The sequence below is a fragment of the Phoenix dactylifera genome, chromosome 17 (assembly GCF_051530095.1).
Source record: "Phoenix dactylifera cultivar Ajwa chromosome 17, Ajwa_hap1_PhDact_Kaust_v1.1, whole genome shotgun sequence".
Lineage (NCBI taxonomy): Eukaryota > Viridiplantae > Streptophyta > Magnoliopsida > Arecales > Arecaceae > Phoenix > Phoenix dactylifera.
The window spans coordinates 17,728,220-17,859,122 of NC_143206.1; the positions used below are offsets into that span (position 1 = coordinate 17,728,220).

Below are 130,903 nucleotides of genomic sequence, written 5' to 3' on the forward strand. Positions count from 1 at the left end.
AACCCACCACCTAGAATACACTGTACCGCTGAATTAAGCAAGCTCCGGTTCACTTGTGGTTGGCAAGGTCAATTTCTATGAGCACCATATTCATGGGACCCACTGATATGTGTTTGTGAGGAAAAATATTTCATAAATGGTATGCCTTCATACGAGTTGACAAGTCCCCACCACCTAGCCACTTGAGCAACTAATGCATGCTTTTTTTTCCCCACTAAATAGGTTAAGGTGCACATAGTTTTGATAAACTCCAAATTCTTGTTCGGTGCATCATTTACCCCCAAGTTCAATGGATCAGTTCTCAGATTAGAAACGTAAGAAATCGAGTTGGTTGTGCGCTCAAAAAATTTTTTTTTAGTCTAGTAAGTAGATATCAGATGGGCGAGTGTAGCATCGAGATTTACATTAATATTTACTTCTAGCCAATGCAAATCACATGCTAGTAGGCGTACATCTCAAAGCAAGATAAGCATAATTTGCAACCAACATAGGCACACCTCATTTATCCTATTTAAGGTTGGCTTTATTAAGTTCGCGTAAGTTCCATTCTAAGCTAGAATCAAAATTTTTAGCTTTTTTTTTATAGGTATGCAAATCTACCACTTGCATCCAAATGTAAGCCATATAAACTGGGCAGATCGAGCATAAGTTTGCTTAATTGGAGATCAAAACAAGGATTGATGCCACTCATCATTGAACCACCGACACTTCTCAAAGGACGAGAAAATATCAACCTAGTAAGTTTCTGGTGGGAAACTTAAGCTATAATAGTAATTGCAATGCTCTGCATTGTCAGAGTATTATTACAATTGGGTCAAGTCAAACAAGGATATGTTTAACAGCAACCTGATTCGATTTCATGTTTAGATTTTAATTTTAGACCTTAATCCAATCTGGCCTAGTCGGGTTGTGCTGAAATCAAGTATAACTCAAATCCAACCCAAATAGATATTAAAGCAGATCCAATTTTTGACCCTAATGTATGATTTGGTGGGCCACTCGGGTTGCCACCAATGTAATTACTCATGCCAATTCCCATATATTTCTGCTTTCTAAGTTTCTTTTCTTTACATTAACAATAGAATTCCAACACAAACCCACAAACTTCTCTAACCCAGAGACTTTAGCTAATGTACTTATATTCCTCTAATGCTATAATTACTTACCCCACCAAAATTATTTAGGTAAAATATATTTGTGTATGTCTCACATTACAGGACAAGTAGGTCAATTTAGCTTAATATGTTTTGCACCTTTGAATGAAAAAATCAATGCTGTGTATACTGGATAGCTTGACATCAGATTTAATGTTAGATCCTACTGTGCTACCAGAATCATATCATCTTTACCTAAATGTTAGCTAACGAGACAACTCCTTAATGGTTTGTGAAAATTGTAATTATGGGCACCTTGTCCTTGAGTCAGAGCATATTTAGAGCAGGGACCTTCGTGGGACATTGCGAATCAAAGAAAGGAAAGATATTTGAAATTAGACTATGAAATCACAATAAGGTGCTGATCAATGTCTGCATTGAAAGTTGAAATTATCACGAGCCGCTACATGTACAACTTCGCAATAAGCTTGTGGGAAAACTTGCTCTCTGATGAAGAACAACTCTTTCACTCCTTTCTTGTACACAAGTACAACTTCGCCATAACCTCCCCTCACCAAAATTTCCAAGAGATACATAGGTCTATTGATTGATAATCTTGAAATTGAACGAATTATTCGTAGAGGTTGCTCCCAAGGATAAGATTGAGCTAAGGTCTAAGATCAAAAATACGGCACATAAGAGATATCATGGTTGAGAGGGAACATAGATGGCGTAGGGTCGACTAAATGTTCGAAGGATTAAATAGTAGAGAATTTATTGACAAAACACCATACAAGTATACAACCAAATCCTGCCTTCCGGGCATCCAAATTTTAATATGATAGCAAGCAACTATTCCATGTAGGCCTATATGGCCAGACCTTGCTATCGGCATTGAGTAAGCGGATATTTTGGATTTTTAAGGATCCAACAGTAGTGTCCTGCCGAAGGCTCCAATGAATGGGACCATGCTGCCACCTGAAAGATTGAGGCTCAAGAATGCAAAGAAGATGGGGACATGCATGATTTCCAGTGGATGTTTATATACCATGATGTAGCTTTAGATTTTGAGGTATCACATAGATATACACCTCATTTAGCGTGCGTAGGATGCTATCGGATTGGGTCATATTAACTCAGGACTAGGTTAAGCTATGGTTTACCGGCCTATTTGCATTTCTAATTCTGAAAGTAATTTATTAGGATAATTTTGCAACTGCAATTTTAGATATCACAATCAATACTGTAGAGCTGTTCGATTGATATTTTATGATTTACATGTATAAAACAAAGTTCGCATCCGTCCAAACTTGCCCTGGCTAGAGAATTCGATTTGGACTTCCTCTAGTTAAAAATTATTTATTTAGTTTCTAAAGAAGAAAATGAAATTCGGAATAGATTATTTTATGTTGTAGTATAAGGGAGCATCCAGATCAGGCCGGCCCTCAGCTCGTCAACTGTTACCATGATCGCCAATTTCCGCTTCCAGAGGCGATAAAAAGGGTCAAAAGCCACGATAACGGTTACTTTTTCTCAATCCAGTCTCCAGAGTCCAAAATTTGCACCTGCTCGTCCAGGTAGCTCCAAGCAACTGCCTCTCTGCGTACATTTCTTCCGTGCGAGCCAGCTAATGCTAGCCAAAAAAACACATGGCTTTTGTAAGTTGACATATTTAGCACATATTCAAATGTTCAAGCACGCTGCGGCATGTACCTTTTTAGAAAAGAAGGAAATATGGATAAGCTGGCAAATGGCAAAGAGTCCCGGAAAAAAACAAAAATTGATTAGTACTAATCTTGGGGCCCTTGAATGGCTTTTTTTTTTTTTTTTAATTGGAATCATTAAGCTAATCTAGAATGAATACAACTATAGGAATTAAAAAATAAAATATTAAAAAATTTGGTAAAAACATCCGATAAAATAATTCATAGAGTAAATTCAGTGTGATTAGCTATGTAAGTCGCTGTCCAATCTAAAACGTTATTTGCCTCTCTATAAACGTTACCTTCATTTTCTAACAATCTATGTTGAAGTGGATGAGAACCAATATTAGAAGAGGCTGACCTAGATAACCATCTAATAGTCGTCAAAGAATTTCCTTCAAGGATAATGTGAGTTACATTTACAATTCTTATAGCATATGACATGCCTTCTCATGTGGCACTAAGTTTTATTGTAGAGACTGTAGTATCAATCAATTAACTCCACTAGCCGCAACTAAAGCTCCACTTATCCTTTTTATAACAGAGCCAGCTCTACCCCAATTATTTCTATTCAGAACACTAACATCAAAATTACTCTTGAGGAAATTCTTAGGATGTTCAAGTAACAAGTGCACAAACAGATTTATCTTGAAGATTGGCCCATGCAGAATTGGGAGGTGGGCTTGACTTGGATGATCCAGATATAATTCCATGGACACTGGATTCGGCTTGGATGTCCATTGAATGTTATTTTAGAGCTATTACTCTCGGATCGTTGTAATAAATTTGGGTTAGGCCAAGCAACTGTAAGTCACTCTAGATGACCATGCATGGACATACTTAAACTTCAAAACATGGTTTTTTCAATTTTTAATAAAATTATTTTTAGAAAATTCTAGAGTTGAGATTGTTCTAGGTGTTTCATTATGAGGCAGAACATGAACTTAGTTATTTAGTAGGGCTGCTTTGCGACGAACATAATAAGTTTTTTTTTTTTTTTTTTGTGTGTACCGGCATCTCACTATATCAGCCGTGAGTATGTCCAGAATAATTACAAAACAAAACATGCTCTACTGCCACCGGCACTCACTCCAAACTCTTCCAGTCCGCCGTACTGGTCGCCTCCTGAAAGACATACGTAGCTCGAAAGGAGTCCGGCTCTCCTACAAGATAGCAGATATTATAGACAAGAGGATGCAAATCTAGTCGGATATGTCCGCTTCGAATTCAGCGAACTACTGTAGTCGGGTCCCCCTCACATAGTCCGATTTTACAAATCAGTTCATATCCGAGCGTCAATAGTGAATCGCCAGGCGTCTTCTGGAGTTTTCGCTCCAGAAAGCGAGGTGCAAAAGTTTTAGCACCGCAGCCACCGTCCATCTAATAAATCGCATCAAGGCACCCAGGGACTAATCCATTTATGTTAGCTTCTATAACGTTCCATAAGCTAAACAGGAGATCGCGGGATCCTACCGTCTTCTCCCTTTTTTTTTCTTTTTTTTTCCCTCAATAAATAAGATAAATTAAATCAAACAAGTATAAGTATATTATCAAAAACAGCAAATAAAATATCTAATAATAGAACACAAAGAATCCCATCTTCTCTCTATTCAGTCCCCATCGAAATCTTCGCATCATACATCCAAATTCTTTTCTCTACCATCTCTCTAGTTTCATGCACCACACCTATCAAATCCAACGATTAGAAAAATACCACCACCACCAAATTTGATTTCGAGAATTGGTGTGCGCGTCGCATCCGTGTCTCACCCTATTGCGCTCCTGGTCCAACCATGCCAACCTTACTCGAATTCGGATTGTATCTTTTGCGCAAAAAAAAAAAAAAAAAAAATCTTTTCTCGCAATGGGAATCATTAGATAGCCCTTTTCACAAATACCAAAGTATTTTAAATTATTTTATTTATTTATCTGTGCAGCTCTTAGCGCAGGTGTCGAGCGATCCAATGGAACGTTTGATTCGTGCGAAAAAATGTGAATCTTTATTTCAACCCCAACGATAGAACCCCAGCCCCTTACCCCACGTTCCCCAGGCGCCTGTCACAGCGGGTGCGGCCGTGGGTTCCCTCTGCCATGCTATTTAGTTTTACGCTTTTTATATTACTATTTTTGAGTGTGTGGGCCCCGGCCTACTCGACGCTCGCGTCAGCTAAATCTCTGCGTTATCCAACTATTTCTTTGTCTTTCTTTTCTTTTTTCTTCTTTTTTTTTGGTCTCAGAAAGGAAAGCGGAATAAAACCCACCGCCCAAAAGCCCGCCTCCATTCACTTGCCACCTCTCTTTTTGCCTTTCGGAGGTGCGCGAGAGCCGCGTGAAGTGTAAACCTCCGGCCACGGCTGCCGGCTCTCTGTTTTCTTCCTATCGGGCCGGTAAAACGCTGGGCGCCTTCTAAGTGATGGTCTACGACCCCCGCCCTTTCCTTAATTCCGTGAGGGATGCTCTCGGCTCGTTGGAATCCGGCCTCCGGCGTGCCTCCAAGGATCTCGAGTTCGATTCCGGAGACAAGAAACGGACCCCGGAGGCCGATGAAACGAGGAGACCGTGGTCCTTATCAGTCACGAATCCGATAAAATCCTTTCCTGGAGACTTCGATCTCGAGCCATCGGATAAGAAGAAGGCGATGGATGGGCAATGCGAAAATTACTTGCAACTCGGGGCTGCCTGGTCCTTGTTGGTCCATGGCTTCGTCCAGGCCATTCCGGCCCCCTTCAAGTCTTCCAACAAGCGTTCCGAGAAGCACCACGGTCAGGAGGTAGCAGGCATGCCCCCCGAATCCCCCTCTCTAGTTCTTGAATTGAAAGGATCGCAGCAAAAGGGAGATAAGTGTCCGATTGTTGTGGCTTCCAAGAAAGAAGATTTCTTGTCGATGGAACTGCTTTGCGGCTATGTGGTTGATAATCTCGCACGAAACCTTCCGATGTTCGATCAAATGTGCAAGAAAATCAATACAAACTGCTGTCATGAATCGCTGGTTTCCAGTCGTAGTGATCCTTCTAGATTTGATCATCTGGAGTTCCTTAGGTGTTTTAAAGGGAAGAAAGCAGATGTGGATCTTTTCCTTGCAAATATAGGGATTGCCAGGGTAGGAGGAGGTGCTTTGGTGGGTGTAGCTTCTGCAAAGGACGAGTGCGAGTTCCAAGCCTCCAATGGCAGTAGGAAAGGGCCAGGTAGTATTTCACCACAGAAGCTCGCAAGTGGGTTCTTAAACATACCGTTGTCAAATGTCGAGCAGTTGCGATCCACACTTTCAGCTGTTTCCTTTACAGAGCTGGTTGAGTTAATCCCACAGTTGAGACGGTCCTCGAAAGAGCATCCTGATAAGAAGAAACTATTCTCTGTTCAGGATTTCTTCCGTTATACAGAAGCAGAAGGTATTAGTTATCTTTCATACCATTTTGACCAACTTGTGATTAACCATAGTAATTGTTAAACAATAACTTTAGTCAAAGGAAGACAGATATCTTTGCATCGACATATATTGTTTTCTTGCTTAAGCCAAAGGAATAATAATTTGAGGAAAATGTAATTGTTTTTGGTACCATTTCTCGAAGAAAGAATTTGATAGAGCATTTGGGAATTTATATAACTGAGATTAAGGAATTTATACAACTGACATTAAGGAAGGCGGATTTTATGAAGCTGCTAATGAGATATAAATGAGCGAACGATAAAAAGGTATGAGAAAAAATTGTGGTGCTTGCCTTTGCAATCAAATTGGCCGACCTAAGGCCATCTTCCTTAAAGTGGTTTTTGATATTCAGGACCTAGACTATTTCATAAGGTCATCTATGCCAACTGCATTCTTGTGAAAATACATTATGAAGGAAATCTTAGAAGGATAAAAATTCCAAAATATTGATCAAACTGAAACAGAGTAATGGATAACCCATCTTCTGAAGTCAGCTAATGTAATGAAGTTATCCAGAAGAAAACCTAGGTTTCTCATGCCAGCTGAGGATAAAAGTGCAAAAAATTGATCAAATTATAACAGAGTATTGGACAACGCATCTTTCGAAGTCATCTAATGCAATGAAGTTATCCAGAAGAAAAGTTGGTTTCTCATGTCAACTGGTATTATTAATAACATAGAATGCAACTTTTTGTTTACTTGATGCTCTGTAACTTCATCAATCCATGATGTCTCCATGTTACCCAGATTTTGGAAATTTCTTGGATATTGTTGACATAAACGATTTACAGATTTTGATTCACAAACAGTCAGCATACTCAATTGCCTCATATTCAGTTTTGCTTGTTACCTCATTCAGGTGGTTTTGAAATAGCATGCCTTCTAAATTTTGTGACAGTTGCATGATTGCATATGATTAATTTCTTAAAAATTGCTACAGGAAGGCGATTTTTTGAGGAGCTGGATAGTGATGGAGATGGCCAGGTAACACTTGAAGACCTTGAAATTGCTATGAAGAAGAGAAGACTACCAAGGAAGTATGCTCGAGAATTTTTGTGCCGCGCTAGAAAACATTTATTTTCAAAATCAATTGGGTGGAAACAATTTTTATCCTTGATGGAGCAGAAGGAGCCAACTATGCTTCGAGCTTATACAACTCTGTGTTTGAGCAAGTCTGGAACACTTCAAAGACATCAGATCTTGGCATCACTGAAAAATGCTGGCCTTCCTGCAAATGAAGATAATGCTATTGCTATGATGCGTTATCTGAATGCAGATGCTAGAGGATCTATTTCTTATAGCCATTTTCGGAATTTCATGCTGCTTCTTCCTTCTGAGCGCCTTGAAGATGATCCTCGGTATGTCAATATAAGTTCCCATATATAATATCTCCCTTTGCATGTTTTCCCATTTCTGATCGGCCCAATTTTCAGGAAAACTTTTGACTCAAATCTTTTGTGTTCAATATAAATTTTTTATCTGAATGATAGACCACAATACACGTAATCTGTAACTTCTCCAGATTTGACATGTGCCTTCCTTCCTTTCTTTCTTTGGCCCTCCTTGTTAGTGTCAAAAGGTAGGACCTACCAATTTCTAGATTCCTTTGCTAAAGACATTCATTTACATCAATTTTTACAATCAGAATACTCTCACACACACAGAGAGACATGCTGATGCACACAGATGCATGCACGGCTACAAAGATGCAAATTGGTTGAACTGTCCCAAACCAACCATGTGGGCTGCATTCATGATATCTGAATGTATCCATTTTTGAATATTTATGGTTCACCTTTTCTTTGGGGCGAAACTTTTGTCGATATGTAAAGACACTGAATCAACATGTACAGGAACATATCATATATTACACGGACTAGATGACAATTTTTTGCTGATTTGGCAAGGGTTCAGGGTCTAGGAAAAATGTTAGTCTGAGAGAAAAGAAACATTGAAAAAGATGTCTTGCAGACAAAAGATAGATTCTGGTAATTGGACTTTAAATTTTGTTGTGCATGAGTAAGTTTTCAAGAAAGATTACGAATGACATAGTCTCCACCACCATCCTATGGGTCATACTAATTTACTCACCAGCTTTAGCCAGGTCTTCACACTACTAGGGAAGGAGAAATCTAAACTTTTATGTTTTCTGTAAAGAAATGAGTAGAAAATATTTTGTGAGTGAAGAATAACTCTAGCTAATTTGAATTTTGAACCGAGGTTTTGAGGATAATTTGTCTAAGTTATCTACAAAAGTGAGAAATGGCTGTCCCAATTTCTATTGTACAGGTAATGATGTAAATTGCTGAAGCAGATCTCATAATTAAGCATGGCCTCACACACTAAAGGTTGTAATCTCACCTTTTCCATATATTAGATATATACTTTTCCATAATGTAACAAGTAGCTTGAGCAGATGGACTTGTGAAAAATAACAAAATTCTGCTAAATTGAAGTAAATTTTATCACAAGAAATAAATGGCCGAGACTTTACCGCCATCCCATGAGTTGTCACCTTTGAGGAGTTTCTTCATGTTGACTGGGTTAATCTTTTTTATACTGCTTATAATCACCTTGGCACGGTAAATGTTCATATATAATAAATATGTGAAATCCCCAACTTCCACACTCCAGGTGTGATCTAACAAGCCTCGGCAGGATTCTAACTATTCTTTCTCCTGCAAGGCCACGTTCTCGCAACTTCAACAGTCAATAATTTAGCTGCAAATCTTTTCTCTCCCCACTTGATACTGAATCGAAAATAATGATGCATTGCTGACGTAAATTATGTAGGAGATTGGTTGTTCACTACCCTTCTTTGTGGTACAGAAAATATTTTCCTTCAGTTCATAATTGCTTCTATTTAACCATTGAATCTTGTTAATTCTGATGCATGCAGGATAAATCAGACTAACAAATTTGTTGTTGAGTAATTCTGTAAAGATCTAGATTGCATTCTAATTAATAAGATTATGCTTATTGGAAGCTAAAATTTCTACCACGAGAGTTGTCTTATCTTTATAAGGATCATTAGTTTATTACTAGAAATGTAGTATGGTAGCCATCAAGAAATGCAAGTCAAGACTTTAATCTTTTTTGCACACATTATCTGCTGGAAATTGTCTTTTAAATGCCAGATTTTATAATTGGTTTGCCCTTTGAGTATGGTGTTCTGCATCAAATTACATACAGGAATATCTGGTTTGAAGCAGCCACAGTTGTTTCTGTTTCTCCACCTGTGGAAATAGCTGCAGGAGGTGTTCTCAAATCTGCATTGGCGGGAGGCCTTGCATGTGCACTTTCTACTTCTGTGATGCATCCTCTTGATACAATGAAGGCAACTCTCTCTCTCTCCCTCCCTCCCTCCCACCCTTTTTCCCTTTTGCTTCCTTGCTTTGTGCATGTGAATTAGCTCATGGCCTTACATATACTTCTTGTTCAACTCTGTGAATGTTAGCCACCTCTTAAAATGGAAAAATGAGTGAAAAAGAAGTTACAGAATGGACTGATTGACCAAGTCAATTATCATGCAGTTTTAAACATGGACTTTAATCTGAGTTGCATCCAGCATAGTCATTCAACCCATGGTATGATATTTTACTGGGCTAGTGTAATGTTTGAAAATAACAGGATGGTATCATCTCTTCGGTTAAAGTTTGTCTTGTTTTCTTTTTAATTTGGGATAATCCGAAGGAAGGTTGAGTGTATGTTTGTCTTTGTTTTATCCATTTCATTACCATAACCTTGTAGATACGGATTTTTAACTTTTGAAGCATACACATTTGTTGTTGGATCAGTAGGTACTATTTGTACATGGGAGGAGTAATGTTAGGTTGAAAGGCCTGTTGGAAAAATTCTACACAATTTTTTTAAACCCTGCTTAGAATTATACATTTATATATTTTTATGTTTTCATGTTTCAGATATGGCATGTATCAGCCAACACCAATTTCAGTTCTCCACGTACACGGTCAATGCTTTTCATCAAAATTATCTCTTCAAACAATGCACCTAATCTTTGGTTTCAGGCATGATATGCAGTAGCGTGATCCTCCAATATATGTTACTGTAGTAAAATCTTTTTGAATTTATCCAATAATTGTTGAGATACTTTATCTCATAACAGTTGTAATTTATTTCCGTATTTATTTATTTCTTTTCTTGTTTAACAGTGTGATGCTAGAACAAATGATTGACACATTTGATAGGCATTTCCACCACAAGGTTGTGATAATAATTGCTCCATTTTGCTCGTCATACTAGTTTCATTCTGAATATCTATGGTCTTATGACCGTTCTCCAGACCCATTTCATATATTTTTTTGGTATATATGATCACATGCTCTAACTGGGTCCACTTTAATGGTTGTTGCTCGGTTAGACACGTGTGCAAGCATCGACATTGTCATTCCCAGAAGTAGTGTCAAAACTTCCACAAATTGGGCTTCAGGGTTTGTACAGGGGTTCCATCCCAGCAATTCTGGGACAATTTTCAAGGTTTTTTTCTCTCTTAACTCTCATATGTTGGAGGCTGCCAGCACTCTGTGTAACTTTTGGCAGTAGTCTATGTAACTTTTTTCTTTATTAACAGCCATGGATTGCGGACTGGTATATTTGAAGCAAGCAAGCTTGTATTGACAAATATTTCCCCTACACTTCCAGAGATTCAGGTAAAAGATTGTGTTTCTATGTTCCTAACTCATTACCCTAATAATTATGTTGGATTATACCCCACAATCTTCAACTTTCAACTGTCCTCTATTAAATCATCTACATTAGTTTTTGCTTTGGAAATTTTTATCAAAATATAATGAGTTTGTTGCTTCTTTACTGTAAACCTTGAATTTTTTGGACTGCGTTGCATCAACATCCGCTACTGGTTCTGTCCTTGCATCTAGGGACATATACCCAGATCATGAATCTGTATCCAAGATTCACATTATTATCTTTTTGTTGAATGTTCTACAGTTGCTATTTAACTTATACTAGGGCATATAGGGGTTTGTTGTAAGATGTGTTGGTAAAATGAAAGTAGTTGCCTCAAAAAAAATTATTATGTGGATAAATGAGAGAATGGATCAACGTAACATTGTCGTGCATGAGAAACTGCTGTGGCAACCTGTATGTGAAATACTGAAAATAAGCAGCAAGCATATCATGAAGCTAGAAACAGTGATGAAAAAGAAAAAGTGGGATGGGGAAGTTTGTCAGTGACTTCTGCACTATTCCCTCATATGCTACCATTCTTTAGATATTGGCAGGCCTGTCTGTGCTTTTCTGAGGCATTTTCCATGTGTTCTTATGTACGGTGATTTATTTGTTTTGGTTTAGAAAATGAATTTTCAAAGTGCTATGTTATGGGAAACACATCCTAAAATCTTTGTAAAAGAATCGACTGATGCAGATGCAATATACTGAGATCCTATATGTTTTTAGGTTCAATCTTTGGCATCCTTCTGCAGTACAGTCCTGGGAACAGCGGTACGGATTCCATGCGAGGTACTAAAGCAGCGACTACAAGCAGGCATCTTTGACAGCATGGGAGAGGCAATTGTGGGTACTATGCACCGAGATGGTATCCAAGGTTTCTTTCGTGGCACTGGTGCCACACTTTGTCGAGAAGTTCCCTTCTATGTTGCTGGCATGAGTCTCTATGCAGAAGGGAAAAAGGTAGCTTCATGTCTGGATAATGGTAGGATGCAATCCCTTGATATACTAGAAGGGTATGCAAGTACTTGTTTTGTAACTGCATTTTGGTTCAAGACAGTTGCCTTTTAATCATGTCTCACATACCTTGTTTTTGTATTGATGATCAGATTAGTGGTGATCCGGTTCTCATTAGACTTCCTGGACCCTAATGGAAAAGATAGAAGATTGCAGAGAACTGGAGCTTAATGGAAAAGATAGATTATACCAAACAACCAGAAAGTCTTTCACCTGTATATGTCAATTTTAAGTTGCCTATATGCTTTTGACTTTATAATAATTCCTCATCCATTCCTATTAAGAACCACATTACCTCCATCTGCTGATTTTTCTTATGTCTCTCATTTGTTCGCCCTTGGACAAAATCTTAGTTGCTCTTCCTGCCCAATACCTCTGGATATCTATTTCAAATGTCCATGCTAACTCATGTGATTCTCAACTATAATATCTTCAACAGCGAATTTTTTGTGCTCCTCTAGATGAATTCATTTCTGATGCTATTGTTCTCTCTTTTACCAACTCTACCGCTCAGGGGTATCGACCCCTTTTTCTGCTCAATAGATTGATCTATACAACACTTGACACTTATTGCGACTTTAGAAAGTTCATCAGTCAAGTATCTAAGGTATGCAGCGATCACCCACCCCAAAAGCACCTCTCTCATGCACCTATCTAATGTATGCAGTAATCTATGACAAGAGAGGTTTTAACGTAAGGGTAATTCCTGGTTTCTTCTTTGCCTTAGACACACACCTTGCATAAAATTCTACAGTCATGCAGCAAGATTGTTAGTTCCATCGTAACATGTTATTACAACCTTCAACATTATAGTAAGAAGTGATGCTGAAAGTTATATTTATAGTGAATGCTTTGGAAGTTAGTAAACTGCATGATACAGCTTCATATAGGACCCATTGTGTAAATACATTTTCATTTCTTTCTTTCTTTCTTTTGACTTGAAGAAAATATCTGTATGAATAGTTATCTGATTTTTACTTGAAGGCTGTCCGGAACTTTCTTAGGAGGGATCTGGAGCCTTGGGAGACCATCACGGTGGGAGCATTATCTGGTGGGATTGCTGCGGTTGTCACCACCCCTTTTGATGTTATGAAGACAAGAACGATGACTGCTCCTCAGGGCTTGCCGGTTTCGATGCAGATGGTGGCCTTCACCATTCTCCATGAAGAAGGACTCCTTGGTCTTTTCAAGGGAGCTGTTCCCAGGTTCTTCTGGATCGCACCACTTGGGGCAATGAATTTTGCTGGTTACGAACTAGCAAAGAAGGCAATGGACAGGACTGAGCATGCGGTCAGTGAACAGTTGTGTGAGAAGCGGTAGGCCAATTCTGGCTAACCCTCTCACTGTATTTATGACAAAATGGAGAGGTTGCATCCATGGTAGCTTCCCTTTGAGTACGTTATTGTGTAGCACCAAACAAGAGGCCAAATATATATTTGAGGGAGCTAGAATCAGTTAGAATATGTACACATCACTGTATTTATAGATGATGCACCTATTCATCTATGTACATAATATGTACCCATTTTGCAAGTTAGAACTGAGAGAAGGGCCTTTTTGTGTGCAGGATTTTGTTTTGAATGGACAGAATATAATGTACAGGATTTCTGTGTATGTTTTTTGTGTACATGGTTACCGTTGCAAATCATACTGCTCTTTTTGAAAGATTTTAAAAGCACAATTCTCTTTCGGCCAAGCTTAATAAACAAAATGAGACATACATGGTTTCTTCTACAACAGTAAATAGATTCTAACTTCTTGTCATAAAAATGCTCTTAATGACGCAAAGTGATAGAACATTTTTATATGGCTTAGGATTTACACGATGTCAAGTTTGAGAACATGTTGTGCATGAAATTATTATAGAAAATAGAAACATTAAACCATTGTAACAAATCAAATTGCTTTCATGAGATGGAGGACTCATGCTTCTTTTTTTTTTTTCTTTTCTTTTTGATACATCAGCTTCTCATACTGATCTCGCATGAGCATAGCTAGCTACATCACTAGCAAGAAGGCTACGCAATGAAAGAGAAACAGAGGTTTGTTGGGTCTAAAGAAATTCTTCAGAATGATGGGCAGCAAATTAGACGACCCAATCAGCAGTTTTGTTTATCTTTCGAAAGACATGCTTGTTTTGGAAAGCACGACACCCATACTCTTTTTATCCTCATGCTGCCAAGGCCACTGGATTGATAAGGAGGACATCCGACATGGCCATCGTCAAAGCTCCCAAAGGAATCTAAATAACCATCTCAACTAGAACGAGAAAGAAGAGCGAGTGGCAACGTTATCTATTTGCCGAAGAGAGAGGGTTTGAGGGGGGGTGAAGTCAGCAAGCGTAATCCGAGAAATCCTCTCTCCATGCGCCTGCAGTTTATAGATACACCCGTTTTTGAAAAAATGCACCCATTTTGTTTCAGTTCTTGCTGTCTCCAAAAGACTCATCCTAGAAATTCTGGTTGAATGTGGTCATGTAAGACGGTCACCATGCATGCATGGTGTTTACGAGATATTCCGAAGATGTGGATTGAGCTGGTTGACGAAAAAAGAAAAGTAAGAACGGCTTTGGGCTTTAGCCATACTAGGCTTTGGCTTGCAGTCCAATGTACGTTTATGTTGGCCCAATACAAAGAAATGATGGTTGTCCGTCTTATTTTTTCTTTAAAAAAATATTTTTTCTCTTTTTTTTTTCCTTTCATTTTCTTTCTTTTTCCTCCCTCATATTAAAGCACATTCAGGGTCTAATTGGATTATTCTATAAGATTGGGCTCAAAATCCTATAAAATTTGTAGGTTTGGCCAGTACAATTAGTGAGATCACAGGTTACGGGCCGGGTTAGGAAAAGTATCCAGGAATAGCTTTGAAGTGGGTTAGGAAGAAAAAAAAGTCCTCAACAGATTTTTTTTTTTTTTTTCTCCTCATGGGATTCGGGTAGGCCCACTCTAAAATTATTTCTGAATATTTTATAAAAAAAAACCTAGCTCGGCCTTGCAGTTTATGATCTTGCTAGTTGTACTGGCCCAATCTACGAATCCTACAAGATTCTCAGCTCAATCATGTAAGAAAATTCAAACATGTCCTCAGTTGGATACTTATCTCTCGAGATGTTGACCTTGTTTGTCCTCGTTGAGCACAAGGATTGGATTCCCTACAGCCATATTTGAACTTATATTGGTGAAACAAACCACAATTTATTTCAAACTCAGAATTCTTCTATTTATTAGAGGAATTCATCCATCAAAAGGCTGAAAGCACAAGGTTAGAGAACAATATCAAAAGAAAATTATCACAATCTAGGAAAAGGAATTGCAGTCTAATGTAGTAATGTAGAATATCTTGTATGCCCGAATGGCCAATTAAAGTTGCTAGAGAACTTGTTCGTTTGCATAAAATGGACCTTTTTTTCCCCTCTGGTTGAATCCTTATAGTGGCTTTTGCTGTTCTTACTACATTCTACATGAAGTTCTTCTCCTGTGATACATCATCATACAAATACCCCTTAAATATTCTTCTTGCTGGTAAAACAGAGTCCTTGGACAACCTAATCTTTGTAGGAATAGACTTGAAGAAAGTCCAATTATCTAATACATTGGCTCTAAAGAGAGAGCAGTTGGTGTGGGTGGACGATTTAGACTATGACAACTAGCCCATGGACGATTCCTTTGGAAATAATGCTACAATTTGACCAAGCATCATGCCGTGGTTGACTTACTAGGTCTTTGTTTAATTCAATCGGAAGGATTCAATTCAAATATTTCAAAAAAAAGTTGAGAAAAAAGTGAAAAAATTTTGAAAGTAGGATTTATACTCCTTTTCTTTGATTCATCCTCATACATCATAAATTGAGGTACATTACCCCAATTCGAATAAGATTTCTCTCATTATTCGAATAGGACTAGGTTTTCAAAAATAAATATAACTACTAGAAATAATCACGAAAAAAATCCTATAAGAGATAGATTTCGATTTCCATGTTAACTTTGCCTCCTGTCACAACACCTAATTCTTCATAGATTGGAAAATATACTCGGTCAAAATCTTTTTCCAAAAGAAAACTTTTAGTTTGACGAGCTTGTTTTAAGGTCCAAATGATGAAATTTTGATCGATTTCAACATGTTAGGAGGTTAGAGCTGAGTTGTAGATCTCAAAAAGATACATGATTAGAAAAAAAAATCATCGATCTCAATCGGACATTGTATAATCAAGATATAGCCTTCGAAAATTTGGTACATGATCAGATTCTGATGTGACAGATCTCACTCTTGGATTCTGTTCGACCCTATCCGTTTTGGCCAAAGCAATCAATATTGGATCTAATGATCCTCTTGGAATATTGTTTTTTAAGAAACACACTAATATGGGTCGAGGACTTTGGTTTAAAGCATCTTAGGGGACAAAAAAACATGAATACAACTCACATAAGAATATGACAAGTTGACTTCAGATTTTCTTCAGAAAGAAGTCTACATGTTTGAGTCAGTATTTTAAACCCGACCGGCATAAGAAACTTTGCCGTGACGCTATTTAATTCATGGCGTATAATCCCTGGAGTTTTTCTGCCATGGATTCTCTCTACGTTGATTTGTTCCCACAGATTAATATTAGCACACGTCGACCAGCGACCAAATGAGGCCGAAATGAACGACACATTATGTGGATCACATCCATCTTGGGATTCAACTCTACATGCGAGTCAAGAGCAGATGCAATGCATGCAAGCTGTTGAATGTGCGTACGTAGCAAGTATTTCTAGATTCATAGAAACCTACAAGCTAAACCACATCCCACGGACATAAAGTCTGAATCTCCAATTTTTACATTTGAATGCAAACTTACAATCGCTGTCGCCATTAATCCATAGCTTGTCATCAACTAACTTGTTATAGACAAAAACCATGCATCCCGGGTGGCATCTCTTAATCCACTTATTAGTACGTAGATCTTCTGGAATAAAGCCATTTGAAGGACTTAGATAAATTGGACTCCAGAATGAAGGTTGCGCATAGGGGTGTCTGGGTAAAATGGGATATGAAAATTAGTTCACAGGGATAATAACTAGCCAAGTTGAGCTTTGGTGGAGACGTGCCACCCTGAGAATGTTTGGAAAACCACGCCACAATTGCTGTGGCGTTTGTATTCATTTATAGAATAACATTTACAATCTGTTGTAATAGTACATGTATAAAATAAAATACAATCGTATCATGCAACGAACTATTATCTAATAACAGCTCTTGCACGCGGAGCTTGGAGCGAAAGAAAGAGAATAAAGGACGCAAAAGATTCTTTGTGGAAACGTCGGCAACCTGCAAATTTGAGGGAACATGCTGAACCTTAATGGCACTAGAGGAAACAAGTTCTCGCATGAAATGGTAGTCCAAGTTGATATGTTTAGACCTTTTATGTGACACTGGATTAAGACTCAAAAATATAGCACTCTTGTTGTCACAAAGTAATAGTGTAGGCTGTTTAGGTGAGATTGGGAGATCACGTAGGAGATGAGAGAGCCATTTAACGTCAAGAGACTGTCGGTTGTTTCTTTGCACTCCATGAAATAAAGTTATCACCAAAATAAATTGCATAGCCCAAGATAGACCGTCTGATGTCGGGGCAACCTGCCCAATTCGCATCAGAGTATGCTGTTAGATTGTTGGATAAGGATGGAGAGAAGAATAGACCGAACTATAGTGTGCCTTTGATATACCAAAATATGCGTTTGACAACCTGAAAGTGAAGATCTGAAGGAGACTGCATATACTGACTGATAGACATAGGCAAGATCAGGTTTGATGATTGTCAAATATTGCAAGGCCCCGACCATGGATCGATAGAAGGTAGGATTAGCATAGGGATCATCTTCATTGGAGAGCCGTTGTGAGACTACCATTGGAGTGTGCACCGGTTTGCTATCAAGTAACTGACACGTGACAAGATCTCACATGCATACTTTGTTTGGCTAAGAAATAATCCACCAGTAGTACGGTAGACTTCCAAGCCAAGAAAGTAATTTAGAGATCCCAGATCCATAGTAACAAATTCTTTGTGTAACTTGGCGATGAAGTCATCAAGCAAGGTGATGTTGTTACCGGTAACAACAATGTCATCGACATAAAGAAATAAGTAAATAATATCACTGGATCGAGAAAAAATAAAAAGTGAAGTATCAGCACGGCTGCAAAGAAATCCAACCTTCAAGAGAAATGAGCTGAAGCGATGAAACCAAGCACGAGGGACTTGTTTCGAGCCATAAATAGGCTTTTTTAGCCGGCAGACATGATCAGGCAGTTGAGGGTTAGTGAACCCAGGAGGTTGCTCCATATATATAGACCTCTTCTTGTAGAATTCCACTTAAGAAAGCATTCTTGACGTCTAACTGACAAAGAGGCCAATTCTTTGAAACAACCAGAGATAGAACGACATGAACAGTAGATGCCTTGACAATAGAATTGAAAGTATCAGTGAAATCCAGACCGAGAACCTGTGTATAGCCTTTGGCAACAAGGCGGGCTTTAAGGCGATCCACCGAGCTATCAGATAAATATTTCACTCGAAAAACCCACTTCGAGCCCACAATGTTTTTACTAGATGGTCGTGGCACCAAGTCCCATGTATGGTTCAAAGTAAGAACCCGTATTTCCTCATCCATGGCTGCAATCCAGCCTGGGTGTTTTGTGGCAGATTTAAAGTCATTGGGCTCCTTGACAGTCGACAAGGAGTGAAGTAGTGGTGAATCCAGAACAGCACATAAATAACTCTTAGGTTTGAAAATACCAGCCTTCTCATGAGTTACCATCGGGTGGTTATTCAAATTGTTGAGCCCGAAGCAACAGAGCCCAATGGTGTGGAGCCCGAAGAATGAGCGGAAGACAGGATGACATCTGAAGAACCGAGAGACATGGACTGAGGTTTCATAATGCCAACTGGAGCCTGTGTCTCCAATGGAGCAAATTGAGCCTCTAGATGTAAGCATGGTGCATCCTGCAAAGCAGGCAAAACCTGCAATCTCACATTAACAGGGTTAGTAGCACAAGTAACATATGGTCCTGGTTTGGACTTTGCTATTATAGGTAAGGAAGCCTGTGGATTATCAGCCGGATCGGATGGAGTTGTGAGTTGAAAGGGGGACACATCGGGCTTAAGAAATGATGAGAAATCTAGAGAGTTCTCGATCGATGTGGGTTGATTGCCAACAAAGAGAAAATTTAACTCATCAAATTTGGCATACCTAGTTATGTATACATGATGCGTTCTAAGGTCAAGGCAACGAAAGCTTTTATGTGACATGCTGTAGCCAAGAAAAATGCAAGATGTACTACTGGTGCAAATTTATTTGGGGCATAATCTCGTAAACATGGACAAACAAGACAGCCAAAAGGATAAAAATTGGCATAATTAGGCATCTTACCATACAAAACCGCAAAGGGTGAGAGACCGTCAAGGACTGGAGTTAGTAGCCTATAGATGGTGAAGACTGTCGTGCTGAAGACTTCAACCCAAAGCTTAGGAGATGCATGAGAGTGAAATAGCATGGCAAGACCAGTTTCTATAATATGTCTATATTTTCTTTCCGCCCGACCATTTTGCGAGGATGTATGTGGACATGACATTTGGTGGTATATACCCGTTGCAAATGAGACTTAAACCATAGACTAGTGAATTCAGACCCCCCATCACTTTGAAATATTTTTATTTTGGTAGAAAATTGACTCTCCACAAAGGATTGGAATTGAAGAAAAATTGTGAAGAAATCAGATTTCAATTTCAATGGATATAGCCATGTAAAACATGAGTGATCATCAATGAAAATCCCATAGTACTTATAACCAATATTAGAGGTGACTGGGGAAGGACCCGATAAATCACAATGAACTAATCCTAAAATATGGTCTGAGCGTTGCTCATTTGTATTGAAAGGGAGCCAATGGCTTTTGGCAATTTGACAACTAGAACAAATGGTAGGATTTGGGAGCAAAGATGTACCAAATAATTGGCCTTTTTTATTTAATAAAGAAATAACAGAATGAGCTACATGACCCAATCGAGCATGCCAAATATCATAGGATGCTCGCAAGGAATTATTATGAATGACAGGAAAGAAAGGCCTTGTCCCATGCTCTTGCACATATAAGCCATCTTCACATCGACCGGTTGCTGCCACCTTTCCTGTGTTGCGATTCTGTGTAGTGAAATGGGTATCAGTAAAGGTGATAGAAAAAAGAAAGTCAAATGTCAAATTACTGATATACAACAAGTTTTTAGTGAGATGGGGAACAAATAAGACGTCCAAAAGTTTAAGATTAGGAGTCGGAGAAAGGTTACCCATGTGAGTGATGGAAAGTGTGGCTCCATTACCTACAGTAACACAATCCTTACCATTGTATGTGCAAGCTTTGTCCAACTGTGCCACATCAGGTGTCATGTGGGCCGATTAGGGGTGGCAAAATATGACCCGACCCGCCAACCAACTCGTATTTGACTCGCCATAAACTTGTTTGGATTTGGCCTAAACAGGTTCGGGTCGTAAACAGGTCGACCCGTTTAACCTGTTTATTAATTAGATCGGATACGGATTTTAGATGTCTGACCCGTTTAAACCGTTTAACCCGTTTAACTGTTGGACAGGTTAAACATGTCCAAACAGGTTAAACGAGTCTAAACAGGTCAGGTTGGGCAGGTTAAACAGGTTAGGTTGGGCAGGTTAAACAGATCTAAACAGGTTAAACGGATCGGATTGGATAAACAGATTAAACAGGTCGGGTCGGGTTGGGCAAACAGGTTAAACATGTTGGGTCGGGTTACCTGTTTATTAAACATGACAGGTTTAGATTGTAATTTCTGACCTGTTTAATAAACAGGTCGGGTTCAGGTTCATGGTTTTCTGACCCGACCTGCATGTGACCCGACCCGATTGCCACCCCTAGGACCGATGCCCCTGTGTCCGTGTACCAAACTACCAATCAAAATCTGGGCCATCTACGAGAGAGCAATTTGAGAAGGCCTCAGCTAAAAGGGCAGGATTATCGCTACGAGTATATCGCGCACAATACACCGTAGCAGAATATCCCTCTGCTTGCAAATTTGGCGAATGTTGTTGCTGGAACGACCATTGCCTTTGCCCGTGAGAATGTTTGGAAAACCACACCACTGTTGCTGTAGTGTTTGTATTCATTTATAAAATAGCATTTACATTATATTGTAATAGTGCATGCATAAAATAAGATATAATCGTATCATGCAATAAACTATTATCTAATAACAGCTACTATAATTATGAAAGATTTCTCAGGATCTGATTTACCATTGAAGAAGTCCTGTGTATTCTTGACACACCAGACCCCTCTTCTGTATAACCAGTCACTCTCTTCAGAAATGGATGCAAAAGCTCTGTGAGAGATAGGAGAAAAGGAAGTGGGGTTGGAAAAAAGGGGTTTCTCAGTATGATCATACCATCTTGTCTGAATGAAGGAATAAAGGAGAGTGATACTTGTTAGGATTGAAATTGCGTGTGTGTACGAGTGAGAGAGAGAGAAGAGTGCATGCATGAGACTTTCCTTGCAGCATTCAGTGGTGGCAACATCAATGTCCGGCCTTATCTGGAAGTGCTTTGCCAAGTTGGAAACTGCGGTGAGATCCAGGCGGAAAGGGAAATCCCGCGTGGGCCTGAGGGCACGTAGCACGGTGATGGATTGGATATGCCTGGTGTGAACCATCTGTTCCCCCACCTCTGGGTTGCACCTTTTCTCGACTCCAATGGCAGTGCTTATACGAGATCATTGTGAGCAGCCGATGCACAAAAAAAAAAAAAAAAATTCATGATGGATTTGGCCCCTGAAGCTGCGCCTTGATTAAGCATGCCAACCACCAAATTTTCTCTATGATGATCATATTCTGACCAAAGAACGAATAAAGGGTTCTATCATCAAATGTTTTCCAACATTAATTAATCGAGCAGATACTAATAAATTACTTGTGATGCATGCAAGGAGCAAGATAAGTGCATGTCGGGTGCTGGTTACTGCCTCACAAATATCAGAATTCGTGACGTGGAATGATTCTAAGTTGAAGGGTGATGCTATAACTCTCCAATTATAGTGATGATATGACTTTCCAGTCATAGATTTGAGCGACTAGCATATGTAGTTGGATTAATGCTTGGAATTAATAATGTTTAAGTTTAATTTGATCATGTTAGCTTCATTGTAAAGTTTTCTGTTCCTTTCATTTTATTAAAGAAAGGATTCTAGAATCATTTTTGGTGGAAGATATTTGTGCTTGAGAACGATCTTTATAAAGTTACTATACCAAGTAAATGGACGGCTTTAAGTTAGAGTTGATAATAAAATTCAAAGAACGCAAGAGCATTAAGCTTGAAAAGACTATATTAATTAACAAAACTACAGTAACAAGGCTAATTTTGAGTTCATCGTCTATAGCAAATATGAGGTTTGATACCATGATAACTGACCGAAAGCTTAATTTTGAGCCCTGAAAGCTGAAGTTGATAAGGAAAATATCAACATTGCATATTAGACTTAATAAGCGGGATTAGCAATTGTTGACCAAACTCGAGGCGCCTCCTGTATTCGCCGACTCGCCCCGACCAAGCTCCCTTGGGGCGCCTCCTGCATTCGCCAACTCCTCCCCTTCCCGACCAAGCTCGGAGCGCATTCCTTATTCGCCGACGTGCCCCGACCGAGCTCGGGGCACCCTCTCCAATAATACGCTCCGACCCTTGAGCTCGGGGCGCTCTGCCGAGCACACCTCGGAATCCGGAATGCTAAGTTAGCCTTAGTACCCGTCAAGCCGATCTCGCCAAATGCATGATGTGATCTCTCGACGAGCTCGGTTTTGCCAACGGTTGCATCCATGTGCGTGCCCACGCCCTTCTATGTGGCCGTACACTACGGCACTACTATGCCATGCTTCACTTGCTGGCCCACAATAGTCAAGGATAGCGCCACGCTACCCTGGCCATACCTTGCTACGACTATCAACGCCTTATCGTCGTCAAGAATGGACTGCACTGTGCACCACAAGCAAGCTCTGGCTGTGCGCCATCTCCACTCATGATGAAAACGGGCTATACCTCCGCCACCTGGGCGCCCTTACTAGGACTATAAATGGCCCCATCAGGCAATACTTAGGGGACTTTTGGTTGGACCAACTGAGATTCACTTTAACTTGAGCGTCGGAGGGTCCTCACCAGAACCACCGGTGAGGCTTTGTGCAAGTACACCGCCGATCGTGGGAGGTGGCTCTCATCCCTTTCCTCCATGCTCCGGCAGCTCCCTCGACTCTTCTGACGTGGTCACCCTCGGGCCAAATTTGAACCACAACAACAATATAGGTCATCTTTGCATCTTGCGCATAGCAAGTGTCCCCCATGCAAGTTTGAGTCAGGTTTAAATCCATATCCAAACCCAAAATTCGTATTTAGATCTAAATCCAAATGCAGACACAACTAAGATTTTATGCCCATACCCAATATTAGATCTAAAGATGACCGGCTACTGGGTTGAGCTCTGAATATAAATCACATATTTAACAAATTATTTTGTTACACTTATGATTTTTTTTAATTTCTTAGTGAACCCAAAATATTATTTTATGAATCAAGAAACACAAAAGAAATATATGATATAAAAATGTAAAATATTATATCTGAAAGGACATCTATGATCAGTTATTATCTTTGTTATCTTACCATCCATGCAATTAAAATAACATCAAGAAGAAAAAATAGTTTACATAGTCGCCTTTGGTGCAGTTCTTAAAACATAACAATTTCACTCACATCCAAATTGATGGAACAAGATGAAGTACAATTAATTTCAGTACTATTTATTTCATTTTTTATAATTAAAAAAATGATATTATATACATTACAGATAACTCTCGGCTAGCCATTTAATTGGGCGAGAACTGAATTATAGTCTATGTAGATTCAGAAACATTGTAGCACAAATTCGAGCTTGCCATGAGCTGATCAAGGTTTTTGTGACCAGATTCATGATCTTCGAATGTTTATAGGTCTGATAGTTTGGCTTCAAGTTGGTAGAATTTTTATGTTTATCAATGTGCCCATTGTAGGAGCTTGTGAGCTCTTAGGATTGGAGATTGTCAAACAATGAACGGAAAACTCTACTAGTATATTACTTTGAGCGAGGACTTGAGTTAGAGTGCAATCTAGAAGATCAATTATACAACTATACAAAATCTAATGGACCTTCCGGTTGGACCCACATTTGGCATTAAGCAAACCGCGCCGGAGATAGAAGGCCACGTGTTCGGGACTAGATTTCTTATGGATAGCAGATAAGATTTATCCAAGCATTTGCAAGATAACATGCTCAATTAATGTGTCACACGAGGAGGTGTTATAAAACAAGCAAGAGAATTAAATAATAGATATACGATGACCGATGATGTCTCTTTTCTTGGCATCCATGCTTAAGATTGACTGAAAGTAAAAACTTGCAGTGAATGGTCTCCCACTCACGCTTGATAACTCCTTCCATGGCGGATGGATGGGTCCACACGGCATCGAAACAAGAAATTAAAAAAAAAAAAAAAAAGCACGGCAGACTTGGGATTGGAACGGAATTCCAACACCTAACTCACCTTCCACCCATACACTACGGGAGAGGACTACGTGACTCCCTTTTCCAACCGGAGGAAAACGGGCCACCCTGTGGAAAGAAATAAAAAAAAAAAAAACCCATATAAGAGAAGAAATTACATCCAATCATAGTTTTTTGTTTCTATAAGTTACAGAAAAGAGCGGATAATAATTTGTATGTACAGCTGCATGATGCATGCGGTGTAGAATATAATTTCTACTACAAGAGACTTAAAGATGATAAATTTAAAAGTAAGAAAAAAAATGAAAGAAAGAGGTGTTAGAGAAATGATGCAGGTCCCTTTCTCGTGCCCAACGAGCTGAAGCTTCTTCAGCTACATTTTGACTCTAACCTCATATTGTGCTGGCCAGGCCAGTTGTTAGAGAGTGATAGAATTTACTGACTTTGGATTTGTGTCCATCTCATAGCAATTAGGTGGGTAGTTTCGGAAAAGAGTGAAGATTCTTCTTGCTTTGGCCAATGACACAGCGAAAGAATGAATTTCGACATAGTAAAATGACATCTAAAAGGGACTTCATATCGAAATATGATATAGAGGAACTTGGTTGGGTATCATCATCAACTCCTTTCAGTAATTCACTGGGTAGATTACATGCTTTATGGGGCCTATAGTTGAGAATTTTAAAGCACATGCTCACGATTAAGAATGTGCTGCCGTTGAACACCATGGCTTACTGCAAATTTTCAAAAGGAAATGACAAATTAAGAGTAGGTAAGAGTTAGCGTTTGATCTAACATAATAAGATAATGTATTAAAAAAATATAGCACAATAAAATAATTCTTGACCTGCTCCTCAAAAAGAACTTCTTTCCTTTCCTCATCCATTATAATATTGTAAGTTTTTTAATGCATGACATCACCGTATCACAATTGAAGGGAGAAAAAGAGAGAAGTTTCTCTTTGAAGTCGCAAAGGTGTGACATGTTAGTTTAAAAAAAAAAAAATTTCACATCATCGATTTAGTTCATAAGGCAAGAGTAGGTTATGCTTGATTCGGGCAATATTTTTTTGGTTCCAAAGAAGGTATAGATCATATTTTAATATCGTTTATATAGTTGTCCATGCGATATGAAATTTTTGGGGATTTCCCAGCATCTTCTATTGAAAAAAAAGTACCATATTACATCACTAATGTCAAAATCTAACATTATTAGTGTCACAATTTCAAAATTATAGGAGCAAGGTCAAACATATGGTTGAAATTCAATTTATTTGAAACGTGGTAGAGCCAGTTTATTTTACGCCAGTTGTGTAATGGAAAACTAAAATCATTTCACTAAAACAAACTACAATGCAAGGTGGGGTTCAAATATAGTTTTTCCGTGTCTCTCTCTGATCTCTCTCTTTTGCTCCTCCATGCATCTTGTAAGCTAAAATAACAATAATAGTGATAATAATTAAATAAATTTATCTTTCTTCCTCTCCATCCATCCTTCTATCTCTAGAAGAACTCTACTCACCAATTAAGGGGAAGGATAAAATTCAAGAGATGTGACATCGACAACGGCCATGTTTACAGTAGCCTCTAGCCTCTATGAGTGTGTCAGTGGTTGCTAGAAGCAGCACCGATGCGTAATTGGGTGGCCATCATAGAATTTTGACATGAAACATGGCGATGTCTCAATTTTGGCTGTCCTTCCACATTTTTTCTGTCCATAAGCATTGGATTAGTCTAAAAGTGTTGGAGACTTTTTTATCATGTTTATCTGGGCACATGCATGCCACATTCTCAAATACTTGGAATTTTTCTCTCTACCCTCTCCTCGCCTCGCTTCTAACGCCCGTTACCACCTCAATTTCGTTTTCTTTCCATGTATGCAAGACAGGTGTGCAGCCTCTCTGAGAGACGGAGCTCAGGCTACCAAATTTTGATGTCTGTAACTAAATATCCCATCCATCCCTTTCCACCGCGGTCTAACGAGAAGCAAATTTATCCGGCGAATCGAAGCTAAAGTAGTAGCTGGTAATCACTAATCAGCCAGTAATTATGAAAACGTACCATACGGCCCAAAAATCCCCTCGGTAGTCGGGTGCGACCGGAACCGCGCCGCTTGGAATAGAAAGTTCCAGCCGGCTGAGGTCAGGGCTCGTCAATCCTTACCTCATCATCGCTGCCTCCAAAGTCTTTCTCCATTTCTCTAGCTCCCTCCCACTTCCTCTCTATTTATCTCGTCTCCTGGCCTCAAGGAACTACTCAACAGCGTTCCGAAAGAGAGTCCACCAGTCATTCTTCGGCCTTCTCCCGTTGTGCTTTCCATGGAGCCAAGTGACACCACCACCACCTTCCTCCACCACCACTTCTCTTCCTCTCCTTCATCTTCTCCAACCTCCTCTCCTCCCTCCTTCCCTCCAACTTCTCCTCCTGTGGTGCTCAGCCCCTGCGCCGCCTGCAAGATCCTCCGCCGGAGGTGCGTCGACAAATGCGTGCTCGCCCCCTATTTCCCTCCGACCGAGCCGCTCAAGTTCACCACGGCGCATCGCGTGTTCGGCGCTAGCAACATCATCAAGTTCTTGCAGGTAACTAAGTACTGATCGATCGATCGCCACCCTTCCCATTTCAGCTGCTCTCTCCTCCTCAGCTTTTGATTCATCATCAAACTGCCAGCTATACTCGAGAAAATTATATATTTAATGTTGACTTTTAGAGTCAAGAATATTGCAACCTAATCCATTGTTGCGGCATTTTTATATGTAGCATTGGATGATTAAACTTAATTAATTTGTTTAATTACATGCAGAATGTTACTTTGTTTAGTCATCGCTTTCAATAATAGACAAGTAAGCTCGCATTAACCATTATTCGATCTATTCCAATGCTTAACAGGAGCTGCCGGAGAGCCAGAGGGCCGACGCAGTGAGCAGCATGGTGTACGAGGCCAACGCGAGGATCCGAGACCCGGTGTATGGTTGTGCGGGGGCCATCTGCCAGCTCCAGAAGCAAGTGAGCGAGCTCCAGGCTCAGCTGGCCCGAGCGCAAGCCGACCTCGTCACCATGCAAGCCCAGCACGCACACCTGATCGCCCTTGTCTGCATGGAGATGGCTCAATCCCAGCAGCAATGCATCCCTTCGCAGCCCGTCGACGGCCTCGCCGCCGGCCCTGTCGTCGATGCGTTCTACCTCGACGCAGACAGCAGCCACGGCTCGATATGGGAGGAACCCCTCTGGACATGAGTTGAGCAGATGGATCCAAGATCTCGAGTGCTGATTAGATCAGTGGGAGAGAAGGGATTTGAGAGAAAAAATGAACCGTGACGAGGAGATAGCACTGATTGGTTATTGTATGGTCAAAGTAGAACAAGAATAACTAACAGTCTCTTAATATAATTAACACTGTCGGCAATTAGATCGGCTTCTACCTTTACCAGTCCTCCCAAATCGAAGGAGGGTAAGGGGTTGAGACTTGTTGGTGAGCATGATGTTGCGGTTGTAGTCCAAGTTCATGAGTTCCTTGTCAAACATACTATTGACTTCCTAATTGTAAACTTGTCCTCTAAGAAACTAGCTGGTGACTCAATCAGGATGCTTCTTTTGCGAGCAAGCAAGCTACAATCTTAGCCATGGATTAATCTCGTGTCCTTTACGAGGAAATTCAGCACAAAAAACCTGGAATCCAAGCAGTGAAAGCTTGAAGCCTTCCACGTTCGCCTGCTTCCATAATCTCAAGGCCGATGCAGACAGTCCATAAGTCGATCCAGCGGCACGTTCGCTTACGTTTCCTTGACGGAACCTTGGGAGTTTAGAAACACATTTGGAAAGGGGTCCTTTTCCTATAGCTTTAGGAAGTATAGCCAGCTTCTGGTCCAAATTACTGATCATGATTGGACTGATGAATTAGGTGCAAGCCAATTCGCTCTCGTATCGAGCACCTGTTTGGTAGAGAGATCGGGACCCACAAACCAAATTTCGTCCTTCCTTTAATAATTATGTTATGTCAGTGCTCAGAGTACGGTTTCTCTCTCAAACCTACATCTGGTTCCTCACTAGACTGGTTAAAAAATTGCCCACTCTGCAGATGCAAAACGTCTGTCGACCTCGAGTGGCAAGGTCTTAATCTAGCTAGCCACCAGCTTTTCCTGTTGTTATGCGGAAAAAGCTATAATAATGATGGTTTCGTTCCAGATTTCAGCAAAGATGCAGTAACTACGACATACTGTTCATACACATCTGACACCATGGCTGCCTGATGGATTTTACTGTTTTGCAACATGAATAGGCTTTTCCATGTCTTCTACTTGGCTTCCTCTTCTTAGTAGGCCGTTACAATACGCATTTATTCTAAGCAAGAAAAAGTATTAAGCATTTCTGAATAGACCTGATTACAATTGCGTGAAGACCAGGCAAGCTACTAGAAGTACAAACATGTCTGTAAACGCTGGCACCAAGACCTTTGGGTTTAATGCCTCGTTCTTAAATATTTCAACGTGACAAGTTCAGAAAAAAAGACAATAACGCATTACTTCTTGGACGCGTGGTTAACTTCCATGCAATTTCCAACGTCATTTTAGTTGTGTGTCTGAACGCAACGCTGGCGGCTAAAGTTCGGCAGCTAGAACACGCTGATGCTAGGCCAGCTTATAAGTTAAGCTGAACCACCTCCACCAAACCTAACAGGATCTAGTGAAGCTTCTAAGTCAATGAAAGAGGCCTTCTCGATCTATAGTTAGAACGGGCATAACAAAAGTCGTCCCTGGATATATATAACAGTATATAATCGAGGCAAAGTGGGCAAGGTTTCAGTATTCCAAGCATAACAAATGTTGCAGATTTGACCCTAACGTGGTCCCCAAGGGCCAAGCATTTCAAATGTATGCAAACCAATCTAAAAAGAAGAATAGGTTCGTACCAAAAGACAAGTCCACCAACTTTCTCTATTTTCCTTGGTGGACGTTGGACTTGGGGTTTGATCTGGGTCAGAGAGAACAAATTAACTCCTGTAGCCTAGTGGGGAAGGTGGGCAGAGAAAACTCATACACCTCAGCCTAGTTAGTAGAAAGTCGGTATGAAACAAACACAGGATTCCAAAGAACTTCTTTTAGGAGGCTGACCCTGTAGGTTGAGATCATAGAATTTTTTAAACTAGACTTGGTCTAAATTTAACAGCCCCAAAGTCTCTAATTAGTCTCGAAATAGATGGTTTCTTTTGCTAGGCCGTATGCCAATGGCACGTTATGATGAGCTGCTTTTCAAATTGGCCAAGAGAAGGGCTCTATGGGACATGAATACTTATAAAATGAGCCATGTGATTTGAAAAGTTGGATACTTCTAGAGAGCACTAGTGCTTCAGCCAGAGACCTTCAAATTTCTAATAGCCAAGACTATAGCCTTAATGGAGGGTGCCAACTAGTGTAGTTGGTAAGGTCATTGAGGGTTGATATCAATGACCAGCTGAATTTGAGTATTCTTTCACCCAATTTTAACCTGGGTTCCTTCCATCCCATCTCTTAAAAAAAGAAGCAGCAGCTGTAACCGAAGTATATATTCATGCCACTTTTTATTTAGAGGAAGATGTGAAGGCAGTATGCAAGCATTTATATAACATGAGTAATTATTCATAATTTCTATGAAATCATTGGTGGCCTTCCACTTATTAATTTCCATTGTTTTGAAAGAAGAAAAAGACCACCAACTTATATAAGTCTTTTATTTAACAAAATTGTCCTTTGCTTGGCATAAATAAACAGAAAACCAGCAAACTCTATCTTCATATATACGTTTTTGGGTGCTTTCTAGGTACTTTTTCGTAGCTTCAAGTTTACGGCCCCCTCAGGGTGCACTGTTCAGGAATATCAGAGTCATTGTATCTTGTGAGAGAACTTGCCAACATCCTGCACACCAATTTTAAGGCAGATTCTTCCTCAAGTCAATGTCACTGCAACATTCTAATCAATAGTCTTAGTCCCTTTTCAGTTCTACACTGCTAGCTTCGTGCTAAACAACTACTCCAACCTCTAGAAACCAAGGATTTTTTTGGACTATGGCTCAGACTTCTTTTAACTGCAATCCATTTAATTCGAAAGGGAATTTGCCTCATTGTTTCCATCATCCTTGTAAAAATAGTCCCCAAGAATCTCTTAGGAAAGCATGTCAGTGCTCCAGCCTTTTGATTGAGAGAATGTATGCCACGAGCATGTAAATGGACAACCAATCAATGCATCTCTAATGATGGAGCAACCACCCGATTTTTGCATTAGATTATGTCTGCTTGCAGGAAACCGTTTGACCAGTTTCATTTGCAAATTAATCTTATAGAAGGATCGCCAAAGTCCTGCCCCAGTTAGAGAAGAAAAGATTGAAGGGAGATGTCAGCATAAGGTAATGAGAAAAGTTTAGCAGCGTATGCCACTAATTAAAAGGAAGATCTACCTAATAGCATGCACCAAATGTGAACTAGATTCGCTTTGTTTGAAAAGTTGCCGTCACATTTAGCCAATATGGGACCCTTCAGACTAGTTGATATCTCTCCTTCTGCTAGTGTATCAAGCTTTCAGGAACATGGCAGGTCCTCTTCCGCCCTTTCTAAAGAGCTTGCAGCCAAATAAGATGGGTCCAGGTGATAATTAAGTACCCCACCTTGTTCTTGCTTTCTCTCTTGGAACATGAAGAGCGGCCGATCATTTAGGGAGTTTTCAGACTTAGTGCTGATTAAGGAAGTTTTAAATGTCATAAAAGAGATTTCAAATTAAGAAAGGAGATAAAAATAGCACACTCATCTAAGTTTAGTTGGATATTGTTGTCAAAATGAGGTTTGACACTAAAAATATAAACAAGTCAGAGAGTGAACTAAAGTGTATTAGATTTCAATGCTGGATTCTAGAGATTTTAGTTCCAACTTAAACCATGCAACATGTAGTAAATGTGATGATCCGTGTGGGCGTGTGTTTAGTCCTGCATTGGTTATTAGTCAAAGAGATCTTGGGTACTTATACAGGACCACAGAATTCCAAAAAAAAAAAAAAGTCTTCCAGATAGCCATTTTGGGTGAGATCCTATATTGTTATAAATAATATCAGAGCGAACTTAACCCATAGCCATGTGGACTAAGGGATACTGTAGCATTAGCCCATTGGGGCTGACCACGGGCCAATTGTGGGGCTGACGAAGACGTCAGAACTTGAACATAAGAGTATGTGAGGATCCATGAGAGCGTGTGTTTAGTCTTGCATCGGTTATTTACCGAGGAGAACTTGGATATTTATAAAAGACTAAAGAATCCCCCCCCTCCCAAAAAAAAAAAAAAAAAAATCTTCTAGCTAGTCTTTTTGGGTGAGGCTCTGGGTTGTTGTACTTATCAGAGAGCTGCGACTTGCAAATACTGTGGCAAGAATCATGATGGACCTTGCCTTAAGAAGCTGGGAGAATGCTTTTCATGCAACAAGGTGAGACATATGGCAGAAGATTGCCCTATCGAGAAAAAAGATAATTCAAAACCTACCAAACTAGCCAACCATAAACAAAAAGGGAATGCATGGGTGTTCGCTTTGATCCGGCAGGATGCCAATGCAAGTGATCAATTAGTGACAGGGATCATTCTAAACAACTCCATAAATGTTCTTGCACTATTTGATTATGATTCTTCTATTCTTTTGCATCTTCCAAAGTTTCTATTTATTTGAAATACATATCAGAAGAATTGAATTAGTCATTATATGTTGCTATATCTCTTAAGAAAGTTATTCTTATAGATATTTTGTTTAAGAATTCTGTTTCTTAGATAAGAAAGTTAAAAGAGTCCGTTTAGATCTGAGTTGCACAGCAAAAGTATAGTGAAATAGTATAAGAAGGTTCATCATACTTAAAGAATGAAAGTCCATCAAGTTTCAAAGGCAAAACTCTTAGCTGGCTTTCATTCAAAATTCAAAAAAAAAAAAAATCAAAATAAGGGATCGCGATTTCTTGCCCGAGCAGCTCAAATAGCTGTCGTTAAGGCGCGATCGGAGGAGGCGCAGCTAGTGCGAAACCCTTGGAGCCGGTGCTAACAGCCGTGTTATGTTCCAAATTTGGTGCGTAACGGTAAACAACAGAAGTGGGCTACGAGCTTTTTGGCGCTGGTGGGTGAAGATGTCCTGCCCATCTTAGCAGGGGTCCAAAAGAAGAGGTTGAGAGGGATACATCTGCACCCACTACATGCAGCAGCTAAGATGTGACTGTTTTTTATTATTATTATTTTTCATAGGTTTATGGGCATAACCCTCTTGCCATAAGTTCGTAAGTCGAAGCATCCAGAGAACAACCTTAAAAACTTCTAAAAGCTTTCACGTTTTTTTGTTCACTCCAGTAAAGATTTATCTCTGGTTTAAAATCATGTTGACCTGTAAGTTTACTGCGCTTTTTGAATGGTTTAAACACTTAGATTATTTATTAGAAAAATGAATGGTAGTATTTTTATTGAAAAATTAGTGGACCCGCATGAAATGGTCCACATGCTATTCTTCATAATTGTAAATTTTGAGTTTGAATTTTGTGGAGAAGTTAGATTGCCTTTTTTTTTTTTACTTGCCTTGCTCTAGTTTTAAATCGTTGGTAAAAAAAAATAAACCTACCATTGTTTTGCTTGTTCGATTTTTAATTTCTTCTTTGATAAAGAATTTCTCTTTTCTTTAATCACATAGCAGGGAGACTGCCTTCTTTTCTTGCATGGTTCCACTATGTTAGGAATAGTGACTCAGTAAGGGCCACCACAATTTGGTAATCACAAGGCAAGTAGATTTGAATTCTCTTTGGTGCAGATACCAAGAGACTTCATGGGCAAGCTAATTAGCGGATCTTGGTACACAAAATAATGAGTTGGCCAGACTATTGTACTTGTATTGAAATCATGGCGTATGTTAGTATAACAATTCTGGACCTCACCCAAAAAAGCTAGGCAAAAGGTATTATTTGAATTCTTTGATCCTATATAAATATCCAAAATCTATCCAGCAAATAACCGATGCGGAACTAAACACATGCCCACATGAATCCTCATATACTCTCCTCGTTTAAATTCTTACATCCTCGTCAAGCTAAGAGTTTAAATCCATTCAGATTTAATCACAAATACCACGATTGACTCGTAGTAAATCCATGCTGCAGTGTTCCCTAGTCCACATATATTATGGGTGAGCTCCGCTTTAATTCCATTTATAACAATCTAGAACCTCACCTAAAAAGACTAACCGGAATGTATTTTTTCTTGTTTCTTAGTCTTATATAAGTATTCAAGATCTTCTTGGTGAATAATCGATGTGGGACTAAATATACTCCCGTCCGGATCCTCACAGTTAGTCATACCATAGAAGATGAAGATGTTCATCTGTCGTACCATCGACGATGATCGTATGAATTTTTCCAGTGTCTCTGTAAGGATTATTGCATCACCAGTGTATCTAATGATAATATCCTTAAAACATTGCATGCTGTCGATGCCAAGTACGGAGATGAAAGACCATTGATGGATCCACATGGAGGCCATATTGACAAAAATTGATCCAATTGAGAGGCCAAGCCCGGCCCTTTCATTTGTCTTACTTAACCGTGAAGCTTTGGTCCAAGATGTCAAAGTTCGGCCTACTTGAGCTCGCCCAGGGAGTCAGTACTAGATAATTGGTGAATGCATGACACTCTTGCCAAAGTGTGGCAAAGCGATACCACAAGGTGTCAATTAGCCCTTGTTCAGAAAAATTAGGTACCAATTAGCCCTGGTAGCAAGAGGACTTGTTACTGAATTATGTTTCTATAGGGGGTTTATATAATGAGTCAAATCTCAAGTTTGAACTAGTCTCGGCAGATTTGACATTAGATTCAATCTATAACATGTAACTCATATAGAAACTTAATATTGATACAAAATTGCGGACACAAAAATATATAGTTGTGTCATATAATAGCATAAAGAGCTTATTAACATTAAAGCATAATTCTTTTTTTTTTTTTTGGGTTTTGTTGTTGGGGTGGGGGGGCACTTGAACTGACATTCTAATAATTACCTTTTGTGAATGCTCTTGGCTGTTCCAAAGTACTCCAACTCTAGCCTATTAATTTATTTTGCAAATTTTAAGATGCTGAGCCAGTAGTTGCATGTGAATATGCATAAATGAAAGTAAAATGAAATAATCACCAACTATAGTAGTTGGATTTGCAAGTGCTCGGGACCAATGGAAAATGCATGGAAGGAGGCTCAAGACAACTAAAAAACTACATGAAAAGTTTCATTTGTAAAAACCGAGCCAACTTCAATGTTCAACATTTCAGTTTAGCACTGGCAATCAGTACAGTTGGTTGTTGAGATTGAAACAGTTAGAGGGAAATATATGTTTACATCCAATATGGAGGACCATGCTTTAAAATATTATCATTTTCACAGAGAAGCTGCTTCCCTGGCAGGTAGGGAGACCAGATGGATAAGTTTTCCCTTTCCACTGGCATCAGGGTTCTCCAGAAAGTATCTACAGAAAATTCTTCTTTCAGTTTATAAATCTTTTTCATTCAATACAATTCAAGTAATGCGAATCTTAAACTTCAGCTACTTCAGAAAAAAAATAAAGCATGCAATTAACGTATGATTATTCAACACAAGCACAGCCACTCGAAGAGGCTAAAACAGAACTTCTAGAAGACTAGGATGAAATAATTCAGCTGTTTCTCAGTAGACAGCTTGTACTGTACTCAAACAGAATGGACCCAAACAAAACTAGAAGGATACAACAAGCACCAAGCGCATAGAATTTTGATTCACCAAGAAGCAATTGCTGGTGAAATAAGGACACCTTAAGTAAGAGATCATACACCAAACCTTCTAAGTATCCAATTTCTTTTCTGTACGCAAAACTGATATCCGACAGCCTGATTAAAACTGCATCCTGCTAGGCCGTGCTTTAGTCATCATGTTCACTCCGAATGGCTCATCGTTGTCTATCCTCTTGCTGTTCCTGAATGCGGCACACCCGATGATGTATACGATCACAAGAATAATCAGCACCACAATGTTGATCACGGAGACCTTCCTCCAGCTATGCCTGATGCTTGCAAGAACCCCAGCCTTGCAAGAGTTGCACTGGTAGCACAGCTGCCGCTGGTCGTTGCTCCACCTGTTGCAGTCAAGATCAGGCACCGCCATCGCTCCTCCAGAAGTCCACACAGTCTCATTCACATAAGTGAAGCCGCATGATGTGGGCGGCTTGCAACACCCAGACTGCATCATCAAGCATCAGAAACCACCAAGTTAATAGGTCTGGCGATAACATCACTCTTAAGCCTTATCCCATGCAAACTTCTGAAAAATCCATTGCTGTTTGTTTAATTGAAGGACTGATTTTTCAATTATGCCACCATCTTGGTTTCTTTTTTTCATATAATGAAGCTCAACTCATATTAGAAAAGTGAAGATCATTGAAGTGGCATCATATATTGCAAAGTTTATCTTTTCCATGGCGAAAGTTGTGATGGATCATAATTTTCTATCTACCATATGCACTACTTCATTTAGGCTGAGAGCCCATCATATGACATTTTCAAGCTATGAACAATAATATATTGATCCAAACGTACCAATCCTGTATCAATGGCATATGATATCTCCTGGCTAAGAGTAATGTTAAGAACTATTACCTTCCTAGAGTTTGGTCTGTGTGTTCTTTAAAGCCAACAAAAGCTCCTTCCAAACTTAAACTAGACTCAGATCATTTTCAAGTTAGTTCCGTGGCACCGAAGAACCTAAAAGAATCCTTAACAGTTATGGTGTGAGGGCAGGAGAAGCAGGGAGGATTAAATGACAGGGATGCTCCCCACTACAAAAGAACATATGTTGCTGGCCTTATCTAATTAGCCATCAAGACAGACGGCAGGAGTTGAAAGCCACTCCAGCCTCCCCCCCTGGGTCTTTCTTCTATTGGTTGGAAGCTTCCCTCTCAATGTTTAATGGTGGTGGATCCCACCGTTGGCAAGACATTAACAACCTCATTCCTCAATCATGCAGCAATGGTGGTCCTCCTTCCTGTTTGTTGCAAAAGTGGAGAAAGGAACCTCCATAGTCACTCTGTCATATGATGCAGCTCTTGTGTTCTTTGAGTACCCTTTTTCTCAACACAGAGAGCTAACATCATCATAAAGTAGAAAAGAGCTGGACTTTCTTTTCTTGTTTCATTTTCTTTCCCTCTATTACCATGTTCCAGATTTCAATTAATAGTCAAGTAGATGGGATGGAGAGTTTGTTGTTGATGCCCATAACTGTTGAATGCATCCTCCTAACTTTATTTAGGGAGCATTTTTCTAATGTCTAGTATGGAAAAAAGGATTTCTGAATCCATAGCAGAATGAGGGGAATAGAGGTGACAATTTACTCCGTACCATCGAGTATCCAACCCAACAAAACCCAACCCTAATGGGGCAGGTTTTACTCGACCTGAACAAGGTGAGTTTTACCCAACCCATTTATTGACGGCAGGGCAGGTTTTCATTTTAAAACTCGTAATGGATTCGAGGCAGGTGCGGATAACGACAATATCTACCCCGAACCCAATCCGATTACATACAAGCCTTGATGATTATGGTGATTAGGAAGATAATAGGGAGAAAAGTATCATGATCAATCATGAAAAAGATTAACCCATATGTAAGGCTACAAGATACATTCTTAGTTGTTCCTTTTTTTTTTAGTTAATTGTTTTTCTTAGTTTAAGAGATATTCGACTTTCAAAAGAACAATATTTCCGTATTGTTTCTATTATTATTGAAAATTTCGTTTCATACATTCCATATCTTTGACTCTTATTTTATTTAATATTATATGCAGTACTGAGATTTACTTTTATATTTTTTTTATTTGGTTGATTTATATGGAAAAAAATAATTTTTGCAGCTTTATATGTCTCAACCCATCCCAATCCATACTGTCTAACTCTACTAGCCCCGTCCTGCCCCGAGGTGGGTCTCGGATAGATATAGGTCGGCGGTTCCCTATTGCAGGATGGGTATGGGTAACGACCTGCCCAACCTATATTCACCCAATTGCCATCCCTAGAGGAAACAACATAGTTATACTGAGTTATTGACCTTCTAATTTTAAAAGCCTTGTTTAGCAACTAGAAGACTTACATGCTAAGCTATCCATTTCTTACACTTATACCTATAAAGAAATCTTTAGAGGGAAGGCAATAAGCAAAAATATTTAGCAAGTCAGAAGAAAGTCAGTAAGTGCTCTGTGATTACTCAAAGAAAAAAAAAAATTAAAACAGTAGATACTAGCAGAGTACAATTAAAAAATAACTCAAAGAACAGAAGGAGAGAGGAAGATAGAACATAGAAAAATAAAACGAAAAAAAAACAATCATGTCTGCCATGCAGAGTATATGGATCCATATAGATTCCAGTTGTTATTCAAATCATTATAATGATAGGAGAAAGAGATAACCATGATCCAATGCTACACCAAATGAATCAAAAGGGGAATCACCCCCAAATCATGAATTAAAGAACACCCACGCCCAAAAATCCCACCTTTGCGATCCCCTGCTCCTCAAAATCCAAACTGTTTTTTTGCTCAAAACGAATAAATGTCCAATCTTTCTTGCTCAAAAGAAATAAAAACCCAATCTTTCCCCTAAATAATCAACAAACAGAGCAAAAGAACGCACCTCGATAGGGGAGAGATGGCGCTGGTAGAACATGTCGGCGGACTCCAGCACCAGCATCCCCGTGGTCGGATCATGGACATAGTGGGCCATCCCCTTGCAGGCGCCGGCGTCGCGGAGGCAAGCCCTGATATTCGCCCAGTAGCCGGGGTCGGAGACGCGGTCCTTGAGCCACCCAGAGTAGTCAGAGAGCTGGTACTCGAGGAAGTCACGATTCATGATGACCTGGCCGCGGCCGCGGTCGGTGACGGCGAAGGCGAAGACGATGAACCCCAGGAGGGCTGCGATGACGAAGAACATGGCGAAGAGGTAGAGGCGGAGGAGCCAGGAAATGCGGTAGCAGGCGCCTGCGAAGCCCATCAGGGAGATCACCATGATGGTCACCCCTATGATGATGATAGGCCACTGGAGGAACCGGAGGCAGTCCGTGCTGTTGGCCCTCGCGCTCAGCCATATCCCTCCTCCCAGTATCGGAATCGACACCAGAAACGTTATAAAGTTTACCACTCCTATGATCCCTGTGCTCCCCCTCAACATCTCTGCTGATACTTCTAGTACTAACAACAGCGAGTCTTTTTTGGTCTATCTTTAGATCTCTCTCTCTCTCTCTCTCTCTCTCTCCTTCGTTCTTTTCTTCCTGTTTTTCTTTGTATTAATATGAGATGCAGAGGGGATGCCACATGGAGCAATGGGGAGCGTGGGGGTGAGCAAGTGCAAGCTTTGGGTGGGGAAAATCTATCGCAAGACTGCAAGAGAGAGGGCGGAAGGATGAGGGCTACAGCGGCCGTAAAGATAAGTATTTATATTATCAATGGGCGAGGGTGGAGCATGGTTAGGTGGGGTTGAGGCCTTTGGGGAGTAGTATGTTTTCTTTGGCGTTTTTGGAACTTTAAAGGTTAATGGAGTTCAGACGATGCTTTTAAGTTTAGACACTCACAAATGAGCTAATAATTATAGGTCATCCTTTATCTATGAGAGGCCAGAGTTGGTGTCCATTGTATTGTATTTCTGACTGACGAATGAAATGTTGGTCTTCTTTTAATACTAATAGGTGTTTTACTTTGATAGGTGAGTTTGTTCTAAGCTTTAATCAGAATTCAGAGGTAACCAGGTGCCTGGAGCTGTTCTCTCAAATGATTGCGCATAGGTCAATTGGAGGAACCACATTGTTACAGTTGACAACAGCTTTTGACAGTGCTTCTGTTTGTACTTAGTCTTATACTGTGTCAAACTATGAGTCGAAGTGCATTCTGGTCGCTGGGGAGGGACAGTCTCACATTCAACAATCTCTTTTGAAGTTGTAGCTTGGGGACAGTCTCATGAGATTTTTCAATGGAAACCGTTCTAATTTGCTGGTACCCGAAAATTGACAGCCTAAAACAATTGAGCAAATAAGAGTGGGGGTATTGATCAATTAGCTACTTGGACTAGAGAAGTGTCGGGCTATGAACTGGAAAAAGTGGAAAGAGTTTCTATTCTTGAAATGAATGCAATATATGACTTAGAACTTTGAGGTCCGAGAAAACCAGACACGCTCAAAATGCCTTTAATGAGAATTGCAGCTTAGAAGAAACTCATCTTATTTGTTTATTTTTGTTTCGTTCACTCTTCCTCCAAGAACACTGTCGATAGAGCTGGACAGCTTTTTCTTCATACATTTCCTCGGTTTTCTACATCCTTATCCTCTTTAACCTTTTCTTAAGCCTTGATTAACGTATCACTTGGCTGAGAATTCTGAAGAATACTGGCACTGACCAGATCCAAAGAACCCGAATCTCGTGTTGGTCGGTGAGGTAAAGAAACCACGCAATCTTTGGAGAGCCTGCAGCCAAGTTCGAGTTGGAAGAGTAGTTGAACGAGGGTATTCAAAGAAAGGAATAAAAAAAAGGGATGGCGGAGGGGGTGGCGGAGAGGGACCACGCGAGTGACCTTTCCCCCTCCCGGTGCAAGTAGTGGGGTGACCACACCCACGTGGGCCGAATCCCTCCTTGCCTCCCTCCAGGAAAAGTCTACTAAATAATAAAGCAGGATGGGGGAGTTGAAAAAATGAACATCAAACACCGCCCTCCTCTTATCTTATTCCGTATTAAATTTTATCCAAATCCATGTATAGCCTATGCGTTATGTGTCAGTCGAAATAAAAAAATTATTAAGTGGACTAGATTCACTGTAGATCTAAAATAAAATTATTGCTATTATACATTAAAAAAAAAAAGAAGGAAAAATAGAGTGAAGAGTAATGAGAAGTAAAAGATTCATGGCGATCCTCAGCAAAATCATGTTGAGAAAAGTATTGATGCTTCACCTTTTCTTTTAAACTAAAGGCACCGAAGTTTCCAACCAATTTGCTTCCCACAAAAATAATTTTCCTCAGAGTTCTTTATGAATGTTCCGTCCCCTGGTGACCAACTCAAAGCATTCTTAATTCAATTATTTCTTTTGGTGGCGAATGCACTTAACCATCTCAAACCATAATTTTACTATTTCTTTTGGGGGTCAACGGTCTCCGGAGCATCCTCGAGAAGTTCTCCTGCAACGCAGTTTCCTTGTAGGTGAGATTACACGTTCAGAGAAGCCCAATCCGGGCATCACTTAAATCCACCAAAATTTCATCTTGGTAATTTTAGAGCGTAGCAATCTTGTGCTTAGGCATGAAAATTGCAACCATATGGTACGTGGTAGTATGTTAATTTCCTAGCCAATGTTGGTAGTATCTTTCAGTATTGTTAAGCCAACAAATTCAACCTTCCTCTTTGTTGATGTGGCTAAACATCTTAGCAGACACCCCGGTCGAGAGGAAGCCAAGATCCTTAATGGCTAACATGGCCTGAAAGTTGGGACAGCAAGGAATGAAAGAGTTTATCAACAACTAAACCCAAAGCTAGTTCAGATGGCTGCAAGAGTTGCATACTGTTAGATGGCAGAAATTATTTCTTCTAATGCTAATAATTCTGCTCAGATCTATGGATCAAAGTTGCAGCAGGTATATGTATTGGCAACCCCCTCCTCCCCTTGGTGTTATTAAAATTAACTTTGATGTGGTAGTAGTTAGAGGCTCCAAAGCAGGAAATGTTCTAAAGGACCATCAGAAGGCACGTTACTTCCAGCAAGCTCCGTAAACTTTGCTGAAATAATGGCAGCATGGGCTGGATTGAGACGTGCCTATCTTCAATACCAGATGACTCGAATATGGCTTGAGGGAGACTAGATCTAATACAATTATGTTATGGAAAAGTACGTGCTTTGCATTTCAAGTTAATCATATTTGTTGAGAAGACAACGGGCAGATTGAATTGCAACTGAAGCTATAAAAGGAGACTTTGTAATAGAAAGCTATGCTGATATTCCATACTCTTTAGGACTTTAGGCCCGGTTAAGCTGCCCAACTTTGTACCAGAAAAAAGTGATCGAGATTGTGACATTGTGACTTTATATGGACAATCTATAGTAGAGCAGCTTACAAGATTTTCTTTTTCTTTTCGATCGTGATGAAATATGGATAAAGTGAGAAACTTCCGTCGATAGGCTTACAAGATCAAAAAGTCAAATAAAGTGGGAATGCATGGCCAATTTTGGCTGAAGATCTTGGAGTATTAAGCTAACCTACCACTTCTAGCCATATAATCTCATAAGAAACCAAAAAGTTTTTTGACCCACTGCATAATAAAAATGAAAAAAAAATTAAAGTTAAGATTTGCCGTCTTAGTATCAAATTCCATACAGGTGCCACACTAGCAAAATATCAGTATGGTACGATACTAATTTTTCAATCCAGCCAATACTCCATTTTTCCGATTCGACCCAAAGCGCAATCAACCGACCCTCCTCCGCTCCCGATCTAAAGTGGCTACGTGTCGCACAAGTGGCACACGTGTCATTCAAAGACTACCTTCACCTGCCACGTTCCAGTTCCATAAACAAACTCCGTTGAAACTCCATGCTTCGAAAACTCCCAGAATCCCCCTTCCCATTTCCTCTTCTCCTTCACCAGAACTCCTATCCTCATTCTTATCTCGCTGTCAGGTACAACGCAGCAAGGATAGGTTCAAAGAGATGGGATCCGAGACGTTTCTTGAAGTATTACTGGCCATACTTTTGCCGCCCGTGGGAGTCTCCGCTATGGATGTGGTGTAAGTTTGTCAGCATCTTTTGCATCATAGGCTCAGTACGTCACCTCTATGGTTCTACTGCTCTTTATATAGTAGATCAAATCATTTTATTGAGTCTTGAGTCATGAAAAGAAACAGTATACTTATATATAGATTCTAGTGTTTCTTTGACATAATACTTTAGTGTATTTTTGGACGTTGATGTCGTTTTTTTTTTGGATGACTGACTTTTGCAGGTGGAGTTTTGGATAGACCTTTTGCTGACCATATTGGGGTATATACCGGGTATTATATATGCCATATATGTGTTGGTAGGATAATGTTATGAGTGGATGGATGCTATGTAGATGGAAATGTTGTTACGTCGAGTAGTGCACCTATTGAACATTCCATGATCTGTTCTCTTTTTAATAATACGTCGTTTATCATGTTATTTTTAAATGATTGAATTGCCCTTTAAAATAAAGCTTGGCGACGCTTTCCACGTTTCAAATGCATGAAACCTTTGTTCTTTAATAACCTAACATAATTTTTTGGCAAGCACCTGATTAATATGGAAAGAGATGAAGGGTCGCGTGGACGGCAACCATCTTTACGACAATAATTTTCTCCTCGACCTAAAACTAATTTGTCTTCCCATGACTCATCGCTGTAATAATCTCTTCTTTGGTTGATCAACTGGTGATTAAAGAAGTTGCTGATATCTCAATCACAAGATCACGAATTCCAGCATTCGCACACAAGAAACATTGATGCATCTGATGGACATGAAGACAGTTGAGAAGATTTGGAGAACCTGGAGAGTAGCCTGGACGATTAATTTCCATCAAGGCATGCAGTATCGCTTGATAAATAATCTCAAGCTTGCCATAGCCATTATTCAATCTAAATCATGCTTAAATATTTACAGTCTTGGCTGCGAGCTTGTCTGGCATGGTGGTTGTTTTTTATGTTTTTGCTTCTTTTTTTTTCTTTACAAACTATTGAAATGTCCCATGGAGGTTGATGTTAAATATATTAACATTTGCACACAAATTCCGCTATCCTTAGCTTTTTGTTTGAAGTACCATAAGGATAAATACTAAAAGTTTGCAGCTGGTGGAAAGAACAGCAAATTAAAGCCAAAGCCCTTTTTTTCGGAAGGTAAATTGGAGGAATAAGAGTTTCCGCCAGCAGTTTTATCACCTAAGCTTTTTGTATCACCTATCCAATATTAGCAGTGAACTTTTCCTCAGCATCACTTCTCCACGATTGCCAGGTCGCAAAGGACAAAAAAAAAAAGCACAATGAAACAACTGATCATTGTAACAACAGCCATAAGAACCAAATGGAAGTAATTTGCGTGCCAATACGTAGACAGTAGGCATTTCACTTTGGGTTTTTCTTCCACAACCCACCAATCTTCCTCAGCATATTTTTCTCCTCCTTTGGTGATTCCTCATCCGAGACATCAGAAAACGGGGAGTTCAGCTTCCCAGCAGGAGTATTGTTCCCGGAGCCCAATGGGCCACTGCTCTCCATGAACCTCCCCTGGTTGCCGGTAGTAAGAACAGCTGCCGCTGCTGCAGCTGCCTTCTTCCACTGATGGGACTGCACCCTCAGACTCCTCAGTTCAGCCTCCATTTCTGAATTCACTGCTCGAGCTGCTTCTAGCTGATCGGCCACCCTTGCCGCTCTCCTATCGTTTCTGACAGCCTCCTCGGTAACATATCCAAGCCTCATTGTAGCCTCCTGCTCTGCAGCTTTGGCTGACTCAAGCGCAGCAGTAAATGCTTCATAACTCTTATGGCTCTCTGCCTCTTTCTTTTCCATTTCGGATTTCAGTATCTCATTCTCCTCCGAAATACCCTGCAGCTCTGTCTCCTTATCCATGAGGTCTGCCTTCAACTCAGCGATGTCAGTAATTGACTTCATTAACTTTGCTTCCAACTCTGAATCCATTTGTCTTACCTGAGCCTCCTCTATTTCTGCATTCAGTTCCTTGTTCATGGTTGCTAATTTCTGAAGTCCAGATTCCTTGTCAACAAGAGCTCCATTCAACTCAGCAATCTTTGTCTTCAAGTTCTTCAGCACCAGTTCTTGTTCAGCTTCTCTCAGTCCACAATCAGTCTTCATGCGCTCCAACTGTTCATAAGCAGACTGCATCTGCACTGTATTTTGAATACGTTCTTCTTGGTACTTGATCTCAGCTGCTTCGAGTGCAGATCTCAATTTTTTTACTTCTGACTCCCAACAACCACCCCCAGATTTGCCAACAAGTTCATTGCGATCAACTTCCCCAGCAAGCTTATCAGCCTGCAAATTTTTCACAATTTCCTCCAGTGAATTAACTTGAGATCTGGATTCTTCAAGCTCAAATATCACACAGCTCAGATATTCTCCAAGTTTCATTCTTTCACAATTAAGAGTCTCAACGTCCGTCTTAGCCATTTCCAGTTGCTGTTGAGCCTCGCTGACCATTGCTTGCGCTTCAGCCTCTGTCTTCTCAGTATTACTAAGCTGAATCTTCAGGTTCTCAAGGGTAGCAACTGTTTCTGCCATGTCTTGCTTCAAGGCCAGAAGCTTACCATGAGCTTCTGCAGATTGCTTTGCTTGGACAGCCTCAGATTTAATAGCCATTTCAAGCTGCTGTTTCAACCTCTGGATTTTGCTCATGGCAGAGGTTAAAGCTGCAGAGTCAACAGAGTGCTGCTTCTTGATGGCTTCAAGTTCAGACAGCCATGCACAATCGCGCTCCTGAGAAATTTCCCGTAGTTCCTGGAGCTGAGTTTCTTCTGCTGTGGAGAACTCAACAAGCTGGCGTTGGGAATCCTCAAGCTTTGCGGATATGTCTTGTATCTGTTTGTTGGCTTCTTCTGCATCCCGCTCGGCTCGTCTCTTCACTTCTTCAGATGAACTTAGCCGATCCCTTGTCTTTTTCAGATCCTCTTGGAGCTGAGCAATTTGGAACTCCAGCTCAGATATCCTACTCAGACGCTTCTTCTGGACCTCAGAACAGAAGTGGAAGAAGTTAATAATCCTCACCAAAAGAAATCAAAGATGACTGACCTCAAAACGACTTCTATGATATGAACATTTAGTTGGTGTCTGGTCACCTGTTGTGCTACAGAGGTATGGCATGCAGAGATATCAACTCCCTAAGTAGAAAATAAATGGCAACATACACTACAGCTAGAAAGAGGAGAGAAGACAGCAGTAGGAAAGAAAAAAGATCAGTGAAGCTAAGGATCCATAACTCTACAAATGCAAAGTGCTGAATGTCACATTTAAAATCATTACATTATCCTGTGTGTATCTGAGGTTGATTTATCCTATCCCAGTGAAAGCAACATATTGCTGCTAGCAGCGTCGTAAGGCACATTATTCTTGTAACTTGGCCAGGCATTGTGCAACTTAGGAATCCAATTTTGGGTTTAATTGCAACTGAATGGGATGGTCAAGTCTGTTGCAAATCAATCTGACAAATTTATAGCCTTAAAAAATTGGTGCTAAACCTTAAAATAATGGTGATAAACCCTAATGATATCATCCATCTAGGCATCGATCAGCTCTCAAAACAGACTCATGTATATGTAGTATTTAGAAAGCCAAAATCGATGCAGTAAGTTCATAGAATGTCATCTACCTTTTCAAGCTACAGTATCATTTTTGGGGACATCATAAGATAACGTGCTCAAAGCATCTAATATGCAGTTGAGATTGCCATTCAGAAACCTGAGCAGTAGATTCAAGTTTCCAGCAGGATAAAATGCTGCAAGCTTGCATGCAGTGTTCAGACACAATGACCGTGGAAGATATCCTACAGACTGTTCAGGAAATAGGCAGCTTCACTTAGTCATTACCTCAGCTACGGGAGTCCTGGGTGACCAGTGCTCTGCAACCTTAAGACTTCTTTCAGTTGGGGGCTTTGTAGGAGTGCAAGCAGAAGCAGAAGAGTTGGATTCATGTCCTCCTGCCTTGGTTGCACAAGTTGACCTAGGAGTGGCTGGAGAAGTTCTTTGAGGAACTTCTGATGACCCGCTCCCGCTTCAAGCAAAAAAGAAGTCAGTTTTTCAGAAAACACCTATAAATGCTTGTCATCGGCAACAAACAAAAATTTTTGTTGGGAAAATTGAAGAAAATTCCTGCAGCACATTTGTCTAATTTTTTGGAGCAATAATTTGGGGATTGCGAGAAGCAAAATTGCTGCAGTTCAAAAAAAAAAAAGAAAAAAACAGAGTTCATATGTAACAAGTGAAAATATAATTGCAGGTCCGTTGGCACAATTGAAACATTTGGACATAGATGCTTCTAGGATCCATTTGTGCCGAAGACAAATTATATGCTTTATATACTATTATACATGATTCAGTGTTGAGGGTGGCAACTTACATACAAGTGTTTTCAGAAAAAGCAACACAGATATAAGTGAACCAGCAAATAGGGTAATTTCACCTAGGTCTACCAGTAAAGTTTACTGATCAACAACCTCCTCTCTTCCATCAATCAGTCATTCCATCGTAGCAGAAAACCCCAGTAAAATTGTGATTCTACATAACCCATAGAAGTGGAGACCAATTTCAAGCATAAAAGATAAAGATTGGATGGTGCTGACTCAATCCTGAAATCAAATCCAGTATCCAGATGGATTCTTCAGGTAGGGGTATGGACTGACTATTGCAAGCCATGCTCGAGTGAATGGACAAAAGGAATGGGCAAGTACAGTGCCTACAATTCAAATATGTGCTTGGCCTTTGGTCTCACTTTATAATATGCACAGGAGATGGACACAACAGTATTGCATCAAGCATAAAATGGAGTGTACCCATCGTACCTGCCATGAATTTAGGCCCCACATTCCAAAATCATCTGATTTGTCACAAGTTAAAACTCCTGTTCCATCACATCATAGTGACCAATGGTTGATTGATAACCCTTCATCAAACCCCTTCTCCCTCATAGATAATTAAGAGCTTGCTATTAGATACCACGACCGTTTACAGAAACTCACTTTAAAACCCCATATTTACAGATGCTGATCACAATTTGTCACATAACAAAAGCCTAATGCTTGTGCAGACCTAACTAGAAAGTTCATGTTGGTTTACTGACTTTTATAGATCCATATACCAACTCATGCTAGCGACAAATGCAACATGAAAGTCTCAAAGTTAAAAGAGGATGAAAGAACTCTCGTATCTCAACTAATCATGAGCAGACTTGTCGATCTCAACAGGAGTTATTGAACTCTAAACAAGGGCATAACAATCTAGGACTTCACCCAAAAAGGTTAATCGGAAAGTATTTTTTAGGCTCTTTAGTCTTGTATAAGTACCCAAGATCTCTCCGGCGAATTACTGATGTGGAACTAAACACACACTCGCATGGGTCTTCACATACTCCCACGTTTAAGCCCTAATATCCTCGTCGAGCTAAGAATCTAAATCCATTAAAATCTAAGCACAAGCATCACGATCGGCACATGGTCAATCTCAATGAGCCCATACTGCAGTGTCCCTAGCCCACATGGACTATGGGCCAAATCCGCTCTGATACGATTTGCAACAACCTAGGGCCTCACCCAAAAAGGTTAGCCGGAAGAAATTTTTTTGGTTATTTAGTCCTGTATAAGTATCCAAAATCTCTCCAGCGAATAACCGATGTAGAATTAAACACGCGCTCGCATGGGTCCTCACAAAGGGATAGAAAAAGAAAAAGACATCATTGTGAGGGAAGGAACCACAGTTGCTGGCAAGCAAAACAAATAAAGAAGAGCAGAAGAATCTCATATAAAAGAAAGGTAAGAAGCCATTACTTGAGCATATTCAAGCACCCATGTTAAGTAAATGCGGTAAGCTTTCCTATGCATTGGCCACCACCCTAACTCACAATCAGACAAATCCAACAGACCCGTCTGCAGTTACACACATATGGGGTGGGTTGAATCTCCCAAATGAAAAATATTAAGAAAGAAACAGAGGGGCCACTTGACACTGTCCACTCAAGTTGATACAAACAAGCACATCTTGGATCCCATTGCTACTACCAAGCTAAACTGTTCAGAAACCAGCATCCAAGTGTTAAAAAACAAAGTCTTTAAGTGCAGATCAGACCTGAGCTTGGGTGTCTGCATGCTATTCCACTCAGTCTATTCCCTTTCACGAGCCAAGACCTGCAACCACAAAAAAACATAGCAAATCATAAAGAGAGCTTTTATCAGGTAAGCTTATTGCACAGGAACAAAAGAAATGCCTCGTGCAGCCCATCGGATAGCAAGTATATCCAAAGAACCAACGAAACAAATAAATACTGTAGCCTGTTTTCCTTTACCATCTCAGAAAGAGGATTACAAGGATATCTTCATTTTTTCCTGTTTTCCTTTACCATCTCACAAAGAGGATTACAAGGATATCTTCATTTTTTCCAAACATTTCAGCTCCCATAGAACATTTCTTTTCTTTTGCATCCAATAAAATAGCATTTCTTTTGAAAAAATAATGATAAATAAGTATCAACAGATAGTAAACAAGGAAAATTTCCAAGAAAATATTAAAATAAATGAACTTTCTTTGAATTCATTAACCCTTGTTGCTTACTGAATGGATGAAAGAAGGGAGGGCTTTTTTCCCTTTAAAATAAAAATAGCTGTTCCAATAGTTCAATATTCAAATAGAAGATAAATTAGAAAAAATAAAAAAGAAAAAAAGCATTGACAAAAGCAGAGGAGAAGAAGAAAACGGAGAGGAGAAGGAGAAGAGAAGCCAACATAAGAACTCGACAACTAAGAGGAGACCAGAGAGAAAAGGTTGATCAAATGACAAATTAAAAGAAAAACATATATAAGAACTTAACAAAGACGCTTCTTTTATGGTTTTCGTTTCTCTTTTATACAGTTTACTTTTCGATCAGGAAATCCTCAAAAAGCCTACAAAGAGAAGAATGCGGAGATCAGAAGAGCCGGCATTATCATTTCTGGTGCAGAAAAAAAAAATCCCTTTTCGGGGACGAAGCCCAAACAGAACAAACTTTAAAAAATATCAAAGAGATAAAAGAGAAAGAAAGACTTTCCATACATTCTGGATGACTTCTCTTGCATTGGAATTGCTCAAAAAAAAAAAACTCGCAAGTTTTCCCACAGTTCCCCTGTTGCTGCACCTTTGTTCCGACTAAGAAAAGGAGACGGAAAAAACAGGGGAGGCTTTCGAGCTTCCTATACGATATAGATGAGCTCGCCGTAAAATATCCGCGTAGAAAAAGCTCGCATTTTTCCCACATTTCTTCTGTTTCCTCTCATCTCACAGAGAGAATGCCAAGAAAGGAGGCAGTTTGGGAGCCGAGCAAGTGAGAAGATGACGAAAAACCAAGCAAGAACTCACGGTTTTCCTTCGTTTTGAGATAGAAACACGGGAGTTTCTCTTCTCATTCCCCTTCTTCTCCTCCTGCGCCTTCTTCTGATGCCCGTCTCGCAGTTCCCGATGCCTCATCCATCCATCCACCCACTCTTCCTCGTTTCCCGGAGCGAGCTAAGGGGACTAAACTGATACGGGATTTGTGTGGAGCACCAGGGCCTGTCTCGAGCCAAAGCAGTAAAGCTTGAGGTTGGAGCCAACGAGGTGGTGGGTTTTGTCGCCACTCCCCGAGCGAGAGTTAACCAAGTTAGAATTTTGCCCTGCGTCCGTTGCTCTCCGGCTCACCGGTAGTGCTCCGAGCTCCGCCACGGGCCGCTGGTTTTGTGTCGTATATAGCAATGCTGGTGGTGTGTTTGGGCTGCGAGTCGAGTTCTTATGACCTTTCCGTGAGCTTACCAACCAGGAAGTTCCCCAGAATCCCTTGTCCCAACTTGCTTTCCTAACCATGGAGTAAGCCTTTGCATTACTTAACTCTTTAAATTAATTAAGAATTTATTTGGTTCACAAAAAATATACTAAAATATTTTTCTAAACAAATAATTTTTAAAAATATAATACTTAAAAAATAATTTTAGCATACTTAGTTGACCATAAAAAATAATATATTTCAAAATGGGTTATATATAGTTGAATATATAACTTTTTAAAGAAATTATATTAAATATTTATTATATTCATAAATTTTCATGCATTATAGAAAAAATATCAATTTCTAATGAGTAGAAAAGTAGCTCATATTTTTTATATTTTTTATGAAATATAAAATTTTTATTTCTATAAAAATACTATTTTGTATTTTTTTTAAAAAAAATATTCTAAACCAAATGGGTTTGCACTAAAAACCCAATCTTCAAATACCGCAAAGTCTTTGATGTTTTTTTCTTTTTTTTTGCGCTAAAGCGGATGTCTCGTATATATCGGATACAAGTATACCAAAAAAATTAAAAAAATAATAAGTCTCAGAGTGCGCCAAAGAATCCTCTCTCTCCTAGCCAGAGGGTCTCTCCAAAATGGTTAGCCACATACAAGGATATCCTGTCTACCGCCCCATTCGCTTCATAATACATGTGCTTTGCCTGTAAGACTATTCCGCTACTGGGTGGTGCTTGTCCACCTCTTCTACACCCTACTGAATACAATCAATAATTGTAGCCTTAAAATCGCCGTGTCAACACGGATTTGCAGCTCCCTTTTTTTTACTAGTGTATCCCTTTTTTTTCTTTTTTTTTAAAGACAAAATGCGGGGCATAGAGAGCCCGCCATCTATATTAATTAAAATTGATCATAATATTATGTAGACAATTTTTCGGTGGACAAAAGCTTGATGTTTAGTCATTCAGTATCATCTCATACGGGCAATCCTATCATTATTTTTTTTTAGTTTATTACTAAAAATTAACCGAAGCAGAACTGCTAAAGGAGCTCATCTCCATGCTGCTGCCAGAAGCATTAATAATATTTCCACAAAGTAACACAGCACCAACTTAATAGCGGAAGTGTGCCGCGATCTAAAGATGGAACTCGCGTATCTTCTTAAAGACCGATCGGATCAAATCTCGTTGGTCAAACTTCACGTGCAAAAGACCACATAAACCATCAAGTGAAATAAATCGATCAAATCCGCTGCTGCACCCATGCTGTAACGTGATAGATTGGAGGACCAGAAAAAGACCCATTTCTTTTTCTTTTTGTTTTGGTACAAGAAAAGGAAAAAGACCCATTCTTGAAAAGACACGGACCCTTCTTGGTTTTGGACATGGTTCAAAGCTCGCTCGGAAATGAACTTGTTCTCCTCCGAGCGGCAAACCTGATACCAGGTACGCAAAAACGTTACTCCTTTCCCCCTGCTCTTTTTTTTTCTTTTTTTTTTTTGCGTTCTCTTGAATTCATTTTTTGTGTTTCAAAAAATATCTAGGGTTCTTATTCTTTTATTTTTTTCCTCCAATCTCCTATCGCTTGGGGAAAAAATGAGAAAATTTTGGGGTTTTAGTTGAACAGATTCTCTATCTCTAAATCCCGCGTGAAAGGTTGCAGAAGTTTTGGATTCATGTTTTCGAATACCTCGGCGGACGAGGTGGTGGCCGCCCGTGGCATCGACCTCAACTCTGCCGCCACCGCGGTTGAGCACCAAGAACCCTCTTCGGCGTCGTCGTCTGTTCCCATCGTTGATGCCTCCGGTGGATCCGTTCCAGAAACCCTAACCGGGGCGGATGGTTCGAAAACATCGAGCGGTGGAGATAGAGATGGGGTTTTGGGTGGTGGAGACCAAGGTTTCTATCAGAGCGCGCAGGCGAAGGATTCCTTTGTGGATGCAAAACCTGATTTTGAGGGGGAAGGCAATGGTCGTGCTGGGAAAGGAGTACAGGAAGCCGATTCGCGACGTGCTGGTGAGGCTTTGATGGCAGAGATGGATGTTGTTAAGAAAGATTTTGACTTAGCTGTTCCTTTTGTCGAGGCAGAGTGTCTGGATGGGAGTTCAGTAGAGGAAAATGCGGGAAGAAACGGTGGAATTGGAGACTTTGTTGCAGCTGATGTGGATGTCGCGAAGGGTGTTAACGCAGCGGAAGCAAGGAGCCCAGAGGTGCCTCTGGTTGATGGGAAGGTGAATGATAAGGATGTTCTTACGGCTGATGTAAGATTCGATGTGGTGATGGCCGACGAGAATGCTGAAGGGGATTCGAAGTTGGGAGTGGAAATTGGTGCAGCTAAGGCGGTAGAGGTAGCCACTGCTTCTGCTTCTCTGTCCTATGTACTTGAAGATGCTTCTCCTGATAACAATGGCGGCTGCCAAAAGACTGAGGTGGTTCAAAGGTCGGAAGTTGATGAAAAGGTTCCTAAAGTGGAGGATAATATGGAAGGTTTTATTATGGACATGGGTACTGGTGGGGTCCAGAATGTGCAAGCCAGGGAACGAGAAATGTCAAAAAGCAGAGAGAAACAAAGGCAGCGAACTTCTGATGCATTTCAAGATGAAAAGAAGGATGATTTTTGTGTTTCGGATATGGTCTGGGGTAAAGTGAGGGGCCACCCATGGTGGCCTGGACAGATCTTTGATCCCTCGGATGCATCAGAGATGGCATTGAAGCATGAGAAGATGGACCACTATCTGGTAACATATTTTGGGGACAAAACTTTTGCTTGGTGTGATGAATCCCACCTGAAGCCTTTCCATACATACTTCATGCAGATGGAAAAGCAAAGCAGTTTGGATGCCTTTGTGACTGCTGTTAATGATGCCCTGGGGGAAGTCTCAAAGCGGATAGAGTTGGGGATGACTTGCCATTGTTTAACTGATGAAGCCTGTGCTGATATGAAGCACCAGAAGGTCGAGAATGCTGGGATACGGGAAGGGACATGTAGCCCTGCCATTGACAGCTCTTTGATTGCAAGCTCGTTTCAACCTGCTAAGTTACATGATTATATTCGAGCATTAGCTCAGTTCCCGAATGGAGGAGCTGATAGATTTGAGTTCCTGATAGCAAAGGCTCAGTTGAAGTCCTTTTATCGTTCAAAAGGTTACACTGAACTTCCTTTATTTGTTATTGGTGGAGGGCTGGAGAATGATGTGGAAGCTTCACCAGCTAGGAAAAGAAAATTGGATAACGATGTTGCTGATTTCTCAGCTCCAGTTTCTTCATACTCTATTTCTGGGAAGGGAAAATCAAGAGGTAGAGGGAGACCTCCTAAGCAGAAAAATATTTTGGAGGATGGTAGAAAGCAGAAGAGCCTGTCTGAACTGATGGAAGAGAAAAATGTTCCTCATTATGGAGATAGTGGTAGATGCGGATCTGGAGCTAGAGCATCTTCACGTTCATCAGGTAGGAAACATAAAGTTGTTGATTCTGATTCTACCGGCCCTGGGAAGAGTAAGAAGAAAAGGCTCGACTCATTAGGGGATTTAGAAACAAAATCACGATCTCCAGCTCGTAAAAAATATTCCAAGGTTGGAGATTGCATGCGTCGAGTTGCTGACCTGATGACAGGATCACCCCCTATCCTTCTTAAGTGCAAGGGTGAAACATTCCAGAAGAGCCTGGCCAAGGTGAACGGTAGAGGAGGTGATGCTGTGAATGACCCTCATACACATGTGGAGACTCGAAAAGTAAAAAGAGGTGCTTCAAAGGACATCCCCTCCCATAGTGAAATGCTGTCACAGCTCTGCTTGGCTGCTAGGGATCCCATACAGGAATACAGTTTTCTGTCCATGATAGTCAGTTTCTTCACTGATTTTAGGGACTCACTTGCGTCTATTTCTTTCAAAAATAAGAAGTTTGTGGAGGTGTTGGGGGCTAAAAGGGGTAGGAGAAAATCGACCAACTCTATGTCAGCCTCTTCGGAGATGTCCCAGCCTGACTTTGTGCAGGATTCTTACTGGCCCGATATTGTATTTAGAGAAATGCCTGAAAAAGAACTGGTATCTAGTGACCGGAAAAGAAAACGAGAATCTCAGATGAAGAGGCAAAAGAAAAAGAAGCCTGCAGAGGAGATATCATTCTCTGTTCCCTGTCCTGTGTTGGACACTCCGCAACATTTGCAAGTCGGTTCTGCAAGCATTGACAATGGACAAGAAGTGGCAGCTGAAAGACCAATGAACAATTCGGAGGAAATTATTGAGGAGTGCATGCCCACTGCACTGGTTTTGAATTTTAATGAGTCGAATGTGCTTCCTTCTGAAAGCGACCTCATCAGTATTTTTGGTCGCTATGGACCTCTCAGGGAAGCAGAGATTGAAGTTCTGAAAAAGGCAAACTGTGCTAAAGTTGTCTTCAAGAGGCGTGCTGATGCAGAAGTAGCTTTCAATAGTGCAGGAAAATCCAGCATCTTTGGGCCGGCACATGTCAGCTATCGGCTTAGGTACTTGCCATCAATGCCAAAAACGTCCCCAAATAGCACTCCATAAGGCAAAAAAGATGCCTCACCCGTTGAAGGTGTCAGTCTAGAAGTTTCAGGTATGTCCATCTCATGTCTCAGTTGCTTTTTACTGGGAATATAAATTAACCTCATAAAATTTATGCTCATCAGAATGTTATTTTGTTTCAGGTCAAGAAGATTCCATGGTGGTTGATGACATGCATGTTGAACTGCAGGGCAATGGAATGTCTGAGTAAGCTGTTGAAACTTGGTGGGGAAACTGCTAGGATTATGGTCAAAATGTTTTTCTGCTTTATAGAGTGACAACAATTAACTTGTTTTTTGGTCTAAGAATGCTTTTGTGCTTTAAGGGTAATACAGGTGTTTATTTTGTATAGATGTAAACTGATATTTTCATTTATAAGATTTACCTTTCTCGACTTGCCAAGTTTTGAAAATGTTACTTTCTGCCAGTGCTTCTACTGAACCTTGATTTCTGTACTTGAAGGTGAACATTGATTGAAGAAGTTGAATGCTACTCTGAAGGTGCAAGGTGTAGGAACTAAAGTAATCCAACTCTTGATGGAAAATTATAGTATTAGTTCATTGGTCGACTCTGTTTTATGTTCAGATATTTACATCTTGACTGAAGTTGTATGGTTTTAATTCTAGTTAAAGGATATCAAAGGCTGTCTTGAAGGATTTTCTTTGGTTTTCATGTCAATATGTGAAACTATGATCAGGAATTAGGATTGCAGGGAACCTGTATCTTTATGGCTTGTACATGTTTCCGGCCATCATTGTGGTTTATTTTAATCATCTTTAGCATTTTACTGTGGACTATATTGCTTGAAGGAGTTGAGTTTTGCCGTCAAAGCTGAGCAACTTGAACCCATTTTTACATAGTAGCTGCTCAAGGTACTTGACCCCATTGGTGCATTTAAGTACACCTTGGATGCATGACTGTAGTTTTTTGCGGACCTATGCTATTGAATCAATAGCCTAGGTGCAAAGTTTTGCACAATTTACTAGCCTATGGTTCTCACGGGACAAATTGTACTTGGCTAATTTCTTATGATGATTAATCTTTTGTGGTTGGTTGCTGAAATATTTTCTTGTTAGTAAAGATACATTTTGTTTATTATATTACATTAGAGATATTTGTAGGTTGTCTTATATGTTTACGTTTGTTAATTTGAAAAAAAAAGAGAATGATTGATGTCAAATGCTCTTTGAAGAAGTATAATGTAGCCTCTTATCTTTGTTCTGAGGGCTTGTTTGGTATTGCATTTACAATTTTACAAGGGTAAGTCAGCACTTGGATAGAATCGTTTTTCAAGTGTAACACTTCTTTGCATATTTGTCATTTGGGGAAAGCATAATGTCAAAGCATTTTTTAATAACAGAGTGGAGAAAGAAAGATATAAAGCATTGGAAAAGAAAAGGTGCAACAAGTTGATTTTGTGTCTCACATAAGTTAGATATGGATTTTAGCACATACACAGAAACAAAGCAATATCAAGTCTAATTGATTAAGATAATGGTGATCCTATTCTGTTGCTATCAATTTGTTTATTCTTCAGTCTACATTAAGGACTGGGATCCTAGCCACATGTTCAAGCTATAGGTTCAAGTTGAGTTTGTGATGAGTCAGATTTTATTTGGGTTTACTTGATTCGATTGTTCCTCCATGCTTTTGCCTTTGAGCGAATCAAGCTCGATATGTTCCAGAAATGATATACTAGTTTATAAGTGTAATGTTTCCGTTCTAAAATAAACTATAAAACTTCTCCTGAAAGCTGTTTTTTTGGCTTGTGCTTGCTAATCACTTTTGAACATAGCCAAAGACACTTTCTACAAAAGTTGTTTGTGGTTTTAAAAGTTATGTAGAGGGCTTTTTTTTTGAAAAGAAAAATGCCAAATGTGCTTGGCTTTATCCAAGTGATGTTGCTTATTGCTTGTAAAATATGGTGGTTATTTGTGTTGTCATGAAGTGTATCATATTTTTGCCTTTTTATGTACTCGTGAATATGTTTGGTGAGGAGATTGTTTATGAATTTTTTGTAGCTTGTGCCCTGTTGTTGATTATTTTAATGATTTTCATTGAGCATGGCTTTTCTTTGTCCCTGTCCTGATTGAAAGGTTTTATACTTTGTGTACTTTTTGTAAAGATATGTTTTCAAATTCCCCAATGAATTTGAGGCAGAAAATCTATAGCGTATAACCATGTTGCATCTTGGTTAATTATGCCTGTTTGGAGGCCATATCCTGCGCCAACCTAGATCCTGACCTCATCTATGGTGTTTGTCATGCAAGTGCTTCATTTTCTATATAATTGTACGTGCATGTATGTGCACATGCAACATACACACATATTGTATGTATGAATGAGCAAATGCATATGTATATCTGCATGCAATGGTTTTCATGTTTGTCGGGTACAACTAGCAGAGTTATGTCATGGTACCAAACACATGGTGGGCCATTCAGAATGGTTATCTGCATCTGTTGCATACAGCGGTCACTAGATGAATGGTTTTCCCAAATAATGCAAACGATTTGTTTCATTATGTCATGGTATCAAAACACATGGTGGGCCACTCGAAATGTTAATCTGCACTCTGCATCTAGTGATCGCAAGATGAATAGTTTTCCTGAACAATGTAAATATTTTGTTTTGTTTTGTCTATGGTTGGGACAAAGTTTAATCTGCTTGAATTTTGTTCAGGCGTCACTGCTTCATTTAAGCCCTGGAACATTAAACCTGTCTGTCCTTGTTTATTGTTGCTGTGCAGTAATTTTGATCATCATATTGTGCTCAAGTAACAAGATTATTTTGGGATGATCATTACTTAAGACTATATAGGACTAGCTATATGTATGAAATATTTGGCCAAACCATACTTTATGATGTCAGGCTTTGTTGTTTTTATGCTTATGCATTTACTTTCTACTTTCAATTCAAAAGTTCCCTTGAAAACGAATATGCATGTCTTCCTGATGTGGAAGATTACATCGCTCTTTGCTCCGACCCTCAAGTATCGTTCAACTATTGATTTGCTGGTGCGTATAGTAATTTTGTTAGTAAAAATTCAATGCTTTGTGTGGAATGATCTTGAATTGAGATGGTAAGATGTTGTTTGGCGTGTTGGATTTAGTTTTTTAACTGATTTAGCACAGTTAGCATTGGTCTTTGCAACTCGATGACCGGTAATGGAATTCTACAATTTTTAGTGGCTCAGGAGGTTTTGCAAGAACCTTGATTGTGTTTCTCTGCAGGTTGTAACATAAGAGTACATCACTCATCAAAATAAAAGATTATATATGTATATGTATACTATATGTGTCTCTGTGTGTGTGTGTGTGTAATTTTAAGTTTGAAGTAGTCCTGGCATGCCGGGCACTGGTTCTAGTTCAAGCATTAAGATTCTCATTTTTCACGAAAATCTTATGTTTGAACTAGTTCTGAAACGTTGCTTGTTATGATTTTCTCATATTGAGGTGGGCATAAATGCATTTTGTGATAGCAGAAGGTACAAATTAACAATATTATATTTGTTTATGGGGTTATATGTTATAATTTAAGGGAGGATTTTATTTGAAAGAACACATAAAACTGACATTATCACATTATTTTCTTTTTATATTTCGTTCAAACAAGCAGTGGTGGTTAATTTCAAGTAAAACATGGGCAAAATAAAGGCCTTTTGGTTGCTACATGCACTGTACAAATATGATAAGCAAAATTGCTGCAGAAAGATTATGGTATATGACTAATGTTAAACTGATTTACTGGTAATCAATTTAGATTTTTCATCACCGATATATATAATGATGCAGTGATATGCCTCTAAACCATTAGATTTTGCCATGATAATTTTTCATATCAAAATATCAGTATTGATGCTAAGTAACCGTGTCAATAGAATTTGTTATTTTTTATTCTTTTCTTTCCCATTACTCCGTGGCGATAAGTTTTCTTTCCGTTTTATATATCCCTTGGGACTGGGCTAAGTTGGGCTGAGATTGACAACTTGGTCTTGGTGTGGACCTTTCAGCAGGCCATCCACCCTGATCCATACTTCTTCCAATACTTATGCAGCTGCCTGGGAGAAGAAATCCATCCTTTTAATCATTGGGCTACCCAATTACCAAAGAAGCACCGCAGGTCAGCTGAGGTTTATTTGTGGGGCATGACGATTCCAGGATCTTACAACTTAGTTATAAACTTTAGTTATAACTAAAGCTATAAGATTTAAGCTTATATCTTTACAACAACATCATTGAATTTAGTTATAAGTCACAACCAACAAAAACTTTCCATGTGCAAGTCTCAGAATTTCCTGCGATTAAGGTCACAAAGGATTCTCATATATATATGGATGGGCTTCCCTCCCTTGATCACAGGAATCCATCGAGCATCTCGGTTTATAGATGGCATTCTACATGGGTATCCTCTCAATCATTTGGATACTCGTAGTTCCTATATCTTTACAGCATACAAGTCACGACAGTCTTTGAGTTATATCTTTACAACATAATGGTGAGTGATTGCCTTCATCTTAATTATAAAGCTTTTCAACTTGCAGAAGGGAAGCCCATGACATATCATAGCAGGAATGGTGGAGAACTGCAGGAGAGTACGTACAAGCTGATTTGGAAATGAGATCGAGGGTCATATTCCAGCAACAAAGTAGCCAACTGGGCGGCACATCTTGTATTATTAAAAAAATAAATTGTGGCACATCCTAAAAGAAACTAAATCAGATCTTGTTTACTGACAAGCAGGTTGGGTTGGATTCAGCTCAATTCACATGGAAACAGCATGGGGATGATCTAAACTGCATCCCCAACCCTTCCATCCGTAGGCATTCGGCCAATCCCATTCTCTCTCTCTCTCTCATTCAACTTCAAGCAAAGTTGGCACATGGAAAAGAATCTAATCTTGCGAGTTGGCTAGGAATCACAGGGACATCGTGATCAACAGTAACCTTGGTTATGTGCTCAAACCTAGGGAATCTAGCTGGCGACAGTGGCACCTATAGCTGGAAGGAGGCATGTATCAACAGTCACCAAAGTAAGGAGCCTGAGGCTCTAAAATGCCGGCAGATGGCTCGAGGCCCACCATGCATGGCTCCCACTTCAGTTGGTGAGTGACAGAATCACCAGTTCTCATGGTGGACAACTGATGATGTCGAATGCTACTATTAGGGTCTGTGCTTCATGGACATGGAGCTGGCATTGTAGGAGAAAGGACTGCTCTTTTTTTATTTTGAGCATTTCAAGTTGGAGGAACCACGCCAAAACCAGCAGTGTCCTTCACATTGTTGGGATTCAGGCCATGACGTGTTGGGATAAGCGAATTCATGGAACTAGGGGCTCTCAGTGGGTGTTGGTTGTAAAATGGAAGGCACGGTCTCCTGTCGTTCTTCCATGATTAAGTTTGCAAGGCCGTTGGGTCGGATCGATGCAAATTTCAGCTCTTAATCCCTCGGCGGGTTCTTTTATTTTCGTCAGAGTGTTGTTTTAATTCTAAGAGAAGTATATCCAACCTCGTCAGACTGTTTTTTTTTTTTCTTTTTGAGAGAGAAAGAAACATGGCAAAGTTCACTAAGAAGTAATTTCAACTATGTGGGAAGTCAGTTTTTTTTTTTTTTTTTTTTAAAAAAAAAGGTTATCCCAAAGTGACTTGAAATGACCTAAAGCAAGTTCACTAAGAAAAACTTTTGAGTTAAAAAAATTGTGAGAAGCTTATTCCTATTGTCCATATCAGATAATTAAGTTCTTGTCCATCCATTTGCAGGCAACCAAGCATGCCCTGATATAAATTAAGCACAAACTAGATTGGTTTAGGGTCTTCTCACTCCCTGTTTGCTTCTAGAGGTGGCTAGCTAATTGGCTCATGCCCATATCTCAGTTCATGCACGGTGGCAGTTGCGTGACTGAGTTCAGGTTGTTGATCCAAATTAATAATCCTGCACACAGGATTCTATTCTATTTAGAATGGATTCTTCCGCTTTAACCAAACAAGAGCACAAGACTAGCTAGCTAGCTTTTTCTTTTTCTTTTTTTTTTTGGTGAAAAGCTAGCAAGCTTTCAAGCCATAGGAGAATACCCTAACAATTGGATGTTCCATGACATATGATCTGAAGAAGATCGTACAGCACACACATGCTAATGAAGAGTCCCACAAGAAACCTTTCCAGCCCAATCACGACCCAGGAATGTTCATTGTTTGCCATCTTTTAGCTTCTCAAATACTCTTTCGTTTGCCATCTTTTAGCTTCTCAAATACTCGAGTTCAAAGCTCGACGAATGGAACCAAGCCACAGGCATGGATACTTAAATCATGATACGTAACATGCATGGCTTTTTGAGTTGGTTCCAGCCCAGCTTCATAACGACCAAACCTTTGCGCTTAAATATGAAGTACGACGCTGACTCATTCACAATCCAAACAACTAGATCGATCCTGCTCACAGTTTCCTGCCATTAAAGAACGCCAGTCTGATCGGAAAGAAATAATAAAGAAAGACGGATATATAAGCACAACCAGATCTACCATTCATGGCACATGTCGCGCAAGTGCTCGCACAATCGCAGAGATCACACAGCATTTTATTTTATTATCTTATATTACAAGACCATCTAAATTCAACCGCGACCCCTCCAAGGAGTTGGTGTTCATTTATGTGCCTTCTTTACTGCGTCTTTTATTATGAAAGCATCACTCTATCCCAAACAGGCACGCACATCTCAAAAGCTTCGCCATGGGATTCGGAAAGAATCCTCGACACAAGGAAAGAAAGGCAGAGCCCATGGCGTGGCCATCATTTCATGTCCGCCGGCCAGCTCACCTCCCCGCGGCCCAACCTCCAACCTTCTTCCACCCACCCACGAGGAATAAAGATATCATAACAGAGGACATATCTACGTATAGCAATCTCATTATTTTTAGACAAAGGACATCACATAACATAAAGGCGGGCTTTTGGTCCATAGCCTTCCAAAAGGCACTGCGACCTGCAGCTGTCTCCTCTGGCCTCTATTTTATCATCTGAGCCAGCTCAAGTCTCTGGGCTTCCAGCTAACTAACAGCCATGCAAAGGTCCCGGTCTTCCTCTCTTTCCTCTCAGTCGGACCTTACAAACTGACCACTCCCTCACATAATAAACCTTCTGTGTGTGTGTGTGTGTGTGTGTGTGTGTGTGTGTGTGTTAGTTTTGTTGCTTCCCACGTTAAAACCACTACGAGGGCTGGCGTTAGGGAGGAAAACAAATGGGATTCCCCTGCGTGGGACTGCATGTGGCCCGCTCGAGCTTAGCTAGCTGTTAGATTTGGCCACTTATAACTGATAGTTATTCCTACATAATAACTGATAGCTCTTGGTGGAGATAATGTTTGTCTGCACGCTGCATAGTTGTATGCAAACTTGGTCGTATATGCTTGTCAATGTTTTTCTTTCGTTTATTTATTGTTTCGGATGATTGAGGTTTCCAAAGAAATTGTTTTGGGGTGGTGTTCGGCGGAGGTGGTGTTGCAATTATCAATTCGCTTGCACAGGGATCGTGGGACCATTTGATCCCATGTTGGAAAGGTTGCGGTGGTCTCATGGTTGAGAAAGAAATCCTGCCTTCTTTCGTGTAAATCCACCATTGAATCACCCACCATATGGATCTCAACGCACTTTAAACTTGATCATTCATCCATCTGCACAGATTTTGAAGCAATCAGTGGATGATGGAATGGTGAATTCATAGAAAGAAAGATGAATTTTTGTTCTGCAACAAAAATGCACCCCCGACCGGTTGGTGAAAGGGTACCTTGAAGTGGATTAGCTGCTATATATATTGATAGGCCAAATATGTTGCTAAAAGTGATCAATTTGGATTTCATAATACTCTAAACTTTCAACAGTGAAATGGTATAAAAGGGCATGGTAGAAATTTCCACCATATATGGTTTAGTACAAAACTATGAACCCCGTACCTTAGTTGCATTATCAACTTTATGAATTATAAACCAATTATTATATGTTGATGTACAGATACTACATAATAAAAAGGAATATTATGATTTAGAGTTCCATATTCTCTATTTGATAAAAGGATGTCCCAAAAAGTTCTTCTCCTTCTGATCAAGGGAGAGAAATGAGAACTCTGCCTTAATTAAAGAGGCATGGAATTTATTATACAAAAGCACAACCAACTAATTTCTTTTACATGACCACGGTTTTTCTTCTTTTTTTTTTTTTACTGAAATTTTACATATATTACAGTTGTTTGTATGTTTTTATTTTCTCATGATAAAATATCACTATTAGATGCTTCAAATACAATGCTCTTAAACTGTCCTAAACATAATAATTTTGGTGTTGCAACCAGCATGGCTAATAAATTAAATAGTAAGGCAAATAGTGCGGCTGATAAGGTTGCATTTTTTGTCGCCCATCATTCTGATGAGGATTTTTATTGGAGCTTTTTAGTGAGCTATTATTATTTAATTTTGTTGGCCGTATTTATATTTGTTGTGTGTAAATACAGTTGTATTAAAATAAATAAATAAATAAATTATAACTGAATCAGAAATTTTATTTCCTCGCATCCAACGAGAAAAGTTAACGCCGTCATGAGATCCTGCATGCAGGGGGCTCTGCATTTATAGAACCGTTGGTGGCGACAACGTTTCCATATGGAAAACGACGGCCGTCGCCCCAAGAACTCTAACGTCCATTTTTCTTACGTAACGCTATGAGACAAGGAGGATAATGACAAAAAGAATATAGAATCCTTGTATTTTCCACGCCAGCGTATTCCCACCGGCCTACCAAATACTGCACCGACCTAAGATCGATTCCTGCCGTCAGATATGAACTTACGAAGCATATCCTACGGCAGATCACGATGCACACGACTTCAGATGCTCACGTGTCATATGGACGAACCGACTGAGTATGAAAAGGAGGGGCACTCACGTTGATGGCAAGGCCGAGCCAAGCTGTTCTCCCTTGCTATGTCTGTCTTTTTTTCCACTTCCTTTTTTTTCATCATATGACGCGTATACTAAGTTCTTTCCAATTACACTCCCAAAGCTGTAACAGCTGCACACCCTGTCCCCATTCGATCCCCTCCTTTGCCTACCACCTTCCTTATATATCGGCCTCCCTTCTCACCAACCTCTCATGTTCCTCCCCCTCTGCCCTCCTCTCTCTGTAACTAGAAAGGATCAAAAAGAGTGAGAGAGAGGTTGACAAGAAGGAGGGTTGGTTGAAGAAGAGAGATACAGAGATGGGGCAGCAGCCACAGTTCGGGGACACGACGCTGAGGAAGGTGTTCGTGGGGGGCCTGGCGTGGGAGATGCAGAAGGAGGCGCTCCACGAGCACTTCGATAAGTACGGCGAGATCCTTGAGGCCGTCATCATCGCCGACAAGCTCACCGGCCGATCCAAGGGCTACGGCTTCGTACGTGTTTCCTCTAGTTGGTATTATTAGTCAGTAGATCGCATCAAATCAAGATCATTATTGGAACATAACGGAGTGTTCGTTGTTTGCTGTAACCCCACTTACTATACCAACCAGGTGACGTTCAAGGAGGCCGAGGCGGCGAAGAAGGCATGCGAGGACCCGACGCCGGTCATCAACGGCCGGCGAGCCAACTGCAACCTGGCCTCCCTCGGCGCCAAGCGCCTCCGTCCCTCCCCTCCCGCCACCCCCGCCCACCGCCTGCCAGGTATGCATCGTCATTTTTCTTTTTGCCCTCAAGTTTGTCGTTTACGTCGTTCCTCTTTTTTGTTAAAAAAAAGGAATAAAAATTTTGTTTTGTCGGATGGTTGTGATCTACTATACATATAAATATACTGAAGCGATGGCGGCCGGATCGAGAGGTGTGTCGCCAAGACCGGCGGCAACGTGGTACTACCACCCAACCGGAACGCCGCCACCTCCGCCGTCGCCGTTCCCCCACCACCAGCAGCACTACCACGGCGTCCACCCCTTCTACGCCACCGCCGCCTACGGGTAAGCAAGCTCTTCCTCTCCTCGCTAAGGATTAGCTATAAATAAATAGAAACGATAAAGGGAAGCGGGCGCGCTGCCGGCGGCCGGCTGTCCCTCCGTCCGTCTCGGGTTGGTGGGTCCGGGAGGCGGAGAGCCCGAGGTTGAAGACAGTGGGCCCCGCGGCGCGCATGAGAGCTGAAGCACGCTGATTGCGCTGTGGCTCGACACGTGGTGATTGTGGTCGGTCCGTTACGCATCACAATGCGGAGCGTGGAAGATGCGCGTGCTTTGACAGGCTGGAGTGTTTGCTCTTCCACGTGCGTACGGTCCACTCTTCATCTGAATCGTGCCAGAAATTATTAGATGGGCCCGGATCTAGGATAAAATGAATGAAACTTTCTCCTCTTTCTATTTTTTGTTTTACATATATGTATAACAGCAATATGCAGTAGGATGATAGACTCATGATGGTCCTCGTCCATCTAATAGCTTTGAAGATCATGAGTATTAATGGCAAATTCTTGTGGAGGTACAGGGTTGAGAGCCGGTGAACCATCGTGTTCCATATTTCCATTAGGTTTTTTTTCTTCTTTTCTTTCTTTAGCAACAAATCCACTAGCATGATGTTAGAAGATCAATCATGGATGAAAAATATTATTGCATTAAAGTTGTACAGTAGATTATCTATAAGGGCCTGCCTAAACAACATAATATCCTAATAATAAGAATTTGTTACCATATTGAGCTCAATTGGATTAAGCTAGAATACATTAATTAAAATTTACTGGTGCTTGCCATGCACATAAGTTAGATAAAAAAAGAAAGAAAAAAAAAGAAAAATAACTTGTTTGTAACCATGTAACAAAAAACAGTTTGGAGTAATAGAGAAAAAGGTCAAGATGGGTGGTGAAGATAAAAATAAAATAAAAATATGTCGATCTTGTGAGAAAATTCATTTTGCATGTAATAGAGATATTGTTAAATAGTAATATATTATGTATGACAAACAATAATGCTTAATTGAGATATTTTCTTACTTGTTGAATTGCCAGAGCATTCATCGATAGGACTCTGGTCCAATATTTCATTAGCATCCCTATCCTATGACCATGTCATTTAGAGATTTGGGATATTTTTGGAACAAAATAATAGAAGATGCGAATGCGTTCAAGAAAAGAAAAGAGAGAGATTCTAACGGTCCAAAAAATTCGAGCAACACCACAATCTAACCTAACTCGACTCAAGCCCAAGAAACTTCTTGCATCCGAGCCACAAGCACTCCTGGGTGGCAGAATATGGCCATGGCAGCATGCTCACCTCTGCAGTGCCTCGAACATTTTCTCCACCACCCTAAAGGCTAGCCATGCCGCCTCCTCATCCAAACTACTACCTATTAATATTGATGGAAAAAAAATGCCGGAGGGTTCAGAACCTCAGTCTTCATCCGTTATACATTACTAATTTTTTTTCTAATGTATTCTTTGTGCATAGGTACTCTCCTACTTACATGACGGACATCGGCTACAACATGGTAACTTCATGTCCTGAGATCGTTGAATTTTCTACATATTCTCGATATTGGGATAGCTTGCTATATAAAATAGATGTTAAAGGAATACAAAAAAAATCTAAGTTTAGCACTGTTTCCTGTGTGCGTGACGACAGAAGCTAAGCCATTCGGCCGGGGCAGGGTCCTACGTTCAGGGCCAGTTCTCTCACCCGGCACAAGGAGCGATGGTTGCTCCTAATGGAATGCTGCCGGTGTACCCACTGTACCACTTCCACCCCCATCAGCCCCAGGGGTTGGGAGTCGCCGCCCGCTTCTTCCCTCCGACGGCTGCCGCAGTCGCTGGCACCATGACAACCATTCCTACCATCATCTCCAAGCCCACTCCAATGACTCCTCCCACCACAGGTACTGGCAACTAGATACATCTCTTTTTTCCTATCTGCAACTCAGTTAGTCACTGTTCCTTCACTCAGTTCATTAACCTTTGTAAGACTTGGTGGTTATAAACATTTTCTTTGTGGTTATAAACATTTCACATGGATATGCATGCATGTTGATCACACTGCCGGCTCAAATACATTTTTTCCTCGACAGTGAAGTGATCTCACTAAAATATATTGATAGGAATACTTTATGAAAATTTTCATTAGTATGAGGCTTCAATATATAGGATTGTTGTCTGAATCTTATAAGAACAAATAAAACGTTCTCATTCTTCTCTCTCTGAAGTTTCTCCTCAAGTTGATGTCGTTTTTTTTTAAAAAAAAAAGAAGTCTGTTGATCGATGCGCCACAATAAATTAAAATACAAAGATTTACTTCTCTGATAACTTGAGGGATCTTCATGAGAAGAAGCAGATACAGTTTGATTACAACTCACGCTCATCTGTTTTAATGCGAAAGAACAGAGATGTGCATTAGATATATGTTCTTAATGATGGCACTTGCAACACTAGGAAAGTTTTCATAAGAACTGTGCGAACCAACACACATGAATGCTTTATTGATGTCCAGTCTGAATTCCAAACTAGCATTCCCTCTTCTTCAACTAAATACAGATTTTTTTGCATGATGAAGCAATTAATATTGTTTATCACTTCCAACTTGTGAAAAAACTTGTAAGCTAAATCTCTAGTAAATAAGCGTAGTAATCCGCCTAACAGGAATTACTAAAAGATGATATTTTCATACGAGGAAATTATTTGGTAACCTACCCTGAGTCAAAGCGAGTGTGTGTACATAATCACTTGCAATATCTTTATCTGTTCTTTATGTTTAATTATCCATTCTTTCTGACAGTGTGAGTGGTTATCTATGAATTTCTGAAAAACCTGTATGGTTTACTCTGATCAGATTGAAAAACACTGTTTGTTCTGTTCCTCTAGCATATGTTTGGCACTGCGAAGCCTTGATCAATTCTAATGTATGGATCTTTTATGTTTGCTACTGTCCTATAGTCACTGCAAAAATGCAGATAGTGACGCAAGTATTTGCCTAATGTTCTGCAATTTTTTTTTCTTTCAAAGGATCATAAATGTGAAAGAAAGTAAAGTAGGGATCCAATCACATCAGCTGCTAGCTCTTTTGAAATAGATAACACTGACCCCTCAAATAATAAGTAGCATCTTTAGCTGGGCGAATCATGGGGCAATAGTGAGGGGAAATCTCGATATGCAAGGACTACAAGATATTTGTAATTACAAGGCACTTCTTTATCTCTAGTAACTCACACATGTGTTAAGATCATTCTTCCAAGGCAGCAATTCTATGACATGCAGCAAGGAGATGTTGCAAACAAGGTCTTTAAATATGTTGCGAGGTCGTGTGCAATTGCCGCTTGCTAGTGGCATTTAGGCAGTCAGATTTTTCTGGTAACAGAAAGAAGTCATTCAATGGAGTGTTTCATAATGCATCATATGGATACCATCGCTTAGCATATATGATGTTTTACAATGTTGTAAACAACCGAATGGCTATTTTTTTGCATGTAATGACATTAAGAGTGAATCCCAAGAGCAAAATATGCCTTGTTTGCAATACTACTATAGTTTCTAATGCATAAACAGTCTGTTTGGCAGTGGAACAGGTAACAGGATGCAGCTGAGTAGTGGAAGAGGAAGGGCTTGTCAAAGAAACCTGCAAATCTGATGAGGGGTTCTTTCATTTATTCCATTAGACCTATTGAATTCTTTTATTCCCCCTAACCTGCATCCTCATGATGCACCATTTGTAACAAAGTCATCATCTGTTTACCAATGTATTTTGTGGTAAACTTTTAATAGTTTCAGCCAGAATTGTCCATGGTTCTTATCTGCCCTGAATAACATGTATTCCATTTCTGCGATTCCGGTGCCTCCTAATTAACTTCCTCCCAAGTATATTGTTCTTCAGGGTTACTGTTTTAGTAGAATGCCAATACAGAGATTCTGTAGTCAATCATGTGACTAAGAGTGAAGATTGGAGGTCAACAAGATTTCCCTTCTGATTCATCAAAAGTTGAGTGCCAGTGGAAACTAATGATGGACAATGCACCTTTTTATAGACAAAGCATTCAGCTCATTAGGCATTGATGTTGCCTTATCTTTCTATCCGCACCAAAATCTCTGGGCTGGCAATAAGTTGCATTTGCAAGAGCCCAAAAAGAAAGCCATTCAGCGAGAAGATCAAAAACCTGTCAACCAATCCGCATAGGTCCCTGAGACACCCACAATGGGTTGCAGGTCACCGCATAGGTCCCTGAGACGCCCGGTTCGGAGCATCCCGAGGCATACCGGTCGTGGACCGGGATAGTTCCAATAACAAAAACGAGATTGGCGTCAGAGGGGGAGAAGATAAAGAAAAAAAAAAGGAAGAGAGAGCACGGGAGAGAGGGAGAGAAAAGAGGAGAGAGGAAGGTCGAAGCTGGCCAGTAGAGGCTGGAGAGCCGCCGCGCGGAGGAGGGAGTCATAGAAGAGGGGCTCTCTCCGGTCCTCTGTTTTATTTCGGGGCCGGAGAGACTCCTTTTATTTTTGGAGTTTTTAAGTGAAAGTTGGCAATGGGTTTGCCGACTTTTACCTACAAACTCAAAAAATAAAGGGCATGTTTGGGCTTCTGTTTTGAACGAAACAGAGGACCAGAGGAAGCCCTTCTTCCGCAGCTTTCCAGCAGCTCTCCGACCTCCACCTCCTCTACGCTACGGCTTTCCGACCTTCACCTCCTCTGCGCGAGGGCTCTTCAGCTCTCTGTTGGCTTTCCGTCGGCTTGCTCCTTCTCTCTCTTTCTTTTTCTCTCTCGTTCTCCCTCTCTCTCACCTCTTCTATTGTGTTGGTACAGATCCAGCACGGCATGATGCAAGCTCGTACCGACTCGTTCCTCTAGGCAACCAGTACGATACCCAATACCAATTCTATCGACCTTACTGCCAACTCTTACAATTAGGTGCTCATCACCGGAATTTACAACCAAAAAGTATTCGTCTCTGGCAAAATGGGCTCAAAAATATTGAGAGCAAAAGTAAAATAAAACAATTTAGCTATTCAGTAAATTAAATACTTGTATTTATATCATGATTCGTAACATTTATTTTATTTCTTAATTGTGTATTTCGTGCGTCCAATTACTAGTGCTTATATACCTACTCTCATTGCATGAATCACACACGTTTCTTTAGTTATCCATCCATATGAAAAGATTTTGGTCTAAATGCACAAAATCTAACCTTAGTGATCCGGTCCTTAGCCAAAGCCAAGCCGGGGAGTCTACAAATGTTAGGCCCAAGACCTAACTTTCGGGACCGAATCCAATACGACAACCCGCGTGGCACCATGGTCAACTACCAAGACTGGTTCTCTCCCACCACCGTTCATGAACCCTCCTCCCACCTTCTCAACAACTTCGAACGCATCGATTTAAGAATAAGAAACAAAACAAGGTTATAAAACAAGGCTTTGTTTGCTCGGAAAGCAAGTACAAAAATGACAGCGATGATAAATGCCAACAACCGTAAGAATAATATTTTTATTTTAGTATGTAAACTACTGAATAAATTTTAAATATGTTGAAAACAAATTCATGAATCATCGAAAAAATAATCTAATTAATTCCCCTTACAAGAAAAAAAAATAAAGAATCACTCAACCAAGGGAAACAAGAAATTATTAATAATTTAGATAATAATGTGATCATGCGAGCTAAGCATATTTTATTTTGCAGTATAACCTTCATATTGCAATATAATTTAGTTTTATGTATATGAAAAAGAAAGAGGAGCGTTACAGGTGATTGGCTCCATATGCAAACTAATTAAGCTGAACCGGATAACTATATCCAATAAGAAAATTAACTATATCCAGTAACAAAATTAGTAATAAAGGAAACGGAGAGCGAGAGCGCGCGACAAAGAGCGAGAGCGAGAGCGCTTCAAGATCTCCGCGCTTGCGATCCAACTACTGAATCCACGGAAAGCTTCTTCCCTCCTCTCTTCCGCGGACAAAGTCTACGTTTTCTCAGCTCCGTCTCTCTCTATTTCTTTGCTTTCTCTTCTTCTTGTTCCTCCCCCAATTTCCGTTCGGACAGATCTCATTAAATCCTTCTCTTCGATCCTCCCCCCTTAAAATTCGAACCCTAATTTTCCAAACCCTAAATCATCTCCCAGTGAAGAAAAAAGCGCCCAAATCCTATTTATACCCGTGGATCCCATCTATATTTCTTCCTGGATCTTGAATCCATAGAGGAGTAAAGGGGAGAGATGAGCGCGAAGGGCGGCTCGGGGGCGTCGCTGGCGACCGGGCGGCTGTTCACGCTGGGGCTGGTTGCGGCGTGGTATTCGTCGAACATCGGGGTGCTTCTTTTGAACAAATACCTTCTGAGCAACTACGGATTCAAGTACCCGATCTTCCTCACCATGTGCCACATGGCATCCTGCTCGCTGCTCAGCTACGTCGCCATCGCCTGGCTCAAGGTCGTACCCATGCAGACCGTCAGATCCCGCATCCAGTTCTTGAAGATCTCGGCGCTCAGTCTTGTCTTCTGCGGCTCGGTCGTCAGCGGCAATGTCTCCCTTCGCTATCTCCCGGTTTCCTTCAATCAGGCGGTCGGCGCGACGACGCCCTTCTTCACGGCGGTCTTCGCCTACGTTATAACCGTCCGCCGGGAGGCCTGGATCACTTACCTCACGCTTGTTCCTGTCGTCACCGGCGTCATCATCGCTAGCGGGGTGAGTTACTTGCCCGAACACGTGCAAGATTGCTCCTTTATTCGTATGCTTATAGGTTGACTTATTCCATGGTTTAGTTTTGTATTTCACCATGCAATTAAATATGATAATTTTAGAATATTACGTGAGTTTTGATTGATAAACCAGAGATTTTTGCTAAATCCAGTGCAATTGGAGCCATGGGACTGTTGGTAAGTCTAGAACCATAACCTTTCTCGCATGTAGAATTGGTACATTTTATATGTCCGGGATGTTTGGGCAATGCAGTACGAGTTTGCAAATGCATATGTAAAATGAGTTGGTTTGCTTTGGACATATGAGGCCGCTGCTGTCGAAGAAACCTCTTATACTCAGTATATTGAGTTAGTTTTGGCTGTTGGGTTCCGTCGTATTTTCTTTGTTGGTTGTCTGTTTGTGAAATACCTTTTCCTTTTCCTTAAATTACTTGTTGTCATAACTATCATTTAAGGCATCCGTGCTCCTTTCAGATGGACTTGCATCAATGGATGAACATAAAGCGGAATACAGTTTCAACTTGTCCTTTATTGACATAAACAGTTTGTTGTTCGGCATCGTTCGGTTAAGGGAATTGGATTGAGATATGATTCTCATTTCATAATCATTATGTGCCTCAATATGGATGCAGTTCTTGATATCCACCAGATGTTCTTATACATTGTTTTGGCAGGCATTGCTCAAAAATCACTTTTGTTACGACCATTGCACCATCGCCATAGAGGGTCGATGTCAGATTAAGAGCTAGTTTTAAAACATTAGTAAAATTTAACTGATCACGTTTTGAGCATGTAGCCAACTTCATGTTGATCGGATCTGTGGTTTAACGTAAAGTTTCTGGGTACATTTTGATTGGTTCCATTTTCTTAGTGCTGCATATAGAAAAATTGATGGGTTTAACCTGTTTTGTTACCCCTTTATTTTTTAACACTGTCTTTGATTCTCTTTAACCATGAAATTCATTTTAAGCAGCTAGCTGGCATGGTCTTGTGAACTTAGGCTGATGTTTAAAAGTTTTTTTCTCAACCCTTCTAATTGTTGGCTGCTATAATCTCAGTATGGTTCGGACTTCAAATTGTTAATTAGTAATGCTAATTTTAGACATGTAGGTATATCTATAATTCATTGTAATGTGTATCTCCGCATGGTGGCAAGGCGAATTATTCAATGAATTTCACAGTATCTCGTTATATAGCCAGTATGCTTGTTCAGCAAGACTTTAAGACTGAAATAATTAAAAAATTGACTTTCTTATGTCTTGAATTTACAGGGAGAGCCAAGTTTTCATTTGTTTGGGTTTATTATGTGCATTGGTGCAACTGCTGCAAGGGCACTTAAGTCAGTGTTGCAAGGAATTTTATTATCCTCTGAAGGGTAGGGAATACATTTCTTGTTAAAGAATTTTGGAGATATCTCAAATTTTAAGCTTGCATGGCTATGTCATTGGACACCTGTTATTTCATTTGTGTTTATATTCTTCAGATATGCTTTCATCATCGTTGAATTCATTCTTTAACCTGAAACAAAAGTACTAAACTTATTTTCTCTTGTTAATATTTATGACCTATCAGGGAAAAGCTTAATTCTATGAATCTCCTTCTGTACATGGCTCCGATAGCAGTAGTGTTCCTGCTTCCAGCAACAATTATTATGGAGGAAAACGTGGTTGGCATCTTATTAGCGCTTGCCAGAAAAGATTTCAAAATTATTTGGTATCTGCTATTTAATTCTTCTCTGGCATATTTTGTGAATTTGACCAATTTCTTGGTCACCAAACATACCAGTGCCTTGACTCTCCAGGTATGGTTTGCTGATATAATTCCACTCTTTCCTGCTACCTTACTATTTTATGGAATGTTATGTAAACAGATAGGTGAAAGAGTTCTTAACAGGTATATTTTATTTCCAATCCATGTTATTTGCCCCCTGGCTTATTAGTTTACTGATATCAGTATCTTTTACTTCATCCATCTCCCTCTAATTGGTGGTTACTATTCTGTGCCATCAAATTATGAAATAAACTTTGAAGATGCTTGCTAATCCACTTTCCATTTCTGCATTAATTTATTACTTATTTTTCTTTATTAGAAAACACAAATTCTCATTTATATCTCATCAAGGTGAATACAAGGAGTCAAAAACGTGCAAATGGGTGATATTCTGATATGTGATACAACTTCTAATATATATTTCTTTCCTTGAAAAGCACTTGCAGGCTCTAACTGCAGTGTCTATGTAATAGCCTATTGCTCATTTGCTCATGTACGAACCACGTGGTACTAAATTTTATGTAATTGTTATAATATGATCATGGAATAAGCTTATGTGTACATGCTAGGGAAACAGTTAATCATTGAAATGCCATAAAAATATAGTGTTTCCTTTACTTTTGAAAGCGCTACTATTAGGGGTTCTCTACCAAGTTTTGTTTGAAGAAGTTTCTAGCCACTAATAGCAGACGCGTTAGCAGATTTCCTCTGTAATTTTCTGAACTCAATCAAACAAGATAAAATTCTCAATTTCCTTCTTTCATCACTTCCAGTGATTTTTCTTTGCTTTTCCTTGACAACTAAACATAGCCTAAGAGTTTATGTAGCAAGTTGCCCAATTCTAGAGGAAGAAAGATTCTTCATGGGAATTGACTCACATAAAGTTGGTTCTCACCATCCCTGATTTTTTCCCTTTATTTCCTTTCTACGTTTTTTTTGTTTATTGTGGTCGTCAATAAATTGGGGAGAATATTGAAGTAGTTTTCCTTTAAAGGGCAAGGGCGTGAGGATCGAGTTTGTGTGGTGCAACTAGGATGTGAGATAGGGAGGATTGGGAGTGAGATCCTTAAGTGGTATTAATTCTGTTCATTGAGTCCGTGTATGTGGAGATTATGTACAGAAAAATATTGTCCCTTCAATGGATGAGGAACAATATAGAGAATGGAACTGCCACAGATTTTGAAAGATAAGATGGATAATAGACTAGATGTTGTATTGGACACAACTGGCACAAAGATTCGTGGTTCATTGAGCCTAGAAGGACATAGGGTGGGAAAGTCCACTGTATTGATGGTGTCAAGAATCTTGCTTATATTTGTTTTGTTGCATAATAAGGAATGCTATGATAACAAACTTTGTGAAAGAAATCTCAAAAGCAATCCCTTTTTAGGAAGGAACATCAGATTTTAGTAGGTGGCGACCACCAACAAGTAATGTCTCTTCCAATATGGGATAGTTTTTGAGGGTTGTTACTGGACAGAAGCTGTCATCCTAGCATTATAGTAGTGACATATGCATTGATTGTATTCCAAACCAAAAAAAAAATGAAAGATCAATTAAAAAAACTTGTAGTGCCACCAATGGAAAGCAAACTTTCCTTCCTAGTTTGATAAAATCTGCTAATTCTCCTTTTTCATGGCACTTCTTTCAAGTATCTTAATAGCATAACAATAAAAAAACATTTCAATTTTTCCTATACACTGCTTAAGTTGAATAGTTCTTGTTACAATATGTTTGCAGTTTTGTGTAGGAAAGTTTTTCCAATCATATCCTTCCATTACGAAATGGACAGCATGTCAAAATAGATGGTTTGTGATGCTAGTACTCAGGACAATCACGATAAATGTATTGAAAGAGAAAGGAAAAATTCTCTAATTATTTAATCTCTGCTGGGAAAAAGGGAAAAGATTTTGAATCTCCATCTTGTTAGCTAGTGATTAGACCAGCGAGCCTCAGACCCTGCCTTCTCTACTTTGACCTCACCTACTTGTAGTTGGCATCATCAATGTCCTTCGCTACCACATCTGCCTTGAGTGCCCTCCTAGTAAGACCTTCGCCAAATCTTGAATTCCCGGAAATCTCATCACCACTCTCTGTTGAACCATCTCCTGAGCTGCCGACAATCTCGGGCAGAAAAGCTGTCTTGGAACTGGAGAAACGGTTGTTGACAATCGAGGTAGGGGAAAAAGATGGAGGTATAGTGGTGGCAGTGGAATTGAGTTTCCAGACTTTGGTTAGGTAGTAGGGGAGAGGTAGAAGAGAGGCAAATGGCAGCCATCAGAAGAAAAAAAAAAAAAAAACATAATTCCCTTCTATACCTTCCTGAAAAATAACTAGGATTTCTTTTTGACTTCTATAGAAAAATAAAAATAAAATATTACATAGCAAAACCCAAAGTGAAACAGATTGTGCATCAATTTCTCACCAGTGATGTCTGATTCGTTATCAGCACTGCCATCCTTTCTATTACCTTGGTTGTCGTCGTGTCTTTGCCATCATATTTGGGATTTTGATGATGACACTTTTGACGGTTGTGTTTCATAAAAAGGAATGGTGAGGGGGACTAAAAATTAAAAATAGGCAAATTACTGTTACTTATTGCAGTTGCATGCTCTTCCCTGTACCTCTTTTTTGTTGAAATGTAGAATGCAAGTCCCTTTTTTTCTCATGGGTAATTTTTATACACTCCAATTCTTCACTCTGATTTTCCAATAAGCAAACATGTGAATTATATGGTCATAATGCTGTAACTTTTTCAATTGAAGCTTATGTAACTCAGTCCAATTCTGAAACGTCACGGTGGAAAATGCGTAGAGTAGGTGTGCTCTAGACCAGTAAAAATATTCCTTACCAGTCATCTGAGGAGGAATTCAACCATCCTCGACTTTCCGGCTGCTTTCTTCCCTCGAGTTACCAATATTAATGTGCTTAGCTGCACCCTGTTAACATAAACATCCAAAAATTCCATATTGCACAATTCATTGGTTCAGGCATGGTAGTCGTGGTTTTACAAGCTGTCATGAAGTGGACAGATTGACAACTGAATTGCTTATGTTCGCACACTGAACATTTAGTTTTTGTTGCATTGTCTTCAAATTGGTTTAGACTCTTGAATTCTTATCTAATTCAGTTAGTTTTATTTTTCTCTTTCTCCCTTATTCTCCGCTATACCTTTTAGTAAATTGAAACTTTGCATTATATTGAAGCATTCATATATGGTTTGGTGCTATGAAAAAGGTGAATATTGGTATGGCGTTCATGTTTCTTTCGCCCATCTCGTTACTATAACTTGGATGCATATCCATATGATGATATAAGGGTGACAATGGATCTATATTATCTGTTTGGGTCAGGTCAGCCTTCACTATCAAGTCAATATTAGCCCTGACATGAACCTATCCTGATCCATATGTGCATCGAACAAAGCTGACCCATACCCACAAGCAGGTCAACTTTGTCGACTTGTACCCAATCCACTTACCCAGCAAGGGAGCACAGGGAAGATAGGAAGAGCAAAAGAATAATGCAGGGAAATGTTCGAGGGAAAGGGAGGTAAAAAATCATGATGGATCTTGATGAGGCTCTCAGGGCTTGCATTAGTAATGCAATTTTGGGGCCCAATGGCATTGGTGGAACAAGGTAATGTGCTGCTTAATTAAAGCAAGGTAGCAGCATGAATTTAGACGTTTGGTGTCATGGGGGTGAACAGTGGTGAGGCGAGATGATGGAGGTGATCATTTTCAGGTGGACTAAAATGTGGAGAAGGTTGGGAGAGAGAAGCGGAAAGGGAATCAAGGAGTGGGATGAGGAGAGGGGGAGGAGGTGGGAATTGGAGAGGATAGGAGGTGATGATGGGAGGATGGGAGAAGTGGTGGTGGAATAAGCAGCAATATGAGAGGCAAATGGAATATGGTATAGGTTTAAGGCTTTAATCGATGGCAGCTAAAAGTTCTGTATTTTTGATGACTCAGATCAATGATAAATGCTCTCCCATGTCTCATAATTTTGGTGATCTTTCTCTTGTACCAAAAACTTGACGAAAAGTGGGTGCTTCTACTGAAAAAAATGGAGTGTCTGTAGCAAACCATTACTTAGCCAAGTGACACCGTGGACTTGGCCCTGGCTTGACCCCTTCAGTAGGTCAAAGCCACCCACCCTTACCCAATATGTGGACCTAACAGGTGAGGATTGGTAAACAGGATAGATAGGTCCAGATTGCCTCCTTCAATGGGAGAACGAATCTGGTAATGACTAGATATATGAAGCCAATCGAGTCTCCCCCGAGACTTGACAAACTAATGGCTGAGGTGTCATTACATTGGTGGTGGAAAAATTGTGATCATATTTCTCTTCATGAGAGTGGTTTAATATAATCATGTTCTAGCAACCCATTAAATTACATTATTCAGAAGGCATCAGGATTTTTTTTACTAATGATTAACTGTTACATTTTTTTTTTCTTCCAGGTTCTGGGAAATGCCAAAGGTGCTGTGGCCGTGGTTGTCTCAATTTTAATATTTAAGAACCCAGTATCTCTGGTAGGGATGCTTGGTTATACCCTCACAGTCATTGGTGTCATTCTTTACAGTGAAGCTAAGAAACGTAACAAATAAGAATCTCTGGTTGCTCCGAGCGTGTTCTGTTTCATTCTATGGGTGGCAACAACTTCGTGATGCCTGGGGTTGGTTGGCATGCTTTTATTATTTGTTCATGTCATATGTTGCGCCTTATTCTTTTTACAGAAACCGTACAATGGTTTCCGTGCGGCTCCTACAATGACCAACTAGTGAGTGTAGGTGAGAAGAATCTCAATAAAGAGCACTAATATGCCTTGATTTTGCTACCAGGGGTCCGGAGGGTATTCTCAACCCTCGTCTAAGATATGGAGATTTTTTCAAGGAACTGGGATCTGCTAAAATTGGTCTGGTTTTCAAGGAACTGAGATCTGTTGCTTTTTGATTAAGTAACAAAATGTGACATTATTTCATTTTTCATTTACAGAAGATGTAGGCATAATGTTTTTGTTATTTTAAGAATGTGCTATTGAATACCGCTGATACAAAAATATAATGGAGATGGTTGGGTTTTCTTATTTCTGGGATGAACGAATTGTGCGTGTAATTAACTCTTTACGTTCCTATTTGTGAACCACAGGAGAATGATCGACGCTTGAAAAGAAAATATGGTTCGATAATTTTGTTGGATGAAAAGAAGAGTGCTGATATTTCTAGATTCACAATTTCAAAAATTCGCTGTACAGATTATAGTTGCGCCCAAACTCTAGAGCAGAGGAGTTTTCAATGCAGTGGAACATCCAACTTGCCCCCCTTTCCTCGCTATAAAGATTGCGTTCAAATTCTTACTCTAATAATTATCTTCCAAGCAAATATGGATAAATACAGAGCAAGCCACACACCTTCGATTTATCATTAACCCCCCAAAAAGACCTGTTCCATTAATTTGCTTTTCCTCTTTCAGAACTTCATCCGCATGAAAGTCTGGGACAGTCAAAACTAGCGTTGTATTATGTCAAATGGCACTGGCGGATTTTTTATATTGAACAAGGAATGTACGATATGAACTTAAAATGAACACTTCTGAGACCTTAAGCAGCATTTTTTATCCCCCCCATCTGCCATTCTAAACAAGCAAATTGAAGACAGTGGCAGTCCAAATAAAGTATTCATTTTGCACGGCAAAATTTGAGGGTGAGCAGGAAAAAGAATCACTCATATTGTGAGTCTATCCTCAAGAAATATGTTTTTTTGCCTATGCATGAATATTGTCATATCATAAATCTCTGAACAGAAGCACGGTGCTGATGTACTGCAGACAAGAATAATGCTGTAATGGGAGAGCAGCACCTGGACTCTAGAATCCTAAGTTTCATAATATGAACATGGGCAAGTTGCAAAATTCTTTGAATCAAATCAAAGGCATGCTTAAACATGGAGTTACCTTCAAAGTTGGGTAGTTTCTCAAGGTTTTAGAGCATGTAGAGACCAAATCTTCACATATTATCCACAACCCACGTTTCAAGACAACACAACGGCCCAGTGGACTATTTTCAAGAGCACAAGCAAGTACACCTCCAGACCAAGAAAAACAGTTGCATCATATGACATCATTTTGACAATTAAATCATCTGAAATACCTTCCTCTCACCACTTATTCAGAGATTAACAGCAGTAGTAGAATAGCCAATTGGTACATTCATCAAGCCCAAGGAACAAGGTCTGAATTTATTGATCCATTCGTACTGTTGAATGAACTCAAATGCCAAGAGAATTTTTGTGTTCAATATGGGATGCTGTGGACTTGGATAAACAGAAAGGGAACTCACTTTCATGAACTTTGTAGAGCATGAAAGTTCTGTTCCAAAGCAATGGCATAGCCAAATAGAAATTCCAGATCCCTGCCAACAGTCAAGTACTTTGTTCAGGAAAGAGAGAGGGAGGATACCTTTTCCTCTATGCTTTCTTCCATTGGCAGCATCAAATTCTTAGCCAGCAAATCTTTGCTCCTGCCATCAGTTTCATCAGCAGGAAACAAATTCTCCTTCTCAATGCTTCTGGTAACTGAATGCAAGTCACTTTCCATATGGCTCTGCTTTATGTACCCACATGATGGTTGCTCATATGTCTTCACTTTGCCGATACAATCACCATATTTACCATTAGACATCATAGATTCATTTTCAATTGGAAATGCAGTTACAAACTCTGAATGTTCCTGACAGGTTTGCCCTCCAGAGCTCGGGTTAGAAAACTGACCAAATTCATCTGTATCAACCACTCCATTTGCTACTTTTGAAACCTTGGAATGGCTTTCTTCACTCAAACAAGGAGGCAAAACCTTGCTAACATCAGAGCACGAGTCATGATTTTCTGTCATCCTAATAGTGCCACCTAATTCAGAAGGTTCTGACAGTTGTTGCAGATATGTAGGCGATGCAGGTTTCATGTTATGAGTAGAAGACGGACCTGTCAATTGGATGCGTGGAGGATCACACTTTGTGGACGCATTCTTCGCTGCAGGTCTTATTAATTGAAGCTTACTGGGTTTCGGTTTGTTTACCCCGACAGGGTTTCTGTTTCCAGTACTTCTAATTATGTTCCGTAACTTGCCAGGCTGGGAAAATGTTTCAACATTGCGCCCAAGGGACTTCTCCTGGAAATCAGAAACAGTTTCCAAGTTAGAAGCAAAGTGTATAAATTACAAAAGAATAAGGGGTGGAAAAAGATAGAACAGAAAACTGTTTTGTGGACTGACCGCATCAAAATATCCAATCTTGGGTGTTGGCTTTCGAAGTCCTGATGGTTTTATGCTTTTAGTACCAGAGCTATTATTAGTACATCTTTTAGAGTTCTCCCCAATCGATGGTTCAGAAATTACACGAATTTCTGAAGAACCTTTGCTGATACACTGACTATGAGAAATGGTTGCAGAATTTTCACTTCCGACGTATGGATGACCAGCTGATAGTTTCCGTAAACCTGATGAATGAACGATGATACTCTCAGGACCTGCCAAGGCAGGGGAGAATGACAAAGATCCAGTGTCAAGGCTATCCCTCAAAATACCGGGCTTTGCAGTAATGGAGGCTGATGAAGATGACTCTGAAGCCACGCTGTCTAGCGAACTATTTGGAGACATATTTGCTGAGAACTTGAATGTAGATTTTGGATGTATTGGGGGATTACTTGCATTGCTGGACATGGTTTTAATTTTGGATGCTTTCACAGGGGTTTTCTTAGTGGTTGACCCCGGTGGAGAATGATTTGTAATTCTAGAAGCAACTCTTTTCCTTGTAGTCTTCGAAGGAGATTTACCTGTTGAATCAGATGAACTACTAACAGAACCACTATGCGATGAACAAGAAGTTGATAAGGGATAGACTAAGGGTGAACCATAAATAGCTCTTGGTGATCGAACAGAATTAGAAGTGACAATGGATGAGTCTCCATTTATCTTTTTAGGAACTATAATAGATTGCCGATTAATTAAATTGCCTGCAACCACCACATGGACATAAAATCTAAGTCACTAAACAGAATGGACATACATGTATTCATCAGAAATCAGAATGAGAATGCCCAAATATTTGATGAAATATCAGAGTTTATTTCAAAATGTGTACCAGGAAAAGGTTTCCCAATGCTACTCCTTGGTTGGATGTTCCCAGGACCAAAACCTGACTTGTTTGGCGCCGTTGGCAAAGTTGTTCGAGATACAACTCTTGGTGGCTTTAATGATGGTTTTGAGTCTGCACTTTTATTTGTAGCCTTTATTCAAATAATAAGCAATGTTAGTTTAGCAACACAATGCAAAAACCTGTCTATATACAAGCAATGTAAGGAACAAAGTGTTAGATCAACCACATGCAAAACCATAGGAAACAAAAAGGTAAATTTATCAATATAATTAGGGCATACCCCTTTCATGCTACGTGGGCACTCAGAAGTATGGTCTGAAAGTTTCTTGGTGACAACATGCCTTTTCATCCCAATAGGAGGCTTCTTCTAAAGTAACAGAAATTATTACCTAACTATGCACTTTCACACATAAACAATAGCAAGGCGGTCGTGAACAGAGCGTACCTTGTTCTGAGATAATAATTCAACTGTATTTGATGCTGCAAAACAGTATTAGCATATACACATCAAAAATAATGTCAACCAATAGATACAAAAGGGAAAACAGTATTACAAAGCAAAATAAAACAAAAGACCATTCGAGTAAACTAGACAGTAGCAGACATGAGCATTTTATCAATTTTACAGGTGGAAAAATCTCACAACCAAGGAATGGTGCATTGAGCTCCCCATGTTCTTTTGTCTTGCAGGAGTCTACCACATTTGAAGCATTCTCATATTTTCCAAGAGATTTCTGAATGGAAGCCCGTACATTTTCAAACAATTCTACTTCAAGGTTTTCTAATGCCAAGGTATCACTATCTAAGGTAGATGTTGACTCTGTGGACTTCCTAATATCTTCCGGAATTCCAGGTAATGAAGATTCTTCAGCCTTCCCAAAAGTGCTATTTACAATAGCCAACTCTTCAGGGTTGAGAACACCTGCATACATGTATTTAAGATCCAAAACAATAATGAGTGCATCATGCATTTACAATATAAGAAAGAAGTGATTTTGCCAAGCACAGAGATAGATACCTTCACTTGTAAAAAATGCACTATCCCAGGCTAAACTTTTGCGCAAGTTGTACTTGCGAGAGTTTACTCGCTGTTGCTCTGGAGACTCTGATAATTCAAGGACTTGTTCCAATTTCTTGCTCATTTTCACCGGACCCTCCCCTTCCTCAGCACTGACAATCATATTTTCATTATGATTTTCTGAAAGGCCTGCTCAATTAAATTAATGACAAAAATCAGGGCAGTGGCCACTGTCAAATAAGAGGTTAACTAAGAAAAAAGAGCCAAGGTCATCTAACTACTGGTTCTTTATGCCTGCTTAACTATTCTGTTGGTTAAATTTCAATTTTGTCAATTTACAATAACAAAATTTTATTCAAAAGATTGACATATGCACTCCAAACCAATTTTTTATGACATATGCTCCCCTTCATAACCTTCTTGTTAAGACAGCAACATAACGACTATAAAAAAATCGAATTTGAACCACCTGGAAACATTGCGACATCATAACTAACAAAGCTCTCGTGCTCGTTTCTTAAATTCAACTATTATTAATCCACATGAAGCAATGAATTTAAGCTGACTTTATGGACCTTTCAGATTGATTGTTTCATGTAGGTCATGACTTGCAGATTTTTAGATTCTTGTAGATTAGAAATTTATATTTCAATGATGAAATTGGGACCATACCATAAACTTAGAGGAGCCTAGAATGACTCATCTCATGAATTATGAGATTATCTCTAAAATTTTAAGAATTTTTTAAATATATGAAAACAAAAAATCTTTAACAAAATGAAGCAAGTATATGTGAAATAAGATCAGAATCCAAAATTATATGGAACACAAGGACATTTGTCTTTAGGCCCCAGGAATAAACAAAGTTTTTTATCCAACTTCTGTTTAAGACTTATATATGCCCAAAGATTGACACATGATTGCAGGAATTTAAAATATTCACCTCTAAATTTTAGATACCAAAACATTCAGATCTATTTTCCTTTACTCTTAGAAATTCAATGCCTCATGGACGTTGCTAGTTTCATGCATTAGCATCTATCTGGTTAAGAACATCCGAAAAGACAGAGCCTAACAAATCATGGGAAAAGGACTTTATACATGGGGTGCTACCCCAATAACATGATCCATGTTGATTCCAATCCTATGGTGAGATTCTAATCAGCCATCGTTATTTTAACGTAGATTGCAAAAACCAGATTGTGAACTGTGAGAGCCTAAGAACAACAAAGAACTTTTTGTCACACTTGATATAGATGAATCTTTTCTAGCAATTTCCTTTTATCTCTCTACCTATTTGCTTTTGGATATAGTGGATCTCATACAAGTTCTGGGTAATTAACACATTTAGTTCCTTATAAGTTTATTATGTTGGGCTTTCCAGTAAGCGACAACATGAAAATGCTTTCATCTTCCTCTCTCCTAATATTACGTTAAAGTTATTGATAGGGGGCAAAATGGATCGTACCACCCCATTCCGGCCAAGCAGACCTCAACATCGACCAGACCAAACCTCGGTCCTGCTAAGAGCCAGTCCGATCTCGGATTTTGCCAAAGGTCCCGCCGACCTCATTCGGATCTCTCCGCTGCTACGACCTGTAGCAATATCTTGTGGTGCTTATAATAACGTCCCGGGCTTGAGTTCGAGGCGCCCTACTACGTCGACTACAAGCCAAAAAGCTCCCTCGACTGCAGGGATATGCAACGACGCGCCTTGGCCCAAGCCCGGAGCGCCCTATACGACGACACGCCCTGGCCAAGTTCGGGGTGTCCTATGCGACGATGCGCCCCGGCCCGAGCTTGGGGCGCCCTACTAAGCAAACCTTAGAGTCAGAAAGGCTAGGCCGACCTCAGGGCCCGCCGAGCCGACCTCATCAAACATATATCGCGGCCCCCAAGTCGGCCCAACCTTAACGCCTACTGAGCTGACCTCACCAAATATACACTGCGGCCTCCAAGCGAGCCCGACCTCACCTACGGCCGCATCCACGTGCGCACCTATGCGGGCACCCATGCCCGGACACACGGCCGTACATTACAACCTCGCCGCACCATGCTTAGCTTGCTGGCCACGCTATGCTGCCCCAATCATACTTGTTGTCAAGGGCCATGCCTTGCCACATCTGCCAACACCATACTGATCATAAGAACGGCCTACACCGTGTGCCTCAAGCAAGTCCTGGCTGCACGCCATCTGGCCAAAGCTATCTCCTCCCATGATGACAACGGGCCATACCTCCGCCATCTGAGTACCTCTGGCGGGACTATAAGTAGCCCCATTAAGTAACGCCTAAAGGATCTTTGGCCAACAAAAACTCCACGCTAACTTAAGCATCGGAGGGCCCTCACTGAAATCAATGGTGAGGCTTTGTGCAGGTACGCCGGCGCACGAAAGGTGGCGTTTTTTCTCCATCTCGACCGGCGGCTCCCCCGACTCCTCCGGCATGGTCACCCTCAGGCCAAATTTGAACCACAATAGTTACTTTTACATTCTATTTAACAAAAATTAAATATCATAAAAGACCTATTTATATAGGTGAATGCATCGACTACGAAAAGATTTTGTAACACTAAATAGTATATTCTAGGAGAGATATTATGTTCAGCTAATGAAATTGCAATGGTGAGTTTTATGTGACACCATGGAGCGGCAATAACTAGATTTTGAGCCCTTGGTTTATATATGTAACTGCTTGTGTCTGCATGCGTCTACAAACACACACATACAGATGCACACACTTAAGATCTGTCTTACTCTTACATGAATCTTCTACAATTGAAACTGAAAAAACAGCTGATCAGCTCTCTTCGCGCTGTCCACATTTATGTGACACTTTAATGCAGCACTTTAGCATATGTTGCACAAATTTAAAACAGTCAACTTTACACCTTGGCTTGTTTGGGACTGCTAGCAGGCAGGTTACGGGCACTTTGGAGTATGTATTGCTAGATATGAGCACCAATGTTCAAGAAATAATACATTCTTACAAATGATAGGCCAGAGAACTTTATGTACTGAATATCAATGTCATTAATTGAGCTTAAGCTAGTTTACCATGTAAATTAAGTATATGGCTGCGAGCAGGGGATACTTATCATATATTAAAGTTGATGAATCATGGGCAATTGATTATTGGGGGGAAATACATAATCAAAAATTATCTAGCAAGTTAAATGTTGGATAAATAATAGACTAAACAGAAAGCCAGACAAATTCTATTATCAGTAGTGCCTTCACAAGAAAAATCAAAAAAGGTGGCTCAACATACAACAACCAACTGCTAAAACAAATCTCTTGGTGATCAATGAGGAAGTAAGCAGAATCTAAGAGGTGGTGCCGAACAAGATTATACACCAGTCATGTAAAGACAGCATTCCTAGAATCTAGATACATGAATGTTTAAGCATCAATCGATCTTTATGTTCATTAAAGTTGTTAATAAATTCCTAGAATGCTGAAAGAGGACTACATTTAATTGGTAGTAAACAAAGGCCGGATGGCTTGCTTAGATATCAAAAAGAAAAGAAAAAAAACTTCACTGGGAACCGCTGGGTATGTACTTTGTCATCCATGCTAGCATGAGATATATTCTAGCAGATCTTTGAACATGTTAGCAAAGCAAAACCAGATACAGCAATTCCAGCATAAGCCATTGGGAATCTAAGTTTATCTTTTATGTTGTATCATGTTATTAAAGACTACATACTAATACTGAAAGTTTTATAGACTAAGACTATAAAAGTTCTACTAATTGAAACATGCAGATGGTACAGGGACTTCAGGATCTATGTGCCTCACTCACATATTATGCAGAAAACAATTGTTTGGTTAGCTGATCATGAAAACTCCAAGTCTTGGTTACATGAGAAAGAATGGAACAACCATGCACAACCTTGTTTTGAATCTTATTTTACTAAAGGAAAACATATGCTTATCGACCTTATAAAGCTCAAATTTCCATTGTCTAATTTATTTTTACACAAGATAAAAACCAAAAAATGATAAATCTATGCAATGAACAACCTAATAGAAAATGTAAATTATATTCAAAAAATAAATTGGGAAATAAAATATAAAATTAGTCAATATGCAACAATTTAACTGTTGTACAAAATGCTAAAATTTTGCCTTGCATGGTACTATAACTTCGAGACTTTTCCATATGCAAGGCTGGGCATTTCATTAACTAGTCTGCCCAAGATCAAAAAAAAAGGAGTCACCACTCAGCTTAATGCTATAACAGTACCTAAGCGAGGTAGTCCCATAGAGGGCTTGACTGTAGGAGAGTTTCAGCAGTTCAACACAACGGTGATGATCTCCAGTAACAGATACCCACACAAAGAATCCCTGAATTTTCTACAGACTACAATAAAAGTTTAGCACGAGCAAAATGCTGTGCTTGATAGGCTGAAATGAGAAATATGTTCAGCTGATAGCTCAAAAAACTCATGCCCTGTGAGTATATCAGCGCATGTGGTGCATGTATAAATGCAATGCGCAAATCATTAGATATACAATGTGCTCCCAGTATCATATGGAGACTAAAAGAATAAGGATGGGCAAAAGACTAGATATATAATCACTTATGTGCAAAACCAAAAGCTACTGCACTTTGTCCTTCCCTAGCAAGATCTATGGAAGTAATGATCACAAGCTATACTCGCCTCTGCAAGAGCCACATATCTGACTCACCGAGCTAAAAATTAACATATCTTTGAGCATCAAACATGCATTTTGCAGCATCTGACATGATGCATGCAATTCCCCTATGATTTACCAGACACCATTGGGTTTGCTTCATAATAGATCGAACATCATAATCATAAGTTTTGTTTGCTCAAGATCTAATAACTTCCAAAACATTGTTACAAAACCATCATGACTTCCTATCGCCAGAAACACTCCATGGGTCCATTACTCCTCCAATAGATGTCAGATTTTGCAAAGAAATTTTTGATTACACCTATAACAACACGCATCAAGAACCAAATCGATTCCCTTCGCAACAAATTTGGGGATTTCAACTTCAAAAAGGATCAAAAAGAAACCAGCCTTTCGATAACGCAAGAGCAAACGGATCGTGCGAATCTAAGTTCAAAAAGGAACCAAGAAAACCTAAAACTCAAATCTCCCCCATTTTGATCCAAAAGAATCAAGAAAAATAATAATAAAAAAACCGGAGTAAAAATATAAAAAAAATAAAACAAGATCGAAATGGAATGGGAAAGTACCACGGGAGGGTGGATCTGGAACGGCATTGGAAGACGCTGAGATGAGGAGATCGTCCTCCGAGGAGACGTCGATGAGAGGAAGAGTCTCCATGCTTCCTTTGAATCAATCTCCTATATATCAAAAACCGAACTCCTCAACCGAGATCTCCCGGGATTTTTAGGAGGAAAAAAAAAACAAGAAGAACGGGAGAAAGATCGGCGTGGAGAAAAATTGAGAGAGGGATGAGAGAAATCGGGGGTTTTATCTGGAAGCTATTTAATGAGATTAGGGAAAGAAATAGACAGCCTTGGGAGAAATACTAGGGCGGTTCTTAAATTCACCCCCCTTCGCCCATCTCATTCGCCAATTTCCTGACTCGCCGTCATGTTTAAAGGGAGTGCACTTAGAGAAGGAAAAGGAGAGAGCGGAGTGCGCTTATCAGTTCCCAAAATAACGGTGCGCAGGGCATTGGAAACGGGAAACGACGAGGAGCGGGAAAGCAACCATTCGAAATTTTCAGTGCGCGTGACAACACCGCCGCACACCAACGTAAGATTTATTTTTGGAAATAAAAAAAAATAAATTATAAAAACTCTTCTAAAATTATGTATAAGTTATACTTATATCTACTAAAAAAATTATATTTATTTCTATGATTATTTTTATCTAATACTTTAATTCATGACTTAACAGAATATTTCAAAACGTTAATCTTGAATGAGATTTAAATACCATATAAAAAAATTCAAAATAATTAAAATAACTTTAAATAATATAACAGCTATCCAAGAATATAAAACAAAAAATGTATCCTCTTGTCCACTTAAAGGCAATTTTAACTTTTGAGATAAATAGTTTTCTAGCACCGTTAATTTAACTGGATATAAGTGTTGGTTTTATAAACAATTAGGTATAAGTTTAATAAACATAATCCTCCAACATTAAGTAGATTTTTGTAATTTACTCCCAAAAAAAAAGGAAATACAGGGCAGCAACTTTGGAGGCCTAGATCCTAGGCTCATGGATTCAAAATTTCAATCAGTTAGTGTGGGTCCATAGAGGCTACCTGGCCCGTAGAGCCCAAGCCCATTGATTCCATAGGTTAAGCCAATCAATGAACCTTTCAGCTATTAAAACATCAATTGAATTGCATAACACTTGCATCAATTTTAATGTAGCTTGTAATGGTTTGTATAAGATCTTGATATAATAAGATATAAGTCTGATGCATTGGTTTCCTATAAGATTTTCTGATATATAATAATTTTCTGATAGCAAGCTCACACCTTGATTTGCCAGTATTTCAATTACATCTCGAATCAACTTAATTAACATGAGGGTACCAAGTAGTACAGCTGGTGAGGTTATTGGGATTTTCAATAGTTTACAAGAAATTATAAAACCTCTGTCAAGTTGCAAAGGATACAATATAAGGACTAGTACTTGACATGCATGCATGCACAAATTAAGAAGCTAGCTAGAAGATGAAATTATGTCATTTCAGATAGATCATAATGCATTTATTTTGCTTTTACTGAGCTACTTTGATTACTATAGCAAGCATAGAAAACTGTATTGGTTGTGATATTCTAGCAGAATATAATCTAGCAATACAAATAATATGAAGTAATCAGAATTATCTAGACTGAGTTGTTCGCTGGGTTTATTTTGATATGTCCTAGATTTGTTTGAACCTCTTGGCAAATCTGGATCATATAAATTGGCTGGTAACCTGCACATATTAATTGTATGTGTAGATGGTGTGGGATTAATTATTGCTAACGTATTATTATATTCCCAAAGTGTAAGTTGTTAGAGAAGGGATAAACAATAAAAATGTGGTCTTAATAACTCCAATAATGCAAGCCAAACCACGTACACACATGAAGGCATAAACAAATGACCGAAGAAAAGAATAAATTAAAAATAACTCAACCAAAAGTGATCGGATTTGAATCCATGATCGTTGGTTCTGATACCATTTCAACTTACCATTGAATCTCAAAAACTTAAATGGTTAAAAGAGAAGGATCAACAATTTATCTAGCCGTAACATCCCTTCCTCTCGCATGCAACTTAGACCATGCACGTAAAGGCACAAGCGAGTCTAGTCAAGAATGCTGGGAACGAGTAGGAGCAAACAGACAAGTCAAGATGAAATAATACCCAGGACAAGGTGAATTGATGCGCGTGCATGCATGGCCAGGGATATATTTTGATAAATTACAAGTTCCATCACTTCTTCACACTTAATTTCATGATATTCCTTGACCTATGTTGTACAAGATCTCTAGCTTTATCGCCAAAAGTCATATCACTTAAACATGGTTGCGAAGTTGTACTCCTTGATAAAAAAATGAGTGATCCATGCTGGCCTGGTTCAATTTAACAAGAGCTAGCAGCTTATCTTGCACCAACTCAATGGAGGTTTGGTGTTTTGCAGTCTACTAGATGTCGAAAGGCATTGCTACTCGATTCATGCCATTGAAAACGAAAACATGATGACAACTAATCTGCAATGCATTGTTGCAGGCATGGAAAGAGGCTTCCAATGGAGGAGTTACCATGAGTGCTGCCACCTACATGTGAATCGCCACAACATACATCAGCACTGGCTTGGCTTCAGCATCAGATATATGTCTCGTGCAATCCAAGAAAAGGATGAAAGCGAGCAACCAACTTGCATCCAAACACGTATTTATAACTATTAATGAAACTGACGATCAATCCTGTTGCAGTAACGGCTTGATTGCATGCAAACCAAGCCTTCCCGTGGGACCACCAACCCTGTGATGTTTAATAATTCACAAAGGTCGATTTCAACATTGTAAGTCATCGCATTTTCAATAATGTCCTAGCTAGTAGCATAGATTAAATTTTTATGTTTTGTAAACTAACATTATTGTTCGCATATTAGTTTAGTAGAAGTGATAATATAAAACAAAATTGGGTGAATTAGGTTAAAAGCAAGGGGGATATATATTTAATTCTTTAGCAGAACTTATATATTAGTTCAGCGGATAACTCCCAGGGGCCAAAGAAAGAAAGGAAAAAAAAAAAAAAGCTGTAGCCGAGCCAACTTGGCCAACTTCCCTTCTGCAGCTTTCGTATTTGTATCAGAGGGGAAAAAAAAACACTACACAGACCCCTTTCCAAAGGATCAGGGTTGTAACCTTGGTGCCAAACAAGAATTCACCTTCCTTTGCATGATCTCCAATGGATCGCACAAATAGTACTTCAAGATCCATACAGGTAGATGAATGAGGGAGTTTGGAGTGCTTTGAGATCAAAGCAAAGCATGATCCAATACTCGCCACCATGAAAGAAGATTAATCATTCTTTAGCGCAAAAGATACAACCTGATCCCCTTCCAGATCCTCCTCCTAATGTTTTTTTTTTTTTTTTTTTGAAGTCCTCATGCCTTGTTTCAAGCTTGCACTTAGGAACATGCAATAGGTTGCGAAGGCAAGAAACTCTTCAAAGGCAAGCTTGTTCTGTGTCTTCATAATTTCCCCGGGAGTCCCGTCGACCTATATATCTCTAGCCAGCCCTAGCTATCATATAGGTGCATGATTGGTCCCTTGAATCCATCACTAATCATGCCTCAGAGTCTCATATATCTCTACTTCTTTGTTTAGTATAAGTGGAATCTGATCCAACTGAAGTGTACCGGATGGAATCATCATTGATCCAAGATTTTATAAATTGTCAAAAGGTCGAAAAATCAGCTGTAGGTCCTTGCTATTCCTCTCTCCCATGCCTAGCATTCAAAGGCAAAACCCATTCATTCACTGTACTGCACGTACGTTTGTCCTTTGGACACAAAGCCCTACTCAACCACATCTTCATAGTATCACAACCTCTTGGTTCACATGCTACATCAATAATAACTTAGACTACTTAGTGTACCCCTGTTCTAGACTGCCATTAAATTGGACAAGCCCTCAGGACTGATCCAGTGATCCATGAACCATTCTTCATGAATTCAGTGCTCCCTTACCTGAAGAGAGAGAGAGAGAGAGAGAGAGAGAGAGAGAGAGAGAGAGAAGAAAAAAGGAAGAAAGAAAGAGCCTCCATTAGCTCCTATTCCATCAGTCGACCCTCTCTACTTCAAAGGACATGTTTCAATATAAAAGGCAACGTACGTCTTCGTCACGTATAGTTCCACCGAGATCTTTACAGTCTTAAGTTTGGAGTAGCTCAAGCTCTGACACCTTGCAGCACTACACATGGAGGCCTCTAAAGGAAGTGGTAGGATGTGCATGCGGACACGTGCGCTGCATGCAAGTTGGTTGGCGTGCACATGCTCGCATTCCTTCCATTGCTTTCTATTGGGTGAACGCAAGATATACCCCAAATCTAACTAGGATTTTGTTGCTGGGTATGGAGATTGCTTCACCAAGAGTCCATGTCACTGCATACAAAGTTAGATGAGGGTCATTATAATATTAGACACTACCAACCTGGAGTCTTTTCTTTCCTTTTGGAGAGACCAATAGCAAGATCCTCGTTACTGTGGCAATCATGAAGAGAAGGAAATTTGTTGGGAAGACCACCAGTCCAGTACCACTGCTCTCACTCACCATCAAATTCCACAAAACCCCTGCGAACATGCATTCCATTCAAGCCAAAACCCTAGAAAGGAAATACCATCTCTTCCTTTGCCAAAGAAAACATTAATGCAGAGCATGCACCATTCCATTACTTCCATTCACTGGTCAGAAAACAAATCTGAATGTTTCATTTAGTATATAATTGTTGAAACACCACTCACAGAAAAGCCCAACATAAATAACCAACGAAAATAACGAAAAAGGAAAACTTAAGACTGATATAGAAGGATGAAAAAGTGAAACTAGAAAGTTTCCAAATATGGCTACTAAGACACCGCCATTTGAAGGAGAAAATATAACTATCTTTCTATCGATCTATATCTACCTCTACTGCTCTACATCAGGGAGCTGTTGATGAGGCCGGGCCAGGAGGAACCAACCCCATTCCAGCACTCTCTTCCAGGGTCCATAGCCATGTTGCCATCCCTGCCAACCTGCCATTGCAGACCCATAAACACCTTGCTCTCCCCTCCATCTGCAGCTCTGCAAGATCGTTGGCTAGCCGTTGGAGTGCTTGCAGTTGTGGTTGTGGTCGAACCACTTAGACCTCCATCAAAGGGCAGCACCACCTCCTCCCCAGAAACACCACCCTCCACCTGCTCCATCCTGCCATGACCCCCAAACCCATAGTAGAGATTGTGGAAGGCATTGGTGTTGGTGGTGGTGTCAAGGAGCCCACCTCTCAGAATGTCAAGGAAGCCTGGAGTTGCCGTGGGGATATGTCCAGGGTTAGGGTTAGGGTTTCCTAGAAGGAAGGAGTCATGGTCATCCAGCCCTAACTGGCCTGGGGTGGGTGGTTCGTGGAGCCTGGCAAAGGCTAAGGAGAAGTCACTGGGGTCATAGGAAAGGGGTGGTGGGAGGAATGTGGGGAGTGGTCGGTTGGAGTGGGTGGTGAGGGCTTGGTCTTGGGCCCTCTTTGAAGTAGAGGAGGAGGACCTCTTGTTCTTCCTGCAGCCACCCCCAACTGGGACATTTCTAAGGGAGCCTCCTTTGGTCCAGTACCTCCTGCAGCCCTTACAGAAGTACCGGGGCTGGGAGAGGCTGTAGTTGTTGTAGTAGCAGAACTTGGTGTTGGTGGAATCACATCTTGGGCACTTGAGGGCTTGCTCTGGCTGAGGCCTCGCCTTCCTCTCCTGCTGCTGCGGCTGCTGTGTCTTGGGGCACCCAGTAAGAACTTCTTCTAAGGGAAGGGTAGCCATGACCTGTGGCAGATCTCACCGTCCATGCATAAAAGGAGAATGAATTAATTAAGAACGCATAAAATTCAATTCATGAATATGGTTCTGCCTTTTATTCAAAAACATCCAAAATTCTCAGCAGGAATGATTTCTTAGTTTCATGTTTCGTTTGTTGGAAGAAACAAACGTCAGAGGGTTTAAGAGTCTAGGGGGGAAGAAAAAACAAACAACTTACAAGAATTATGACTTTGACCAAAATGATTTTTTTTCTTTAGAAGTAGGTAAAATCAATATGGTTTGATCTAGTGATTTCTCGGAGAGAGAGAGGAAGAGGAGGGGGGGCGGTCCAAGGGAGATGTGAATATAATCTAGTGTGGCAGGGAGGATATTTGGGTGTTGGATTCAGATCCGTAGCCGGCCACCTTAAATGGTTGGGTCCTAGCTCGAGAAGTTAATATGATCAAGAGTGCAAGTCAAGCCCTGATTCCGTGTCCAGCATCTGATCGATTCTAGTTTTCCTCGTCATTCAAGTCTTGCCCTCATGTCACACAGGAGATCTATCACCTAGCTAGAAGGGTTCTCTCTCTTCTTCTTCTTCTTCTTTTTTCTTTTGGCAAAATTTGTGTGAGATTGCATGCAATTTGAACTATAGAAGGGAGAAGAAAAGGAAAAAATGAATTTCTTTCCTATCTACTGTTCAATTCGAAAGCAGTGGAAGCCAAACAATTTTAGCTCGCTTCTCCACTTGGGAGAGGTCCACGGTTTCAAACCCTGGTGGTGGCATCCCCACCATGCTTCTCCAAAGATCTGAAAGCAGTGGAAGCTCCATTTCTTTAAACTTCAGATCCAAGATCACAGAAAGAGCTTTTAAAGAAAGTGATGAATTCTTTCTTACAGTTTAAGAAACTTGAGCAGAAAAGAGAAAAGCATCATATAGAACATAGCCACATGTGGGTATCTCAGCTAGAAAAATCTTTCAAACTAGAAAAAAAATCAAACAAAGTAGGTGTAAAGATTTGAGAGAGATGACACTCTATGAATCAGGGAAAAAAAAGAAATGAAGACTTCATCTCTTTTTTTGTTCAAAAGAGAAGGATTTCCTTTCCGCTACTGCTCAACTAGAAAACAGTGGGTCAGCTCCAATTCTACAAACCTGAGATCCCCACATCACAAAAGAGCTCCGGAAATAAGACATCATGCAGGGATCCCTCTATTCCACTTCGTTTCCTCAAAAAGAAATCGAGTTCGTGAGAGCAAATAAAACATATCCAAAACCTCCACTTTTGGTCAACTCAGCTAGGGGAACGAACCCCTTTAACCAAGTTCGAAAATCTAAAGATAAGTAAAGAAAGAGGAAGGAGAAACGAGTATTGGGCTTGTTTGTGCTTAAGTACCTGCTGGTGTGCATTAGAAATCTCCATCCATGCAAACAAAATCTCTTGGAAGCTCTAGATTGATATATATAGAAGACTAAGAAGAGGCTCGTGGAAAGACCGAGAGAAGAACTGAGCTCCCCGTCTGCTGCGAACTAAAAAAGAAAGAAAGAAAGAAAGAAAGTAAGAACGAGAATCTAGAGAGAGAGAAAGAGAAAGAGGGGGGAGAGAGAGAAGAATGATTACTTTCTGTACGAGACGATAGATGTGTTTGGCTTGCACGCAGAGAAAGCATGGAAAATTCGAGCGATCTGCAACGGATTCATGAAGAGGGGTGGAGAAGGGGCGCGGGCCCCACGCCACCCCTTGGCGTGGAGCGCAACAGCGCCGCAAGGGGCCCACGCAGGGCCTGCTCGCCGATTAATCACCGCGACCTCGACTCGGCGGTCCATCTACTCGGCATCATATCACATGATCTCGCGATGATTGCCGGGAATCGGTCCCGCCCACGTGGTCCCGTCCTCCTAGCCGTCTGATCCGTGCTCCCCTGATCAAATTTTATTTTATTCTATAATTGCGAGCAAACGTGTTGACCGGTCAGAATACAGTCGCATCGGTCAAAGCGGAGGCTTGGCGATTGGTAAAGAACGATAGGAGGGAGCAGAGAGTTCGCTTTCGCTTTCTCTGGCTTCTACGCCCCCAGCTCCTTTCTTCCTTTATGGTGTTCCCCAGCGATGATGGATCGCACCGGATGGATGGCGGTTCCGACCGTCTGATGTTCGTAGTTGGACGAAAACCGAAATGGGGAGTCGCCGTAAGCGAGCTCAGCTCCACAGTGATGCGATCAGAGGAGGGAGAAGGAGGTGGGGAAGGAGGCGAGCAGGGCGTGGAGGAGGAAGGATGGAATGGGGATGGGTGGGGACGGAGGAGCGTTGGGGGCCAGGGAGGTTGCCACCAATCCCCGTCTTTTGTCGGTCGGAAGGTTGGTCGGGTGGGCCCGCCTTAAGATGCCCAAAAGCTAACGTGGCAACCGACCGCGGCAGCAGCTGACGGAATATTTCGGGCTGCGAGATATTTCTTTCCGTATCGTCTTTTTTTTTTCTTTTTAATAAAAAACTTCCTATTTCTTTCTGTATCGTTTTTTTTTTTGTTAATAAAAAACTTGGAGAAGTGGAAGGCGAGATGGGGGCCATGGCGTCTTGGGAGGGAGGAGGATGGGGGCGTGAGGGATGGCGAGGGGCACGTGACCGGAAGGGAGAGAGGACGTCATCAGGGGAAGAGCGCGGCCGACCTTGGTTTGTCGGGTGGCCGCAGAGTTCGGTTATGGAGGTGGGGGGAGATAACGGACAATATCTGGAGGTGTCGGAACGCTCAGGATGGGCATGCCTTTGCCGTTGGCCGGCGCTTTCAGTGACGTACGAGGAAAGTCATAGCTGTCTGTGGAAACGGGCGTGGTTTTTGGAGGCCAAAGACTGCTAATACTGACGGATGATGGCTGGCTGCTGCTGCTGGTGCGAAGAGAGTCGGTGCAGGTCCAGGAACATGATCTTTTTTAGGTTCGCACCTTTCGGAGAACGGAATGGCAAACTATAGCTTGGCAAATGAATTGCGTGAAGTAGCAAGATATATCTAAATTTACAGTCAAGAACCATAACACCAATGAAAATTTATTTATGCTGCTGTCGCTTTGTTATTAATGTTGGACAAATATTATATGGGTTTCTTTCGTCAAGAAAAGAATCAGGATCCTTTGCTCTACAATTTTTGCACCATAAAATTCTATACCATCATGAATGGTCATCACGTTATTCATCTCAGAGAATGATAGCTCTTATTCATTTCTGAAATACAATAAGATATCATCTTTGTCTTTATTTCTTGGGTGCCCCCATTCTCTGGTCATCTCAAAGTAAATTTTGATGGTAGTATATCGGCGGATGGAGTGTCTAGAGGTATTGGCTTTGTCATCCGAGACCATCTCGGCAGATTGATTGCAGTTGGAGGCCGACGCACACCTAACCTCATTGCACTTGAGGCAGAGCTCCGGGCAACCTAGGAAAGGATCTCTTATGCTAGAAGGGTACTGGCTGCATAGTGTGTACACCTCGAGGGTTATTCTTCGATCGTAATCGATTGGATTCGGAGAGTGGATAGGTATGATGACGGTCATCCCCTCATCCGAGAGTGTTGCAGACTGCTCCAGGAGTTCAGTGAGGTTCATATATCACACGTGTTCAGGAAGGTGAGCAGTGCTGCAGACTGGGTCGCTACCTTCGTCACCCGGCATTCTGAAAAGTTTTTGTGGACATCGGTGGTGAGCATACCTCAACTCTTATACTTTTTACTTTCTTTTGATTTGGCAGGCTGTACTCACGTTAGAGCTATATGAATTGTCATTTTTATCAAAAAAAAAAAACAGAGAGAGAAAGAATCTCTCATCTTCGAGATGGATGATGTGGTAGTTATTCACTATAATACAGGAATCTACCGTGCAAAAGTTGCATAAAAAAAAATCTGAACGCAATGTCCCATCTATGGGTGCCATTTTTTCTTGTCTAAGTTCAACTTTTAATATTTGGGAGCTAGCTTTTCATTTCTCTATTAAGATGCAAGACCAATTCTGGTTCAAAAGCATGGAAGGTAAATTCATCTAAAATACTTACCAAGTCTAAAACTTGACGGAAAAATTCCCAAACGCCCAACCCTGGAATCCTTTTCCAAATGGTGTGGGGCTACTAGTGCACCGCAACCCAATGCATGCAGGCATCTATAAGCAGAACTTGTCCACATCTCCTAGAAAGTTGAAGCTTCTCTCCCGCATGGGCCCTGTATCAAATCGAGCTTAGCTCTAATATGTTACAGGGGAAAGGATATGCGTAAAAACCGTGTATGGGAATACATTAAGCACCATGGAATACCTTCTTCCTTGTGACAGATCTTGATCTCTCTTTTTTTTTTTTCTCTTGTTTAAATAAATAGATAGTTGGGCGTTGATTGATGACGGTCCGTTTGGTTTGGTGTAAATGGAGTACGCAAGAGCCGTGCTTTTTGTATTCGGCATCCGAACAGAGAATGTTGTGCCTCTGTTTTTCACCCTTATGCGGCTGCTGGATTCGGCGTCACCTGCTTTACGACTAGCATCTGGAAATTAAAAAAAATTATTATTATATAGGTTAATTAAAAGCATTCATCACAACCATCCTAACCTTTTGGGCCCCTACCTAGAACCCTAGATCATGCCTACAAACTTGTATTCAAATATGAAAACATCAAAGGCTGATACATCTTGGATTAGACTGTTGCTCCATAATAAGACCAACCAATGGCAGCTTACTACGTGGAAAGGTGCCGTAAAGTAATTTAAAACCCTTCTAAGGAGCGGCCGTTACGCCTCGTCCCACCAAGGCACGTTCCGTGCTATTAAAGCGAGTGTTGTACATAACATACGGACGGTTACTGAGCAATTAACGCACTTCCGTCTTACTCGGTAATAGACACCGACTCTCATCTCATATAAACAATGCCCGGAGTCCCCCAAATACGCGCACTCTTATGCCCTCTTACTACTTTTTCTAATTTTTACTATTTTCTAAAATTTTTGTTTAACTTAAGCACCGTAGTGTCATCCGGTGAATAAAATCGAATAGCCTTCAGTGTTGCTTTCTGTTTTGAGGTCAGATTCTTAGCTCTAAACCAATCTCTTCATCCAAGCACAGCTTGAACCGACGATTCGCCAACTTGTCCAATCTTCTCGGCTCGGATTTTGGTGGCGGCAAAGGCCATCCAGGCCATCCTTGTATATATAGCTACAAGCCTGTCATGAAATCCAAGATGAAAAAGATTGAATTATCAATGCTATTGTTGGCGAAGATGAACAGGCAGAACCTATCAAAACTCCATAACAACCAATTCCATCCATTCTGGGCATGGTAATACCCACGAGCATTTGAAAGCCTAAGATAAACTTAAAGACCCCAATATAAATGTATTTAGAAGCCTCAATGCATAAATAAAAAAAAAAGATAATAAATTTTTTTAGGTAAGAAATACGTCCTAACATAAATACATTTAGGGATCTCAATGCATTTATAGCTATAAAAATACGAGGCCCTTGATGCATTTAGACGCTCGCCTTAGAACTTACAATAATAAGTGCATTTGAGGGGAGGGCCTAAGGATTAAGCCGGCCTTTGTGTATACCTTTCAGGTTCTGCGGAAATATACAAACCACTAGCCTCCAGTGGGGCCATCAATCAGATCCAACCAGTCCATTTCAGTAACGTCCATGAATCAAGGTGGGCTCCCCTCCATCTAGTCATGGCGGACGCAATGCACCGGAATCCATGCCTTTCTCACTTTTTTTAATGCTCCTCGACCACTCCCACCTTCGAGCTGCACTGTATTATTCCAAGCGGCTCACATTTGGACGGCGCTCGCTGTGGACGCGGACGGTAGCTCTTTGTAGGTTGATTTTGCATATGTTCTCTTGCATGTTTCATAATATTTTGTTTTCGAATTTTATAGGATGTATTGACACTAGAATGATATTATCCTTCCGTTCTATTAAAAAACAAAAACAACAAGAAGAAGGAGAAGAAGAAAAAGAAGAAAATGAAATCCACGGCGCTCCGACCGGTAGGTGGCAGGAACATCAGGCGCATTGGCAAGACAACAGGAAAACAGTCACTCTAGCAGGCTCTTTGGCACGGTTCTTACCGTGCTGCTCTCCTGTGCAGGCAATGCCACTTTCTGACAACAGATTTGGCACTCAAACCCAAATCCACAATGTCATTAGATCATCAGCAATCATGAAAGAGGAATGATTACACCTGGATTACCCATTAAGAAGGACCATGAGGAATGATAACAAGCAGGGGGCCATGAGGATTGGCAGCAGCAGCAGCAGCAGCAGCAGCACCAGTCTGCTGCCAGATCAAATACAGGTCCCTCTATGAAGCTCTTAAGGGTCGTAGCGAACACAATCTGGCCCTCGAACATGCTACCATCATACCTGTAGCACAGTTCGGCTCCAGCAGCTGTTCAAATTAATCACTCCAGGAGACAACATGTCCACTCCATCATAGCCACCATGACGTGTGCATATATATAATCCGAAAAAGATGCCGATCCATTCGGCTTTGAAAAAGAAAAGGGCTACGGCCCTATGCCTTTTGTTCTGAGGGTGACAGATTGCACTGTTTGGTGGTTGGAACACGACAACCCTGCAATTTTCTGAGAGTCTCAGAGTATTAGAAAAAGTACTGTATTATCTCAACCGCGTTCAATTCCCAGAGCAAGCAAAGGAAGATTTTCTTGACTGGTTTGATTTTGATGCATGACTTAATTAAATGCACGGATAATCTTTTCTAGAACCATATACTCCGATGTCTCCGATCAATGAAAATTCCGGGTTGTTGTGCTTAAGAACAAGAGCATTCAACCCTCCCAACAAGTAAAGGTTGGAGGAGATTAGCAGTTGCAGCAATTGTGGAATCAGCAGACAGGCTCAACACAAACCAATACAGAAATTAACTGCCGGATATCAGTTTCTCCCAGATAAAAAGAATAAGAATAATGGCAAGGCAGTAATATCACACCTCTAGGCAAAAGAGAACCACTATGCCTCATCACACCATATCTCCTGAAAACAAACAATGTTAAATTAAACAGTATCAGGCTGTGAAAGATCGATGCGTAAATAGCTACAACGCAGCAGTAACATTTCAATTTGCACCAGCAAGTAGTTCGGCAACTTCAAGCTCGGTTTACACACTTCAGAATTCCAAAAACTCAAAAGCTTAATAGCACTAACAGATTTTGGCACACTGGATCACATACAAGAAAGTCAACTCGTTTAAATAGGGAACTGTCGTTGAACCTTGTGCTGCAGCACACTTGATTCATCTAGATTAACAAAGGGCATATGCACCAACAAATTAAAGCCTCAAAGAGGCACAAAGGACCCATTATACACATTTTAGCATTCAAATAATACTTGAACTAAAAGGAAAACTTCTTAGCAAATATTATATGACAATGACATTAAAATCCCAAAGTCCAGCCTCATGACAAGAACAATTTGGTTAAGACTTAAATAACTCTCATAAGGCTTGAATTCCAAAGATTCTTTAGCAGAAAGTCAAACATGATGTGTAGAAAACAAGCTGACAACTGATTAGCCAAAGCATACTTCTAAATGAAGGTATCAAGGACAAAGCCGCTCACATAATATGCCGTGCAGATCTCATAAGCAAGAAAATAACTTAAAATATTGTCTTGAGTCATGTAGGTTACCAGACTGCTTGTCTAATTAATCATGAGAGACTGAATATTGAGCTGTCTATAATCATAGTGAAGTGATCCCTCAACCACATCCCTAGGCAACCCTAAACTGATATTTTAAGAGAGAGCAGCCATCTAGTGTCCCTCAGTTTTTATTCTTACAGAGCTCAGACACATCTATAACGAGTGCTTAAAATTTTCAGTTCTTAATAATGCAAGGATGACTAATACTGTGTTAAGCTACGAAACAAAAAGAACGCTGATCCTAAAATAGCGCTTAAAAATGTGATTGACTGGCATTGGATAAGGCTTCCAATGATTAAAAAGCTTTATAGTGCTGGTATCACTAGATTTGGCTACATATTGCTAACAAATTTATCCAAAAAATACTAAATGTGGCCCCATTATCACCTCTATCTCAATATCCAGACTAATAATAAAAGGAAACTGAGGGGGTGGTAACTTCTTTCAATGACAATCATCTCCACATTTCTACATGAGAATAAACAAGGGTAGACCAGTTAAATTTCTTAAATAAGGAGTACGTGCTGTAGTGATATCAATGCTTTCATTGACAGTTTACATGGTCTAATTTTTTGCGCTTAGTTCATTAGGTAATTTAGTCATCGAGCAAGTTCTACAAATATGTTTTAATCTTTCATCCCATGATTCTTCATTTTACATTGATGCATGAAGTCTTCACGTTGCACTTATTTTCATATAAAATTTAGATAATACAATCAATGAGAAATTATGTTCTCGTTTATTGCTCCATTCAGCCATATTACAAGGATACAAGCTTATCTTATAGAAAACAATTCCTCCTATATGAAATTGTTCTCGAGTTTGTAGATAAAAGGTAATTGCAATATACATCAATCAATCAATGACCACTTGCTCTTTGGATATTAAAGTATCATATTAAACAATACTCATTTTCAAACTTTGAAACAACTAACAGGAACCTAACAATCAGTATATTACCTCATAGCTCATAGGTTTTTAACAGGTGATCAACAATCAATCTTCCTTCAACCACAACAGCTGAAAATCCTGACAATAACCAAAACAGCTTCCTATAAAACCCTCAACTGGACTCTTGCAAAGATTCTCTCACCAAGGAAAGATCTTGATGATATTCAGAACCAACGTCACACAGAATCTAGGTAAAAGTGGACCACATAGTCCCCAATCCTACGCATACCAGATTGAATTGTGGTGAAGTATGGGTACCAAAAGGTGAGCCGAATTGATAGTGATCGACCAGAATCACACCTAACTAGAAGGGAAACAAATTGGACTTGATTAAACCCAAATGATATTCATTGAAAGTTGGATCAAGATCACGAACAAAGAATCAAACAGAACCCTGAGAAAAGATATTGAACTGCCTTTCAAGTAGGCTAGTTGAACTTCCTTTCAAGTAGGCTAGTTCAATATGATCGAAATTGAGGACCCACACCCAGTCCAGGCACATATTAGGTTAAAGAAGATGTAAACCCTGCTGAACCACTTGCAACCTATGCAAAATCCTAATTATGTTCACAATATATGGAAAAGGCTGACGATGTGTTAGATTCAAGTGATTTCCATGCAATTTTTAATTGTTTTGATGCATGTTTTGGTCTACGACTAAACATCCTTTTTTTCAAATGTTTACTTCAATTTTCGAAAGTATTTTATTCTTATTCCCTCAATAAAAAAGTACAACTTCTCTTGCTACAAATCATTCCTTTCCAATTTCTAAAATAAGCTGAATCTTTCTTTTCTTTTCCTTTAACGTTCTTAATATGGGCATTTATATTTTGCAGTTACCCCCATCACAATGTCATAAATGATAGGAGTGCATATCTTAGCTATAACAATGTGCCTAGGTTATTGGTTTAAATATTAATTGCTATAGATTTAAGAATCAAGTTATTGGTTTTCGATTTGGCAATACCCAACCTCAATCCTATAAAAACATGATTTGAACTAATTAATATTTGAAAAAATTATACGAGGTAGACAGCAGCCAAAGGGTCCTCTACTGCCTAGGCATTAGGTGTGAGCCTAGAGGTCACGCTGGCCCAAATAATAAATTTAAAAAACTAATAAATACTTTGAAAAGTGAAACATAACATATCCAAAAAGATGTAGTCAGTCAAGGGGGAGTTCCAATCTGGCTATACACAATACTAGTTCATACAATTGATCTCATCCTTCATATTAAAATATGATCAAAACATCAAGGCAAGGTGTCTCCAGAAACAGTTAAAAACCAATAAAGTCATGTGTCTAGTTTTTCATATCCAAACCTGATTGTTGGCAATAATAGACCAATTCATCGGATACCAATTTCATCTTTAATTGACATAATCCGATAATAAATCCCTGAGTAAAACGTGTAATTAGCTCTTCTATTTAGACCACCCACTAGACCAAGACCAATTTCAACACAATCAGCAAGTAAGTCCAACCCTAGAATCAATAAAATCCAGACTTAAACTACTTCATCTAGCCCCTAACTTTAACCAGGCCCAGCCGTCTCACAGGTGTGTGTCAAAAGTAGAGTTGGGACTTGGAGTTTGGGGTGGGGCCTTTAAAGTTGCTGCAGATGTAGCCATACAAGAGGGGGAAGAGAGGAGAGGTGAAGATAATAGAGGAAGGGAGAGGAGCAGGCAAGAAGATGACCCAAATGGGAAACGTAGGAATTGGAAACATAATATGGATTCCATACCATATCATATTAAAAATTAATACCAAATAATTCTAGTGAACTGAACTTTCTGCTGGGAGTGGGAAAGACCAATGATGACCTATATCAGCATGGAATTCTTTAAAGAATAAAATTGTGATCTTGGCCCAAAGAAGAAGCACAAGCATGAATTTCATCAAACATTCATTTTTTCAACCGAAGTTAGTCGAAACCTATAGACAAAAACATCTCAATGAAGTTAGCATTGACAATGGCCTTCATTCTTAGTGCAATGATGTAAAGTGGGAGCATATCACTAAAGCAGATACTAAGAACATTGACTGAGTAATGGGTACTAATGATCCCTAAAGAACAAAATTACCAAAAAAGTGAGGCATTTTCCCCATTTGCTTCCACTCACAAGAAAAAATGTCTCGTGGAATCCTTATATACTTGGCAATTGGTAAACACAAGTCAGAAAAAGCAATTCTAATAATAGATGTGTAACCTTGTCAAGTTAAGCTTGACCAAACAAGTTTTGTTGGAACTTAATCTATATATCACATGACCAAACAATCTCAATTGATTTTCCTACTTCTATATTATTGCAACTTCAATTCTTCTTCAATTATAATCTTGTTCTCTATTTTCACGGTTCTACCATAAATCTATGGGTTCCATTCTAGCAGTGTGATTATAGCAAAGATGAAACTATTTGATTGGATGTGCTCTGTTGGTTAAAGAAGTAGTATGATGCAATTTGTAGAACATAATTAGAAAGATTGTTCAATAGTTTATTTATAAATGGCATCCCACAGATTGAATTCAGTTTCATGAAAATGCAAAACCTATACTTTCAATTGCTTTTACTAATAATAAGTCCAACAACAAGAAACAAGACATACTAACTAAATGATACTATGGAGCACTTCTATAACAATGGTTCACATTAGATTCAGAAGGTCTATTTCATGTGTATGGCTTGTTACCCTCTCATTTATTCCATGAGCAATGCATTCACACTGAATCTCCCATTCCTGGAACATATTAGCACAACTCATTTGAGTAGGTCCCTAAGTTCAATAGTTCATTATCATGGGAATTTTGGTTCTAGTGCCATTTTAAGGCATCATATCTCTATTTAGGTGGAGACGGACATAAATAGTAAATGTCACAGAACAAAAATTTAAGCAACTTCATTTGTGATGAAAAACAATGGTTGATTAATTGCTTAAAATTTAATAATGTGACTTCCGAAAGAATTTATGCATGTATACTTTAACATTTCCCCAATTCTTCTTATTAAGATTGCTTCCTTCATATTTCTGATATACTTCCAATATCATAAATGCAGTTCTCTAATCAAACTGGTGTGCCCACAATATCATCACACACTAACTATGGGTCATAAGAGATGACAGTGTGGATAATTGAAAAGAGAATGGTTTTGTTAGCATGCTTGATCAGGGGATTTTGTCACAAAGTAACATTGTGAACCAAGAAATACCATCTTTTTTCCTTGCATAGACTGAGGTCATTAGAAGATAAACTATTAGAAATTTGCATTTCAAAAATTTAGTTCTTGATACACATGGATCACAGATCAAAAAGCAAAGGAGAAGAATGAGATAAATTTTCAGACACTGAAAAAAAAAAAGAAATTGCATCCCATGTGATTATGTAACAACTTTCTATAAATTTCCTTGACCAAGGTTTCTGAATTTCGGAAAGAAAGATATATTCTGGTTATATGGCAATCTTCCATTCACAAAGACACTCTCACCATTTCAATCCTTGAGACAACTATATGTTCCTCAAACAGTGTTGACTGGATGAAGCAGATCCTGCCCTTTTTAAACAGCTTTTGTCTCCTTGTCCCTAAACTTTGGATGACAAAAGAAAAGTTGATTGTCAGAAGACATCTCAAGAATAGTTGTAAATCACTAGTTAAAACTCCAAATTATCAGGAAAAAAAAAAACAAAAATTCAACTTCAATGGAAAGAGTACAAAGAAAAAGGTTGCACAATGGGGAAAATGCTAGAAATAATATACTGTCATTTTGGAAAAAGTAAGGATAGTTCAATTCCTGCAGAGACAACATAAAAGGCTAGAGAATTACAATAAAAGATGGATTGATGTAAACTAAAGTCTCTCGCCATTCTCCTTCAGATTATCTTGAGCTTCTTGAAAATCTAAAGTTCCTCACCATTCTAGGACCATATCAGAAATCTAGATACATCCTCAGACTTTCTATAACCAGATCATGCTTACAAAAACAAGTCAAGAAGCATAACAAATTTGGGTTATTCACCAAGGGTAAAAATTTGTATATCAAAAAAAAAAAACAAGAGAAATCAGGGATATGTCAAAGATTAAAATTTTTTAAAAAGAAATATATTAAAAATATAGAAAATATTTAATTAGGCATTTATATGTCTAATTACACGAAACAAACAATCCTTTCACCTAAAGGAAGCATTCTTTTATCCACCCTATTCGAGAAGATAAAGAGAAAGGAAAAACACAGCATGCACAGATTTATGTGGTTCGGCCACACGTCTACGACCATAGACAAGGATGGAGAAGAGATTTCACTATAATCAAAATGATAGAGTACAAGAATAAAGCCGCCTCTCAATAAAATTCTAATTCCAATACACCCCAGTCTCAAACTTTCCTACGAGAGGAAAAACAGATATACATCAAAATACTAGCTTGGGCCTCACAACTCGTGCAGCTTGAACTTGTGCAGTCTTGCTTCCCATGCCGCCGGAATGCACGACCGACACAGGCCATGGCCGGCATTGTGCCTCGCACGCTCGTTGGCAACACTTCTCCAAATTTCTTGAACAGAATCACGGAGCAGGGTGAACCAAGGAATTCAAGGCATGCTTAACACTCCACATAAATCAATGTAAACACCTCTCTCTCACCCCAACACACAAACATATAATTAGGAGAAATTTTTCAGAAAGTCCCTATTCATGATTTCTAAAAAAAAAACATTTTGCTTTGCATTTAATTTACTGCTAATCAATGCTAAGCATTCACATCATAGTCTACCTTGTCCTACACCAGTGGATGATTTTTAATTTCTTGTGTTTTCATCAACTACCAAGGCTAAATAGTAGACTTCAAAGGTGATTGTTCTACCATAAACCCGAACTGGTAAGAAAAAATTCTCATTCATCCATCATACCATCACTATGTTATCTAGAAAAAGGAAGGACCTAAGCTAACGTGGAACTTGTTATGAAGGATGTGAAAAGCTTGTGATAACATAAGATGCAGCCTTAATTAAGATTAAAAAAATTACCAAGGCCAAAACCTAGACCATGGAGATAAAACTTAAAGGTCATATTTATGGTTATGAATTATGTTATTCCATCACATCCGCTCACAACATTGGAGTGTCGCTCAAGTTTAATACCTGAAGTTGATGTTATAAGGTGCACTCAAATACAGAAATACTTATTCGGTTGACCCTTGTAAATCGTAACACTTAGTCTCAATATTTAATAAGATAAGCTTTTTTACAATGTTAACCCAATCTTTATTCTTCCCTAAATAATTGGCATGATGTCAAATCGTTGTGCTGCACCCCCTATTGCATACTTAACAAAGTAGCCTCTATAGTTTGCATCATTTACATGAATTGAATGGTGATAAATATGGATCATCCTAATTTTGGCTCCTTCTAAATTTTCCTCTAAGATATTCCTCAAGCGATTACTTATGTAAATAAATATTTCATCTTTCTTAATCTCACCATCTTTCAATACAAACTGTAGAGGAAGTCTACCCCAAAAATTTAACCAATTCTATTTAAAAAATCTATGACCCGAAAATTTAACCAGTTCCATTTATATCTCCCTTTCAAGTTTAAAGATTCAAGTAGGAAGCTACTCTAGTACCGACTTTGATCTAGAATTTCCTTTCTCCATGCAAAGACTGAGTTCCTGTTCCTAAAGCTCAGAAACTAATATAAACTTCATAGCATGTGTGCATCTCAAAAATATTGTCTAATTATATTAACATGCCTGAATACTGAAAAAATTGGACTGTGGTGTTTGAAGAGAATAGAAAGTTAATTGAGGCTGGAAACTACACATAGAAGGTAAGAGGCAAGAAAACATGGCGGATGAGACTCACACTAACAAATACCTCTTGATAAGATACAACAGATAAGCATGGCAGCAATGAGGATACTTACTAAGGGAAGTTGCACCAATCATGAATAAGTAGTGGAAAATTGTTTGAGATAGAATAGGCATGTGAGGCCCCGGTATAAATATAATTTGGGTTTTTGTTGAAAAGGTCAGGAATGATGAGAGGAAGACCTAATAATAACATGGCAGGATTGACACAAACAATTTAGCCCTTAATAGGAATGGAGTTCACAAAATTAAGCTACACTGTCTAGGACAAGGTTCGATGTTTATGCCTGTAGCTCAACCAGCAAATTTGTCTAATATAGCATCAAGAATGGAGTAAATATCACAACATATACAAATATACAAATCAGTAATCAAAAAATGTGTCCTCTGTTCCACTTGTGATAAGGATAAATGATTTCATGGCATCTAAAGTTTTCTCTAAATAGGAAAAAAGAGAAAATCAAGCAATAGCGTGCAAGCATTAAAGGCTATGAAAATAATACGATTGCAAGAAATCTCTTTGGTGCTTCACCAAGAAATACAAGTTTTTATCAACTAAGAGTTCAATTTCATACATCAGTTTAAATATGTTAAACATGATTTATAAGTCACATATTTATACATGAACCAATTTGCAAAAAAACCAGCCATTATGGCTTGAAGAGGTATTGATACAGATGGTTTTTTTTAGTTGCTTACATTCTGTTTCAGTTTCCTATAAAAAAAAATTAGTGAAGAGAGAATTTTTATTACTTCTATGCATAGGTGTGTTCACCTCCCTTCAGGTCATTTATGCCTGGCTCATGTCCATTGGATAACTACCCAGCACTCTTAAGATCATCACAAATTCCTGTCAAAAGAAGGCAGTGCCATGCTTACCTTTGGGCTTCCTAGACTGCAGACTGCAAAGACTTATGTGAGACAATACCTTTAGGTGCCTAAGGGCATTCCGAGCATTTGGTACAGCCACTGATGCTTCAAAATCTACATAGAGTCAAAGTACCTGGCCACAGTATATTTGACAAAGTTAATATCTGACAATTCAAATATTTGCATTTAACAATTATTTGGATATGTTGGTATAAGTAAATGCACAAAGAAACATGAAAATACAGGATAGTTCTGGTAATAACTTCAGATGCCCATTGGTGCCATCTTCAGTCACGTGTAAGGGCTTTCGAGGACGGCTTTCAATCTGAGAAGACAAGAATAAGTATTTTACATCATAAAGCATGTCCACATGCTTAATACTGCATTTATGACAAAACCATATGCAGTGGTACAAGATGTTAAAACATGCCTTAGTAAGATTGATGTCTCTCATGGTAAAAACAGCAACGGCCCTAAAAAGCACATCAGGTCCGTCTTCTATAGAGAAAACTATGCTCGTCTGAGAATGACAGAATAATGGTGTCATCAGTCAGATGAAGTAAAAAAGATATGGACAAGAAATATAGTAATTGAAACATAAGTTCAATTTGCGCTTCCATATAAAGGAAGCTTAATGATGTTATCTTTAAAAAATAACTGGATACTTCTACTGCTAACCATACCTTAAATGGCTTATTGATACCTGGAATAATTGGTTCTCGTCCCAGTGTATAAACTGATTAACATTATCAGCGTCATCTATAAACAAGAAATATTTTAGTGAAGTAAACACAAGTATCCATGAGCATCCAATCAATGAGAATACAGCAAACACCTGGATATCTTGGGCAAGAATATCCAAACCATAGATTTCAGCAGCCAATGGACTGGCAAGTGGCAACTGCCCCTGCAACTTGGAGTTTGTGGACAGCAACAAACCAGATAGAGAACACGTTTAATAAAATTTTAAAATGAAGGAAAACAACAGTAGAAAAAGAAGAAATCTTGGATCAGCTGGAAATTTTAGTCTCAAATTTCCTTATCATCCTTGAATTTTACTTCGATCCACATGACATCTCAAAAATGTTACTTGAATTCTAATATTTTGCTCATTAAATTTAGGAATTGATTACGGAGAAAGAACAAAATTGGACCATAAAACTAGCTATGGCATCTCACTTTTGCAGCTCCTGCAGTATCATCAACAGCTTCTCTAACAACTCCCAATTTTGTCAGCTGCTCACACTGTGAAAGGGCCTGAGGTTCAACTGAGTTAGCACTGAGTCACATGATATTTTAATGCTTTTTCAGCTAAAAGAAAAACAAATATACTGAAAACAAAGGCAATGTGTACTTGAGAATGGCTGACAACTCTTTTTAAATCTTCATATTTTACACCACTGTTGACTAGGAAGCAATGCCAAACTGCATATTTTACTTCCCCGACAATATGCAATTTATGACGAAGTAAGATGCTGCCACCCAATGAATTTTCAATGGGTAGAACTGCCCAATCAACAAGCCACCATTCAACTGCCTGCAAGAGGACAAAAATAATTTTAGCCTAAGCATAATATGGAAACCTTGCAAATTGACCTTTTAAACTTCTTAGCAAATGATAAGTCATTGCTGGATATCATGGCTTAGGAGTTCCATCATCAATGCCATCCATTGGAAGCCATGTCAAAAGAGTGGCCAAGATGATACAGGGATGTAAGATATAAAGTCGTGTGTTTCATCAAGCGAACCAGTAAAAGAATCAGAAGGGCTAAACAACATGGATTGAAGTCGGGTAAACATATGAAAGAACTTGCCGCAACAATGTTGTAGTACTTAAAAAGCATAACTTGTAAAGAAGGGTTCACAAAACTAGGCCTTGATATTTAAGAAGAGCCATAGCAACATTTTATGGTTATAGCTTCCCTTACCTGTGCACAAACGGAAAGTTTTGTGCACCTTTATGGTAGCAAACTGGTCTTTAGTAGTCATTGTCAAACAAGAAAGAGAATTCCTGCAGCTTAAAGTCTCTATCCATGTTATAGACCAAACTATGAGTACATCTCTCCATCCACAAGTTCTCAAGAAATCGTACGGCCTTACATGCTTTTGCTCTCATGCAGTTTTTCTTTTGAATGCTCAACATATATAGAGGATGTCACATAGAAAAGGTCGGTTTCTCCAGTGCAAAAACCTCTTCAAAGTGCTTGATTTCTCCACATAGTAGAAAAGGTGGCCAATATATTACTAACATAATTTTCCTTTCAATCCAGACAATATCAGCCATAACTTGGTTCCCATAATGCCTAATGAATCAGATCACATAGATATTTCAACATTGACAAAATGAAAACAATTTAACATAAATAGGATCTAGAAAAATAAACAGAAATATTAAAAACTCACATCAAAAGCAGTTTCGAATAGTTCGCATCGAACCGCCTTCTTGTATGCCATTTTTTTTTTTTTGTTAAAAGATAGGAGGAGGGAGGGGGAGGACACCTTACCCGCGTAGCAGCTTCCACTGGGCTCCCCTTCCATCAGAGAATATTCGATGCAAGCCGCAAGTTTCTGCATACACTCCCCGATCCGTGGGTTCCCCCCAGTGGGTTCTTCACCCACATGTGAGTACGTCACTCCAGCGCCACCTTGGTACCAGTGGACCAGTAGCGCTTCCCTTCAAAGCATCTTGGGGCATCCGGTCCCCAAATTTAATCGACGCGCATTTCGAATCTGGACCACCCCGGTGGAAACAAAGCCCCGTATGCACCTGGAAGACCCTAAAATCCCAAAATCCATTGTCCAATCCACACCAATGCACAAGCACCATAATACAGCAAGCGAAAATAAATTTCGAGAAATCAATACCGACTCATACAAAGAAGAGCAAGAATACAAGATAAAGAACAATTGAAACCAGAGTATGTGCAAGAACTCCGAACCTGGTACGCGACCCGCAGACGAGACACGTTAACCGAACCAGAGACGTCGGACACAGAGAGAGGCTCTGTAACAAACGCCAGTGGAGAAATTTTGACGTCAAAAGAGGTGAAAGCAGAAAACAAAAGGCAAAGGACCACAGCCGAGACTGCCGGAAAATGAGAAGTTTGCCTTGCTGGGTGGCGACGGAGGGTCCTTGAAAGCGATCTCGGGCTGGAGATCTTCGAAGACGGCATTCAACTCGAGAGCTCCGATGCCGTTGTTGCCACCGTTGCGGGAGTCTCCTTCTTGGACGGAGGCTATCTCGAAGGCCCTCCGCCGCTACCTAATGGCGACCATGGAAGGGGTTTTTGTGGGTTTTCTCCTGCCCTCGCCGCCGGTGGAGCTCCGTTGGAACCATCGAGTGCGAGCGACTGCCGTGGAAGCCATCGTTTTCTGCGAACGAAAGAAGAGAAGCCGAGGGCCTAATCCCTCGTTCTCTCTCCGGTGTTTCGTTGAAATAAAGAAGTAATGACCAGGGAGAGGCGGAGGACTGAGCTCTCGTCTCCGGGCAAGAAGAAGCGAGAGACGGATTTCCGTTACGGGCCCCGATTGGATACGACGGTTCAAGCGCGAAAGGCCGATCCAATAGGCGGTCGCCGACACCGAAACGCTTGGGCTATGTAACGGAGGTACCGGAAATAAAACACGTGGTTCGTAGCGCGGGCTATGTAACTGCCTATTTGATGCATCCGTTACATTGCCAGGCTAGACAAGGATAGCAATCGTCGATCGAGTGAAAAATTTATCAATTCAAATTTAATCTATTTATTAAATTAATCAATTTTTTAAATTTAAACCTGTTTTTTTATTAAATAGGTAATTTGATCCGACCGTATAACTCATTTATTAAAAAGTTTAAACATATTATAGGCGGATTAGGCAGTTTTTAATGAATTAAATGAATTTAAAAAAATTTGATTCAATTATTACGCAAGTCAAAATAAACCAAACATTTAAAATTGAATCCAACCTAGATTTAGACGGATTAATCTATTTACGATCCAAATCTATTTATATTAAATCTAAACCTACTTAAAGTAAATAGCTTGCAAATCAGATTAACCGATCAAGCTATAAATTGCCGCTGTTAAGCACTACCCATCCAACTAACAAATTTGTGCTTCCGAGATGGGTTACTAACAAATTCTTGTTTTAGGGAGGGTTTCCGGCCTGACCAGTTAGATTGATATAGTCTTGTCAATTTGGATGTAAGAATTTATGGACTCTATTTATATATATATAATTATATATATATATATATATATATATATATATATATATATATATATATATATATATATATATATAAATATAAATTTATGAATACGATTATATTTAACAGCTGTTTGAATATTAGAAGATGTTATCGGTCTAATGAGGTCTCTCGACCTTTGGCAGAAACAGGGAGGAAGCAGGGCAACCAATCTTACTTTTCAGGGATAAATTAATAATTTACTTTTGAGATAATGTATTTTATCCTTGAAATTTAGGTATCAGTCACTCCAACAGTCCTCTGATTTTTTTCCATCTCTTTCAAAGATTTCGTTTTCACTGCAACTTCAAATAATTAGGCCCCATCGGAAGACCTTATTGGCCAATAAGATCTTCTCATGCCGGAACAGGCCTTAGTTTTATTCATTATTGAGAAATTCGGAAGACCTTATTGGCCAATAAGATCTTCTTATGCCGGAACAGGCCTTGGTTTTATTCATTATTGAGAAATTTGGAGGTATAAACGTGAAAAACTGGTATTCTACCACCTAATTACTCTTGCGACTAGCTTTATAAAAAAAATATAAAATATATAAATAAATATATTTTATCTTATCAGCTTAGGTTTTTAAAAAGCTTCCAGGACAAGCGTAACAGAAGTTCTGAATCTAGGACAAGCGTAACAGAAGTTCTGAATTTGAACCCTCTCCGCACTTTTTACTTTTATTATTAAAATTTTCATACGTTGAACTCACCTATTAAAAAAACATTCGACCCACATATAAAAAAATATAAAATATATAAATAAATTTATCTCATTATCAGCTGCTTTAAGCTTTTAGTGATTTCAACAGGCTTGAACTCCAAAACGTGCTTGGGCTCGAATAGCGAACGTTTGATGTTTGATGTTTGCTGTAAACAAATCCAAGATCAGAGCTCAAGCAAATCTAAAGCTTGGTCTACCTCAGCCAAAGATAATTCCGTGCAAATGATTGGACACTTAACCTTGCCAATCCCACAATTCCTTTCACATATTAAAATCATTAAACCATGAAATACCACCGAGTATCATTAAGACTGATTAAGATGCTCGTGGTAGAGAGGACAATGCATGGTGATGCAGCAAAAAGTTGGCAATACCACCAAACACAAACATTAACAAAAGATAGGCAACCACAACCGGAATCTTATTGTAAAGATGCTTCTCACAATGATCTACTTCTACTTGCAAGATAGCATCTCAAACCAGCACAAAACAACCTGCTACATCCACCGATCCATCTCTTAAGCCTCAACATATCTGGAAAGGGCAAATAAAACAATGTTAAACAAAACAATAAAGCTCCTTCCTGAAGCATCCCAAGACCATATATGATTGCTGCTGCTTTTGTGTGTGTGTGGGAGGGGTTGCCCTCAAATATAATAATAGCTTTGGAGATGCTACAACACATACCCCAGCTCCGAAAGCTTAAGATGGGCTTCAGCATAGTCAACAAAGAAAGCATCCTCATCCTGAGAGCATGATAGCCACGCCAACAATAAGAATTCAACAATGATTCCCCGACCGAAAATAGCTACACAGTACATAGAGAATATGTAAAAGCTAAGAGCACATACAGCAGCATATTTTTCCACAAGAGGGCGGAAAACAGGATCAGTTAGAAGGGCCTTGTCGGATGGCAGCTGGAGAAGGCCTTCTTTATCTCCATTCAGGAGTTCCCTGTGACAGCAAACATACAAGAATCATTCCCTCCATGCTGAAGCAAATAGATTGCCAAACTATTGACAGAGAGAATAGAGATATCCTTTTCAACAATTAAAGCACCAAACACAAAAACTTAATTATGAAAAAAATGGCTTTCATCAAATGTACTCTGGGATTATTTACAAAATGAACTAAATTTACTTTTTTGGGGGTAAGATGAATTGATCTTACTTGAAGTATGAGTTATCAAAAATAAGAGGATTTGAAGTCCAGGCTCCCTCAAAACCAGATCGCTCCTTGTGGCATCTTCCCTAAAAATTCCAACAGCAATTCCAACATGGCAATATTGTTTTATAAGAATCAAAAGAAAAAAAAAAAAAAAAAGAAGCAACAGCTGATTTTTTTTCCCCACAAAATATAAGCAACAATTTACCAGTGTGTGACCACCAGACAACGCAACTATATCCTGATCACTCAGACCCATGTGACCAAATACATCCCTAAGATGATCAGAACCTGAAAGATACAAAAAAAAAAAAAAAAACCAAAACAGTTACGACCCTTTTTGTGGCAACAGCGACAAAAATCTAGTTGACATCAGGATCAGTGGCTGTCATCTGTGACAAGAACAGCACATGGAACTCCCAAAGTTAAAAGGCAGTGATAGCAAACTCTTCTAGCAACTATAATGTGCATCGCTTAATACACTTTCAAAGAAGGTGCGATTTGAATTCTACAATTGATATATCATATAAATAATGTATATATAATACAATTCACGTGTAATAAACAGATACATTTTCCAAAATACCAAGACGGCCATCTCAAACTCCATCCCCTCTTACACCCTGATATATAGGCTCTACATAAGTGCGTAACAACATGCAGCATGAGGACCTTCCTATGCTAAGATGAGGGGTTTAGTTTTGTCCAACTTGGTCTGTTAAGCATGCTAGTAGGAGTACAACATTGATATGGCCGTTAAGCTAAATGTACAAAATCGGTATTAGAAGCAATTGTTGGCTAGAAGTTACGAAGACAAATAAACCAATGAATTCATAAATATTATTTAATATACATTGAAAAAAGAAAGCGTACCCTTGGTGGCATCAGGCAGGCGGCCTTCCTCAGGTGGTTCAGACTTGTCCTGAAACAAACAGGTGCCAATTATCAATACAACCGACCTACATCCAATCAAATAAAGAAAAACCCAGAAACATATACTAACGATCTTAACTAATCCGGTCATTTGGGAGGCTAGTCTTATTAATATTTTTTAGGGCTTGGCAGCAGTGATCGCAATAACATTATAAGACCACTTGTTACATCAAAGAGTAGACTATTTAAATCCAACTCTTTGAAGATGACGGGTATAATAATTTAACATCAAGTTTATAGTGCACGAAAGCCTACCGAGCAGACATGGAAGAGCCCAATAGACAGGACATTTAAGATTTAATATTTAAATCTTTAAGATTTAAGATTTAAATAATACATAAAACATGTAATCCAAAATTTGTCTTTTTTTCCTAAAGTTATAATTTGAGTAGATCATTAGATCATAACCGGCAGCCTAATGCACGAGGCTACTGTCATCCTGGGGTGGGTGTACATAGCCTTACCCTCATATGTGAAAAAGCTGTTTCGTTGTTTCGTAGGCCTTCAAATCACCTTGGATCGTTAGATCATATATGCAAGAAGAAAAGATACCAATGGTCTTTCACTCCTCAAATTGTAAGTTAAGAATGGCATTCTATAAAACTATTAGTGAATAATGAATTGCTCTGATATGTAGCAATAACTTATATGCAAGCAAATACATTAACTATACTGTCAACTTCGTACTGTTATGATTTGCAAGAAAATCAATTTGATGCTAATTTTTCAAAATATAGTTGTAAACATAGTATGTCGGTAGTTATCAAAAGAACTTGTTTTTCTTGTTTATACCCATAACGCCACCATTTCTACATAGGTCGTGCAAGACTGCAAGTCCACCTAACCTTTGTTCCAACCATAATGGACCACTCTGTCTACAAACCTTCCACAATTATGTTTGTTCTATTTGTCATACCGTCAAATTCAAGAACATAATTAGAAACTTTAGAAGACCCAACATGTTTATTTGACATTTATTTTCAACGACCCACTTATAAATAATAAATGCAATCGATTTGAAATTTGCGATGATGAAGGAACTTGCCTCCACTGCCAAAAAACAAACAAAAAATTGTTTTCAGAATAAACCGGAGAACTATTCATATAATTATCTGTAAATCTCAGAATTTATTGGCATCATCTATCAGCTTCTTATCTCAGGGCATTTCCAAAAAAAAAAAAAAATCAATTTCAAAAAAAGAAAAAGAAAATTACATCCACTTCTGTAACACCCAACTACAAATATCCACTCATTAGAACTTCGGAATATTGTCAAATGCTACTCATTTTTTTGTTTTCAAATATTCATATAGAATCCACAAAAACACAGCAATATATTTACTGTTCACAAATAAAATCAGTATTTTCTTAAAATTACTTAGTCAAACGTATATTTCAACTATTTTTTCTATGAATAATCTATTTGGGCGAAAAAGGAAAAATCCAGCAGCGGCATCACCTTACTCTCTTTAATTACCTTCCCATCTCAGTCTTGTCTAATCTAAGTGCTGCTGCCAAACCTAGATCCAACCATCTCAAACACTTTAATACTTATATACATGAGAGAGAGAGAGAGAGGTATACCTCCCTTCCGGGATGGAAGGGGATCTCCGGCCCTCCCGTGACCTCCACAGCTACGACCCCAGCAAGCTGCAATATTTTAAGGACAAGAAAAGCATATAAATAAAAGAAATCAAGAAACATAGGCGCAACTAAATATAGCATTTTTTTCGAAACAGATCCAAGAAAACGGACCTGGTAGAAGTCGCCGTAGGAGAGGATAGGGAACTGCTCCTTGATCGGCTCCAGCAGCCTGACGGCGATCTCCAGACCGCTATTTGCTCCGTGAGCCAACTCCGCCGGGAACCTCATCGTCCCAAACGGCCCTCCCGTCTTCGTCTTGACGTCGTAAGTCCCCGCCGAGTGCCATCTATTTTTTCGTAAAAAAAAAGAGCCACTTCTTAATTCATTATTCCATGAAAAGATACAAAGAAATACGAAAAAAAAAAGAGAGCGATGGAGATCGATGGATCATACGCGATGCGAACCATCAAGGGGGCGCAGTTCTTCTTGGCGATGAAGCCGCGGAGCTTCCTCTTGCACTTCTCAACGGCCTTCTGGTACTCCTCGCTCACTTTCGGGTATGCCTTCCCCATCGCGTTGCCGGGCTTCTTGAATCGCCGCGCGTTGCACGAAAAAGAGAGGACGGAGAGGTTGCCACACGCTGAGGAACGAGGAGGACACCTTATATAGGCGTCGTTCCTCAGAGACGGAACATTCTAGTAGGCCGTTTCCCACCGTCCGATAGAGCGTAACGTGCGGCTGTTATTTTTTTCTGCACATCGACGGCTGGGATCGGAGGTATGGTGGTGGATGTGCGGCTCGCATGCCGTGGTTGGTGGGTCATTTTTTAAACGGAATGTAATAAACGCTGGGGTAATTATATCATTTACTCCTTTGGGTGGAAAAGAAGGCAGGAGGCCGGCCGGAGCCAGGTGAAGCAAGGAACGCCAGTGTGAAGCGGTGCGGGGGACGATGATTCCGTCGTACAAAATGGGGTGAAAATCGAAACGCTGGGAGACACGTGGCGCGAGATCAGTGGTTGGGCTGTTGACTCGGCTCCGGACATTCGTCGTGCCACGTTGGCGTTGTCCGAGCCGATTTTTCGGGTAATTTATTTATTTATGCTGGTGCTGGGCTCGTGCCGTGCACATTCATTTGAATTGATCGTGGTGTCCTGCGCTGCGGAGGGCCACGTGCAGGAGCTGTTGACTGGTCAAAGATAATTTCATGGTCCGTGGGGAATGGGCAGCTCTCCATTTCGGCGTTGCAGAAGAAGCCCCAAGTTTCCACACGATCAATTTTGATGATTCATTTTTTTTAAAAAAATAATAATAAAAAAAAAGAATTCATCATCAGAAATCCGAGCTCTAGTGCGGTAGCAGTAGGAGACTGTCAGATTTTCGATGCTTCAGTTTCTAGAGCAGAGCTGCGGACGATCTAGATGGACATGTGTTACGCGTGGCGGGTGCTTCAGACGAGTTCAGTCATACTGAAGGGTGATTCGGCTATGGTGATTAGTCGGATCCGACAGGGCCCGAGTAATAACGGCGGAGTTCATCTCTTTTTCCGCGATATTTGGATGATGATGAGCAAGGTCATTAAATTTCAAGCTACGCATGTATATCGCAAAACTAACATGGCGGCCAATTAAGTGGCGGCATATGTAGCGAGCCACTCAGAAGGCACTCTATGGACGGGAAGGGAGAGATGTCTGGAGCACTTCGGGATCTTTTATTTTCTGATTCGATTGGATGTATTTGTATCCGTGATGTATAAAATGCCCGTTTTAGCGAAAAGAAAAAAAAGGAAAGAAAAGAAAAGGAGAGAGAGAGAGAGAAAGAAGAAGAAGCAGCAGGAGAGCGTCTTTTCTCATTTTCCTATAGAAATAATTTATTTTGGACTTCACCGAGCCCTTGTGCCTGTCGCCCAATGAAATGCATATGTCTATAATTTTTATTTAGGAGAGACATGTCTTAATTGTTGAACATATATAGATAATAGATATATGCAAATATAAGTTAGTTTGCACTCAAATATGTTCTTGTAGGTAGTCCTACAAGCGAGTGTTTTCATAGGCTCCGTTTAGTTGTGTCTTGGCTGGCGGGACGGGCGCGGGGGACTTGGTAGATGCTAAAATAATATTTTTTTGGAGAATAAGTGGAGATATTTTTTTCTTTTGTTCTTGAATTGATTATTTTATCCTACGTAGCAAAGCAATTTATTTACCTATGTTCTATGAGTTAATTGATCCCACAATCAAATACAATTATTAGCTTAAAAAAGTTTATTTCCGTAAAAATAAATAAATATGCTGGTCTTTTTAAGTTTGAACAAGGAGTGAATTTTTGTGAGGTGGGGCACCTCACCTCATACTCTCCGTGATATAGGGGAGGAGACGAGGAGTCCAATTAGCTCCTCTCCTTAATTTTAAATTTCGAACTTCCGGTGGAATGAGGGTTGGGTCTTTGTACATCTTGATGGTTGGCTTCATGGGAGTGGTGGATATTTTATGAGCTAGCCTAGGAGATGTTGGGGCCGGTAAAGTGGCTCCCCTAATCTTCCCTTGCGTTTTCCTTTCTTGTTATTTTTCTCTTACTTGTTCTTTTTGTCTTTTGGCCTCTCCTTTTGTACTCATTTTTCTCTAATAAAATATGTGATGGCCTCTTGCACCATTTTATTAATAAAATACTCGAGTCTCAGTCATGGAGCCATATTTTGGTCTGTGAGTCAATATTCTAAGCCAACTCTCCTTGTTTCGGAACATCTAGACTGTGATGAGTGGTGATGTGGCCTTTTAAGCTAAGCATATGATGCAGGACAACTGCAGAAAGGAGAGGAAAGAAGGAAGAAGAGGAGGGGGAAGAATAAGACAAAGAGGCTAATTTTCATTAATCATTCATCAAAAACCCTAAACATGAAGATGGACCCATATATATGGAGTCACAAAATAACAAATAAACCCCTACAAATAAAACAATTCCAAAAAGGCCCTAAAATGACATATGCAAATAAACCCAAATGACAATATGCAAACAAACCCAATCAACATAAAATAAATCCAACTAAAATAAATCAATCTAAAATAAAATCAGGCTGGCTGAATCGGTCGAGACCCGCTGAGCTGGCTGGATCCTGTGGCGACCGGCTGACCTGGCACTGGTGTCTGCACCAACTCTCCCCGGGTGGAAAGAAATCGACCTCGATGAAAGCGGCTCGGTAAAGCTCCGGTAATACTCCAACAAGTCCGGATCAATCGACGGTCTCTCCTCATGCTGGATCCAAGTATAACCGGACTTTGGTCGTCCACGCCAACGAACCAGAAAACGCTGGATGCCTCCATCAGTGTCAAAAACTATTTGCTCGGCTAAAATGGAATGAATATACTCTTTTTGTGCTCGATGGAGGAGAAAAGGAAATAAAGATGGCATGGAATCAATAATAGGATAAACATCGGGCGCAGAAGAGTGTGCAGCAAAAGAGTCAACATGGCGTGCAACCAAAATTTTAATATCAAGAGTAAGGTTATAACCAAAATCAAATGGAAAGTCAATGGTATAGGCGTCAGTGCCATCCTTGTGCAACACCCTAAATGGTCCAATACTAAAAGACTGCAATTCCTTAAGACGGATCATTACGTAATCCCAAGTTTGAAATTTTTAGCATGGAAATCAGCTTGCATCTTATATTGAGCAGTACATGCATAAATGCCCTTATGAATTTTCTGATGCAACTTATGCATGTGTTGTGTAAATGCATATACAGGCTCAGAAATCCTAACATCAGTTTCGATGGGTTGTACGAGGGCACATCTAACTACACTCATGGTGGACTGGTCAGGCTTGCTATCTGACTGTGCAAGCGAGCTAGGTGTAGTGTGGGTGCATCCTAGGATTTCAGGGTTGTCATCACACTCTTCCTCAATGTCCTGAATGTCATTGAAGTTTGGTTCATAAATTTGCTCCTCTAAGTCATTTGTGTCACCTCTCAGCTCTTACTGAGCAATAACGAAAGATTTGTTAGCACATTGGGAGACAACGCGACTAAAACTTTGGCATTTGTAACACCGAATTTTGGAATGTGGTTTGGGAGACTCACCAAGAATTCTCTTGTCGTTAGTGTCTCGGCTTGGAACATAAGCAGTAGGAGGGGGCCTAGGAGTAGTGGACCCTACAGAAGGTTTGGGCCCTGAGGAATTAGGGCCCGTGAAAGTGCTCTGTGTGTCAGGGTGCCTTATAAATGTGAACTTAGTGTTCCATTGGTCAAGAAGATCGTCTTAGTAGTTAAGGGGTAGGTATTTTTCTTTAAATCTCTCTTTCATCTCTACCCAATCAGTTATTATATGTTGATGTCTCCTAGCGAACAGATGTTCGGTGCTTTGCCAGAAAAGCTTAGCTCGACCGATGAGCTTCATTCTGGCAAACCGAACCTTCTTGTTGTCAGACAAATTGTACCACTCAAAGAAGTGGCCCATTTCGTGTAACCAATATGAGAAAACTTTCGGGTCAAGACGACCGTCAAAAGTGGGGGCTTCAACCTTAATGCCTCTCATTACATCTTCATCAGGGTCATGAGGTTCTCTGGGTTATACGTTATATCGGTAACCTCTATCAACATTAGGGAAGGGACCAGGTCCTCTAGGGCGAGGGTAGGTATCATGATGATCTAGAACAGACCTATTACCAAAATTGCCCTGCCGAATAGAGCCTTGTTGTTCTAGGATATGTTCTAGGGTTTCATCCCCTTCAAGACCCGATAAATGGGAGGCACTGGCTTCCTTGGGTTCAATAACCCTCTGAAGTGAAGCCTCAATTGAATCAAGTCAAGCATTAACCTGGGTGGACATTGTGGTTAGGTCATGAATTCAAAAATTATTGGCTTAGACCTGGGCAGTGGTGTTTTGGATAGCCTTTAATAGGACTTCGATTTTGGAATCCATGTCTAATTGGAACTCAGAATGAGATGCAACACGACCACTACATAGATGCATAAAATGAATGAATATATGTATGATCCTACCAACTCTAGAGGTTTCTAAGTAGACTTAATGCATGAAAGTAATTTGAAATTGCAAAGTACATGCTCAATATAATTAGAAGCTAACTCTAGCAATTGAAATTGGTTTTAAATTACGTAATAAATTCAGGTAAATAGTTGCAGTCAAATAGTACTAGTTTTTAGTGTGTTGCAGGACTGCACAGAGCCTCAAAGAACTTCCAAAGATTAGATAGTCCTACAATTAATAACAAAGATAGCCACTGCTACGGTTTTGGTGTTATCTGGAGTGGGTGTTGTGAAATTTTCAATGAGTAATATCAATAGAGCACTTAAGAGTTAATTGATACTAAATTTAGACAAACAAATAGAATTTTCGGTAAGAGAAGAAACCTAACCTGGGTTGGGGCGACGATCAGGGGCGCGGTTGCAATTGATGGACTCTCTAATTGGCGAATTGAATTTGACTTTAGCAATTTGCAGACTTGACAATTTAATTGGTGGGTCTGTAAGATATTGGCCTGATGGCCTGCTGGGCCTAATGGTGTGGGTTTGTATAAGAAAAGGCACGTTGGGCCCTTAAATTGAAGAAGGGAGGAGAAGGAATTGGTGAAGGGCTTGATGGCTGCGGGCCTAATAATTTGGGCCCGAGTAGTGCGGTCAGTGGAGGGCTGCGGGCCTGATGGATTAGAAGAGGGGGAGTTTTGGTGGGATGGGCCCGAGGGCCTAGTGTGAAGTGAAGGAGTGGGAGGATCGGGATGGTGGTGGTGATGGCCGGCGGAAGCAAGGGTGACAGAGGAGGCGGGGGCGGCGGCGGTGCTGCGGGGAGGTGGAGCTCAGATGGCGACGGCAGAGGCAGGGGCGGCTGGAGACGGAGACGGCGAGGGCGGGCGGCGCTGCGGGTGGTCGCGGAGGGTGGAGCGGCGCTGCGGACGGCCGCGGAAGAAGGGCGGCGCTGCGTGCGAGCGGAGGAAGAGGATCCGAAGGGAGGACTCGGCGGCGGCGGGAGACGGAGTGGCGGAGCGGCGAAGGGGAGGCGGTGCTCGGGCAGTGATGGTGGAGGAAGAACAGCGAGGCGGAGGTGGTGGGCGAAGCGACGTCGGGGGAAGGTCGGGGACGAAATAAATGATTGGTATGTTTGTTTTTGTTTTTGTTTTTTTTATATTCCCTCTCTCTCTCTCTCTTTTCTTTTTTTTTTCAACAAGCACCTGCAGTCACCTGCGCTTTTTTTTTAAAAAAACGGATTCAGGTTGAGGATGGCGGGTTAGTGGATCTTACCCGTGAAGCTGTCCGTCTTCAACCTCCAACGAACCTGATGGATTGCGCCTGTTTTCGCGGCGATGGTGGGGGGGGGGGAGGTTTGTGCCGGTGGAGGAGCGTGCTGGGACAGCGTTGAGTGGAGCGGCGGCATTGTTCTCCTAGATCTGGCCACGGACGATGGCAGCAGGATGCGGCCGAGGTCTTCTGTCGAGACGCGGTGGTTTCCGATGGCGAACTGACGGCGCTGCGAGGTGGAGACGGTGGTTGGCACAGGCTACAAGTTGGTGAGGGCTGCAGGGAAGGAGGCGTTTGGAGGGCAAGGGCGCATGGTGGAAGGGAGCCGAGTGGCGGAGCAGCGAAGCTCCTCGTGGGAGAGACTCCTCCTTTCTTCGCCGGGTTTGGCCGCAAACGACGTGCAGCGGCGGAGCAACAAAAGGACGCGGGCATGCAGGGAGCGGCGATGGGGAGGTTTGGTCCTCCTTCTTTCTTGAGAGCCGGTTAGCGAGGATCTCCTCTCCTCCTATTCTCGAGAACCATCGAGAACAGGGCTCACACGGGGAGCAGGGCTTTGGAATTTCGCTTCGGAAGAAGAAAGGATCGGGACCCCTTTTTGGATGGGGAGCAGTCTGAGAGAGGAAGAGACAGCAGTCCAAGATGTTTTGTTGCTCCAATAAACTGGGTCGGAGCTTTGGCAATAGGGGCAAAGCCAACCTGCTCTGATACCAAGCTAATGCAGGACGACTGCAGGAAGGAGAGGAAAGGGGGAGAAGAGCAGGGGGAAGAAGACAAGGAGGCTAATTTTCATTTATCATTCATCAAAAACCGATGGACCCATATATATAGGGTCACAAAATAATAAATAAACCCCTAGAAATAAAATAATTCCAAAAAGGCTCTAAAATGACAATATACAAAAAAACCCAAATGATAATATGCAAACAAATCCAATCAACATAAAATAAATCCAACTAAAATAAATCAATCTAAAATAAAATCAGGCTACCTGAATCGGCTGGGATCCACTTAGCTGGCTGGATCCTATGGCGACCAGCTGACCTGGTACTAGTATCTGCACCAGCATATTTTTAGAGAGGCAAATGAGGTCACAGACTAGGTGGCTTCATATGTGACTAGTCATTTCAAGAGTATTTTATGGGTTGGAAAAAGAAAGTTTCCTAGAGCGCTTCAAGAATTATTATTTTTTTGACTTTATTGGATATATTCGTACTAGAATTGTATGAATCATCTCTCCTAGTAAAAATAAAAAAAACACCTATATCACATGCAAAACTAACCTTTTACTGCTTTTTCTTTCCTTCTAGTTATATAAAAATTTGGGGAAATAATGTTATCTTTTTTTGGTGAAAATATATTTTGAAATATATGATTTTGCAAATATACCTGAGCACTTAATACATACATATAAAGAAGCTTAGATGGGCAAAGACAAAGCTTTGGGAGGATCAATGTTGCTTCCAGCTGAGCTATTTTATTTTGTATGGATATTCAGGAATTTTATGCTACTTTCATTGATTACACAAATCAAGATGTTCCTGTTAATATATCCGAGCACCCAATGATAACATATACAGGAATTTTGATCATTAGAGTTGATGATGCCATTTCTTAGCTTCTTATGTCACATTTTCTGACATTATAGAGACATTACTTCCAGCTAAATTACAAAGGCTACCTTGTGTAGGTTTTCATAACTCGTACCATAATTTATAACAACGGTACAATTTAAGATACTTTCATCAGTGACTTACAATGTTAGCATTCATAAGAGTCTTGATGGAGAGAAAAAAGGCACCCAACTTGTACGTGTAATATCAAATGCTTAGCATCAAGCCATACAAAGATGGCATAAAGCCATTGGTATAACTTTCTCCTGGCACGCTTGCTCGCCTCCCATCGAGGGCACCTCCTGGATTAAAAACCTGTCCTTTTTCTATAGAGAAATAAGGAGTAATTTATCCTAAAGTGGGAGCATGTTTATCAAGTAAGCCCAGCTACATAACAATCTGCGATGGCGTGAGATCGAGGCCGCACCGATGCATCCATCCAGGATGGACTTGTTAACGGGCTAGACAGCCCACCCCGCCTGAGCCCGAAGCCTTTTAGCCTTTTAGGCAGGCTCGGACCAAAGATTTAGGCCCGTCGGCCCAGACCAGTTCTTCAAAATAAGCCCGTTTTATAACTAGGCCGGGCTCAGGATTGGGCATAAAGGCCCGGTGAGCCCTGACTTTTTTTATTTTACTTGGGTTATTTATGATTGACGTGTTTAGAAAATTTAATTGGTAATTGTTGTTGATACACGAATTTAGTGGATAATAGACATGTTATAGGTTGTTGACAATATTTAATTATTCAAATTACTATTTTTTAAAATAGTATTGAGTATCTTTAATTATTTTTAGTATTTTTTAGAAGAGAAATTAAAACTAATCTTGAAGTCCGAGGCTCCACCCAAAGTCCAAGTAAGAGCCGGAGCCTAAAAAGTAAGCCTTAACGACTTAAGAAAATTATATTGACATTGGAACAAAGCATGGACCGAGCCCGGCCCAGCCCATGAAGAGGTCTACCCTGGGACAAAAGTAGTATCTTTTGTTCACCTTCTTTCACATGAATCCATTATTAGATCAATTGGGTTGTTGATACCGATCCAACCAAGCTAAATAATAGCCTTCCTAACGTCATCTATATGTTCAAACAACCCCCGGTGGTTAAAAAATTCATGTGACAAAATATAATTCTCTCTTTGACTTCGGCCATAGTGTTGTCCTACGGCCACAAAATTCTGGTTTTTGGACCACCAAGTTGCAAGTGCTCTGACCTTTCTTCATCAGCGATTTTCTGTCTTTTTAGGTCTTGCATGTGTTCTGATTTTCATTGGATCTGATCTATGGAGAAGCTGAAAAATTCCTGAGAAATTCAGGCCGGGCTAGAAGAAATGTTCAACGGACTGTGACATCCAAGTGGCAGCAGGACTTCTTTTCCTCTTTCAAAATAGCACTGCAGAATTCTTCCATTAAGCCTCTTCAGCATGCTGAATTAGGCTTTGATGATGTTAATGGGGTTGTGTACGGATGCATCTTCTCAGTTTTTTCAAGAATTGTGCGTCATTGCCCCCGGAGGCAAGTAAGGAACAGTAAAAGGTCATTGCAATTCTAGATGAACTTGAACTGTCTTTTCAGAGCTTGGGTCTTTTTTTTTTAGCTCACACTAATCTCGCATGAACATAACCAACAAAGTCAAAAGAAAGAAGAGGACCGATAGAAATGCACTATACTGTTCGATCATGAACTCAATTAATCATCTCAGTTTTTTCAAGGACTGTTCGTCGTTTCTCTTGGAGTCAAGTAAGACTGAGTAAAAGGCCCTTGTAATTTGAGGTCAAGTTTAGCATAATGGTTCTAACAATGCTGCAATGCAATTACTGTATTGTTCTGTCATGAACTCAGTTAATCAACATGTTAGAATATTTTTTTCCCCTCCTGCTATGACAACTTTCTTGTGCCATCATCATGCTTTGAGAAGGCTTGTAACGTTAAGAGCATTTTCTACTTTTTTTTGTATTATAAACTGCAAACTAATATTATGTCAACAGTTAAAAGAAAATTTAGATCCCAGCTGTTGTGCAGGGTGACTTGACAAAATCCATGGACTGAAACTTCTCCCAGCTCCCTGCTTTCCTTTTCCGTAGAAGATTATTCATTCACTTGGATCCGCCTCGCTTGAAAACAAAACATTTTTTTAATCAAATGATGATAAGAGGCGTGTAGGTTTTCTTGAGTATAGAAAAGACAAGTGGGAGGGGTTGAGAAAAGAGCCCCGCATGGAGGATTAGGTTGGGGATTAAAAAGGAATGAGGAGAGTCACCATCTGTGAGCTGTGAGGCTTTGGCCCATGCACCCCCATTATCGTAAAACAACGTATCGAATTGTGACTTTTGGACAGTGAAATATAAAACGTCCTAGTTCTCCATTTCAAGTGAGGTTAGCAGTTCATTCGGTAATAAAGTATTATTCTTTACTCATAGTAAAGTATGTTCAAGGTTAGAATCTACATAGCACGCAGCTCTGTGCCCCAAAACAGGGTGCTCTGAAGGTAATATAATCAAGTGATTCCTTACTCAGTAGGGCATTATTTAAACTTTGCATGGGTTAAATGAACAAGGCCGACATCCAAGCATCCGACACAAGGTGCAATCGTGCCGAGCTGAATCGAATAGCTAGAAACTTGAGTTTGACTCAATTCAAAATATTTAGACTCAAAATTCGATTCGAAATTGATCGATTCTTGATATCTAAGCTCATACTCGATTTGATAAAAAAAAAAGAGTAATATTTGAAATCGATTCGTTCAACCCGAATATTAACAAAGTCATATTTAAGATCGAATTCAAGGTTGATTTCGAGCTAGGGTCATAATTAAAATAAAATAAAAAGGCAAGAACTAATTTATATATTATATTTTAAAAACATAGTTAAACATCATATTTTTTAAAATTACATTAATAATATATATTATAAATAAAATATAATATAGAATTATGGCTTTTGGGTAATAAATAATACTTTCTAGCTCTCCATTTCAAGTCGGGTTAGTAGTTTATTCAGCAATATTAAAGTATTATTCTTACTCATAATAAAGTATGCTTAAGGTTAGAATATACATAGCTCGCGGCCCTGTGCTTCGAAACAGGGTGCTCTCAAGGGAATATAATCAAGTGATTCCTTACTCATTATGGCATTATCTAATCTTTGCATTGGTTAAATGAATAAGGTTGCCATCCAAGCAACCGACAGCAAGAGCTCAAGTTTTCTGGTTCATTGAATCTGGACGAAGCGTTAGCCAACTAAAACCTTTGTGGCCTTTTATAAGGGGCCGCTAAGGTTTCTTTATTCAACCCATTAGGGGCCGGTTCAGTTGGTGGATAAATAATAGTTTCATTGGTAGATCCAGATGTCTCACCAGGTGGCAACAGTAAAAAGATGAAGGAATTATATCCTACATATGGTGTACCAGCTCAGCCCAAGCTATTTATGTTGGAGTATTTCAAAATTCGAAGCCTTTTTTTTTTCCTTTTGTGTACTTTTTTTAGTTCCATATTGGAAAGAGATAAAACTCAAATGGTCTTTATATAATCTTCAACTTTTTTAATCTAGTGAAGTAAATAAAAATAGCCCACGTGTGTAAGAGCCTAATGGAGGCCCAAGACAAAATTGGCATATTCCATTTGGAAATGGGTTAACCAAACGTGTCCCGCTCGATTATCACGTGCAGGGAGACTCCCTTCCCCTATTAACATTAGAAAAATCCATATCCATATATCTCTCTTCCTCTTCATACTCCCTCTTTATTTTTTCCAGCGATTTTGGGTTGTTCGCTAGTCACTGCATAATGTATACTTGGAGTGATTCAGTTGTTATTTTCGCCATTTGTTCGAAATATGTTTTTTTTTTTTTTAATTAAGTACACGCTCACTTTTGCTCACAAGAGAGCTTCAATCTAGAGGAGGTGACCATTGGCTTGGTCTGGGTCGAGCGAGCCAATTAGTGCGAGGTTCTTTCTGCCCAACCGTCAGAATCCAAGACCCACTCGACAACCACAAGATGACGTGGAAAAGGCGAAGGAAAATGGGATGAAGGTTGGACCGATGCGTTCCGTGTGGGAGAAGGCCGTTCCATGAATGGATACAGAGAGGCCACGTCTCCCAAAGCCCAAACCTCGTACCTTTCTACTGGCATCAACCCCTTAAAATATAGGTAAAACCCACTCCGTATTTTAAGAAATCCGTCGTCGGCGCGAAGGCCCCCACTTGAAGCCAAGCATGTGACCACAAATCCAGCGATTCCAGCCTGCTTTATGTCCTCTCCTCCCTTGTACTCTACTGCACATCCACACCCGGTCCAGCTTCGAGCCAAACCAAACAGTTTTGGGAGCAGCTTTTACTTGATAAAGAAGTTAAAAGGATATATTTAAATATGGACAAGTTGGTTTTGAATAATAGGTGTGGTTCACGTCACACTTACGTAATACAGTAGATGGTTTAGAATATTAGGTGTGGTTCATGTCACACTTATGTAATACGGTAGAAACGCTAAAGAATAGCAAATGGATAAATTATTGCCTGTACTATATGCACCAACATAATCGTGCACGCATCTGATTATAATGCTAGTTTTTATAATAATGCATCGAAACATGTATTTGATGAATGGAGTCTACACAAGCTAATAGTTATTACTGGTTGCATGCAAAAACTAAGTGGTGTATGCAGTATAGATCATAATTTTTTCATCCTCCTAATCAACTACCTTACACTATAGAAAAAAAGGGCAATGACGATGCTGGATAAAAGCGTCGGTAATTTTAGTTCCAACGTCAAAATTTGTCGAAGCTTCTAAATTGCGTTGGCAGAAACGATGCTAAATTGGATAGGCGTCAAAAGAAAACCGTAAGACGATGCTTTTAAGTGTCATCGGAGGTTAAAAAAAAGGGAAAAAGCATAGATTATACTTTTAAAAGCATCATCGGAGGCCAACAAACAGAGTGAAGAGATGACGCTTAAAAGCATTGCCGGAATCCCCACGACGCCCAACTAGTCCCATTATAAAAAAAACCCATCCCAACGATAGAAACCTAGCCGCTCAGAAAGAGAGAGAGAGAGAGAGGGAGAGAGAGCAGAAGGAGGAGGATGGAAACCCTAGCCTCGGATCCCGCGGCCGCGGAGGCGATCCATGCCCCGAAGGCCAATCCCGCCGGCAAGGAGTACCACCAGTTCATCTAGATCCAGTCATACGTGCGCCCGACGGTGGGGGAGGTGCCGGTGAAGTTGTTCGCGCACATCGAGGCTAAGATGGCGGAGGTGGTTCCTTGGGCAGAGAAAGTGAGGTCAAGGATTGAGCGGCGGAAGGCGAAGGCGGAGGAGGACGACGCGAGAGGGGAGGTGGACACCTGTGCCGACAACTTCATCAACCGGTTCCGGCAGCAGCTCGAGTTTCAGCAACTCAACTCCATATAGGGTTGGGGATCTTTTTTCCTTCTTTTTGTTGGTAGAAATAGGGGAGACAAGAAACATCCTCAGATTGCATCGAGGATCTTTTTGTTGGTAATTTGTAAATGGAACCTCACATGGGGTTGGGGATAAGGTTAGAGGATCTTTTGTGGTTTATTGTAACTTGAAAAAAAAAACATCATTGATGAGAATATATATAATTTATTATAATTTGTGAAAAAAATCATTAGCACCAGATGAGATTATCTGTTCTTTTGCTGCGGTATCTCATTGATGGAGTTTGAAAAAGAAACATGTTTCCGGACTTGAATTTTCTGAGCATGATCATACTGCTTCATCGATAACAGACTTTCAATTTTCGAAAAAATATTATATATGAGGTTGCTCGGCAAAAGCTGACGCTTATTAGTGTCGGTGGACTCCAAAATAGACCAACGCTTAA

General features: G+C 39.9%; 12 protein-coding genes across 45 annotated transcripts; 6 read left to right on the top strand and 6 right to left on the bottom strand.

Moving 5' to 3' along the window:
• The first annotated feature begins 5,000 nt into the window (after positions 1-5,000).
• Positions 5,001-13,562, top strand: LOC103706654 (uncharacterized). Of its 6 annotated transcripts, none has more exons than XR_015974342.2 (8): positions 5,001-6,186; positions 7,165-7,582; positions 9,417-9,565; positions 10,610-10,721; positions 10,816-10,894; positions 11,661-11,894; positions 12,041-12,163; positions 12,933-13,054. XR_015974342.2 is itself a non-coding variant. In XM_088713370.2 (8 exons), the coding sequence occupies exons 1-7, from the start codon at positions 5,211-5,213 to the stop codon at positions 12,117-12,119; spliced, it is 2,100 nt and encodes a 699-aa protein (XP_088569496.2). In that variant the 5' UTR covers positions 5,001-5,210; the 3' UTR covers positions 12,120-12,163; positions 12,933-13,054. The 6 variants fall into 6 exon arrangements, 5 of the variants coding, with proteins under 5 accessions (XP_088569496.2, XP_088569494.2, XP_088569497.2 ...); XM_088713370.2 differs by having other exon boundaries at positions 11,661-11,947; XM_088713368.2 differs by lacking the exon at positions 12,041-12,163 and having other exon boundaries at positions 12,933-13,562.
• A 13,125-nt stretch (positions 13,563-26,687) lies between these two features.
• On the top strand, positions 26,688-28,112 carry LOC103706653 (LOB domain-containing protein 1-like). Its single transcript, XM_008790827.6, has 2 exons — positions 26,688-27,111; positions 27,419-28,112. The coding sequence occupies exons 1-2, from the start codon at positions 26,851-26,853 to the stop codon at positions 27,764-27,766; spliced, it is 609 nt and encodes a 202-aa protein (XP_008789049.1). The 5' UTR covers positions 26,688-26,850; the 3' UTR covers positions 27,767-28,112.
• Positions 28,113-35,074: 6,962 nt separating this feature from the next.
• Positions 35,075-39,142, bottom strand: LOC103706652 (tetraspanin-3-like). The gene is made up of 2 exons (XM_039133041.3): positions 38,206-39,142; positions 35,075-35,765 (listed from the first exon to the last, which is right to left on the bottom strand). Exons 1-2 carry the CDS (start codon positions 38,737-38,739, stop codon positions 35,421-35,423), a joined length of 879 nt encoding a protein of 292 aa, XP_038988969.3. The 5' UTR covers positions 38,740-39,142; the 3' UTR covers positions 35,075-35,420.
• A 2,875-nt stretch (positions 39,143-42,017) lies between these two features.
• On the top strand, positions 42,018-42,752 carry LOC103706651 (salt stress-induced hydrophobic peptide ESI3). Its single transcript, XM_008790825.5, is given in 3 exon segments — positions 42,018-42,310; positions 42,313-42,332; positions 42,548-42,752. Coding segments are annotated over 3 exon segments (159 nt in total). The 5' UTR covers positions 42,018-42,255; the 3' UTR covers positions 42,632-42,752.
• Positions 42,753-43,426: 674 nt separating this feature from the next.
• LOC103706734 (interactor of constitutive active ROPs 2, chloroplastic-like) lies at positions 43,427-50,142 on the bottom strand. 2 transcript variants are annotated; one of them, XM_088713586.2, is made up of 4 exons: positions 49,364-50,142; positions 48,404-48,462; positions 46,154-46,337; positions 43,427-45,293 (listed from the first exon to the last, which is right to left on the bottom strand). In XM_088713586.2, exons 2-4 carry the CDS (start codon positions 48,421-48,423, stop codon positions 43,680-43,682), a joined length of 1,818 nt encoding a protein of 605 aa, XP_088569712.2. In that variant the 5' UTR covers positions 48,424-48,462; positions 49,364-50,142; the 3' UTR covers positions 43,427-43,679. The 2 variants fall into 2 exon arrangements, with proteins under 2 accessions (XP_088569712.2, XP_008789170.4); XM_008790948.6 differs by lacking the exon at positions 49,364-50,142 and having other exon boundaries at positions 43,528-45,293; positions 48,404-48,609.
• A 1,164-nt stretch (positions 50,143-51,306) lies between these two features.
• LOC103706650 (PWWP domain-containing protein 5-like) lies at positions 51,307-55,383 on the top strand. Of its 7 annotated transcripts, none has more exons than XR_015974375.2 (4): positions 51,334-51,516; positions 51,690-54,648; positions 54,740-54,803; positions 55,059-55,383. XR_015974375.2 is itself a non-coding variant. In XM_008790824.6 (3 exons), the coding sequence occupies exon 2, from the start codon at positions 51,747-51,749 to the stop codon at positions 54,597-54,599; it is 2,853 nt and encodes a 950-aa protein (XP_008789046.3). In that variant the 5' UTR covers positions 51,307-51,516; positions 51,734-51,746; the 3' UTR covers positions 54,600-54,648; positions 54,740-54,990. The 7 variants fall into 7 exon arrangements, 4 of the variants coding, with proteins under 4 accessions (XP_008789046.3, XP_008789045.3, XP_038988970.2 ...); XR_015974376.2 differs by having other exon boundaries at positions 51,734-54,648; XR_003385649.4 differs by having other exon boundaries at positions 51,395-51,516; positions 51,615-54,648.
• Positions 55,384-63,533: 8,150 nt separating this feature from the next.
• On the top strand, positions 63,534-68,396 carry LOC103706649 (putative RNA-binding protein ARP1). Of its 2 annotated transcripts, none has more exons than XM_008790821.5 (6): positions 63,534-64,011; positions 64,129-64,279; positions 64,413-64,566; positions 66,037-66,076; positions 66,211-66,460; positions 68,121-68,396. In XM_008790821.5, the coding sequence occupies exons 1-6, from the start codon at positions 63,838-63,840 to the stop codon at positions 68,156-68,158; spliced, it is 807 nt and encodes a 268-aa protein (XP_008789043.2). In that variant the 5' UTR covers positions 63,534-63,837; the 3' UTR covers positions 68,159-68,396. The 2 variants fall into 2 exon arrangements, with proteins under 2 accessions (XP_008789043.2, XP_008789044.2); XM_008790822.5 differs by having other exon boundaries at positions 63,707-64,011; positions 68,133-68,291.
• A 1,983-nt stretch (positions 68,397-70,379) lies between these two features.
• LOC103706648 (putative sugar phosphate/phosphate translocator At3g11320) lies at positions 70,380-78,124 on the top strand. Its single transcript, XM_008790819.5, has 4 exons — positions 70,380-71,248; positions 72,534-72,637; positions 72,835-73,063; positions 77,499-78,124. The coding sequence occupies exons 1-4, from the start codon at positions 70,781-70,783 to the stop codon at positions 77,643-77,645; spliced, it is 948 nt and encodes a 315-aa protein (XP_008789041.2). The 5' UTR covers positions 70,380-70,780; the 3' UTR covers positions 77,646-78,124.
• A 561-nt stretch (positions 78,125-78,685) lies between these two features.
• Positions 78,686-87,822, bottom strand: LOC103706647 (uncharacterized). Of its 7 annotated transcripts, XM_017842664.5 has the most exons (9): positions 87,438-87,686; positions 82,206-82,394; positions 81,831-82,109; positions 81,633-81,667; positions 81,468-81,554; positions 81,173-81,317; positions 80,616-81,044; positions 80,305-80,528; positions 79,328-80,202 (listed from the first exon to the last, which is right to left on the bottom strand). In XM_017842664.5, the coding sequence occupies exons 1-9, from the start codon at positions 87,526-87,528 to the stop codon at positions 79,471-79,473; spliced, it is 2,211 nt and encodes a 736-aa protein (XP_017698153.4). In that variant the 5' UTR covers positions 87,529-87,686; the 3' UTR covers positions 79,328-79,470. The 7 variants fall into 7 exon arrangements, with proteins under 7 accessions (XP_008789036.4, XP_008789037.4, XP_038988971.3 ...); XM_008790814.6 differs by having other exon boundaries at positions 78,686-80,202; positions 80,305-81,044; positions 87,438-87,822; XM_008790815.6 differs by having other exon boundaries at positions 78,686-80,202; positions 80,305-81,044; positions 81,834-82,109; positions 87,438-87,726.
• Positions 87,823-92,132: 4,310 nt separating this feature from the next.
• On the bottom strand, positions 92,133-95,522 carry LOC103706646 (dof zinc finger protein DOF3.2-like). Of its 2 annotated transcripts, XM_088713871.2 has the most exons (4): positions 94,828-94,876; positions 94,603-94,736; positions 94,362-94,426; positions 92,133-93,232 (listed from the first exon to the last, which is right to left on the bottom strand). In XM_088713871.2, exons 3-4 carry the CDS (start codon positions 94,404-94,406, stop codon positions 92,366-92,368), a joined length of 912 nt encoding a protein of 303 aa, XP_088569997.2. In that variant the 5' UTR covers positions 94,407-94,426; positions 94,603-94,736; positions 94,828-94,876; the 3' UTR covers positions 92,133-92,365. The 2 variants fall into 2 exon arrangements, with proteins under 2 accessions (XP_088569997.2, XP_008789033.2); XM_008790811.5 differs by lacking the exon at positions 94,362-94,426 and having other exon boundaries at positions 94,828-95,522.
• Positions 95,523-99,084: 3,562 nt separating this feature from the next.
• On the bottom strand, positions 99,085-112,777 carry LOC108511298 (arogenate dehydratase 2-like). Of its 14 annotated transcripts, XM_089928135.1 has the most exons (11): positions 111,508-112,777; positions 109,923-110,105; positions 109,748-109,825; positions 109,272-109,481; positions 108,999-109,088; positions 108,812-108,893; positions 108,627-108,701; positions 108,452-108,548; positions 105,324-105,423; positions 100,179-100,222; positions 99,085-99,813 (listed from the first exon to the last, which is right to left on the bottom strand). In XM_089928135.1, exons 1-7 carry the CDS (start codon positions 111,739-111,741, stop codon positions 108,676-108,678), a joined length of 903 nt encoding a protein of 300 aa, XP_089784261.1. In that variant the 5' UTR covers positions 111,742-112,777; the 3' UTR covers positions 99,085-99,813; positions 100,179-100,222; positions 105,324-105,423; positions 108,452-108,548; positions 108,627-108,675. The 14 variants fall into 14 exon arrangements, with proteins under 14 accessions (XP_089784261.1, XP_089784265.1, XP_089784266.1 ...); XM_089928139.1 differs by having other exon boundaries at positions 99,085-100,222; positions 109,272-109,475; XM_089928140.1 differs by having other exon boundaries at positions 99,085-100,222; positions 108,832-108,893.
• A 988-nt stretch (positions 112,778-113,765) lies between these two features.
• Positions 113,766-117,879, bottom strand: LOC103706644 (L-ascorbate peroxidase, cytosolic). Its single transcript, XM_039133047.3, has 9 exons — positions 117,660-117,879; positions 117,378-117,552; positions 117,207-117,272; positions 115,563-115,611; positions 114,898-114,980; positions 114,696-114,775; positions 114,377-114,479; positions 114,213-114,271; positions 113,766-114,059 (listed from the first exon to the last, which is right to left on the bottom strand). The coding sequence occupies exons 1-9, from the start codon at positions 117,776-117,778 to the stop codon at positions 114,044-114,046; spliced, it is 750 nt and encodes a 249-aa protein (XP_038988975.3). The 5' UTR covers positions 117,779-117,879; the 3' UTR covers positions 113,766-114,043.
• Between the last annotated feature and the right edge of the window lie 13,024 nt (positions 117,880-130,903).

Bases quoted from the DNA above. Each gene is read 5' to 3' on its own strand.
- LOC103706654 (XM_088713368.2), top strand. From the start codon at position 5,211: ATGGTCTACGACCCCCGCCCTTTCCTTAATTCCGTGAGGGATGCTCTC. The intron at 7,583-9,416 runs GTATGTCAATAT...AATTACATACAG, and splicing joins CGCCTTGAAGATGATCCTCG to GAATATCTGGTTTGAAGCAG. The intron at 10,895-11,660 runs GTAAAAGATTGT...ATATGTTTTTAG, and splicing joins CTACACTTCCAGAGATTCAG to GTTCAATCTTTGGCATCCTT.
- LOC103706653 (XM_008790827.6), top strand. From the start codon at position 26,851: ATGGAGCCAAGTGACACCACCACCACCTTCCTCCACCACCACTTCTCT. The intron at 27,112-27,418 runs GTAACTAAGTAC...AATGCTTAACAG, and splicing joins ACATCATCAAGTTCTTGCAG to GAGCTGCCGGAGAGCCAGAG.
- LOC103706652 (XM_039133041.3), bottom strand. From the start codon at position 38,739: ATGTTGAGGGGGAGCACAGGGATCATAGGAGTGGTAAACTTTATAACG. The intron at 35,766-38,205 runs GTGCGTTCTTTT...TTGATGATGCAG, and splicing joins GCCATCTCTCCCCTATCGAG to TCTGGGTGTTGCAAGCCGCC.
- LOC103706734 (XM_088713586.2), bottom strand. From the start codon at position 48,423: ATGCAGACACCCAAGCTCAG. The intron at 46,338-48,403 runs GTCTGATCTGCA...TTTTGCTTGAAG, and splicing joins ATGCAGACACCCAAGCTCAG to CGGGAGCGGGTCATCAGAAG. The intron at 45,294-46,153 runs GTAATGACTAAG...TCTGAGGTCCAG, and splicing joins CCAGGACTCCCGTAGCTGAG to AAGAAGCGTCTGAGTAGGAT.
- LOC103706650 (XM_008790824.6), top strand. From the start codon at position 51,747: ATGTTTTCGAATACCTCGGCGGACGAGGTGGTGGCCGCCCGTGGCATC.
- LOC103706649 (XM_008790821.5), top strand. From the start codon at position 63,838: ATGGGGCAGCAGCCACAGTTCGGGGACACGACGCTGAGGAAGGTGTTC. The intron at 64,012-64,128 runs GTACGTGTTTCC...TATACCAACCAG, and splicing joins GATCCAAGGGCTACGGCTTC to GTGACGTTCAAGGAGGCCGA. The intron at 64,280-64,412 runs GTATGCATCGTC...AATATACTGAAG, and splicing joins CCCCGCCCACCGCCTGCCAG to CGATGGCGGCCGGATCGAGA.
- LOC103706648 (XM_008790819.5), top strand. From the start codon at position 70,781: ATGAGCGCGAAGGGCGGCTCGGGGGCGTCGCTGGCGACCGGGCGGCTG. The intron at 71,249-72,533 runs GTGAGTTACTTG...TTGAATTTACAG, and splicing joins GCGTCATCATCGCTAGCGGG to GGAGAGCCAAGTTTTCATTT. The intron at 73,064-77,498 runs GTATGGTTTGCT...TTTTTCTTCCAG, and splicing joins CCAGTGCCTTGACTCTCCAG to GTTCTGGGAAATGCCAAAGG.
- LOC103706647 (XM_008790814.6), bottom strand. From the start codon at position 87,528: ATGGAGACTCTTCCTCTCATCGACGTCTCCTCGGAGGACGATCTCCTC. The intron at 82,395-87,437 runs GTACTTTCCCAT...TTAATTGAGCAG, and splicing joins TCCAGATCCACCCTCCCGTG to GCCTTTCAGAAAATCATAAT. The intron at 80,203-80,304 runs GTCAGTCCACAA...TCTGATTTCCAG, and splicing joins AGATTGGATATTTTGATGCG to GAGAAGTCCCTTGGGCGCAA.
- LOC103706646 (XM_088713871.2), bottom strand. From the start codon at position 94,406: ATGATGTCTTATTTCCGGAGCTCTTTTGTGATGTGGGGATCTCAG. The intron at 93,233-94,361 runs GTTTGTAGAATT...GATCTGCCACAG, and splicing joins TTGTGATGTGGGGATCTCAG to GTCATGGCTACCCTTCCCTT.
- LOC108511298 (XM_089928137.1), bottom strand. From the start codon at position 111,741: ATGCCGTCTTCGAAGATCTCCAGCCCGAGATCGCTTTCAAGGACCCTC. The intron at 110,106-111,507 runs GTTCGGAGTTCT...GTCCTCTTGCAG, and splicing joins GTCTGCGGGTCGCGTACCAG to GCAGTTGAATGGTGGCTTGT. The intron at 109,826-109,922 runs GTACACATTGCC...GTTGAACCTCAG, and splicing joins GAGTTGTCAGCCATTCTCAA to GCCCTTTCACAGTGTGAGCA.
- LOC103706644 (XM_039133047.3), bottom strand. From the start codon at position 117,778: ATGGGGAAGGCATACCCGAAAGTGAGCGAGGAGTACCAGAAGGCCGTT. The intron at 117,553-117,659 runs GTATGATCCATC...ACGAAAAAATAG, and splicing joins CCCTTGATGGTTCGCATCGC to ATGGCACTCGGCGGGGACTT. The intron at 114,981-115,562 runs GTACGCTTTCTT...TGTATCTTTCAG, and splicing joins CCTGCCTGATGCCACCAAGG to GTTCTGATCATCTTAGGGAT.